Source organism: Atractosteus spatula, chromosome 7, assembly GCF_055471065.1.
Source record: "Atractosteus spatula isolate fAtrSpa1 chromosome 7, fAtrSpa1.hap1, whole genome shotgun sequence".
In the NCBI taxonomy this organism is placed as follows: Eukaryota; Metazoa; Chordata; class Actinopteri; order Semionotiformes; family Lepisosteidae; genus Atractosteus; species Atractosteus spatula.
In genome coordinates this window covers 6872165-6974399 of record NC_142712.1, presented here as the reverse complement: position 1 = coordinate 6974399, position 102235 = coordinate 6872165, and the positions used below count along the sequence as shown (strand labels likewise).

Sequence of the window (102235 nt, the reverse complement as noted above, 5' to 3'; positions counted from 1 at the left end):
TTCTAACAGCGCTTTATTTAGCAGAAGAGAGGTCAGGTGGGCGAAACGACGAGGGAAAGACGGATGGAGCTCGCGTCAACGTACAGCTCCCTCGTCAGGTCGAGCGCACGGAGAGGGGACCCGATTTCGACGAGAAGCGCAAATCATCAGAGAGCTCCTGCTCTATTGTGCTCGTCTTCCTTTCGAACGTGAATTAGACGTTCAAGCGTCGGTCATTAAATATAACATAAAAATGCTTGAAGGTTTACAAACGAAAGAGAGGTGCAGCCTGTTTATAGCTAGCTGGGGATCTTATCCAGATGTTTCTCTGGGGGGAAAACAGAATATTAGGTTCAACGGCAAGGCTGGGTAGTTTCACACTCCAACAGCCCCTTGTGCATGAGAAGGTCTCCCGTTGACACTTCGAAACGCACTTCCTCATAGTTACCATTTGGTCCCTGAATTCAACATGAATCTGACAGACGCAATGAAGCGAATTGTGTGTACGAGAGCCTCCTGGCCCGTTGTTTTGTCTCGCTTTCCCTGGGAACAGTTTAGATCAACACTGACATCTGCTGGTACCGAGAGAGTATAGTTAAACCACGGACCTATTGATATTCTATCTGGTTAATTCAAATTATAGTACTATATACATATATCAGCCGGAAAGATTTCTAAGGTTAACTACATGCGATGTTTTTATTTTTAATAAGAACAAACGACTAATTAAATATGGGTGGAAAATTAAAGCGTTGAAGATGTCCTGGAACGTGTCTTAACATTTTATATGAAATCTCCCTTGGACCCTTTCATGAAAGCCAAGTCCAGACTTCATTTCGCTTATACACATTATTGTAGAAAATGTGACTGTAGAAACATTTCCACTTTAGAAGAACCTCTCAAACTATGAATGCTGGGACGAATTCCGAGGACACGTAAAATCAGTTGTGAAAAGCACTTTCAGGGTCAATTTAAATTAAATCTCCCACAGAACAGCTTGTTTGATGAACACACACCTGTGTTTAAAGTGAGGCTGATTGAGTTTGGGAAGAAACGGGTGGGGTTTATAAAACCTGTAAAACGTCATTCAATCTCATAGGAAAATATTAGAATCAGAATCTACTTTATTTTTACATCCAGGGGAAATTTTCCTTTGGCCTCCACAAGCCAACAATAAGACCAGTGTAATACAGAATACACAAACCGTCCAGTGTGTTTTACTGACGCATACAGTCAAGTCCGTGAAGTCATCCCTGCATGGTTTTATCAAAAATATACTCTGTGTCGTCTGAAAAGCTTAGTTTATTATCAATGAACACACATAGATATTTAAAACAAGGAACAATCTCCACAAGCTGACCATTTGTATTTATAGGTTGCAGTGTGGCTGGCTCAAATTCTGCCAGAGTGTAGCACAATTGTTTTGTTTTCCTGACTTTTATTTCAAAAGTGAATGACTGACACCAATTGATAAGAGCTAACACTCGATCACAGTAGAGTGTTTGGTCAAGGCTATACTGTCAACATATTTAAGCAAACTAAAAACACCATCATTAATCTGGTTTTCATTTGTATAGGTTGAAAACAACACTGGTAATAAAACACATCTTTATGTTTTAGTTTTAAACCAGTCCTCCTGGTGAAGACTGGATTACTTGATCAACTCGTTAACAGTTTCAATTCTTCATAAAAAATGTTTTACCACAGATAAACGCAAAGGAAATTAATTTCTACCACGTTTTAATACATCCAGTGCTATTTACTTTTCAGCGATTAATGCATTAAAACCGTGTCCAGGAATAACTGGCACGTCAAAGCCCAAAAACCGTTACTTAAATCACGGATGTACTGTATGACACTGATAAAAGATCCTGCTAACAGTGTGAAAAAAAGAAATCGCTGCCCTGTGTCAAAGTTTAGCTTTGTTTCCGCATCAGCAATTTCTGTGAGAACGCGAAAAAACCCGCTGTTTTGGCGTTAAGCATTTTAAGAGCTGTGGGGAATATTGTTTGGTTGTTTTGTGTTTTTGCAGCAGAGATTACGTTGATAAGAGGTTAAAACAAGCTCTTGTATGCATTAGCGACACATTTTATGCACGTTTCAGTGACATCTTCTATGTTGCGTTAGGTTTGCATTTTTTTTGCATTATTTTGCTTTGGATCGGTCACCAATAAGACACTTTCAGTCGGCTGCCAGGGTTGTCCAGGATCACCTGTATGTTTATGCAGATTTTAATGTACAGTAGTTCAGGTGTGGTAGCTGCGTCAGCATGCGTAGCCTGCAAAGGAACAAGTAATAGGTTTATTCCATGCTGAAAAGAGAAGAGAGAAAACACGTTTCGGCTGTGGAGCCTTCTTCGGGTGTGAAGAAGGCTCCACAGCCGAAACGTCGTGTTTCCTTTTCTGTGTAGTAGCCACACAGTAACGTCAATGACAATCACCACGGAAGATTCCTTTATAACGCTTCTGCGCCACTAGATGGAGACAATGATTAAAATACCGCACTTCTTCCCTGTTTAGTCTCACACTCAAGGTCAATGGTCATTCCCGCCGGCTGGACTGTAATTAAGCACCAACATCACAAGGTGGCATGACACAGTATGACAAGAAATACGGTTTTGTTTTTGTTAGACTTAGGCTCGCTCTTTAATGTACCTGTCGTCTCGGCCACCCTTCAAAATGATGACGGACGAAAATATAAAATCCGAAAGGAGTCAGAAAGGAGACAAACGGAAAGGCACGAATAATTAAAATAATGCTGGTAAAAAAAAACTGGAAACGTAACGCGCGAACGAATTTGTGCAAGATGTAGGCAAATAAATGAACCTTATTTAAAATCTGCGCCCAGCTATAGGGAATCCCTGAGGGAGCTCTCCCACAGAAAATGGGAAATCCCCTCTTCCCGCTGGCACTATACTACTCAGAACACCCAAGTCTCCAAACATTAATCTGCAAGAGAAAGTCAATGTCGGAATACAAGAGGCAAGCTGCAGCAATGCTAGAAACGCACCGAAGCAGCATGGACATCAGACGGTGGTCCAGCAGGGTTTAAACTTGGAAGTTTAATTAAAAAAAAAACTTGGCTCGTGAATTTGAGACGCGGTGATGTTTTCTGGGATGGTCGCGACAGAAGCAAGATCACAGCATCCTTGTGCTAGTCTGGATCAACTCTGAGACTCGGCAAAAAACAAAAAACAAACAACAACACTGTTATTTCACCTCACAGGAGAGCAGGTACGTTATCGTGTCTTCCGCAATAATGTCTTCCAGGTGCAATGACTGATGTGCAAATTTTCTGATCAGTTTCGTTGAGAACATCCAATGGAAATGCGCTGCTTTCCGCTAAGCAAACTGATGATCCCTTCTGCTGTTCCTAAAAGACTCGTATATCTGATTTAAAATCTTGGTAATAAGAAATTATAATAATAGACACTTGCCTAAGAATAATCATAGTGGCATCTTTAAATAAATTAACGCCTTATATTATGTAGGTTAACCTATAACACTCAATAATATCAGAAGTGAACCTTTACTAAAATCTTTGGTTGCAAGTGTTTTAACTAATTTATTAGAGACAGGTGGCACTGTACTAGCTTCAAGTGATGGAGATAAAAATGTTGTCTTTCTCTCAACTATCTAATATTATTATTATTATTTCAGAGATCAATTAGCTGCCCACTGTATCTTCAAACAACATTTTTTATATAATTTTAAATAGACTGAATAGAAATAGACTGTTGTTTCCTCAAGGCTTTGGTAAGGAAATAAAAAAATACAGTAGTCTATTCATTAAAAACACCTGCTGCCACAAGCCAATTACACAATTGAACCTGTAAGCCATTTGATTCGCATGTTCAGTAAAAAATAGACAAACAAAAAAATGGGAAATTCATGACCTTTTCAATTTGTGCCCTTAAAAAATGTCAGTAAGCTTTAGTCATCTATTATTCTCAAAGCTGACAGAGCTCTCTTGTTGTGAAAAAAAAATGTTTTCCAGTTTGTGAAGATTGTAGATTGCTCAATGAAAAGTTAATGCGCTTAGAGGCTAACAAAACCTCTGTTCAAGCCTTGTCATGTCTGTAAGTCTTGAGCAGGCAAACAGAAAGACAGGCTGGATCTCTGCTGTTTTGTAACAACCTTGAGCTTCAGCTTTTGAGGTCCTCCCAGGACCAGCTGCAGGAAAATGCTTTTTGATAGCGGTTGCTTTTACCTGTGTCCCAGAAATTCTGGGAAAAGGGTTTTTGCTGAGCCATGCAGGCTACTAGCTGGACTTCCTGAAGGTGAGGTTAAGCAGGTGTTACTGATGGATTACCTGGCAGCTGGGTTTTCTTTTAGAGAATTTCTCCCATCTAGCAGAGGGTAACTCACTGGAGTAGTAAGATGCCTTTAAAATTCTACAAAGACATCATCGCGGAGCCTGTAAAATCTTAAAATAAACCAAAAAACAGTGGTGGGGGGGGGGGGAGGAATACTTACAGAAAAGAATAAACATGTTTCAAAGTTTGCATTTTGTATTCGCATGGAAAACACGCATGGAATTTTAAACTGTTTATGTGCAGTATTGCATGTTGAGCAGTGCCATCCCGGATGTGAGGAGATAGGAGTCTTATAAAGTTAGACACATTTTGAAGCATGAAGCATTAGGACCCTGTTTCACCATGTGTTGTCAGATAAGAGAGAAAACATGGACTTCCCAATCCCAAATAAGGAACTGACAGAGAAAAAAAAGCAATCCTGCAGGATATTCCCACAGGATGTATTAGCTGCCGTCTATAGCTGAAAGGTGCAGGGGCAGAGCCAGCTGTACAGCAGTCAGGGAGGATGTGTGAGCATCACAGCAGCAACATGAGCAGCACACTCTGGAGGGGGAAATAATTCTTACCAGAAGGTAACTTGACTTTTTGTCGATTTTGCTTGCTTTGTTCGATGGACATGATACAAATGAAACGAGACACGAGGAAGGGAGAATGGCCACAGAAAGAGGAGAGCTGGAAAGGAATTTTGAGAAGTGGAACTAGTGTGGGAAGGATGAAAGTGGGCTGTTTCCCAAGACAGAAAGAATTTGAAAGGCAGAGAGCTAGGCATATATATCGGCGTGAGAAGCTATGAGTTCCTATGGTAATACCTGCCACTTTTTCGAAGATATACACATTATCTAATCCAGACAATGTAAACAGTGGAATTTAAAGTCTTATCATAGTTGGATTTCACAGGAACTTTAAGTCTTTAAACTAAAGTAAGAAGCAAACTTTTAAGCATTTAAATTCAGAAGGAAAAAACTCCTACAAGAGGTGGTAAAAATACTCAGACATGTCTTTGTGGTTTTACCACATGAGACAGGTTTGATTTTCTGGACAGTATTTGTTGCTGCTGTGGGACTTGTTGCTAAGTGCAGTCCAGTGTGATTGTGGCTTTCATTTTAGTGGCTCATGCAAGCAATAACCAAGTAACCTCTCCAAGGACAACATCGTAACCAAGTCTTGTTTGATAGCTTGCATATGTCATAAAGCAATGGGATTTCCAATTGCAATGTTTGATAAAAATGAACAACTTCCCACCCCTGCGAGTGGAGCAGTTAGGAAAATAAACTAGAAGAGAACATGACAACTTAACTAACAGGAATCTACCTGTCTATCTGCATGAGGTATATACTGTATATAATATGACAGAGTGAGAAATTGTCTTCACTGTATTATGACATCCATGCTGTGTCCACTACTTCATTCTCCTGTCAACCGGAGACTAATCCAGCAGACACAGGGAACAAGACATACTGTAGAAACTGGTGCACCTGGAGAAAACCCACATGAACATAAGGAGACTATGCAGGCTCTGCAACCAAGAATTGAACCCAGGACACCTGATTGTGGCACATCTATATTACTGCATACACGTAAAAATACACTTTGATTGTTGCTTTAACATTTGTAATATACTTTGGTAATAGGATTTCTATATAAGTGTAAATAAAAGCCTTTTCTGTTTAAGACCTAAATTAAAATGTGTTTAAGCACACTTCTAAGTTCAACAGTTTAACAGTAATAGTTTGAAAAGGTAGCTCCTTATTTTCCTCAACAAATGGCCTATAAATATTTCAATGTATTCATTCAGAAAGTTGTCACACTCATATCTCTCTGAGCACTGTGTCCAGGAGCAGTTGATAAGCCATTGATAAGTTCTTAATTAGTCAATTTTGGTGAGTAAATGCAGACTGTGTGTTACATATTTAATTATAGCTAACCTTTAAACAGACTTTTTAAAAGAATGGCTGATCTGTAGGTGTTTCCTGTTATTTTGTATTCTCAGATTTGTAACAAACTGTACATGGATTAAAAGAATCAGGTGCTTTTAGACGGTTTTGACTGTACTGTCAAGGTTGGAAGTTCTGTGGTGCTGTGTAATGTTAATGGACATTACAATAGATCCGTACACACAACATGCTTCCTGTCTTAGGTACATAGTGAGGACTGCTTTCCTACCAATTAATTTCACTTTAGAAACCAGTCATTTCCTAGGTCCTGATGACCCCAAGTTCACCTTAAGTTTAAACAGTAACATCTGGAGGTAGTTAAAAAGATACATTTATAGATAAAAAAATGTATAGATAAAACTTCTTTGATAAAGATTGTGTGTGAAGTGGGTTTGCATGTGTATGTACTCAGCTTAGTGACTGTGACATGTTTAGCACGTCGATTTTAACAAAAGTATTTAAGCAGTTTATTTTTTGGATCCAATTAAACCTTAAGAACAATAAAAAGATACCTGATTGTTTGATACAATACTGTAATTGTGTGGGACAATGACACAATCACAGGTCAGAGTCATCGAGTATATTTTTATTTTCACTATTTTGCCATTAAGTGTCACTGCCAGAGCCTCCACTTCCCCGTCAGAGCTGTTAGGCAGCTTCTCATTGAGTTTCATCCCACACAACGTCTGAAAACCCCCAAGCCATGGTCTAGTCCTTTCATTCTGTTTTTTCTTTTTTTATTCATTCATGATTTTCTGTGTGTTTTTTTCCGGTGTTGATGCTCCAGACTTCGAGCACGATGGCACTGTATCTCTGGTTCCTGCTGGCTGTCACGAATGAAGCGACAGCCACGTTCCGGCCCCGGCAGCTCTCTCCCTGCCCCATGGTAAGTGACCAGAAGCGTGGTGAGTGTGGCTGGCCAGTTTACTCTGCGGCGAGCTTGTGGGCGATGCAGCACTGTGGTGAAGACGGATCGTGTGATTCAAACAAACTTCAGCTTTCACGGCTTGTTGTTCTCTGTTCACGAGCATGACCTGGTAAGAGGAACTTGTTGCCTTTGTTCGGAGTTAAATGACAGCGTGCGGGGAGCACAGAGAAGTGTCAGGACAGGAACCTGGAGGAGTGTGCTCATTGAAGCTGCTGTAACAGTTTGAAGCTTGTCCGTTTCATTGCTGTGGTGATTGCTAGCAGAGCTCATACCTGTTTCAGGCAGGTTGGCGAGGTGAGCTCAACAAGAGGCTTTTCTGGAGGCAGAGATTTCTAAATTTCACTTTACTTTTTGTACGCTAAGTGAGGCTGTCTAATAGTAGGAGCAGCGAAGAATAACCTCTTAGCTAAAAAGCATGGGTCATAAAAACGAATAGGGATATCACAGCAGGAATGCCTATTTGTTTGTTTTAATGAGCTTCTCAACTTTCTGCCAGTTCTACTATGTTTTTGCCTTGTCTCATAAGAACACAGGAAATGCTAACATTTCAACAGTTTTTAAACTTCTTTATATCTGTGAGTTTGCTCATGTTTTGGCGTTGTATTAACTGCTGTGCTTTGTTTTGGCCAGAGGAGAATTCAACAGCACCCAGACAGGTATTTTCAGCAGTAATACAAACATTATTTTCCTGTATTTGCTTTGTTTTCTGGTTTTGCAAGTTAGCTGCCCATCTGGGATTTTCATAGCAGCTTAAGCCTCCTTACAAATGTAATCCTATGTAATACCTCTCGGAGAGCTGGGGTTGCCCAAATCACTCTGGGTCATTTGCTGTTTTAGAATCACATCTTATTATTAGAGTTAAGTACTGTACAGTTCAAACTGAGAGTAGGTCATTTGGCCTGTCTAACTCGTTTATTACTTAGCTAATTGATTCGAGGACCTCATCCAGCTGTTTCTTGAAAGAAGCCGGGGTATCAGTTCAACAACATGGCTGGGGAGTTTGTTCCACACTCCCACCACCCTTTGGATACAGAAGCACCTCCTGCTCTTGGTTTGAAATGCTCTTCTATGTAGTTCACTCTTCATTCTGAAGAAGTCAGCTGGGTTGACATTGTCAACACCTTTGAGGATTTGGAATACATGCATCAGGTCTCCTTGTAGACTTCTCCGTTCAAGACTAAAAACTAATTTCTTTCAGCCTGTCAGTGTAGGACAGTCCCTTAAGCCTCAGAATGTACCTGGTTGTTCTTCTCTGGACTGAGTTAAGAGTTGCAGCAGCCTTTCTGTAGCGTGGTGATCAAAATTGTACACAGTGTTATAGAAGAGACCTGAGTAGTACATTTATCAAAATCAAAGTCAACTCGATTGCCAAACCAACCCTTCGGGTTGTTAGGATTGTTTTACGGTCTGCGCAGAATAACTGAGATGCAAAAGAAAAAAACTCCAAGAAGAGAAAGAAAAATCATAAATAACAGACAAAATACAATATAATTCATCATTACATTGAAGACAGATTGCACAAATTTACCAAATTTACTTTTTTAAATACTTTTATAGCAGTGTTGAGCTGCATAGTCTCAGGGTAGGTTATACTGTATATATCCCATATACAGTAAATGTCCTCACCTTCATCATAAGCAGCCTCTTCTACTTCAGTGTTGCTCATTTTGCATTAATAGCTTATGCCTTTGTTACTTGCGTGCAAAATCCTCCTAATTTCATCTGCATATTGGGATGGGTGGACCCAGAGTCTAAAGCTAAATGAATTGAACTAATCACAAAACCTTTCACAAGATCTGTATCAGAAGGTTCTGTTTCAGCCTCCTCTTTGCGCAGCAAGGTTAAGGCAGTGTAAATCCCCTAGGTATTGCTTCTTTGGAAAACATCTGTACACTACTGCAAGAAAACCATACAGAACACTTCATGTTTATGACTGTAAAGTCTGAAACAATAATTTAGCTAATGAATTGGAAAGGAGTACGAGTATAGCATCACTTGATTGTCCTCTGAATTCCTATCAGACCAACTCCACATTTGTCAGTGTCTTCATTTCTGTTTTTAGCAGAGTTCACTGTGACAGAGTCTCAGTGAAACATCTAAGGTGTATGCGAAATAAATTCTTCACTAATTCACAGAACGTAGACAAAATAAGTTTGATAGTTATTATTTTCAAAGTCTTCTGGAGCTTGGAGCCAGTTTTGTATACTTTGTGAACTATATCTAAAACAGGGGAAATCATTTCTAATCATTATATTTCTCATTGGGCCAATGTTTTATTTTAGTTTACAGAAAGAGAGTGAGATCTTTCCTTTGACAGAATGCCAAGTAGGAAATATGTGAAGATACAGTTTTTGTACACATTTAGATTCCCCTTGTGGTTTAAAAACACCATTTCTGTGCTGCATGACGATTTGTTTTTCATAACTATATATGGTCAAAAGGATGATGAATCTTGTCAGAGCTGCCTTGTTAACTGAAGTTGAACTTTGTAAAACACTTAACATTGGGCTCTGACTTAATATTCAACTTGATTCATTGCTTGTTTTGTCCTTAGAGTATACTTCTAGTGCACCAGTATGAGACGATATTGTGTTGATAAAAAAAGAAAATTCGAAACTGCCTGAAAACTCTGTGGTCTAAACAAGATGCCAAAGAATGTTTCTTATTTACTTCCAAAAAACCTCAAATTCTGCTTAGGCTATAAAATAATTTTTTTAAGTTTGTATTTTATGGACTTCATTTATGATCTACAAACACATGGAAGACAGTATGTTTTCAATTAATTATCACAATGATAACTTATTATAAGAAACTAATTTTGGATCCAGAAAGAATTGTAAACTACATGGAATTAAAATGTGTCTAAAATATGTTGTTTAATTGACTTATAAAACAACAGGGGTTAGAGCTGGTGTGCTCATAAGTACATGTTTATGATGTACAAGTGTCTCGCAGAAAACATCAGTGAGTACTCGAACCAGTTCATTTTATTTTAAAGCACTAAGTGTCTAAGTGTCTAATAGCACTAAGTGTCTATTAGACATTTTTGGGGCTTGCCTTCGATATATAAGGGTAAAAAAGAACTGTCTATCTGATATGTTCTGAACGGTGCGCTCTTGTTATTTTTCTAACCTTCCAAAAAACCTTTGTACTTTAACTGAAAGTCAACATTTAGTTATTCAGCTTAATACAGGCCAAACTGTATCACTTTTGTGGACTTCTATTTAAAACATAGGTTCACAAACCAAAAGTATTTTTTTTTAGAAGCCAATGTGGTCTAGAATGAGACAGAAACGCCAGAACAATACATATTTCGAGTTCAAGTACTATCTATGAATTGGCTTCATTACTCTGCTCTCCTCTCCACTGATAGCTGATGTGTGGTGAGCGTTCTGGCGCACTATGGCTGCCATCGCATCATCCAGGTGGGGCTGCAGATTGGTGGTGGTGGAGGGGAGTCCCCATTACCTGTAAAGCTCTTTGAGTGGAGTGTCCATTAAAGCGCTAGATAAGTGTAAGCAATTATTATTATTATATTTGCCTTGACTCTTGTTGAAGGCTCAACAGTCGAAACTTTGTGCTTTCTTTACTTTTCAGTGTGGAATTAACCTTTTCTTGTTCCTTACCACCAATGCACAAATAACACAGTTCCCTGCTCCAATCCCTAAAAATATGTATATTTCAAATAAGGATTTCTGTTCATTTTCTGTTGTAAAAAATGTATAATGCACAGCAAAGGTTCTAATGCTGACCACAAAAAAACTGTTAATTGATGTGAACATTGTAATCTATTGTTCACATCTGGGTTTGAAAATAACTTTTAAAAGCCTGAAACCATTCAGTTGGAGTTACAATAGATGGTATGCTATTGTGTCAGAAACCTTCTGGCCATATGGCAACAATACACTACTTGTTTTTTCTCAGTCTCAAAAACCTGAGACTCGTCCAAAACAATTACATTGTCTGTTTCAGATCTAAAATTGTGGCATCTATCTTTTTGAATCTCTGATGATGATGATGAGGAGGATGATTATTTGTTTTAGTAGTTATAGGTAGGTTCTGTTGACAAAATGTATTGTCAATTGCATTGTTAAACGCCTTGGGGCAACCTTGTTGTGAAAGGCGCTAGATAAAAATAAATTGAATTGAATAGTGAGCAATAGGCAGACTAGCAGTTTGGCTGACCATTTTCATAAATTGTACACACTTGATAATGTAGAGGGGGAAAGGAAAAGCTTGGGTCCATTACCACTGAACAAAGACACTCTGCTGTGCTGCTGAGGTGCTTTTTTCTCATGCTCTTGTGTTCCTTCTGTGCTTACAGGTGAATATGGAGGTTCATTGCAGTAACATGAACCTGAGGACAGTCCCTCTGGAGCTGCCTCCTGGTATTCGCAAACTGGACTTGTCTCAGAACCTCCTCCAGAACTTGACCGAGGAGATTCGGGCTTTCTATACTTCTGTGTATCACCTGAGCTTCCACTCCAACAGGATTGAGTTCATACAGCCAGGTCTTTTTAAAGATATGACCAACCTTGAAGTGCTTGACCTGTCCAGGAACTATTTAGACATCTTTGCAATGTCAAACTCTAAAGTTGGGCCTCTGTCCTCCGTGAAAAAACTGGACCTTTCGGGTAATGGCCTGTACACTGGCATGACCAGTAATTTTTTGCACAATGCACCAGCACTTTTGAACCTCTCGTTGAATGGAAACAGCATCACTAAAATACACAATGACACTTTTGCTGGGTCATTGGCTCTAAGGAACATTGATTTACATAATAATGTCATCCTGGAAATTGAGGAAGGAGCATTTGACTATTTGCCCGATCTGTTTGAGCTCAACCTGTCAATGAATTCTATCACCTGTATCAAAGATTTTAACCTCTCCCAACTGAAGCTGCTAAACCTCAGCCAAAATAGCATTGAGTCATTTGAAACCACAGAGTCGGACCTGGAGTTCGAACTATTATATCTTGATCTGAGAGAAAACAAGATATTCTATTTCCCAGTGCTCCCCAAAAGGAACAAGCTAATCTACGTGGATTTGTCCAGAAACCTACTTCAGAGTGTTTTCAATAAATCCTTTGTAAACTTTCTTGAACACATCAGCTACAGTAGCTTCAAAAACCATAGCCAGTCTTTAAACAAGACACTATCTGTAGATAAATACATCTTTCCCAACTTAGCAAAGTTGTTGTATTTAGACTTGAGCTATAATGAAATCAAAAGTATCCCAACATCATTCTTTGGAAGCATGGGATCCTTAGAATTTCTCAATCTCAGCAACAACTGCCTTGAGGTTTTCTCTGTGGATGATGACAGTCCTTTGGGATTCCTGGAAACCCTTGATTTGAGTGCAAACACCCTCCAGAATCTGTCGTTTGGAAAAAACACACTTCAGTCTTTAAAAAAGCTTTATCTGAGGGAGAATCTTCTCAGTACCTTGGATCCTTACACTTTTCTTCATCTACCTAGTATTGAAGTCCTTGACCTTCAGCAGAACATCTTGAGTGTCTGTGGACTGCAATGCAGGCAGCCTCAAGAGGGGTGCAGGGGAAAGGAAACTGGATGTGTCTTCTTGTCTTCCATCCCGTCATTACGCTACTTATACCTCTCCAGCAACAGCCTTGTAGCTCTGCCTCGGTATGCTTTTTATGACAGCCCTCTGCTGTTACTAGATCTATCGAACAACCCAGGCTTGGAAATCAGCAAGGAAGCATTTACTGGGTTAGAATCGTCCCTTACGTATTTATCATTCAAGGGGAACACTCTTCAGGCCCTAAATATGGACCTGTCACTCTTCACCAGGCTGAAAACTGTAGACCTGTCTTCAAATCAATTAACCGGGCTGCTTCTGTGGAACAGAGAGTCCTCCATAGAGTTACTGAACTTACAGAACAACAGTCTCTTCACCCTTGAGTACAACACAGTACTAGTCCTGGAAAGGTCCCTGAAGACACTGTACTTAAGTGGGAATCCCCTCAACTGTTGCAGCAACCCAAGATTCATGCACCTGATTCAGAAGTCTGCTGTTGACATCCCGGACAAAGACTCGGTGACGTGCCGGTACATGCAGGACTCGGAGTACAAGGAAATAAACATCTCGCACGTAGCAGAGGAGCACTGTGAGGAGCAGGAGAGGAAGAGCGTCAGCGTCATCATCATCATCGTCACAGCTCTGGCGTTAATCGCGGCCCTCGTCCTCCTCTCCAGGTGTTGCCACCAGCGGAAACGCAACGTGAGGGGCAGCTTTAAGGCCTGAGCGCCATGAAACGTCACAGCAGCGCTTGGCCACGGGGATAGAGGAAGCAACGTCCCGGAGCTCCTGTAACGCTGAAGGCAATTTGGCCTTTACACGTCTGCATTCTCTTCCACAGTAATGCAAGATCAAGAAGACCAGCTGACAGGAAGCTAGCTCACACACGTCGTATTCATCCTTTCCACCCCTAGAAACAATCTGAAGTAAAATGCGGACCGTGGTCGTGAATTTCACAAGTGTCTTCGTGGAAATGTCTAACAAAGTGATGTAATGGTTTCAGTTTGCACTTTAGTCACTGTAAATATTTGTGAATATGACTTTATTGTTATTGCTTTACAAAATGAAGCCAGAGAGCATTCTGTAAAATACTAGCAATAGTGCTTACCATACAACAGAACCAAATAATTACAGGATAGCAGGATTTCTCAATGTGACCTCAAAACTAGAAATAATTATGGTGCAATTGCATTCGTGTTTTTTTTTCAGTTTCCTTTTAATGTGTAACAAATATACATTAAATGAAACCTGCCTTTTTTGAGACAGCACTACACTTTAAAGTTTTTATTTACTAGAAAACTTTACAAAGACTTCTATTTTTCCCTTTCAAAAAGCTTGTTTTCATAGACCACATTATTATTTTTCCTTAGGGGAGATACTGTGTAATTCTCCATTGTTAAAAAATAGGTTTCAGATTTGCCCTGTTATTTGTTTCCACTACAATAGCCATTCATATTTAGACCTGACAGTGATCATTGTAATCAATTTATGAAGGAATGTGCCAGGAAAATACTTTTACAAAAGGGGCTATAAGGAGGACAACAATTATGGGAAAATATCTGAAGAGAAGACACTGACAGTATATGCAAAAGTTTTGAGTTTCCTCTCAGACCTCAGGACACTGACAAATACGTGATAACATGGTCCAAGCAATGTAGGACAAGAATTCATTTTCTTGTAATTTGCTTTGTATTTGATTCCTGAGATAAATCTTTGACATTTAGTCCTCTTTTAAATGGAGGAAGGTGGGTTGTGTACTGTAGGTAACAGTTCATTCCAGTCCATGCCTAATTTTATTTTCAGTGAAGTTATTGCCTGTAGTCAATTACTGTATGTAGGCATAAACAACCTCAGTATCCATCTGCACATGCTATAGTTGCACAAGGAGGTTATCAAGGCAGCAAACAAAGGTCATGAGTGAGAAAGAGCAGACTTGTACTGATATGTCCTCTCACTTTAAAGAAGATTTACCCTTTTCTCACAATGTCAGTTTGTAAATGAAAATATAACCTAAGGCTGGCAGAATGGTTTTATCAAGATAAAATCAAGACACAATCTTTGTGCAGGTTCTGATAAAGGTGATTAAAGTATAGGTCACTGTGAAATCCCCAAATAACTCTACTGTGCTGTTAAAATGCTTGTATTTGTGATATTGTTTTTCTTATGTTAATGGACTCTATATGTGTACCAGCTCTGTATGAAATTCAAAACAGTATTAAATGTATGTATAGTTATTTGAAAGAGGAATTGTTGAAAAAAAATGGCTGATCTTATATATTTAAAAAATGGTGCTTTGGAGAAACTCTTTCAGCTGGAAGGAAGGAAATTCTATAGTATTAATACATTCAGAGGGCTCTTTAAACCACAAGGGACATCTAGAATAGCCCCTCTGAACTTGAAATGTCAAGGTTGTTAAAGAGTAAATATTTCAAAAGGTTGTTAAAGAGAAAATGTTTCAAACAAACTAATTTCATTATAGATACTTTGCTTTGATTGATACACTTGTCACAATGTAAATGTGTGAATTATTTTCCCCTTATAAAAACAAGACATCAGCATTTAGAGAATATAAAAGAACAAAATGACTGTTTGTGACAGTGCTTTCATGTCAGACTAATTGGTCTTTCAGCTGTTCTTCGTGTTTTCCTTCAGCAACATGGAGAGCTTAGAATCCTGAAGCAAGCATTTAAAAAGAAATGTAAGAATCTCACAGGCTGAGTTTAGCAATTGCATAATAAAGACAAGCAGAAACTGGATTTTTCATCGGAGCTGTTGTTTTTTTTTTTTGTTTTTCCTCAGCAAACACAGAGCATTTGTACACCTGCAGCAAACATTTAGGAAATGGAAGGATCTGGGAAGCTGAAAAAAGAATTCTATAATAAAGAACACCATAATTTGCTTTTTTTGTGACTATAATGACTGAAGGTATTTAAGTGCGTTACAACTGTACATTACAACTCTGTGACTTGTCCAAGCAATAGATCAGACACTACTCTGTGACCAAGCACCTCCTTTTACTTTAAACATATATGTATATGTTTCCATTAATGGAGCCTTTTCTTGTGATTAAAGGCAACACTTTTCAAAATTCAATGACTTTTCTATATTTTAAAATAACAATAAGTTTCATCCATTCAAAGTCTATGAAGGAACTGTTACCATTAAACAACCTTTCTTTTTGGTGAATGTATACAGATCTTTTTCACAGTACAAATGTATTTATGTATTTTGTATTTTAAAAGTAAATTATCTTTAAATCTCAGTTGTTGATCTGTATTATCTGTTTTTCATATTTATTTTTGTTAGTAATAAAAAATGGAAAACTATGCAGTGTTGTTTCATTAATTTTCCTATTATTAATACTCAAGCATTTGTTTCTCAATAAATATTTATTAAGATTATAATATGACTCAGTTTCATGGGAACTTGCTGTTGATATGGCCCCCAGGAAAAGGCTTTCTGATTATGTTTGCCTTTTACCTGTTTGAATATGTATATCCTGACAGTGCTACATTTTGACAGATTAAAAGTGACACAGCATCACATAAGTTATTGTCTCTATTTTTGTCACAAAAAAAACAACCACAACTCACAATGCATTAGGTTGGCAAAAATTCAAAAATACTCCACCAACTCCAGAAAACAGGATGTCGGCTCACAGGAAAGGCCTTTGGACAGTTTCAGCATTCCTGTGAAAATAATGAGTAGGAAAAAAAAGAGTAATAAAAAGAGTAAATCACTCTTTTTTACTGGAACAAAGTCTGACTAAAGACTATTACCGAGACTGTAGTAGCAGCAACGAGTCCAGTCTTAGAGTAGTTTCCTTAGTACACTGCCATGTTCCCCTGCAGTGCTGACTTGTCCTGGTGGATGACAGCTTTGTGGCCAGTGAGGTGGTCCTGAGCTGAACTGACAAGCCCAGTACACCCTGCCAGAGGGAATGGACCATGATTACCAAGTACATGCCTGGAAAATACCCTAAGAAATAAGTCATCTCCTTCCTGTACATTACAGAACAACAGGACCCAACAGCGGTGTTGATACACAACACACAAGTCAGGATCGTCTTGGCAACATAAAAAATTCCTGGGTATAAAACCACAATGAACACCTTTCAAAACTAAAAATAAACCCTCATCCCCACAGGCTCTCTTTCAAAAGCAGACTACACAATTGACTATTGATTGCGGTCTGCTTTGAGGGCGGTTGATGAAATAATTATTATTCTTTGGGCAGGTAAAAAAAAACCTCCCTTTATTTTTCTAAAATCACTTTTTTGATACTGCAGGATTTTGTCAGAATTCACCATGGTCCAGCATTTACATTACTGAAAAGCCATTGCTTGCTCAACAGTGCAGAAACGTGCAGTGCATTCTCCAGTCCACTTCCTTATACAGTTTGCTAGAACCAGCTCTCTATTTCATTAATAATTAGAAGGACTGATACAGCAAGAAAGAAGCGGATTAGTGCAGTAAAGGAATGGATTGGAGGGGCCACAAGTTCAGTAGCTCTGCATTATAGGAAGTGAGGTAGACTTGTTTGCATATTAAAGAAAAAAATCAGTATAGCTGTTTATTTTAATTACAGACACAATTTCGGACAAAACCCATATTAACTTTGGATGAAGAACAAACATAAACATTACTTCAGTGACTGGTAATGGGTAACTGTCCACATACTCCCTAATCCCCGACTTTTATAAATCAAATACAGTACAGTACTGGGAGATATCATAATCTCAAATCTCATAATCCCTTTGATAAGATATCAAAAACACTATACAGTGTACTGTAGACACTTAAAGATCTTTCAAACACAAACAAAATGTGGAAAATAAAATTTACTGCCTTTAAAAATGGCAAGGAAAGGTTTTACTGTTTGTAATTTTTTCCATGAGTGAAGGATTTTTGTGGGTGAGTTGCAGCAATAACACACCACATTCGTGACCGTTTCTTTGGGTGATGTAAGAAAAGTAATTTTGTTGAACAAAGAAAGCAATTAGAGGGTTATTTATGAATAAAATCCATTGATAAAATGATTTGCCCTTAGTAAAGCTATTCCTCATTTTAAATTGTTGTGGAAGATCCTCAACAATAATTCCATTCTTTGAGGTTTTAAAGTTCAAGAACAGAATGGAGGAACAGGTGAGGATTTGTCCTGTCAAAATAACAGTCAACAATAGAGGCCATTCTTAGACTGGGTGAGACACCTGGAGATTGTGACTGTAAAAACAGGCTTTCGTTTACAAAAAAACTTAACAATGCCTCTGCTTTCTTGAAAAGATTTGTTTGTGCAGTGGTTTCTCAATAAAACAAAAATTGTTTGGAGACACTCTTAGTTTCCTGCTTGGCCTCATTAAACACTTCATTGTGAAGTTAGTTTCAGTAAGCTTAAGGTTAATCCAATATAAATGGAGGCTAAAACATTTAAGATGAAGCACGTACAACACAAAACCACTAGTCTTCACATGTTCTGAAATAATGTAGTAGCAAAAGCTAACTAGTTCTTCTCTTATACTTGACCAGAAATAAACCATCATATTTATCTTCCCATGTCATACTGAGAGATAATCAAATACCTCTGAATAGAGTCACCTTCCTGAATGCTACTGGGAGAGCTCATGTATCATGCATATGTACTTCATCACCACTACTAGTGGTGCTGTGAATATACCGTGATTCAACATATAAAGTCATCCCGAATCCTAATATCCGTTTGATCTGCAGACTGCCTGCGAATGTGCTTGGCTGTGCAGTGCACACACTTCTTTGGAACTTGTACTTTCGTAAGTGTAGCATGTTCAAGTCACAAAGTGGAAGAACTGAAATTTCCCCTGAACGCTTTAGATTATATTATGACATTTTCAAATAGAAATTTAAAGATTTTAACTTGTATGGGAAATAATATTTGATATGTCTTCTGAAGCAAAAAAACAAAACAAATGCTATTTTAAAATGAAATGATTTTAGCTGAGAGTGTCTCCAGAAATTGCAAGAAAGTGTCATACAAAGGAGCTGAATTGAAATGGAGATATTTCAGACGTCTGCACTAACAGCTTTCACCATTTGAAAAGCAGATTTAAAAACCAGTGTTCCAGCGATCCCCGGGGGTCCAGTAGTCCCCTAGGAAACAGAAATTAAATTAAGCTCCTTCACCCCAAGACTAGGAATATGTTAAATCATCTTTTTTTAACACAGAGAATCTGCCTTGACAATATTTATGGCGGATGTGTTCACCTCACATTCCTCTTGTAATATTGGGTAATCATTAGTACAGCTGCAGAGAATTTTATATAAATTGCAGTTTGATGTTTTAAACTGGAATAGAGCCTTCTGGAAAAGGGGTCCCATTCCAGAAAGCCAATGAACCTCCTATTTCAGGTTCTGCGTTCCTATCAAAATCAGCAGCTTGTGGAAACAAGGGTAAGATGGGGTGGGGGCTGGTGAGGCTCTCATTACTGGGCTCTCAGACTGAGGCCATGTGATTCCCAGGCATCCTGTGAATAGAAAAGCAGTAAAATAATTTACTGACAAGGCTGATAAAAGACCATCTTTTCGTGTTTTAAGGAAATGCCTGGGAGACGATGTCACAGAGTAGGTTAGGGCCTCCGCATTTGTTTTGTGTGTGAAACAGTTTTCTTGTTAATAAAGGTCCAGGGGTTTAGTCAAAACATTATCAAAACATTCAGGCCACACAAAAAGATTAGGATTTCAAAGATGGAGTTTTAAAAGACACGTGAAACCAATTCTGTTTTGTTTTTTTTTAAAAAGGGTTTGAAGGCGAATCACAAAGACCCCTGATGCAGCAGCTTCTACTTCCCCTTTCTAGTACTATTTGTTTATTGTGTGGATGAAGTCCTTCACATTGTGATGAAACTAGTATCCGCAGTGGGTTCTCAGGATATTTAGGTCCATTAAGGCTATTAGAACTCCTTAGCTTTGTGTGTACATCGGAGAGAAAATAAACACTCTGTAACACAACAGGTGCTTGAACAAAGGTGAACAGTGATAAAGGCCTGCCCTGACAGCGCTCCTACTTCGACGATGAGCCTGTGCAGGGGTGTCCCTGAATATAGACCCATACTCCTGGGACACAGGAAATTACTATTTCCTAATTTAAAGAGGGCAAGCATGAGACAGGGTTTGAGATTCAAATCAGAAATGGAAATCAATATTGTATCAAGTTATATGATGAATCAAAGTGTATCATGAATTATGAGCAGCCCTTTTGCTTTGAAAGAGGAATGCAGGTTCAAAACAGGACGTAGGAGGCAGCTTAAACTGGCAAGCTTTACCAAAATCCTTAACCCATGAGGAAAAGTCACTTTGTGAAATAGCGAAGATGTAAAAACAAAACCATTAAATCACGACAACAGCAGCTGAAAACTGACCAGTTCTGAAAGAGTCTTTGGCACCAGATTCTGAAACTGTTTACGAACAAGCAAAGATAATACACATCCTTCAGTACTAGAGCCATGAACAATCAGATAAGAATGAGCCTATAACAATTTTCCAGACTGCTGTTTGTTTGCGTATCTAAGTGTATCAGAAAATAGGAAACCGTACTGCTGTTCACCCAAAGAAACGATCATTCCCCGGTTCCCCTTGACTGTCTGACTGTCCCACCCTTGTGAATTGTTTCCTTGATTACATTAGTTACTCTCCTGCCTTCAGGCCCGATGTGCCCAATTAAAATAACTTTAAGGACCTATGCCGTGTGTAACCCAGTAGTGATCCCAAGTCATCTTCTAAAAACAGCTGCAACAAACAAGGCCAGATCTGGTGACCTGTTTGTGAAAATAAGCCGCGACCCAGTGGCCGCCATCTGTTATTCATGAAGGAAAAGAGTGTCCTGCCTTCCAGGAGTCTGAATCTAGTACACCTATCCCTGAGTCTACAGAAGAGAAAAAGATAGGGAAAGGAACTTTCTCCTTTAACATTGTTAATAATGTTATTATTCACCTTCACCTGAAGAAGGCTCCACGGCCGAAACGTTGTGTTCTCTTTCTTCTTTTTTTCAGCATGGAATAAACCTATTACTTGTTCCTTTGCAGCCTACGCATGCTGACGCAGCTACCCACCATTGTTAATAATGTTCATTAAGGTACGCATTGCAATATAGCTCTGTTGTCAGTGTTTGTTTTACTGTAGTGCTGGGAAACGTGCTCATGAGTTAGATTTACTCTGTTGAACAAGTAAATGATATTGGTGATTCCAAGTTTATACCTGTGATACATTTTATTCCATTATACATTTTGGTTCACTTATTTAAAGATGACTTTTACGTACCCAGATCTGTAACGTACGGGGAAGCATATTGAGCATTTGAATGACACTGCTCCAGAAACCTTTATGACATTATATTACATTAGCCGGTCTATTCCTTGCCTGCAGTCATGTAGTGACAAGAGACATGAGAAGTCTTAGAGGTTTGTAGGTTTGATATCCGCCTGCTGGCAGTATTTCGGCACTATTGATGCGCCAGTGATCCTTGCTTATCATTTCAGGAAAACACTGTCTACAAACGTTTACAGTTTTTTAGAAAATGATTTATAAATGTAATCCCAAGGAATAAGTGAAGTTAGTACAGCCAAGAAAAGCTTTTAATAACTGTTTTCTTTGGCAGAGCACCAGCGTCAAACACAGATTCTTTGTTGTTGATGAAAAGGAAGATAATATTAGCGGTCTGCACTTGTGGCACTTTAATTAATTTTCTCCCTTCTTTTCCGATTCCCACGATACAATGAAATTCCAGATATGGTGAAGGCCTAAAGGATTGTGGTTAGGAAGATTGACGTGGGTGCCTACCTATGAATTTCTGGAATGAGATTAAGACGGCACTTAGAATTCAACCAACGTTTTGTGTCAAAATGCTTCACAGTTCAGAACTCAATATAGCTGGGAATGAAGAAAGTCGACATAGGAACAAATCATTTATTACAGACTGCACCACGAAGCAGTCTTCGATGATGTAGCTAAGGGCGGTGTCACGGGAGCCGGTTCGGTTTTAAGACCCTATCCGAGACGATATAATCCGGAAGGGACTGGAGGAGGACATCAGGGAAGACACAGCAGGATCGGGTTGGGTAGAAACACCGGGGGGTGGTGACGGCCGTGAGCTGGTGCATTGGGGGGGGGAGCGCAGAAGAACGAGTCCAATGGGGGAAATCAGGGCGCGGTCCAAGGTCCAGGTGCCGGGAGATCCATCCGAGATGAACTCGGGAACAGGGAACTAGGAACATGGATCGTAAAAAGCTTGACGGGACAAGGCGCTCCGAGCCCCAGCCTCAGTAGGTCAGGACGCCCTGGGGAAGCCTGCGCCCTCGGGCCACTCCTGTCCCCGGTGGGAGCTGGGCTTCTGGGCGTCCATCTTCCAAAGCTGAGCCCAGAACTACGGAGACGCCGGTCTTAAATAGGGAAAAGGGGAAGGGACAGAGCTGGGACAAATAAAGCGGGGAACACAACGAAAAAGGGTTGGAGCGCCCTCTAGAGGAGGGATCTATAATGTGGGGTTCCTGGTCGACCAGGAGTCCCAGCTGGCCTTGGTGGTCAAACATTCAAAGGATCAGGCACAGCAGACCTGGGCACAATACTTGACTACTTATATGACACACACACATTATACTTATAGGACACATTCTTTTCCATGCTTTGAATATTACGAATATTTATATTTGGAAGTTGCAAATTCTGTTTTGAATTTATTACCTGTGGTATATTAATGGGACATTAATGCAGCATCAGTAATTTGGTCAGGGAATAACTTCTACATGATTGCTACCAAAGTTCAGACTTTTCTCATAGGAAATCTTTTATTCGTGTATAATTTAATGCAAACGCCTACCTAGTTAGGCATTCAGAGTCATTTGCAACTCCTGAACCAAAGTATACTGAAAAATTATAATCCATCTACACAGTAAGCCATTAATTGTCTTGTTTTCGTTCAAAAAGTGTTTATACACACAAGGATTCCAGTGTCGGCTGCTGTTTTTATTCCTGTAATTACATGTACTTTATGTCTGTCCATGTGTCGCACTGGCTCTAGGCCCAGCACCACTCGGACAAAGCAGTACACCTTGAGCTAAAAGAAAAAAAATGCTCTCCTGTGGAGTTCTGGAGTCCAGCAGAGCTTTAAGACCGAGCTGTGCGTCTGCTCGGTGTGTTGTTTCCAAGCACTCTTCACATTGTCACCAGCCCACTGCTGCCAAACACATCACAGTGGTCAATTAGTCACTCCTCTTGTTTATCCCAGTAGAAAAACTGCCCCGCGATTCTGTTCCCTTTTCAGTGAAAGCCGCGTCCCCAGTCGTAAACACCGCAGACACGCCGCGGACGGACGTCGCGGTGCGAGGCACAGGCGTTGTGGTTACTGGCCGAATGACTCTTGCGGGAAACATAAAAGAGCTGCTTCCTCCATGTAGCTCTTGCATGCAAAGTTCATGGGGACCGTTCACGATACTCACTTCATCTCAAACCTGCCTTTCAACATGATTCATTTCAAATGAAAGATTGCACCTAATAAAACTTCATGTGTAAAATATTTTGCATCCGTTTCATCCAGCTATTCAACCCAAAAAAGGCTTCAATTTGATTTACCATACTACATTGGTAAATGATACCACTTTTCAATACCACATGAAAACGTAGAACTGTGTCAGGCTCTTTGTACTTTGTGATATTTCCTGATACCTGAAACAACTTCTCTTCCGTAGCTGACATTTGATTTGTCATTGGGGGTTCTGAAACCATGTGGGGACTTTATCAGAGTTCACCATTGCTTCACTACTATGTACTGTATTGACAATAACGTCACCTTGAGTCTGATGGACAATAACAACACTCTGATCGATATCTGAAGCACTATCTCATCGATAGGCTTCATTGATACCCGACACCAGTCAACATGACAATCAGAAATCCACATTCTGATTGAAAACAGATGCAATGTGTTAAGTCGAAAGCCAGCTTTTCACAATGTCCTATTAAAATACATCGCGTAAAAATATTAAACAAATGCAGAATGGGCAAATATGGCTTAGGCTCTCTCAGAGGATTCAGTTTAAGTGTTTTTAACATTCCAAGATGCAGCGAGGGGGTAAAGTCTGCCTTTTAGGTTGTACAACAAGACTCCCTGCTGTGAAATGGAGTTACAGAATTTACAAGCACAAGTGGTGTCAATTAGAGGACGATTTTACACAGCAGCCTGATTTATTTTTCTTCCATAGCATTGCCTCCTGTGGCCAGAACCCAGACAGACAGACAATAGAGACCCCTTTCTCTTAGCCTTTGTTGGATGAAAACATTTTCTTGAAGCAACTGTGTTTTGACAGGTGTCCAAACGTAAGTCAGTGTTTAATATCCTACCAAACTGCAGTTTAATCTTGTTTACTGTGCTCTGCTAATACCAAATGTTACATTTCATCATTCCCCACCGTCAGTTCCATAGCTCAGCGTGACTACAGGCCAAGAGTTATAATACCTTATAAAAATAAAGCTTAAATTGCGATATATGTTCTGTGTGTGTATATGAATTATATACACATGGATTATAAAAGTGACTTGTCTTTGAGGGAGACCGTCTTCAACCTTACTGTCTGGGCTTGACATCGCTGGTTGAAGTCACACTCATGAGTCTCAATAAGAGCGAACAGCTGTGCACAGCTGCTAGCTTTGAATTCATAGGTGCATAGCAGAAGCAGAAGTCTGGTGAGGTCGTTCTGCTTTTTAGCACTACTAGAAAGTACAAATTAATATTCACGCTCCCATAATTCATAGTGGGTTTTGGCATTTAAATGACACAGCAATGCTGAAAGATGCCCCTTGTTAGACAGATAGGTCCTCTACTTTTGAAACGCGCCCTTCCTCAAGATCATACAGTTCTCCTGCTTTGTGAAGGAGTGGTTGGGGTTCTGGGCTCATAACTGGAAGGCCATGGCCATGTGCCTTTGAGCACGGTAATTTATTTGGACAGCTCCATAAAATGCCCACTGTATGGCAGAGTACCAGTGTAAGTCACATTGGATAGTTAGTCAGTGGCAGGCAATGAATGATGATAAAAAAAATGAAAGCTGTATATGTATACAGTTTCTTCTTCTTCAATCCTGTAAATCAGTTGTATAGAACATGAAGAATCAGCTCAAATTGATGAAGGCCTAAAAGCTCAGCAATCCTCCCTTTCTGACAGCTCACTACTGCCTCTCTTGTGCCTCAACTACCCACATGTGTGGAAAGTTGTATATAAAAGACTCCACCAATGACCTTGACATGATGCTTTTTCCATCTGTGTGGGGTGTCTGGGGAGTGGGCGGATATCGGGCTCCTTTCACAAACTGCTATTCCCAGGCTGAGAATTATTTATAAAGGGGAACGAAAACACTAAACAAAACAAACAATACGAAAAAGAATCCAGAGGTTACTTCATCCAAAAAACGGGATAGATTTCAATCGTCTGATCTCTCTGGCCTGGTCTGTGCAGACACAGCAAAGAGAGAAGTGTGGGTGTCATGTTGAGGGGGCGTAGGAATTTCTTTATTCAACACATCTCTTTGCGTATGATCATATTCCCCACATGACAGCTACATTTCTAAAAGGAAGTGTCTCTTTTCATTAAGCAGGAGTGTCTCTTCTTTATTTACAGTGCTGAGCACTTGTGTCACATGTCAGAGGCTGCTTTTACTGTCCTCTTTCTCTGCTGCTGCTTTCAAGAAGTCTTCCATGGTGAACATTTTCTTCACGCACGTCACCTTTTGGCTTGACATGGCACGGTTTTATTTGTAGAAATATCCCACTGAAGTCCGGGGGGGTGAATACTGTCTGAGAGGTCTGAGATCAAAACAAAATGCACTTGTAAGAAAAAAAATGAATGTCTGACTTAAAAACAGATGTTGTTGACAATTGTGTGATGTCACACCTAAATGCTTAACTTTTTATGACTCTGTTTTCTTTTACTTTGCACTTCAAACTAAAGATAAGACTTAATGGAAAGTGTTTCACGACATAAACATTACGGAGTTTTAAGAAAAATTCGGGAAAAGGTCAAATTCTAGTCACATCAACTTCCGCTTCCACTACTTATATACTGTATATACAGTATAGATATCTCTTCTCCAGAACTTACCTTTGTGTTTCTTGCTTTCGGCGTTTTCGGTCAGAGATGGAAGTCACTCTCGCCTACGGTGTTTCTAAACAACCTTAGATCGTATAAATCTTTTATCGGTGTTCTGGGACTCTGCTAGCATGGTAGTTTCGGCAGAGTGGCGCTTCACCAGGCAGGAGAGTTAAAGCCAGACAAACCATTTCGTCTCTATATCGCACTTATTAGAATCTGACCTAACGAGTGGTCATTTTTTTTTCTCCTCGTCTTTCACTGTCCACACATCAGCAGTGACCCCCAGAGCACCCAAGATTATTGAATCAGATGTTCCTTTAAAAGAAAATTTTTAAATCAGAATCTTCATCAATGGCGTTCGCTGTGGACAACAGTAGCTCCCAGGTTGGAATTACCTCTCTGTACAAAATACTGAAGAAGATTTGAGATGTCTTCAGACGTTTTCGGAAGATTAATTCAACAAATGCAGACACGTATATATTTTTTTAAAGGGACAGGATTAAATGTAACATAAAGAAAACGCTTGTGGGTTGTCAGGAAAACTGACAGCACCGCACAAAAAAGTACCCCCTCTCTTATTTTGATACAAGGGAAAGTCATCAAGAAACAGATAGGAAAACCAAACGCACCTTGTGCACGTAATGATAACAGATGAGCTTATAAACACAAATATACAGGATAACTTGTTGTATTATTACAACAATCGATAATACAACCGGGGGGAATGTTATAATAACAATTATTATATATATATATCCAAAAATATCTTTGGCACCATCTTGAAGAAGCCATCCACTGAAAAAAACAAGGTTGCACCAATGTTCCTTAGTTATAACTGGCTAATACTGGCCTCATGCTTTTCAGCCCATGGCATGAGAAGTAAGAAATGTATCTTGTACCTCTTGAGTCTAAACACACCTAGGCATTGGGCCACAGCAGTAACTTCGGGATCAGTTTTTGAAAAATGGAAAAGGTCCTTAGTCAAAGTTGGCAAGAACATAAGCCATTGCTCTTTCTTAATCTTGCATTTCAAATACGACACCCTGGGAGAAAATTATTTTAACGTTCTTGATTTTTGTGAGGGAATTTGCCAAGCTCTACGTGCTCTTAAAATTCAGCACTGAAGCAAAATTAATGTTGGCATTAAAAGGAGTTACTACACAACAATTTCCTTAAATGAATATGAAGGAAGAAAAAATATATTTTTTGGGGGGGTGGGAATAGAGGAAAATTCCTAAAGAATTAGTCTGACAAATCCTTTATTCTGACTACATTTGTTTATTGAAGCCTGGGTAGACTGTGAAAGCTCTACAACAATACAGAACAGATGACCCCATCAAAGCCATTTATAATCATTTGTATTGTAAACAAAGCATAATGGAATGGTTGAGGTTTTTCACCACGCACAAAAACTCCCTTTCTGAGTAACAGCAGGCAGCTGTTTTTTAACTAAAAATACCTGTTCAAATAAATGTGCAGGGACACTGTAGGCATTGCCTTCAGATCAGTCCATCAGTGGCCCCGGCTCCTGATCGGTCCCTTGAAAACTACTATACATTTATTATTGTGACTCAAAAACACAGCTGCAAAAACATTTATTGGATGTACTGAAAAAAAATGGGATTCATTTTTTAAAATAATAAGTTTCAAAGCTTTCAGGGACCCAACAGCAAGGTCGCATTTGTATAAGCTACCACAAAATTCGTTTTCTCCTGGAATAACCCACCTACATCACAGACGTTGTTGCAGAAACTGAGAGAGTACTGTGAAAGGGAAAAACTACAGAAGATTACATTTACAGAGGTGATGGTGACAAACACAACCATCATGGAAATCGAGCGTTCTAGAGTAACAGAAAGCCAGGACATGCCTAGCATTATACAAAATAAAGAGCTTTCTGGCGCACGAAGTTAGATGAAACCAGGATATCAGAATCAGAATATTTGACAGACATAAGAACAAAAAAACATTCAAAGGGCATAGTGTCAGAGCTACAGTCCACTTAATACATGTCCATTTTAATGCAATGTTATGTAATGCGATCACAGAAGTACAGTCTGTATAAAGGAAGAAGTGGTTGTCATGGGAGATTTTAATTTTCTCTACACGGATTGAGAAAAACCACCAGAGACGTTTGGTTCTGAAAGTGAAATGATTGGCATAGCTAACAATTGCTTCCTTTCGCAGTTTGTCAGTGTGTAGTGTTTCAAACAATCACAACAGGAGGGAAAATCGATTGTGAGAAACAGATGTCAGACAGCTGTTAGCAAAGAGCAATCAAAATGTTGTATATTTTGAAGCCGTTTAAAACAAAGGTTTACAATTTCAGGAGAGTAGACTACTGGAAAATGAGACAGAGATTGAGAAGGAGAATGTGATAGGCTAGATATGGACCAAGCCGCATTTTAAAGATATTCAGCTTGAGGCACAGGAATGCTTCATCATAAGAATATGCACATTCCAGGCAAGAGACGAGTAGCCTAAATTGTTTAATCAAAATTAAGAAAATATATAGAAGTAGAAAGTACAGTACTTTATAAAATGAACATGAAATAAATTGAATACTTTCCTTTCTTCAGCAGATGACTATAATGAATTGCAAAGACATGTAAAATGATATTTGAAAGGCCAAGGGAGAATTAAAATATTTTGCAATGTAAGCTAAAATACATTTTAAATGTTTTTGGTACTACATTTTCAGAAGTTAAGAGACTCAAAAAGTGAAATGAAAGCAACAATCAGACATCAGACAATAAAGGAGACATGGCTGATGTATTAAATGAATATTTCTCCAGATGTTCACCACAGAAGAAATCAGCAACATGCCACAGGCTGAGAAGAGACAGAAAGTTGGAAATTAAACAATTCAAGTATAGAAGAGGCAGAAATGTCCCTTTAAGAATGCTTCCAGAAGACGGGTAACACCTCCGTCATTGAAAATTTGCTAATGTAGTATCTGTCCATTATAAAAGGATGACAAAAGCCAATACATAATAAAAAGGCAAACATAATTTTAGAATATATGGCTTACATTACTCGACAAAGACCATTTAGAAAATCGTGCACACTTCTGGTCACCAAGTCACAAAAAGATATTGCTGCTTTGGAATCATCTCAGAGAAAGTGGTACATTCCCAGGCTCATGGGAATGCCATTATTCTGAAAGGCTAAAAGAACTAAATCTTTTTCATCTCAGAGAAGATCATGAGGGGATCTGATCTGAGCATTCAAAATCCTCAAAGGCACTGGCAAAATCAACACAATGGACTTCCTCACAATCAACAGTCAAACACAAACCACAAGAGACAAATGAAAACTGAGGGAAAGTGTTTTTTAAATTAAGAACAGGGGACATTTTTTCACACATAGTGTTGAGTGAGTCTGAAACAAACTACTTGGCCATAGTAATCAAAATGATACCCTGGGTATTTTTCCAGCTATCAAATCAGCTAGAGAGGCAAAATAGCCTCTTGTTTGTAACTTACTGTTTTTAAATAAAGATGTTGACTGATGGGCCAGCTGACAGATGGTAATTTGTTTGACACAGTAATTCAGAGGGGTAACACCGTGACTTTCGTGAATGTACAGGTGTCAATTTATGCACGTATTCTGCCCATCATCAGGAAACCCGTTTCTCATTACTCTCATTAACATCCAAAAACGATGATGATGACCAAAAACCTGCTGTTACCAGCAATACAGTTGTTCTCGTTTCCAATTAGTGCTTTTGTTTTATTTTAATATAAGACGGGAACATCGAGTTCTTTTAAAAGCGCGTTTGGATGCTTTGAAGTGTCCAGCTGACATATTATACACACACACACTACAGTGCGAGTGCCTGACATTCTTTTTTGTGGTATTTACCAAGAAGCACTGGACGGGTGGCAATTAGTCATTCCATATTTTCTGTTACTTTCCCTTGCAGAAGGGGGTATGACAAATCACAAAAGTAAAAAAAAAAAAGAAGAAGAAAGCTACTCGATTTCCTCCCGGTAACACGCAGGAGGTCGTGAGTGATGCGATCCCGAGTCTCCTAATGGTGAGGTGGGTGGGAGGTTATGAGGGGGTGACAGGCACAGGAATCGTTTCGCTCTTTCCTCCCAGCTCCCTGGGCTGACGTCAAACAGACGTCTTGCAAGCCTTATCGTTCCCGATCGCAAACCGGCGAGACGGCGGAGGAATCGGTCTCCCACTTTCGGCACCAGCCGGCCGGGCCTCTTCCGAGCCAGTACCGTACCTTAGACCTCCCAGGTAGACTGAGGCTGCGTAGAGTCCTCTCAGCACACTCCCAGTGGGAATCAGAGGACGGGGGGGAAAGTCATATTTGCTTTCACAGTTCAAGACCCTGGAGCAGATCAGGCTTGAGATCCTGTTAATGATTCATTTTGCAATCTGAAGGGCCGGCATCTTTCATCCTCCCCCCTTTTTGTGCCTCCTATCTGCGATCTAGACCCTAGGGGGGACAAAGACAAAGAATAAAGTTTTCTGGTCTGAAACGTATTTTACCTTTTCACCGTACAATAAACGAAGTTTACAGAGTATCAGATCTCTGCATAAAAATACCAGAATGCCGACACCTAAATTAAAACACGGTGTCCTATTCTCTGAACCTGGTGTTTGTTGCGTGTTTCTCGGGCCCTACTGGTGCCGAAGACTGCCGCAAGCGGACGGTAAAAAGTCAAACTACTCGAGTAAATCACCCAGTGAATATTGGAGCAGGAAAGGGAAAAGGGAGTTTCCATGCCAAGCAGAAATTAGTGATTGTGCCCTAAAATGTTTTTCTTCTGCCTTCTTTAAAGCCGGGTAAGGCATGATTTACTATAAGCTGATTAACACTCATGGCGTATACAACCTCACTTCTTAATTACTCTTCGTTTTAAACGGAAACAGATGCTTCCCGGCTTAGTAGTATAATTAAACATGGCCTCACATACCTTAAGAAGCTGAATCACTCAGTCAAATGTGCGTACAATATTCATTGCTTAATATGGTAAAGTGCAGGAAGTCTTAGAGTGGTTTACAGCCCACTCATATATACTTTTCAGAAATATTGCTCAGTCACAATGGTGAGCTTTTTAAAATGTTCGTTGTTAGTACAGGCAGTGTGAACTAAACACTAAAATCGTACTTGAAAGTTGTAAACATAATCATTTTGTTTATTCCTTCTAGAAAGAGCACATTCCGATTTCAGAAATGGCATGTAGGGTTAACACAGAAATCATTGTGGTTTCATTGGTCTTTATCATGGTTTATTTTAGACAACCATGGTTTAATAAAACCGCACTTACCTTCCTGCTGTCACATTTGATTTTTACAGTACAAGCATGGTTTTACAACATAGAGTTTTTCTTGATCATATACACATGTACTGGACTTTAGGTGGACTGTGGAAAATTATTTCAGCAAGGGTGAAGGTGAAGAAAATTCTAAGATAATCCTAAAAATTAAGGAGATCATTAGTTATCAATAGTCTTACTCTATTTCGTAGAAAGACATTTCTACAAAATAAAAAACAATGAAATTTAGGTTCCTCCTTTCATGTGGCAGAAATTACATGCTTTGCCTAGGATTAGGTTGATATTTTACTTTTTTTAAACTTAAATTGCTTAATTTTGTTTTACTTTATTAACAAAAAAAATTCTGTCCTTGTTTCAAATAAAAAAAATAATCAAATATAATGAAGTTAGATATTTCAGTCCATGTGAAATCACATGTAGTTAAATTGAATTGTTATCCTGAGATGTTTACATCCGTTTTCGGCGTATTCATCTTTATCAGCCATTTCACTATGAGCTGATTGTATTTACCAGACCATGACCAACTAAATTTAGCCTAACATCCCCTTGTTTTTCAGCCTTCTTAGCCAGAGAAAACATGATTACTCTCCCTGTTTCCTTAAAAAAATTAGAAACCCACAGAGGGGAAAATGCCAGTCTGAAGTGTTCAGCTGAAAAAAAAATCAATTAGTACCCATTGCTTCTATTCTCTACATGAATCACAGCTTTTTTGTAACAAGTACAAAAAAAAAACCAACTTCCTTGTTTTGGCTTAATTAGACTATTACAAAAATTCTCTCTGTGACTCAATCTTGAACTCTCAGGTCAACAGATCATTCCATATTTTATCACGTTCTTGGTATGTATACATCTAAACAAATGTCTTGGGTATAAAAATGTATATGTGCATATGCTGTATATCAAGATGATGATCTCCAGTCCTTCAGGGCCAGATATTGCTGGAAATTTTAGAGGTTCTTCCAAGTAGCAGCTGAATAAGCATCATTATTCAATTAATTTAATTTAACAATTAGGTTAAGAGATGGAATGCTAACCAGAGGGGCCTGTTGCCCTCCAGGACTGAAACTGCCCCTCCTGAGTGTACTGAGAAAGGCTTTTCTCTCGTGGACGTTCTGTTTTATTAAACTGACAGGTGTCTTTTCCATAAAGAGATCTGAGAAGAAGCGTTCCTCCGTCAGGGAGCAGATCTCACTGAGACCCCTGCACTGTTGAGCTGTACAGTGCGTGTGTGCGTGTGTGTGTGTGTGTGTGTGTGTGTGTGCTGGATCTCCTCCCATGCCTGCAAAAAACAGCCAGCACCCGAGAGGTACAGCAGACCCTCTCCGCGTGTGCCTCTGACAAGGAGCAGGCCTTGGATTTAGTCTCCCAGATGAAAAGCAGTGGGATGACATCCATGCTTTTCTCCAGTTTCATAAATTAAGTCCAGCATTTGTGTAAACAGACTGTGAACACTAGCACATCGATCCTCTTTCCATCCCTTGACAATGAGGCATGTAAATAAAACTGAGGGACTTTGACCTTACTCAACCCTTACACACAGAGAAGCCAGGAATATGGGAGAAAAGTGATCAGATTCTCAGACACTTTCTATAATGAGGTGAAAGGGAAAGTTTGACCTTTTATTCTGGATCTAGAAAACTGAAATTCAGACCTTGTCCCTCAAGTGTCTGGTATCCTTTGGGGGATTTCCTCCTTGTCCGCACATTTCTTGTCCGCATGTTTGCCATGAGGGCAGCTAATGAACAGGGGCTTGATGGAGACTGCACTGGAGCACGTTATCGTCTTACCTCATGCATGCCGATTTACTGCTGCCAACAAAGTACAGATCACAAAACCTACAAAAAAAACATCAAGGACTTTTGAAAATGCTAGTTTGATTCATCATGTGAAATGGAACAAACTCGCAATAAGCATTGAGAGGGAAACAGTAATTAATTCAAGATGTCGATCCGAGCTCCTCCTGGGTACCTGCTGACTTTTCTTTGGTGCCTTCCTGACACGCACTTTATCACAAAGTTGTAATGTAACTAATCTGAACTCTGCACTAAGATGAGAAAGCAGTACAATATGCCTTTGTTTCACAAAGGGAACACCAAAACAGTGCTTACATAATTTGAAGGCTTTGCATAATAGGGAATGCTTTAATTTAATCCACATGACAAAAGGTGAGGAGAAAAATCTGCAGAGTGCTTGGCACAGGTTATAGTTTTCTCACCTCTGGGCCACGAGGGTGACTATTAAAAGAAATAGACAAAAAGTCATCTGTTTTGGAGACCACAGACCTCACGGCATGGCTCAGGGCATGTTTCAATACAGAAAAATGGAACCTGGAACCCCGTATCGCAATTTCAAAGTCCTGGAATGAGATCTTGAAAGGTAAGACCAGACATTCCTGAAGTGGATGTCAGGGTAAAAGCCAACCTCACCTGAGTAAAAGGGTGGCAGTCATGTTTGGGGATTTGGGTGTTAGCGGTATAGACAGTGGCTTTGTGCTTGAGAAACAGGGGGCCTTGGTTGGTGTGCTGTCTGCTTTGTGCACTGAGTAGCCGAAGCTGAGTGAGTCGACAGGCTCCTGGACAAAGTTGGTGTCGATCCAGTTGCCATGATCCAATGACATCGGAAAAGGTATATTCAGATCCCGCCAGACAAATTTAAGAATGTAGCTCCTAAACCTAGGATAAATGCAAAGTGATCCATTCTGGAATTAGGATCTTACACTATATGTATCATGTGAGTGATTCTGAGCTTTAAGAAACTACTCCTAAAAGACATCTGGGTTCTTATACAGACTCTAATATTTCCTCGTTAAGTCACTGAACAGAAGTAATAATTGAAGCAAACAGAATACTTGGGTATAATAGGAACCTGTGTGGAGTTTTTTTCCAGGGAAGTTAAGTTTAAGTTTTAAAATGCACTAGATTTATTTCATTTAAAATATTGTTTTTTGTTCTGGTAAACACAAAAAGGATATTAAAGCCTTAGAAACTCTTCAAAGAACAGAAAGAAGAGTAATTCCTGGTCACAGAGCATTGTCATGTATGGGCAGGATAATGGGCAGCTAAATCTCTTCATTCTTGAACAAAGGAGATTTACACGACAAGCTGCACAACAGAAAGATGTAGCTGACACGTCTTTCCTGCTGAATGGAGCAGCTGTAAGACAGAAAGGACCACTTTGCGAGAACTGTGCATCTTTGAGAAAGAATCTGAGTAACTGAGAGGTCAAAGGTGGTCCTCAATCTCAGCTATTTTTGTTCTGAATTCCTTCCCTTCCCAGGGTGTGTGTTTGGGGCCTACAGTTTCCAGGCTTGCGGTCTTCAGAGAGTAAGACTCCAGCCCTGCAACCCAGGGCAGCCCCAGTGGTCAGAAGTTCAAAGCTCAGATAAGGAATTCATTACTCACCAAATGCCACAAGCATGAGGACAGTGGAGAAAGTGTTGGGATTTTGTTCTGTCAGTGTGCTGAAGTGTTAGGTTGCGGAGGGACCCCTTTGTATTCAGAAGCACTGTAGAAGCTGGGCAGTGATTGCACACCGAGACCATCAGACTCAGCAGTATTTGAACAGCAGCGTTCAAAAGGGAGATCCACAACAACAAAAAATAATTTCTGGACGATCTTATTTCATCAGGCACTTTTCCACACGTTCATGCAAGTCATTAGAGACTTTCTGTGGCGAGCATTACTCATGCATTCCAGAAAAGCTAATGATCACAGGTGGAAATGTTTTCAAACAACCTGTAAGACGCATACAGACACACAACTCAAAACCTTCATTGCAGAGCTCTGAAATATTTAATATTCCTGAGAGGCCAGCAAAGTGAGACCTCCTGCTGAGCTGGATGCACCTCTGTTTTAGCAAATAACATCAGGGTATAAGCATACACAATTCCTGAGTGCCAAGGAATGTATTATACACCTTTCTATACGAAACGAACAGCAACAATTAGGTTTGTGTTTTCAAATTGTTTTCATGTGTCATAACCAGAGTCATAGCCAAGGATTGTTAGGATCAAAACCATTAGTCCTTTCTTCCTAGAATACACCCCTCAGGGAAATATCACTGCACTACCCATTACAGCTCCACCAGATTTTCTATTTAACTACAAAGCTGTTTTTATTAGTTATTCAACAGCTGTGGGGGTGTGAAGTATAAGAACATAAAAATGTTCTGAATTATGACCTCCCTTTTATTTTAAAGGTTGTCCTTTCAGAATTATTTTCATTATGAATAAAATAAATCTTCTTGAATTATTTTTTTTTAATTAATCTGTGGATTTAACTAAAGACAAAGCGGTTGGTTTGAGCTCCAGAAGACTGCCGCTCTCTTCAGAAAAGTGGAAAAAAGCTTTGAAGATGCAATGGGGGCCTGGCACTTTTTTCAACGTGCAGGGATGCAATACAGTAAGTCACAACGCAGTTCAGTATGGCTTGAAGTAAGTTTATTACACAGGGCCCTAAGGACAGCTGATCAAGGAGTTCTCTTCTTCGCTTTGGTCTAGAACCCAGGTATTGTGCAGTGCATTTTTGAATCTAGAGTAAGCATGAACAGCCTCACGTGTTTCCTTAAAATAACAAAACACTCCACTGATAGAAGAGCATATTGGAACAAATGTGTATTTAACAACCAGCAATGAAATAATATCTCCAAATCCCAGAATGGTAGGCCTCACAACATCCAGTGGTTGCACATCTCTCATAGTCCAGTCAGTCTAAATGAAGGCTTCATCGCTGCAAAGCAATCAGGCATATGTAAACTAGTCTCTACAAGGGTAAGCCTGAAAGAGCCATTCAAAAAAACAGGACTGATGGCACATATCCATGACATCTGGAAAACAGAAGTCATTGTCACTGCTTCAGGGCTGCCACGCAGATCCTGCAACAAACTGAGGAGGATCACCTTCATGAAGAGTGTGAAAAATAGTGAGTGAATTTAACTTACAGGATCATATGATCTTAGTTACTAGGGGCGGTACGGAGGCTCTGTGGCTCAGGATCTGCGCCTGTGGCTGGAAGGTTGCCATTTTGTATCCCGTGGCCGACAGAGGAATCCTACTCCGTTGGGCCCCTGAGCAAGGCCCTTAACCCCAACTGCTCCAGGGGTGCCTTATAAATGGCTGACCCTGCGCTCTGACCCCAAGCTTTACTCCCTGTCTGTGTGTCTCATGGAGAGCAAGTTGGGGTATGCGAAAAGACAAATTCCTAATACAAGAAATTGTATATGGCCAATAAAGTGATCTTATCTTAGTGTCTTTTATTATCTAGGAAAATATCATTAACTGGGTCTTTATTCAAACATTATGCCAATGCCACAGATGGTGCATGTTTCTAAAGAAAAAAAAAAGCAAAAAAACATGCAGAACCTCAGGGGTCCTGGCTCCAGTTGACCTGGTCATTTTGCTGCGTCTCAATCTCCTGGCACAGGAAGTCCAGGAGCTGCCTGCTACACGCTGGTGTGTCAGCTGTGCAGCCAGCTGCTCTCACACCGATGACACTGGCCTGGGGGGTGCCAGACCGGCAGTCTTCTCTGGAGCAAAGGCCCACAGCCCTGCTCTTGACAAGACTGTCTCTCACTCTTCTCTTTTACCAACACTGTCTAATGTAAAGAACATAGTGGTTTTCAATCACAATGTGGAACTGGATCTGAAGATCTCAGGCCAAGCTGCTATCGCCTTACAGGTTAATACATTTTCTTATGCGCGCTTACTGTGCAGGCTTTGCCATGTGCCAGGACCCTGCCCAAGCTGCAGCACAGTGCAGGGAGGAGATTCATTCAGACTGGGTTCCACGCCTGTACGTGCTCCTGCCTGGGCTCTCCATTCAAAGGTCGAAATGAACATCCGGAAGTGATGCCAACTGGTTATCTCTGTTACAATCAATCACACTCCGAGATCAACCCCAGTTTGTGCACACCCAATATCATAGGGTACCTCAGACAGCACCCACTGCACGCACCAGCACCCTCTTTCCAAATAACTTCCTGTGTAAAACCTGAAGCCCAAATATATCAAGTTTGCAGATAATGGTTCGATAATAAAACCTAATGCTATAATTGGATGCAAGTCAGGCCGAAATAAAGCCTGGTGACAACCACCACCACCACACTAAAGGAAAAGTGTTGCCCTTCTCTCAGATTGGCTGTCCAGTAGGCTCACCAGTTTGATGAGCTTCACTAAGCAGTCGCTATTAAATCAGCCCTTTCAGGACCCGTAGCTAGTGTACGAGTGACAGACAAGCGAGCGAAATGGACTCGATTCACGGACGAGAAAGTTTTGAGAAGCATCTGGAATTACATGCGGATTAGTAATTCTTCTTAGAATATCAAACAAACATGGATGTCATAGCTGATCCCAGTGTTGTTTTTCTAACCATTACCTAGAAACCCGTCTGCATACTAATACACAGACAGTCAGGCCTGGGGTAGGGGGTAGCTGGCTCACAGTCTGGTATCAATTTTTGCTCTATTAAAATTTCTATTTGGAAGAAAAGACCGAAACCAGATGGGGATTTATCGTGTCTTTTTTTTTTACTATGAGCAAGTATGAGCAACTGGTCAGAGGAAAGTAATGTCATCGAATGTGACTTAGCGCATTAATCACTGAATGAGGACTGCGCACGGGGGCAGAAAATAATGTAAAGTCAGCATGCGTTTAAACAAAACCATATGTCAAAGGCCTGAATCAGACTGGCATTGCTGCCAGAAATTAAACTGAGATGCATCTGAGCTACAAGGAAGAAATAAATGACCTGGAAAAACTACATCTTGCTGATATGAAAAAAAATGTATCTCCTGGTGTGCCAGAAAGCCTTTCTGTCCATTTCAGATTCAATGCAATCACAGAATTAAAAAAAGAAGTAAGTGAACTCTTGGGGAGTTTCAGAATAAGACTTTCGAAGTGAGAGGCTGTGTGGGTGACTCCTCAAGCACAAAATGTCACAATGTGCGTAATTTTCTACTCAGTATTATGCACAGACTTAATATTTAAGTCATCTTTACTAGGTAAAGTTTTTTTGTCTTTTTCTCAGAGAAAAACCTTATGTATTTTGTGAAGAAATAAAAAATTATGTTAGGAATATAGGAATATATATTCCTATAAATAGGAATATAAATACATGCAAGATTTAAATCAAAGGATTTCATTTTGAAAATGTATAAAGCACTAATAAGACCTCATTTAAAATATTGTGAGCACGTTGTGAGCATGTGAGCACATGTTAGATAAAAAATATTGCTGCTCAGGATCCAGTCCAGGGAAGAGCCGTCACATAATGTCTTCGGCTTAAAGGAATGTCTTTAACAGGCAGGGTGAGAGAACTGCGTCTTTTTGATATTGAACAAAAAAGATTAGGAGGGGACCTGACTCAAGGATTCAGAATCCCCAAAGGCAGTGACAAAGTCAGCACTTTGAACTTCAATGTCAGCAGCAGAACACGAACCACAGAACAGTGGAATCTGAAGGGAAGCGAATTTGAAACGGAGAATAGGAGCTGTTCTTTTTGCTCAGAAGGTTATGGGTGTCTGGAACAAATTACCCAGCCACGTTGTCAAAGCTGATAGCCTGGCCTGTTTCAAGAAATGACTGGAGAAAATCCTTGGAGATTTCATGTAGCTTAATATCAATGGAATAAGTTAGATGGAGTGACTGGCCTCCACCCTTTTGTAACTTTTCTTAGGTGCATAATGCTGTCCAAAGCTGCCCAAAGTATACTGTATGAACCTAATTTTGCCACCATGTCTGCAGGATAGTTCAGTTTTGCTCCTGCCACAATGCTTGACTTTAGAAGAGTGTGTGGTCTCTTGTTGTGGCACTTTAATCGGATTTTCTGCAGGTTTATGATGACACCCTTACAGAGATAAAGGAGAGCAATCAGTGCACGTTAGGCACTCTGATTCTACACATTTTACAGATCAAAGGAATAGTTACTCTATATCACACACATGGTAAAAGAGTGGATATAGTGGTTAGTAAAAGTGCTTTCTGTTCCTGGTTTAAAAAATACACTTCAGGTAAAGGAATATTTCCTTGTTCTGGATGGCATCAATAGGGACAGTCCCTATAACTACACTTCAGTTTTTGAATGTTTATTAATGGAAACTTGAAGATGTGAAAATTTAGATGTTCTTCCCTTTGTACTGTACAGAATATAATAGGATATATTATATATATATTGGATAACTGACTGTTTTAGAGATAACAGAGATGACACGTTTTATCATTTAGATAATGATATCTCTTATTTAGGTATAACAGAAATAATGTGCTCAAGCACTAATCACTATATAATACAATATATGCGTGACAATTTGTTTTAAATTTATTAATTTCAGTAGCAAATTCCTATGGCAGAGATTGCTAAATTTGTAGTTAAGAATATAAGCAATGTTATTAAGGGTCTGGAATTAGGGTTAAGAAAGACTGTGTAATGTATTTGTCACCCCCGTACCTGTGATACACTTATCCAGATGTTTAACCCACAATGTGTGCATTTACCTTACATTGCCTAATCAAATTGTGATGACCTCACATGCAATAGCAGGGTTTGTGTTTGCAGAACTGTTATGCAGATTGTTTGCCTATTAAAGTGAGCACAAAGAGTAGAACATGGGCATTCTAAATTTGAACATGGGGTTTTCCAGGTACAATTTATTTTGCATTATCTCCCTTTTATCTGTGTTAAAATGAAAGTAAAACAACCCCAGACTGACTACTACTCTGATGTTTGGCTAATTGTCATTACCGTCAAAGGCAGATAACTCTGCTGCCTCACAGCTCCAAGTGTCCTGGGTTCAATTCCTGCCTGGGTCCTACCAAAATAAAAGACCTTTCAGTGAGGTAAAGACTAGTCCTTCCCAACACCACCATTACACAACAGCTGTACATTGGCCACCAAAGTCACATATAAAACTGAATTTTTGGATACTTGGACAACACCTTAAAACCTTAACCTTTCCTGGTGGTTTATTGGTAGATACTTGCAATACTTGCTGCAGCTCACTTCCCCCAGGGAAGTGATCCAGGGAGCAACTGTGCAGGCCAGGATGGAGACTGGATAGATGGAGAGGTAACAAGGAATGCAAGGGAAGTGTTAACTTCATTTAAGTGCCCTGAGAGCAGAGCCGGAGGTCAGGACTTTAGGATAAGGATTTATGAGGGCTTTGGGTAGGATTGCATTTGAGGAGATTACAGCTACATACAACTATTTAAAAAAAAATATTGTAATCCTAAAATGTGAAATTATTCTGGTTTGTATTTTCATACAGTAATTCCTGAATACATCATCTGACGTTAGACTCGTCTTGCCATGTGGAGCATTTTACAGTAAGAGCTAAGTCCTCTAGGAAGACAGAAAACAAACACAGTTCAAAGTCTTCAGGTATCTCTTTTTTCCCTTCCGTTTCTGAAAATGCAGTCATGAAAATCCCTCCATTGATTCAGAGTTTATCTTCATCTGTAACGCGTTTATTACCAACAGATGAATTATGATGCTATCGTCGCCCGGGGAGTGAAAGAGGATAACGCAAGAGTAAATGGGCTGTGTGAAAAGAGAGCAGATCACACGGTTGCTCGGTCTTTGCATGCTCCCATTGGGATATGCAAAGCTGATAGCAGGGATAAGAAAATCTCCAAAGGAAAGTCCCAGGGATTTAATGCAGCATTATAGCAATCGCTCAGCTAACCTGTGGGATAGATTCGCATGGGAAACTTTCTAAAAGAACAGTCTGAAAAGGCTAAAGCAATAGCAATCGTTGACACCAACTCTTTTCCGCGAGTCAATTTTTGGGGCTTTGAAGACAAAAGGAAGCTTTTTTGTACCTAAGAGAGCAAACTGCTAAAGCAAAGTCTGACACCACCCCCCTATGCTAAGCTCATATCTACTCACTGAGAATCATCAGTCCATTTCTATCTGTGCTACAAGGCAATAAAGAAGAATCATCCAATAACTTATATGTTGATATCCAATTAAAAAAGGCCGATTGAAAAACAATTAAATTGCAATTCTCCTGCATGGCAGTCTTTGAGCAGAGAATGTTTATGTAAGAGATTTGACTTGTCATGGATTTCAATGTACAGAATTATTTAATTCTTTCATCTTTATAACAGAAATTCACAGGCAGGGTTTATAATCGCAATCTAGGCCAAATGATCCATGGTATGTTATCTCCGAGAGAGATTTTAGTGAAACATCTGCTTCAAAGACCCTATATAAGTGTCTTCAAAGGATTTATTTCTGTCAAACGAGTATGGAAATGCCAAAGAGAAATGTACATTGAATCAAATTAATCGTCAACCTGATACCGAGAAACTGCTGCCCTGTCAAATTGTACTAATAATCAAACTGGTCTCAACCAGTGCTCAAAAATAGGTGACCAAAGAATTAAAAATATTTTTTATTTGTAATATAAATCATAATCAATGTAAGAAGAAATAAATGTATTGGTATTACGGAGATAACAGTGCAGCAAATCCATTAAAAATCACTGCATATGCAATTACTCTGTATCTTGGTACCGGCCCCATGTGGAAGATGCAGGCATCCTGAAAACTAACTGGGCTGATTTAATTGTCCAAAAGAAAATACACATTCTTAATAGAACAACATTTGCAAAAAGAAAATGAATTTCAGATTATTCACAAATTCACTTGAAATAACTTATGGGGAGCTCAATTCTGCTTCTTCAAAGCAGCATGCGACACACTCTGAATCGTGCAGAACAGGATAATTAACAGGAGTTACATCTCAAAATATTAAAATGATGAATCACAAGTTTGATTTTTGAAGGCCGTCTTCTTGGTTTGGCATGAACATAAAACTTCAAAATACACTTACAAACAGTACTAAAGTCCTTACTACTGTCCTAATTCTGAGGAAGTATTTATTTTATATCGTCATAGAGTATCTTGGAGTGAGAGAAACCTTAGGAGATATTACATATCTCATTATCTCCTTCCATTTATATTACTACCTGTACAGGTTTACTTCCCTACTTTCTTACAGGAAGAGTGTATTTCGAGTGCAGATATGCCTAGAATTATTTCTTTTAATACCTTTTAATTTTTACATCAACCCTCTCTCAAATGTAGAGGGTGTAACTGAGTGTATTATTCTTTTCAAAGAACAAAAGTGATGAGGGTTTTATCTGAGAAAACTATAATTCTTTGTTTTATTTTGTAACTGTGACACTATGGACTCATGTCATTCAACACCAAAGTAATTTGACCACATTTATTTCAGTGCCTGTTATCCCTTTAAACCAGGTGTAATACTGCATTGCGGTAGAGTTCACAAATGAAAATCTCAATGCTTCTGTCATTTTGGGTTATTTTGTGTGGAAATGTTGCAATTTCAGAAATTGTAATCACTTAACCAGTTAAATTAACCAGAGAAATAAAAGCAGCTCAAATGGATGTTTTTTGTCTGCAAATTAAAATACAGTAACGAATATTATTTTCAAAGTGCTAAAGCTTAAGGGCTTAATTAAACATTTAGACTACTACATATAATTTTTACATTTCACTCATTTTGTGACGGAGAAATCACAAAGTGATTTAACTACATGATCGGCATAAGATTCAAAAATGGCGCCAACTGGGCCAAAGTTACAAACACCGAGTCCCTATGAATGTCATCTTCTCTGTACAGAATGCATGTTCCAAGTGTATTGGAAAACATACTGCTCCTTCCTCCTCAATAGTCAAAGCGCTATCACTCAAATCTAAAAGCTCATGAAACATCCCGCAAAGAATCATTAATAACTCAGGGTGATTTTTAAAACCTTCTCCACGTACACTGCGATAAAGAAGTCAAAAGGTTTAAAGCTGTCTGGTAGCTCCCCTCCCCTGACAAAACTAATTTCTGCTACTTCTCTGGCTTAATAAGTCATCTTTTGAAACAATGTACAGGCAGAACAGAAGGCAGGCTTGTGGATGCTGTTACAATGCAGGGCATTTCCTGGTGTTTTCCCCCATACGATGACAAAAGGTTTGCTTGCATTTTAGGGAAATATAAAAATGAAAGGTGTCCGCTGCGTAGGATTTTAAAAACCCTATCGTCTGCAGATCACTCTAGATTCTTGTGATGTTTACAAAAAACAATGCTAAAGTTCAGTCCAGGGAGACAGTACTTTCTCAAATGCAAAAAAAAACCCCTGAAACTTCACAGATACCTCCTGGCTGTATTTTTCCGTTTTAAGTTTAGTATCATATACACAAGACATAAAATGTGCTTTTACTATTTACATGTGTTAAAAAAATGAAAGGAGGAAAATGCTACTTTTTTGTCTATTTTGCTTTGCTTTCACTGATGTGGTTCCTCTGGATCCACCACTCCTTTGATCTGCAACACCCAAGTATTGCGGTCGTCTCTCCCAGATGAGCAGTTTCAAGAGTTTGCTTTGGCCCCTGTTGTCCCTTTCCGGCAGTGTTGCTTTTAGCGTGTAAGTTTTTTTGTTGTTGTTGTTCTTCTCTGCGTCAGCAGACATTATTGGGAACGTGTGGCCCTTAAAAAACAAAACAAAACTAAAAGGTTTAAAACCGCGTGCACCGCTCCGGCTCTCTGCGCGTCTCGGCCTCGGACTTGCTCCTCCCCTTGGCGACAGTGGGTCATTGCGATTGGTCGGCACAGCCCTCCAGCGGGCTGACTTCCGCCCCCTCGTCGTTGCTGCTGTCCACTTCCTGCTCCATGACGGTCTCCTCGTCCAGCCGCTGGCTGGTGTAGTTGGTGATCTCCAGGAAACCGCTGGGCTCCACCACCACATTGGATTGGCTGGAATCAGGCGTTATGGAATACTGCGGGATAACCTGGAAGCGGAAGGAGTAGAAGACATTACTCAGCTTAGCTTCCTGTAACTCCCCAGTCCCAAACTGGAAAAATCTGAAGAATGCCCATATAAACCAATCCAAGGTATACTTAACCAAGGAAGCAACAATCTGACAAATAATACAAAAAAAAACCAACACAAAAAAGCAGAAATGGTGTTAGTCTAATTCACCTGAATGAATCAGAGCAGCAACACTGGCTTTTTCTGAGACTAACAACTATTTATCGTAAACATATGGTTACTATAGGTAGTACTATACTGCTGTTTTTCTCTGTGAGAAAAATAGGCAAAGAAATCACACAAAAAATAAAAATATCAAGCTAGATTTTTACAGAAATGGAGTAATGCAAACGCAGTCTAAGATGAAATTAAATCCAAACAAGTTTCAAAGCTGCTTATTAAAGTTAGAATTGCCCAACGATATTGTGCAGTCCAAGTCTAACACTGTTTGCTCACAAATAAACCAACCTAAAGATGCCTCCTTGAAGTCGGAATGTTAAGATGAGAACAATGGACCTTGCTAAGAAAAGTATGAAATTATCTGAGTGCCCCCACTTCAGTTGTTTTCCACTTAAAATGCAGTTACTCAAGTAAGAGTTTACAAATCCGACCCCAGAGCCCTCACCTAAGTACTTTAGGAATATGGCCACAGAGCCCTAACCATAACTTCACATGACACTTCATTTTCTGTAAACTCATCTTTGCAAGCATGGAACATTAAAGAAGCCTTAAGGGTAACAGTGACTAATTCGGACCTGATCACGAAGATTCTCATAACAGAAACATCGAGGGAATATCCTGGTCTACTGCTCGTATCTGTGTAATGCTTCTCCTATCCCATACTGAATCAAATGATGACTCAGTATATAACTCAATACATTTGCAGCAACCAAATAATAGTGGTTTGTTATTGAAGTTAAAGTGTGGGTGACTCACTCACTGGGGGGGAGGGGGGGGGGGGACAATTAGCAGGAAGAAGGAACTCACTGGAGAAGGTTAAGGACAAGCAATTCTTCTACCTGTATCACATCCACGTCCTTGCTCTTCTGCGCAGCCAGGCTCTGAATGCGAGAGAACGGGCCGTGCTGCAGCTGCTTTGAATGGCCGGAGTGGAGGAGCGTGGCGGCCGAGCTGCCGATCAGCTGCCCTGGGACCGCGCCCTGCGACCCCGCCGCGCCTTTGCCGAAGGGGCCGCCGTCGCTGGTGGAGTCCAGCACCATGGGCTCCACGCCCGGATCGATCCGGGCCTCCATCATCGAGATCTTCAAGATGTCCGAAACGGACGATTTCTCCGACGGCTGCCCCGGCCCCGAGCCCGGCCCCGGCGCCGGCGCCAGCTTGGCCACCGCCTCTCCGCTGCCGGGTTTGGAGACCGCGGGGGCCTGGTGACTCCCGAAGGTGATCTTCGTTACGGTGGCTCCTTGAGTGATGATGGGCTGCTGCACCTTGAGGGACAGAGGAAACCTCTCGGTAACGGGCACCAGTTCCTCACAGTGGGCAAGGGCACAGCTGTTCAAAAATAAGCATTTTTATACTATCTAACGAAACTACTTTACATACATCTGCCAAAATCCACCAGGTTCTGCCACCTAAATAATTCATCGTGACTGCCTCTATTCCAGAGCGCCGGGAGGCTCGGTAAAGGTTTTTTGCTCTGTTAATTGTCAGCCTCCTTGGACTGAATACGACGGGCGATTCCCCGCAGATCCGAATGGAGCTACTCACCTGGCTCGGAGGATGTTTCTCCGACACCACGGGGTGGTGGGCCTGCAGGGGTGGGGGCTGGGAAAGCTGGGTGTGGAGGGGCCGGTTTTGGGTGGTGGGAGCCTGCTGCAGTTTGGGGAGCTGAGGAGTGTGAGGTGGCTTCACGGCGATCACCTGCACCACAGTCTGCGAGGGCTGGGTCCCTGCCCCAGAGACGGGCCTCTCCTTCAACACCACGTGCTGCTGCTGCTGCTGCTGCTGCTGCTGCTGGTTTTGTTGTTGTTGTTGTTGTTGGGCTGCTGGCTTTTGCTGCTGCTCCTGTTGGAACAGTCCAAGTACCTTTTGCTTGGGAGAGGAGGGCTGACCGGCGGTCTGGTTGCCAGCACTGACAGGCTTGCTCTGCAACTGCTGCTGAGTGGGGTGGGGTAAGTGTCTACCCTGCTCCTGCTGCTGTAAGGCTTGCTTTAGCTGCTGCTGCTGCTGCTGCTGCTGCTGCTGTTGGGCTGCAGGCTGAGAGGACCTGTAGAACAAGCCAGTTTGCGGGTCCAGAGTGTCCCCCTCTAGCTCCCCCTCCTCCACTGCCAGCTCCTCCGCCTGCTTGCCGTGTGTCATTTGGCTCACCACAGCCTACCACACAGCAGGAATCAGAATACAGATGTTAGTTGCACAAAGGGAAACCTTCTAGTTTGATCTATCATACCTTAGAAGCCTAGGATAGTTGGGGCTGGTTTGTAATGATTTGCAAACCAAATTGCTGCCATAAATGGAGTAGGCAGACCAGTAGGAGGCGATCTTCCTTAACGCTCGAGGGTGGTGACAGGGGACGCTGTGCTGTAGGAGGAGCCATGCTCCTGAAGAGACATTACACCGAGGTCCTGAGTACTAAGTGATTGCCTATCTGGCCCACAAATTTCTTCCTTTACTCGACTGGTGAAGCAAAGTCCACTTCCCAGCCTGAGCTGGGGAGTGGGGCTGCTGGCAAGAAATGTCACTCAGGAAGGGGCTGCACTTCAGGGGCGCAAGTGAAGTGGAGAGAGTCCCCTCCTATATGTCAACTGCGTACAGGGGTGGAAAACATGGTCAGTGCCACTAATAGTTAAGGACATAAAGTGTGCAAGGCAAGTGGGCAATTTAGCACTATCATACATCTACAAAAGAATTAACCTCAATTTAGAGAAGAACGACATTTGCAATACAGCAAAAGGAGCTACAGCACAATCCATGAAAACTAAAACATGTGGACTCTTGGTTCATACTGTGTCACTGCTACAACTCAGTCCTCTGTTTTAACATAAGGAGGTGTCCAAGGAAACTCCCATGAGGGAATGATTTCTATTTGTACAGCCCTGACAGCTTTGCATTTGCCAAGTAAAAGATCACTTTTAATGCACAGTAAAACAAACCAGGTACACCAGTGGATACCTGTCCAACAATGATTTTAAATGAATTTATAGAGTGGCATTAGCTTTGTAGTATTCAGTATGTATCTAACTTTGCAAATAAAAGGCAAGGATTAAAGAAGATTTGTGAGAATTAAAATAAGAGTGTTAGTTTCATGGTGTTTCTGGGGAGCTCTGGGGATGCTGTAGTAGTAAACTGATCCAAGAATCTCCAAAGGGAAGACAGCCTTCTGCTTAATCCATTGTGTCTCCTTTCCAGTTTTACTCTCTTGATCTCAGAGGCTGCTTCTGACAAGCGAATAGCTCAGCACGAGTATGTTTTCTTCCGTCATCCTCCGAGCAAATTCCGACAACTCCCGAGCTGTTTTTTCTTTTACGATGCCTAAAGGAAAGCGCTTGACGGGGTGGGGGCGTAGAAGGAGCTCATGCGAGAAGCGGAGCACCCTCAGTGGGGACAGTCTGTGGTCAGTGGCTGAGCGACGCAGACGGGAACAGTGCAGGGCCACGCTCGCCGCTGAGCAAGGAGGGGATCCAGCCCCCACGCAGGCCCACGTGAGTCCCAGCGGGGCTTACCTGCTGCACGATGCGCGTCACGGTGACGGGGGAGGCCGACGGGAGGGGCTTCACCACCACTGGCGTCGGCCCCGCTGGCTGCGAGGGCGCCCCCTGCTGCTGGGCTCTGGGCAGCTGGCTGGAGGACAGCAGGGAGCTCAGGGTCAGGTCCTCGCTGCTTGCCCCAGCCAAGGACACCCCGGCTTTGCTCGGTTTGCCTTGAAAGAGAAAGCAGACGCCGCCTGAGAGGGCGCCAGGTTAAACCTCCCCGTGCCACCGTGGCAGGAGGCAGTGGTTTCAGCTTCTGCTTCGCACCACACTTCCTTCATTACTGAAGGAAATGTCTCGCGGGACTCTCAGGATATCTACGGATCTGAAGGGAAATCTTTACATTTTTAAAATGCAATTTCCGTAGGTTTATGACTTCCACTATATGTACACTTTCCCGTGAAAGAGATACACCAGTAACTAGGTTTTGTGGTGTCACAAAAATCTCTCCTTAGGGAAATCATTTATACGTCTATATTATTTATTGAAAAAAGAACACTTCAAAATTACGGAAATTTCCACTAATCTAAAATCTGAAAAAAATTGTGTTTGGTGTTATTTTGGGGAGATTTGAACAACCGCTTCAACAACTGCTTTGTGACAGGGTCACTTCTCTGCCTATGAGCAACAGTTATGAATTACAGCCCCCTTTTGCAAAATAAAATTCAATCTTCACTGAAGGACAAATTAGTGCATTTTGTCTCCAGGTGATGTGTTAATATTTTATTCTACAGGTCGACTTGAATCACTTAGCGACAATGTCATTTGGTGTAATGCAAGCTCTTCTGAGAAGACCAGCTCACAGCTCGACTTGTCACGGCGTGCACTTTGTTTTTGGTTTCCTTTTGCTGGTTAAGAAAAAAAAATCTGCAAACTGATAACAACGCTGCCAGTGCTTTCAGTTTCCTAATACAGGGTTTTATGAGGATCACTCAAGCACTTCACAACAAAAGAAAAACACCGTCTTAACTGAAGCCTAGCCATCTCTGTAGCTTTAGTAGTAACTTTTTTTTTCTGAAACCACACACAACTGCCCAGCCAAAGAGAGGTTCTGAAAGGGACCATGGGAATCTGTGCCCATGAGACCCACGAGGGGTCGCGATTACAACGGCAAATAATCAATATTCTGTACTAATATCCTACACCAGGGGTGATGTTCTTAGAAACATTAGGATCCAGACCTTGGTTATGGTCTCTAAGCCTAAGTATATATGATCTAGCACAACATATTGCTGAAAACATTTTTCTGTGGTTCAGGTAGCTGGTGTGCGCTGATCCCAAAGTACAATACAGCTTTTGTGAAAACAGTTCAAGTGAAACAAAGAAGTGAAAAAACAGCTCATCAAGAGTATACCATCTGCGGATAAGGCTCAAGAGCAAAGCTCTGCTAATGCAAGAGAAAGTGCATTCCTCTGGCTGGGTGACATACCAGCAGTGATGTACTCCGTAACCACATCAGGCTCCACTGCAGCGATGACGGGACTCTCGGAGGGCTGCCTCTTCTCCTGAGCCATCTGGATTGGCACAGCCATCTGACTTAAGTCAATCGTGTGCTGTCTCGGCTTAGACTCCACCTTTTCTTTGACTGCATACAAAAAAAAGCCCAAAATAAGTCATGAACGTGAGCTCTTCACACATGGCTAAATCAAAGAAGTGGCCGACCCTAAGCCTTTTGGAAGAGCTGCTGAACGGGATGATCTTTAAACTGCCAGAAAAATATGCACACAAAAAAATATAACAATTTTCAAATGAGCACTCCACCTGCTTAGTGAGCTTCTATTAGCCAATCACTGCAATTACTTTATCCGGTCTTTGCTTGAAGGATCCTGAGGAATCAACAGCTGCAATATGGGAGGCTTACCTATTCCTTCATTCATTTTCACAGTAAAAGTAAACAAACCAGACATCGATTTGGAAACTTATACATTGCATAGTCTTTACATGGGCTAGTCAGGATGGATTTAAATGTTGCCTAACTCCATTCCTAAATTTGATGATGCTGTGCAATCAAAGGATTACAAAGGAAAAGCCACGATCTCGCCTTTGGAAAAACTGTGACGTAAGGGAAAACCAGCATAAGACACCATCCCTGAGGTAATACCCACCTGTAGTCTGCTGCAGCTCCAGCAAAGCCTTAATAGTGGAAGTAGCGGACTGGGACTCCCCAGTTACATCTTGGTAAATAATAGTGGGACTGGATTCTACAGCAACTTCATGCTCTGTCCACTCCTGACCTCTAGAGGTAATTACATGAACTATAGGTTGGGAATCTGAAAAACAGCATGCAAAAGTATAATATGGACAGTGCTCCATGCTTTTGCTACTTGATCACAATGACATACTTACACTTGCACTGGAGTTAACAACTGTTCCCTCTTCACTAGATCTCTAGGAAAAGGACAGCAGTTCACCATTATTAGCCATAATTATTGATGTGATTATTTATTGATTTATTTTTTAAGTTAAGACACTTGGAAAATGAATGCTTTAGTTATGTTTTGATATGCAATTTATGTGATTTTCACATTTAATCAGGGCGTAAGTGGACTAATCTGGCACTACAATTTCAACTATTATTCTATGCAGGGAAAAAAACATGGGAACCGTCTTCCCTGCCTGCATCTGGGAAAGGGAGGATTCCCTTCCATCTGCGAGATCATTTTATTTTCCCCAAAGACCTCCTGGGGAAATGAAGAGGAATTTCTTAATTTCTGGAAGCCAGCCGTCACCAGGGAGCCCCTAGCGGGAAAGCTTATGAGTTATGTGGCGACGTGCACGAGATCTCCGTGTTACGTGACTCTCTGGACACGAGGTGGGAGAAGTGGGGATCGACGATCTCCAGGGGATCTCCAGGATGGGATGTCCTACCTTGTGAAGTGTGGGAGGACTCTGATGAAGAGGAGCTGCTCTCTGTGTAGCTCGGAGGCTCCTCCTTGAGCGCCCCCTCCTGGGCGGAGGCATGCCCTGCCTCTGTCACGCGGGACACTTGCTGCAACGTCTCGCTCACGAGCTGCCGGGCCTGCTCGCTCACCACGGTGGCCTGGAATGCCATGGGTTTCGGCTTGATCAGCACCTGCAGAGACAGCACCGTGCACGGGGTTATACCCGGGCCCACAATGCGTTTTGCTTTGTTTGGCTTTTTCCCTTTTAGATTCTGGCAGGGATCCCGAAACTCGGGAACGTTAGCAAAGAAAAATCAACATGACTCTTACATCCTGCAATCAGGCTTGCAGATGGTTTGTTTCAGTACAGATAATGTAAACACTTCCTGTTTGGTGCGGTGTCAGGTTGCACAGCTGCGTTAAAGTGCTGACCTGTGTTTTCCCTTGCTGCCCATAGACAATCTTGGTGGGTATGATCTTGGTGGTAGTGGCCGGCTGCACCCCAGATCCCATGCCTTTGGGCTGAGTAACTATCATCTTGGTGATGGGGCGAGAGGCTGTGATGATCGCTGGCTTTGTTCCAGCTGGAACTGCCTGCAGAGTCTTTTCTCCCTGTAAAGGAAGAGGCAAAGCACAGACAACTTAAATACTCCATTTCATGTAAGCATTTGCTCTGGCAATAAAACTGACAGTAAAATAAACCTTTGCAGACATCATTTAGTTAAAGGACAGATAAAGGTAAACAGAAATCTGCAGAATTGTTTATGCTATGCTTAATGCACATCATCTGCCCTTCAAGCCCGTGTGGTAAATGCTAAATAAAGCTAATCCAACACCCAGGATACACCGATGGGACTTCAAATGCACACATTATACATTACAAAGGAACAGGTAAAGGTTTATTCCATGCTCAAAGGAAAAGAAAAGAGATACACTTGAAGAAGGCTCCACAGCTGAAACACTGTGTCTCCTTTCTTTTCCTTTCAGGATGGAATAAACCTTTACCTGTTCCTTCACAGCCTAAGCATGCTGACACAGCTACCTTCTTGAATATTATACCTTATGGTGCTTTAAATTAATCATAGTGGCTGAAACCTTTGGTGTTAATAAAAACCATTTTAAACAGTGTTTGGACAATTTCTAATGCTTCAGACTACATACACGATAACCTGGGATTCATATCCTAAAGGGCTCTTTTGGTTTCTAGTCACTTATCTTGTAAAATGATTGTGTTTTTCTTACCCCTGCATTTAACAATGTTGTGACAACATTTTTGCCTGGCAGCCCCTGAATGGTTCCTTTCCCCGTGGTCTTCTGCACCACTATGACGTTAGGCTTGGATGTCATGGGAATAGTGGTTATCTTCGTAGTTGTACCTAGGTTGAAAGAATAAGAGGAAACTTGTTACTGTGCAAAGACTGAGCAGGAAACGAAGAATTACGTGCCATGCCGCACTTAAGAGTTTCAACAAAGTCAATATACTTCCATCATCTCAGTTAATATTCAGCTTTATCTACCCACAGCATACAGAAGCAATGAAATGGAGCACACAATAAAAATCCCAGCTGGCACGAGCTACTGCAGGTCTGTGGCATTTCTGTCCTTGAAGGAAAATTCACTCCAAGCTTTTCAGCTCCTCACCAGAAACTATATTGCTGGTGATGATCTTCCCACCCAGGGTGGCCAGCGATTTGGGCACCACTGTGATGATGCTGCCACTGGTGGTCTTGACGTAGGTGGTGCCCCCGGGAGATGCGGCCATGCGGGCGCCGATGGCGGGGCTCACTGTCGGGCGAGAGTAGGTGGCCTGGGTACCTGCGCACACACACAGTCAGCGAGGCCTGCTTCCCTTCATAGCGGAGCACAGGTAACGATTAATCCGACACTCAGAAAAATGCATTTCTGACTTTGATGCTAAAAATTGCTTTAAAAAATCCCAGGTTTCTCAGCTGTTGCTGAGAAAAAAACTGAAACACCTGCAAACCTTTCACTTTAAGCACAAGCCTTTCCATGTCTCAGTCTGCCTCAGACAACAAATCTGTGATTCAAAACTTCGTCTTTTACAGTAAGAGTAGTTCCTGTGCAGTGTGTTCTCATAAATTTGTCATTTCAGACCTGGACAATAATCAAATAAGATGCTTACATGGCAATATCAATACTATTTAATACACATATTGTTTCTATGCAGAAGTTAATGTATTTCTAAACAACAAAAACTGGAAATATAAGACCTCCCTTTTTCTGCGTACTCCAGTAAGGAATTCTGGCCACATTAGCAACATGAGCCCAAGCAGAAAAATCTACCTTTGTTGCATACTGCACATAAAAGTGTTCTGTTCTGACCTTGACTACACCACAGAGAATTAATTTACAGGGAAACAGGCCGTACCTGTTGGCGTGGAAACGAGTTTGGTTGTCATGATTGCACCGTTGCTGCTCACAACCATGATGGGGGAAGTGCTGCTGCTGGGCAGGGCAGCAGTGGCTGGCTTGGGCAGGATTTTACTGGGCTGTATCTGCTGGGTGATAATCTTCACTCCTGGAGGAGAGGGGCGGAACGGCACCTTATCAACTAACAAGTCCACGAGGAAACCACAAGAATCCGGAGTTATTCCTCAGAAACTATAAACCTTCCAACACCCACATTGAAGTCCATGTTTACACCAAAGAAAACATTTTTACAGCAGCGTGATGGCCTGGCTGGTCAACATTTAAATACACTGTAAAAAAGATACAGGAGTATCTACACAAAGGTTGCGGAACAAGGTGAAGTGAAAGAAAAGCCCGCCGCAAGTTTCCTTCTCTTGATAATCACAATAAAACAAATATTAAGCCATTTAAAAACCAGTTGGAGCTGGGAACAAACCCAGGCCTCTCCATTCCAGCCAGTGCTCACCTGACTCCTGCTTGATCTGGATGGTGGGCTTTGTGGCAGGAGGGGTCTGGGTAGCCTGCGGGGTGCTCAGAGATGTTGGGGCCGGGGTGCCCTGCTGCAGCTGTTTGGGGGACTGCTGGTGCTGTTTGGGGAACTGCGCCAGAATCTGAGTGGGCGAGCCCATCATAGTCTTGGGAGAGGGGAGTCTCGCTGAGGCCACTTTAACAGCAGCAGAAGAGGCACCTAAGACAACAGGCACAGGGTCACAAATAAACACAGTCAGTTGCAGAACCAACTTCCCTTGCCAAAACAAACTACAGGAAGGGGACATTGTTGACTGTAATGCTTAAAATACATGCATGGTTTCTCGTACGTGGTTAAACAAAGTATGATTTTTAAACAACGTAAAACTAAAATATAAACTACCAAATGTTCTCAGATAAAACTACAATGTTAAGGAATAATGACAGTATAGAACATGAAGCAAAGAGGTAATCTTTTCAGCACACATTAAGACTAAAAAGATTAGGGGGACAATTCTACACATACAGTTAAATCTATAATGCCAGTTAAGCCTAAAACTAAAATTTAACTGTAAACCACCATTACTTTATATGACACCTTTCTTAGTACATTATCATGATTAAAATATCTCTACTTGCTATCATTTGTCACTACAGTAACATAGTGGAAAGAAATTAGTGTAACTTTGTTGACTGAAGCAATTCAATAGTTACATCTTCTGCAATGATCTTCTCAGTAATGAGGCCTGTATTACCATGCCCTGCGGGGTCCGTGTCTAACCTTGTGCTATAGTTGACATGACAACAGAGGGTGTAGAGGACACCACAGTTGTCACGGCCACCGTGCTGGGCGTAGGAGAGGGGGCAGAGCTGGCGGTGATGACCATTGGCTGTTTCTGGCTGGAGGAGGTCAGTACAGATGTGGTCACCAGCTTTGTGACCGCTGCGTAGTTGTGGGACTTGGAAAGGATGTTGGGCACAAAAGTAGAGCTCGGAGAAGTTGTCACAATTATTACCTGTTAACAGAAGGTGAGGGTGGAGTTATGACAACTGCAAAGTTAAAGGGTTAATACTACTATAGGATGAAGCCAAATATATGATGTTTTGAGGACGGACACGTTGAAGAGCTAAACCAATCTTTCAACATTTTTGCGTTTCTGCATAACAGACTGACAATCTGTATAATGAGGATCAGGCAAATGGCTTAATTCTGGAGTCAAAGAAACAGAACTTAACGGAACTATAGCAAATCCAAAGATGAATTACCAGTCCTGCAGTCTGAAAGGTCTACTCGGATGCTGCTGATCACTGGAGCATGCTCAGCACAGCATATTACAATGGAAAAGGCATAAAAGTTTCAAAGCAAAATAAACTAAAAGTACTAAAAGTACTTAAAAATAAGGCTCTACTAAAATTATACCCGGGATTCTGCAGCAAACGTGTTACTGGGACTATGAATTTTCCTCCAGTAAACAAACTCTCTTATACCTTCTGCGTGGTGGTGTTGGTGGTCTGGGTGGTGGGCTTGGTGAAAGTGATTTTGACAGGAGACATGTGGGGAGGAAGAGAGTTGGCGATGCTTTGCATGATGTTGCTCATTTTGGGACTGCCGCTGACCGGCACGGTGATAGTTTTGGAAATCGGGGTGCTCGCTTTGGGGACCTCCTTCAGCACCACGGGGGAGGAGCTGGAAGAGTTAGTGCGCCGCCTTTTCCGCGGCTTCTCGTCCTCATCTGAGCAGCTCACACCTGGGGAGAGAGGGCGGGCTGGTTTCTCAGCTTCAGGCAGAGCAAGAGAGGAAAAAACATATTCAACAATGACAATGGCAGCTGAGGAAACAAACATTACAGTGACATCTAGTGGTGAGAGTGAGACATACAGAGGAAAACCCAATTCTCTTAATTTGACACTACTTTTGAAAGGTATGTTAGAAATACAATCAAAGAAAACGAAGACACATTTTAATTAATACTGTGTAAAACAGAACGAATGCTCAGGCCCAGCCTCAAATGCGCAACTCTATAGATAGTAAGTGGCATTACCAAGCAAGTCTGGACAACATTAACAAATGGAACGTTTTGCAATATATTCAACGTGCAGTTGAAAACTCACCGCTCAAGAGCAGCAGCTTAACAGCTGTTTCAGACTCAAAATTTGAAGGCAGAAGCAAACATTACCCGAAGCACAATTTTAATTGAATTTTAAGCCAAAACACAGTCTGGCTCCGGGCTGTTTCTACAGTGCGGGAGGGGTAGTGGCGCGGAGCGGCGCGAGGGCCCGACTCACTCTTTACGTAGACGGTGCTCCCGCTGGGCAGCACCACCACGTTGGAGGCCGGGCTGGCGGGGCGCGGCGACTTGATGGCGGAGGCAGCGGCACTGCCGCTGGGCACGGTGGCGGTGGTGGGAGTGGAGGTGGTGCTCGTGTAGGAGTAGCAGACGACCACTGCAAAGACAGACACCAGTCATTCCGGGGGCCCGTTCCCCCCCCCCCCCCAACCCCCGGCCTCCTCCTCCCTCCTGCAGGGACGCCGAAAGCGCGCGCGCGCTGACCTTCCTTGTTGCCGGTTTCCGAAGGCAGCAGGAGCGAGGCGTTCTGGTGGGCCGCTGTGTTCGCCACCGCGTTAGCCGTGACCGTGAATGCCGTCTGCGGGACCAATCTGGGCATCAGGGGGACCAGCCGGCGGCCCTCAATAGACCACTCTGAAGAGCTGTTGGGCCCCGACATGCTAGGAGAGGACAGTACAACGCCAATACTCGATGAACAACATCCTTATACGAGGGCAGCATTATTTAACTAGACTTGTGTATGCCACCTCTTCGTTGCTCCCAAACCAGCGTTCCAATTATTTCCAACAAGTCCCTGTTTTTACAAAAGGTAGTTTATTCATCCATTCATCTCTTTATCAGCTTTGTCCAGTACAGGGTCATGTGACTTATGGCTGAGCCTATCCCGGCAAGCAAAGGGATACAGCTTGGTCGGGATGCTAGTCCATCACACACAGACACGAACATGCACACACTCACACTAAGGCTAATTTTTATTAAATGTACTCAACATACATAAAAGTTATCATTTGCTACTGTTCACCGACTTACAGATTACAGTACACTGAGATTTCTGAATTGTGAAATACATGCAAAATTGCCCTTAGCAGACCTTTTGCTCATCTAGTATTTATTCTTCCCCTGTGTTAGAAGGTGCCGTGTAAAGTCATGAAAATGTACGCACACAGGATGATCAGTATAAGAGAGAAACAAATTCTTCATAGCTTACTGATAAGCAATCGTAGTTAACCTTTCATCATTCACAGCCCTGCGAACTTCGGCACGGTGGCGCTCAGTTGAAATGCTGAGAATGAAAAAAGCAATATCATTTTAGGTCAGCTTGTAGATCATCACATGGACAAAGCAAAAAGACAGGACTTAGAAATACATCGTAACTATTGGACAAAACTTTAGAGAACCTTTGTTTTATACAAATCTAGAGTTCAATGTCTCATGTGCTGTGTGCTTTCTTTGACATTACACAGTGATATTTCTTTTTTATGAGGCCAAACCAAACTAGACAACTAACTTGAAAAATAGTTCTAGTTCATTAGGAAAGAGGCAGGCAAACTGAGCGAACTTCCAAGTTACCTGAGGACTTTAGTAAGTTCTCCCAAAAGATCCTTCTTGTCCTTAGTCAGATCCCCTTGAGCTCTCAGTGCACTGATGACCCCAGCATATGCCTCGAGCTCTGAAACACCCAGACCATCCTCACAGTCACTGCAGTTAACTCAGCAAGGTGGAAAAACGCACTGTACACTTGTGAAACACTTTTAATGTTACTCAAATCACTTTAAAAAAGCCCAAAATCTCACCAAAATATAGTACTTACAAAATTAGAATTTTAAACTGCTAAATACAATCGACAAGATGCTTTACAATATTCCAATATACAAAATAAAAGCATTGAAAAATAGAATTGGTAATTGTACCTCACTAAAGACTTAACTAATTTATTTAAAAATCACAACAAAAAGGATACGCGACTAGTGATGTGATATACTGTGTACATTTGCATCATACTCAAGATTTCGTGTTTAAAATTACAAGAATTGGCTGAGATCTTTATATAAAGCAACTTAAAATGTGTATCCAGTTATCTAGCTGTTGCCATCGGAGTGAAGTACCATGGAATCTTCCCAGTTACAAGCAAGCCCAAACCCCCTAACCACTTCTCCACTCCCATCTGATCAGCTATTGGGAAGCAAGTCTCACCGAGTTTGCGGAGAATCCTCTTGCACTCATCCCTGTTGAGGTCCAGGAGAGTGGGCCACACAACAGGCATGGCTGCTGCTGGCTGGGGCCTCTCCTGCTGGATCATGAACTGTCCAAGAAAAAAAGCACATTTCAGCCGGCACAGCTTTCACACCTTCCTGGTCATAAGCTTTACATGCAGCATAATAAAAAGAACTTGATAAAAATAAAAGCACCCCTTTATAAAAATGTTAACCTTACTCAAAATACAAAAACCATGGTGTGATGAGAACAAAATCACTGGACTTAAAGTTTTACTGTGCTGGGTTCCAAATATGGCTTTTTAAGAGCTTCTATGGGAAGATGTAGCAATGAGATAGTGGTGTTTCTTTTGGGAAGGCTATTTGTCCTGGAGAAATTCCATCCTGGGCTTGCACAATCTGTCCTCCATAAACCCTTGCCCCCTTAATCCAACTGGTGAAGTAAATTCTTCCTGTACCAGATCTGCTATGTATTGGGGCTGCTGGTGTATGACTGCCACATATCACCCTGTTGCTCTCTGCATGTGAGAGGATGAGTGAACTAAATGCTTTGTAAGATAAAAAAAAAATCTATATGAATGCAAATAGTTATTCTATTTCCTTTTTACAGATTATTATCCCGGATGGTTTCAGAGCTCAGTGCAGTCACATGTGTAGAGTGAAATATCATTCAAGATCATGAGTTTTGAATTCAAACTTCTATTTGGCAACAGATTGCCATTTTTTTCATGCTTTGCACCTTTAAGTTTCTCACCTCCAACTGAAAAGACTAAACTATGATGATAACACAAAAGATCAAACAGGAAACTTGAAGTTTCCACCTCCCTTTACTGCTCATGGTGGCGCCTCGAATGAATTCGGAGAGCTACTGCTTCCTGTATGACAAATGTGTTATTTGAGCTGCTTCAGAGTTAAATTCGGTCGTATTTGAAATTAGGATTGGTTGAGTTTTTAAAAGACGCCTTTTAAATGACAGATCTCTATATTGTTTAAAAACTAACTGCATCAAAAAAAAAAAAACTTAATGGAGCGCAAACCCGTCCTCCATAATCATCGCGCTAGTTACTGCCCTCTGATTCTGCCCACCAGAATTACGCAGTCGCTGCAGGCGCAATGAGATTCGCAGCAGCCGGCCTCCGAATGGCAGCGCGCAGGCGTTAAGTGCCGTGCATTTTCAAAGCAGCACGATTTGGAGCTCTAAGGCTGTTTAAGAGTTATAAAATAAACGATTAAACATACAATACAGTACATATACGCATCGAATAGTCTGATTGTTGCGTTCTCAGATGATCCGCGCGTTTAACACAGCAATCGGTTGCTTTTTTAAAAAAAAAAATCCTTGCTCCATGTCTTCCTCCCCCCCAAAAAAATGTAATGCCTTCAGATCCAAAACGATTATCTAAACGTTGGTTTTCTGTGCGGTTACGGTTACATACAGCACAACTGCTTGGATTCGAAACCAACTGGATTGCTGGACGGAACGCTAACATAACGGACCCACCGAAGCAAAACTCTCCAAAGACATCGAAATACAGATTTTTTTTCCCCCATACACCCCGGTCAGAGAATATACTAGTCTCCACTTTACGTTGTCTAAATATATCTTTAAGGCCAGCCTTCTGACGAAGAAACAGAAATCTCTTCTATATAAACAGATAAAGCAAACAAAAATTGTTATCAAACAAGAACCAATTACCATTCACTGTAGAGAAGAAAACAGGGTCTTAGTTATAATCCCGGCCGGCAGACGACTGTGTTCATTGTACTTTCTTTCGATAATCAATTTTTCGTCCATTAATTTAAAGTATTTTTTGTTTTTTATTGAAATTCCATTTCGGATCCCTCACACCCCTTCGATTCCGCCATGATTAATCGACGCCAAAACACTAGGACCCCGTCTGGGACAGCCTGCCATACTCCTAAACAAATAAACCTTGAAAGTAAAAAAGACATCAAATTTAAAGTCCTTCATACTCTTCCTTACATTCATTCACATTAACATTTGTGTGTCCGTTACGATAAGAAATGTAAGATCGACAGCGTACTGAAAATGTACACTTTTCAGTCAGGCAAGAAAATTAAATTTCCTGTTTAAGGACCCATTTCGTCATTGTTGTTATCGTTCTGTGTGGTGGCTAGGGACTATGGGACTTCAGGCTATGCACGTAACCGATTCTCCTTGTTTAGATATTGGACGTTTTTACTTTGAGATTTTGCAGCAGAAGATTTTCGTTGTTTAAAGACTTGTCCTGGTGTTATATCAGAATTAAAAAAATGGTCGAATCTGTAACCACTTCCTTTTGAAATATCAGTAGGAATTTCGTTATTGTACGAAACATCCTCTGTATAAATAGAAGTTGTCAACGTTATTGGTTTCATGGCACTTCTTGCAAGCTAACGTGGTGAACAGGCTAAAATGGTGTTTTTCTAACACATTAGCCTAAACCTGTGAATATATATATATATTAGTGAGCATCCCCTTATTATCTTTCTAGAAAATACCCTTGCTTTCTGAAATGGTAAATGGGAAAAATGGTAATGCTATTTTATGCTAGTTTCCTTAATACAGACTTTGAAAATCCTTTGTACTTTTAACTTCTAATTACACACTGTATTTTAAAACTAATCTGAAAATATCTTACAATACAATCTACATGTGTTGGGCAACATGCAGAATTGGGTGGTTGTAAATTCAATTAAAATAAATGCGGAGATTAGTTTCACTAACGGTTCTAAGTGAATGCACACTTTATGTATCTTACGGCTTATGCAATTACTAAGTTCCAACATACCTATTTTTGGAAATTCATAAATGCGACAGGCTATTAGAAAATTTATACTGTTAATGACATTTACCAATTAGAATTAAGTGAAAACACGTGCGATTAATTTATTTAGTGGCTTAATGAAGTATCCAATTATATTTTCAAACAGTTCTTTTCCCCCCACACATCGATACATAAAATCACAATTCTGATCGCAGTCTTGAGATTATTGAAGAAAATGTGCCGAGCGATTCCTTTCCTTCAGACCCTGAAATTTCTGGGTGTCGTGCAAATCGAGGGGGGACTAGCAGTGCATTGTGGGACGGAGGCGGACGGATAGCTTTGAATCCTCCAGGCCACACAAAGCACTATTGCGCACTTTTCTGTAGCCGTCTAACGATTTCTAATTATAGATCACATAAATAAATTACGACCATTAAACCAAAGTTAGCGTAACGTGAAATTACTTCATTTTGGTAACAATTTGGAAGTGCACGAATCGTCCATTCATGAATAATGCCGAATTTTTGCGCGGCCCCGAACTGCACCAGGAAAAGCACTCAGTCAGATCTGGCTTTCTTCAGGTTTCCTAGAGACCCTGCAAGGTATGTTTAACCGAACAGGTGTACGGTTGTTTCATTTCAAGTAGATTAACTAGCAGAGCACGGGAGAAGAGTAAGTAAAATACAATGCGTTTTGAAGGTAGCAGAATCCTTACAAGGGTTTCTTCGTATAATCTTGTACAGAACAGTGGAAGGATAAGGTGTGCGTAAAGAAAAAGAATCTTGCATCCCTATTTCATAAAGATAAATAAACAGTTGAGTTCAAAATGCAGTTTCAAGTAATACAAAAGCAGGGCTATTCCAGACATCCTGCATTCACGCTACTTATACGAATCACTTTTTTTAAAAAAAAGTTTGCTATAATAAACGGCTGAATAGTTTTTTTAAGAGTGATTTCCCTTTGTTAAAAGGTATGAAATCATGATGTGGATTCTAAAGCTGGCTTTCTAAAAGCTACTTGGCTCTCCCGGCACGCAACAGTGAGGAAAGAGCAAATACTCAAGTTAGGCCTTTTGTTGAAGAAGGCGGGGTTTTCACCGGAGACAGATTACTCTATTAAAGACTACTATGCATTAAACCCCTGGTCTGGAAAATTACTGTCTTTGTGACCCTTATGCTAAGAGTCTCAGATTTAGTTACTTCAGGGCCTGCTGTCTTCTGGTATTTGTTCCAAACTCAGCATTCAAATAAACAATTAATCTTGTTACTTTATTTCTTAGAGTTTTGTTAAGGCATTTTACAGATGGTTATTCAAAAAAAACCTATATAAACACATCTGAGCCTGTTAAGAAATATTGCAGTTATCTAGTAAAATAATTAGCTCAATGGTGACTGAGCTATGGAGGAATTAAAAGGAGCCAGTCTCGGGCTAGGGCTTCCCAGCTTGGGTTCTGTGGATTCGCAAACCTGCTGATTTTCACTCTTAATTGATTTAAATGGGTCGCTTGATTGAAGCCTTTGCAATTTTGATCCCTACTCAAATGTGTGTAGAACACTTTAAATTGCATGTAAAGCACTACCATAACTCTTTAATACTGCATATGATAGTCTGATCTTTGTGTAAAAATGCATTAGTCTTTTCTAAAATTGATTACTACAATGCTCTACTCACTGGGGTATCTAAATCCACAATGAACAAAGTCCAATATGTTCAGAATTTGTCTGCCAGAGTTCTGAGGAGGTCTTGTGAAAGTGATAACATTACTCCTGTCTTGGTGCCCTTGCACTGGCTTTCTATCAGGTTTCGAGTCGAGTTCAAAGTCCTCATGTTTGCTTATACGGCTCTGTGTGGCTTGGTACCTCCATACCTGTCTGAGTTATTATCTGAGATAATATTATCTATTATCTTGAGTTATTATCTGTCTACTCCTCCCCTTGCAACCTTTTGTTAGTCACACTCTGATCTCCTGTCTGTCCCCCAAGCTTGTTTACACTCTAGGGGGGATGGGGCCTTCTCTTTCTTCACCCCAAAGTTCTGGAATTCTATCCCCAAGGGTATTGGAGAGTCACCTACCCTGAGTGCATTTAAATCTAGACTCAAAACCTTTCTTTTCAGAATGGCTTTGTCTGCTCCATTTTCTAATGCTGCACCTCTATCTGCTTGTGTTTCTTATATGCTTATTTTGAAATTTGCTAACCTTATAACTATGTCCTTATAATCTTTTTTTTATGCCTACTGTACAGCGCTTTGAGATGCATCTTTTAAAGCCTCTATATAAAATGACGTTTTTTATTATTAAAAAAAAAGTGCAAAGTACTCAACGTTTAAAGTAATGCAAGAGTGGGCATTGTATTAATATTTTTATAGGTAATAGTGAAACTAGTTTTGCACTGGGATTTTAAGAAGCTACAGCATCCTAATATATTCATGATAAGTGAATATTTTTTTCTCTACATAGCAGTATTGCTCATCTTTAAAGAAAATATTGCGATTCCGCAGGTAGCTGTAAGCTGCATGGCTCAGTAATTAGGGTAACTATGAAGTTGCGTTTGCATCTTTGTAACTTACTAACATAACTAACAGTCTAGAATATAATACATGGCCCAGAAGGGGTAATGGAGAAGATCATGATTGAGCAGAAGTAAGAGATGAGTCGTAATCGTATTGACGTTTGTGTGCCTGAAATTATTTCTCCCATGTGGTGTCCTGTGTTTAGATGCAAGCTCTGGGTGGAGAACTGCCGACGGGCAGACCTGGAGGGCAAGACTTCAGATCAGCTGAATAAGCACTATCGACTGTGTGCCAAACACTTTGAGGCTTCCATGATCTGCAAAAGTGTAAGTCTCTTAAAAAGAGGGGGAAAAAAACAATCCTAGTAAATTGTCTTGAAGTGTTAGGGGTTTACATCATTTAAATGTAATTTGGTGACTTAATGAATCCCTCATAAACTTGTTAAAAGCTTTACAGTTACTTAAGGCCTTCAAAAGTTGTTGGTTAGTTGTTAGTTTTTGCACTACCAGTGTCATTGCCTTTCCTTGTTTGTTGCACGTTCTTTTCAGAGCCCGTACAGGACTGTCTTGAAGGACAGTGCAGTGCCAACCATATTTGACTTAACGAGCCACCTCAACAACCCGCACAGCCGCCACCGCAAGAGAATAAAAGAGCTGGTATGTCTGACCCTTCCCCATGTTTAATTATTATAGAACGAAAAAGAACACAATTTGTTCACCGTTCTGGAGTGCCAGGCTCATAAAACTCAAACCCAAGGGATAACGTTTGCTGTTTAAATCTTGATGTCTGGAGTCATTCAGGGAAAGGAAAAAGAACATCCGGAAATGGGCCCTTCACAGTCCTACAAAGAAAAGTGCGGGAAGAACCAGGTTTTTCATGGGCAGTAGGATGATGGAGAAATTGCAACGTATTGATCATGCAACAGAAAAATATTTTATTGAGCGATATAAACCTTACCCTTTCGTAGCAAACTTTTTTTTCACCCTGCCCTTTGTTCAAACAAATTTGAATCTAAATTTGTTATATAACATGTTGATATAAAATAGGTCCTGTATGATGATACATCTCATCTTGTAGGTCTTGCTTTTTTTCCCCAACTTTACAAACGTGAAGTACCGTGATGCACAACAAAAATGTGTATAAATGTATCGGATGAGGTGATTAGCAGCGGTGACCTACAGATACATTTCAGTCCGTGTTTTGGGGGAGAAGACGGTGAAGATGCTTTGCAAAAAGAGCCCTGGGTTTCTTGAAATGCGAATTGCTCACATCCGCATCTTGAAGCACAGTATATTTTTTTTGTTCCTTGCAGACCGAGGAAGAATTGAGGAAGATTAAAGAGAGGAGACGTAAGTTCCAGAACTTTAACTTGGGAGCGGTTTTGCCGCAACGAATATTGAATAATAGCTCAGTTTCTCTCTCGTTTGTTTGTGTTTCTCTTTAAGTGGAAGCTTCGTGCGAGCAGGTGGAAACCAACAAGGAGAACGAAATAGGCGAGCGACAGGAGGGCGGCGAGAGTGTGGAAGATGCCCCTCCGATGACCCCCGAGGAGAAGGAAATCCGGGATTACCTGAAATCCCTGTTTGAGATCATAGTTGTGATCGGGAAGCAGAACATCCCCTTGAATGGGCACGCCGAACACGAGGAAGGGAGCGAGTCCTTCACCCCCAGCAACTTCCAGGCCCTGCTGGAGTACCGAATCAACGCGGGGGACGAGGTCCTGCGCAAGAGGTTCGAGATGGCCGCCGTGAACGTGGAGTACTGCCCCGCGCTGCAGCAGAGGCGGATGCTGGAGGTGTGCGAGAGCTGCATCCGCGAGGAGCTGCTGCAGGAGATCAGGGAGTGCCGCTTCTTCTCGCTGGTCACGGACCACGCCGTGGAGATCGGCGGGGAGGACCACCTCCCCCTGTTCCTGCGCTTCGTCGACCAGGCCAACTGCCTGCGGGAGGAGTTCATCGGGTTCCTGCCCTGCGAGGGGGACGACGAGGCCCTGGCGGACAGACTCCTCGCCGAAATCACGGAAAAGTGGGGCCTGAATATGGAGTACTGCCGGGGCCAGGCTCACGTCAGCTCTGGGGTGTTTGTGTGCAAAATGAAATCGGTCGCGACCAGGCTGATGGAAAAGTACCCCATGGCGGTGTACACTCCCTGCTCCACGTGCGCCCTGAACATCTTCCTGGCGAATTCTCTGCCCTTCACGAGCGTTCAGGTGGTCATGTCGACCTTGAAGAAGATAGACTCCTTCTTCAGCAAGTCGGCTCTGGCGAGGGCGGAGCTGGAGCACGCCATTTCCATCTTCCATCAGAACAACGAGGCCAAGGCAAACGAGCTCAAAGAGGTTTGCCGGACCAACTGGACAGAACGGCATGATACTTTTGAGTTAGCAGTGGACCTCTTAGAATCTCTTCTGCTGTGCATGGACAGCATCCATTTCAATGAGGATTTGAAGTGGAGTGACCGGATCACCTCTGAGGCCTACGTGATATCGGAGACGTTGGCAGACTTTGAGTTTGTAGTGACCCTCGTGGTCTTGAAATACGCACTGTCCTTCACCCGGGCCTTTGGCAAGAATCTGCAGGGGCAGACCCTGGATGTGTATTTTGCCGCCAACAGTTTAACGGCGGTCCTGCACTCCCTGAACGAGGTCATGGACAACATCGAAGTCTACCACGAGTTCTGGTTTGAAGAGGCTATTAATTTGGCCGCCGCCATGGAAATCCCCGTGAAGGTGCCTAGGCTGTACCTCCGAAAACAGCGAGCAGAAACGAGCTTGGAAATCCAACCCGAAAGTTACTTTAAGGAGTTTCTGAGCATTCCCGTTGTGGGACGGGTCATACAAGAGCTGAAGGACGTTTTCTCGGAAAATCATTTGAAAGCTCTCAAATGCCTGTCGCTTGTCCCCTTTGTCATGGGGCATCTTAAGTTCAACACGTCGGAAGAGAACAATGCGGACATCTATAAGAACGATCTTCCCAACCCCGACACTCTTCCTGCTGAGCTCCACTGCTGGAGGATCAAATGGAAGCACAGAGGCAAAGAGTTCAGTCTGCCCTCCACCATCTACGACACTCTGCAGCTCTCGGAAGTCAAATTTTTTCCCAACGTGTACTCCTTCCTCAAAGTTCTGTGCACCCTGCCGGTCCTGAACCTGGAGAACAGCAAGTACGGAGTTGCACGCAAGCGCTTGAAAGCATACCTGGCCGACACGCCTGTAAGCCACAGGTCCAGGAGTTTGGCTCTGCTCAACATCAACTACGACGTGAAGCATGATTTAGACTTCATGGTTGATACCTACACTAAAATGTACCCCGAGAAGGAAGAAGAGTGAGGCCTGGCTTGCTGACAGGCTGACATTAAGCACTTTTTTTTTCTGAAGTGTATATTTTGAAACCTAGAAAACAAACATTAAAACGAAGGACAAAAACAAGCAGACAAAAAAATAAACGTATGTCGCGTGGAAGCCTTGATCTTTATAGTTTTAAAGAACCAGCTACTGTCGTATACATTTTGCTGGTACATTCTAGGGACTGTGTTTGTATGTTCTTTGATAGTGCATTACAGATGCCATTTTTTCTGTTTGTACAAAATAAAATCTGCTGAAACAGTGAATGGATATTAACAATAACCATTTCATTTATTCACTGCGGTTGTGCTGAAGCAAGAGTTTAATATACTTTGTGTTCTACGTGTAATATATTTTAAATTTTTTTGTAAGGCCCCCCCATCTTAATTGGATGAGTCTTTTATAACATTACCATTGATTTAAAATGTAGGCACTAACCAAACAAGTCAGTCAGGTTACACCCTTGGATGTCATCACCTGGGAGCTGGTTTTTAAGTTGTAAAAAAGCAGCAGGTTTGCAGTTGACAAGTACTTTGGAGATGGAATGTAAAAATCCCAAGGCCGAATTGTGCACTTCCTGTTGACATCACCACAAGATTAAAAAGAATAGCTTAGTGCAGGCTGATCCGGTCCTTGTCCTCAAAGCCTTGTGTATCTGCAGGTTTTTTCCCCCGACTTGGCTCTTGATAGCCTAAATCTGCTTGGTTTTGCTTGATTGGACTGCTTGTATAACATCTCTAGATCCTGCGGCTTTAATGATTAGAAATACCGGCCCTCCTAGATGGGGACTGGACAGACCAGGTTTACAGTTGTGAAGTTTTCCTCAAAGACCGGCCAGAAAGAGAGGAATTTTTCACTCCGCGTTCCTTTGTGTTTGTAAAATGGAAACAAAATTGTACATGGTGAAGATGTACAGACCAGTTGTCCTTGCCTTTAATATTTTATAGTTGTCATATTATTTATAATTAGACATTTCATTGTGATGTTTGTCATTTTTAATCCCTTATTTAGAGCGATTGCTTAAAAAGAGGAGCCAGAAAATGTGGAGAGACTTGGTTTTTAATTTCTTTGTATTTTGTTTTCTTGTCTTAATTTTCCAACAAAAAAAAAAAACTGAATATTTCTACAATCATGAGTTAAAATACCGTCTAAATTAGGTTAGCTGTTTTAGAATTAGAGGAAAAAAAATGTTATGGACAGTGTCTGATTCATAGTATGAAAGTTGGTTCTTTCTTTTATGTTGTGCCAGGAAGAAAACTGTTACACTTATAATCTGGAATCAAATTTTTTAGTAAACAATTAACTGTTTTTACACATAATATTAAAGGTCTAAAGCAGAAATATTCAAATATCTTTTGAATATTTTACCTAAACCTAGAGTGTATCAGTTGATGAATATCATGAGCAGTATCCCATTGCAATGAATGATTAGGTTGTGTTCCCTGAGTTGGAGATGAAGATGTTCATTTTTAAATATGAATTGTATGATGCATTAATGAATAGTTGTACCATTATCTGTTAAAATAAAGCAAGTTGCATATTGTTTTTTTGGGTTTAGATTTTGTTTTGAATTATTTGTGATATACTACCGTAGAGATAAATTATTTGGGGTTAATGCTACAGTACAGTGTCACATTGGGAGGTGTAATGATTTTATGTAATGCTGGTTCATTTTGATGAGCGGTGCTCTGAAGTGGCCGTTAGTTTGGATCCTGGGTTCCAGAATGGAGTGTCTTCTGTGTGGAGTTTGTTTGTTCTGTTTGTCACATACTGTAGGCTCCATCTTGCCACTGCACTCACCAGGAATAAACATCTTCTTGATATTGAAAAGAGGTTTCATTTGGTGGATGCTACACATTGGTGGTGGTGGAGGGGAGTCCCCCTTACATGTAAAGCGCTTTGAGTGGAGTGTCTAGAAAAGCGCTATATAAGTGTAAGCAATTATTATTATTTGGGAACAAAAATGAGGAAAAGTTGAGTTTTCGTGTTCACGCAAAGTTATAACTAAAGTCTTAAGTTCTGAATGCTTTACTACACACACGCGAGTCTTTTATATTACTTTTTTGTCTCTTTGTAATCTGAGATTTAAAAGAAAACAACGTTGAAATTTCAGTCTGCCATGGTTCTTTGTAGCACGTGTGCTGGGTTGTGCATAACTCTTCTGCAAGTGCAAGGCTGGGGATGTTCTTTATAAACTGTAATTTGCTAGTGTGGCTGTAATAAAAAAGTCAACGTCGCAGGAGGGAACGTAAGAAAAAGTACCATACTTTGCGGGTTTATATATATATGCTCTGACTTGCAGAGCGCAAAATCACGCTAACCGTGCCATTATCTAAAATGGCTGCCGCTGGCTTCATGACACCAATTTGAGGGCAGTGAGCGGAGTGAAGGTGGAAGCACCCGTCACGTGACTGGAGCTGGCGACTGAGAATTTCTGCCTCGTGGTCACTTTAACGAAATCGCAGCGGGGGGATGTTTTAATGTATGGTATTTTTTTTTAGCGAAGTGAAGCGTAACGTTGCGACTTGCACTTCTGGAGTACGAAAGTGAATGCGCAAGACAAGTTTTTACAGGATAAAGGTCTTTATAGGTGAGGCTCTATGGCTGTGCACAATGCATGTCTCCTTTTAGCATTGTCAGTTTCCGTTTAACCAAACGCTCTTCCTGTTTTAACTAGTCGCCAGAATTACATCACGGTTAAATACAAGTTTTGGGGGGCATTAGTGTATAAACATGCTGAGAATTAGTGCAGGGGCGTTTTGGGAGTTCGATGTGTATACTCAGCGCGAATTATAAGCTGTAGAGAACTGGAGTTAAATAAACTAACGATGCGTTAGGATTTCACGCTGAGTGTTTCCAAACTACATGCAGTCCAAAATGCCCGATATCTGTGCCGCCGTGAACTGCAATCAGTGTACAGACCAGTCCAACATTGCTTTCTTCAGGTTTCCGAGAGACCCAGTGCGGTAAGTCAGAGAATGTTTTAATCATCTACGATTAGCTGCATTGATCTTTAAAATATGTGAAGATATTTCAAATTTAAAGGGGCGCTGTCACTCTGAACCTATGTTTCTTTCACAGTTCCCTTATCTGAATAAATGTTGTCTTTCCAGCAGGATGAGTACATGCTTATTATAGTGGTGATTATAATGGTTAGCATAAACCGATATCCAGGGCGGCTTATATTCATATATGAGATTTACTCGTCCTTGTACAGTACAAATAGTATGATACGATTTAAAAATGTAAATTACTCGATCGCGTTTTAGTGTTGGCAAACTAAATGATTATGGTAAAACATTTGACACCAAATTGAGTTCTAGCAGATAGTGTAGTTTAAACATGAGATGCGTAACTGACTTGATATGAACAAGACATTGTTATACATCATCATTCTTATTTTTTATACCCACGCATCCCGGATTAAATTGATAAGTTCAGTATTCAAGAGACGTGAAGCAATGTCGGCAGATGTATGTATCAATGATAACACACGACAATTCCTTGCTTTTGTACAGTGCAGGGGTGGGTCTCATGCTCGGTTCCTGGAGGGCCTAGTGTCTTCAGGGTTTGTTCCAACCTGCGTAGTCAGTTTAACCTAATTATTTTCGTGCGTAGACCTATATATTAGGATACTTGTGCAGATGATAACACGTGACCCTCATTGAAAGCACAGTTACCTATCAAACACTTTACAGCCAGGTTATTTATATATATTTTACAATAATGTAGTTAACTACGTGTGGGAGCCAGAAGACGCTGGTCTCTACAGAAATGTAGTTCGACGTCCCTGGTATTGTAAAAGGATCCCAAAGCACTTCATATATAGGAGGAAGCCCACTCCACGCTCCACTGAAGAGCACTGAGTGCCCTACAGCAGGGCAGATCAGGCAGAGAAGTGAGGGACTGAGGAAGGTTGGATCTGACCAGCCCAAAGTTCAGCTGAGCCAGCACCCTGGGGTAGTGCCCCTGCATTTACTTCAGTAATCCAGTAGTCAGGAACTTGATGTAACTACAACACCTCCTACAACACAGTGTCTTCTGTCGCCACACTGAAGCACCAGAGAAAATAGCGCCACCTAGCAGGCACCAGCACCAGTTACAGCTGCAAACATCTTAGGTTTACCTGAGAGGACCATTGCAGTACTGACTAGGCCTAGCCTTGCCTAGTTCCTGAAATGGAACAAGTAACAGGTTTATTCCATGCTGAAAAGTGAAAAAAGAAAACACAACATTTCAGCTGTGGAGCCTTCTTCAGGTGTGGCCGCCTTCTCACACCCAAAGAAAGCTCCACGGCCGAAACAGCGTGTTCTCTTTCTTCTCTTTTCAGCAGGGAATAAACCCATTACTTGTTCCTTTGCAGCCTACGCATGCTGACGCAGCTCCCCACCTGAACTAGTTTCTGAAATGTCACGCAGTCACCTTATAGGGCCTGCAACACTGCTGTCAGTATGGCTATTCTTTCTCGTGCTTGCATTACACTGTACTCTCTACTGACTTTTCCTAAAAGCGTAAGTTCACTCTGAGGCCTTGAACCTGCATAGATGTGGTCTATTTTATCTTTTGTCCACAGTGGTTTTTGCAGTGTGGCTGCAATGACTCTTATTTTTAGTACGAGGAGATGCTTGTGATCGTGGCTGTTATTAAGTGTACAAAGTTTGCTGTTTTATTCGCCTGGCGCGCAGTTGGGAATGTTCTAATATTCTGGGCCCCCCTGCTGTAGATGTAAGCAGTGGCTGGAGAAATGCCGCCGACCAGATCTGGAGCAGAAGACCCCCGAGCAGCTGCACAAACTCTACAAGCTCTGTGCCAGACACTTCGAACCCTCCCTGATATGCAAGAATGTGAGTGATCCTTTTCACCCTGACTCGTGAGCTCGGCGTCTCGCATCTCTTTTTCAGTCCCCGTGGCCAGTGTGGGATTTAGGTCTTCAGGCCGCCTTAGAGTGAACTGCAGTGTTGGGTTTCACTTTTGCGAACCGATGGAGGTTGATGAAAGGCGTAGGTTCTTAATCTTTCAAGAAACCCAGTCCCACCCCAGAGATCTCCTTGCCGGAATCCGACTGAGATGTCTTTACTTTATGTGATGCTTTAAAAAGCCCAAGAAGTAATGCATTTGCTGTGCTCAGAGTGAAATAAATTTTGGTTTTGCATTGCAGATGAGACTGATTTGTAAATCTTGATGATTGTAACGCGTTTTCTAAGAAAAGTAAAAAGCCATAGTTAAGTCATCTTGCACAGAGTCGATTCTGTTATAAGGGGAAGGATAAAAAGTGATTTTTTTTATTCAGATAAAGTCTGTACTTATTTCTGTGTATATATATTTCGCTGTTAGGGGTCTGCACATTGTATCTCTACCTGATCCCACCTGCAGTGCCTGTTCAAATACACCCAAGTGTTTTTTTTTGCAAGATTTTCATTTTTGTGTGTTGACTCCCAATTTTTAGAGCACTCTAAGAACGGTTCTGAAACAGGATGCTGTTCCAACCATATTCGACTTCACAAGCCATCTGAACAACCCGAACAGCCGCAACAGGAAAAGAATAAGAGAAATTGTGAGTCTGTTATTAATTTTGTCAGTGCCGGTGATCTAATTTGTAACGTGAATGCGTGGATTCCAACTCTTGGTTAAGAAATCCCATGTCTGAAAGCATATGATCATATTTAATTAACCTTAAGCTGTTGCAGATTTTATTTTGTATTTTGTAAGTGCAATGTATGTTTTTTTCTTTTAACACATTCAGGCTCTTATAGGCATCTATCTCTTTGGAAACCTGTAAGGTCAAAGTAAAAAAGATAGTTTGTTCATATTTTATCCCTGTTCTAAGGGGGCATACTTTTTTCCCCAGTGTGGTTTACCTCTCCAGAACCAAGCTTTTCTTTGAAGCAAAAGAGCTTTCCATTCATCTTCCATTAAGTGATATTTTTATTGGGGGGGGGGGGGGGGGGTATGAGCTATATTTATATATTTATCTCGTCTTTAATAGATTTTGCCATTAAAATGAATTGATCTCTGACCAATTACATCCTAAGATCTTATCTTGTCAAGATCCGATCTCGTAGATTTTGAAAGACATTTTTCTTGACGTTTTTAGAGTGAAGAAGAGTTGTCGGACTCGAAGAAAGCAAAAGGTCAGTAAATGGAGGGGGGGGTTTCGCCGCTTGGCTTGCAATTATTTTTGAGTTCCTAGTCGTGAATAATGTATGGCGTTTGAGGGATTTTGCTTTTTATCTTGAAACCCAGGCTGTGGGGAAATTCTACCAGTGACAGCGGGACCTTAGTAAGACATTCAGATTCTCCCCTTTTGATGTTTTACTGATACTGTAATGAGGCTTCTACCTGATTACATGGTAACTTGAAAACATTTTTGTCACACAGGCCCTTAGTCGGGTTTCACTTAAATCCAGAGGTGGATTCTGAACATTTTGAACACGGTGTGTTTTAATTAATGTATTCATGTATTTAACAGCGCTGGGGATAATAAAAAGTTCTTGCAATATCTCTGTAGATGGTGAGCCCTGCCCCCCACTCGAGCCGAAGGATGGGGATCTTGGCGAGAGCAGCGCAGCGTGTGGGCTGGACAGGGATGTCTGCGAGGAAGAGGATCCCTCCATCTCCAAAACAAAGGAAACCCTCAAGCTGTACTTTAAGGAAACTCTGGCCTTCACCGGTTTCAGCATCAGGGCGAGCGCTGCCGCGGGCCTCGCCCGTCCGAGCTGCGCGTGCGCCGGAAAGATTGACCCGAGGGAGGTCCTGCAGGTGGGGGAGGACTGCATGCGGGACGAGATCCGCAGCAGCTTGCGGTCGGCGCGTTTTTTTTCGGTGCTCCTGGAGGACGTCGCGAGCATCGAAGGGAGGGACCAGATACCCGTGTTCGTCAGGTCCGTTACCGTCGCCGGCTTCCCCCAGAAGCATCTGATGGGGTTCCTGCCGTGCGAGGGGGACGCGGAAACGCTGGCCTACATGCTCCTCTCCGCCGTCAGAAACAAGTGGGGGCTGCGGATGGAACACTGCCGGGGGCTGACGTACCTGACCAGCGGCCGCATCAGCCAGAAGATGAAGGACGTTGCCAGCCGGATCCTGCAGGAGTACCCGCAGGTGGTGCTGACGCCCAGCGACCCCTACGCCTTCAACGTGTGGCTGATCCGCTGCATGCCCATCGCCTCCATCCAGAGGGTGGTGAACACCGTGGAAGAAGTGGCCGCGGTCCTGAGAAGTTCCGCGGCTCTTCAGGAAAAACTGGAAGAGGAGATCGTCGCGGTGTACGGGCACATCAAGGGCGAGGTGGAGAGGATCCGAGAAGCCTACCAGACGCGTTGGGAGTACGGCGCCGATGCCTTCCAGACGATGCTGGACATTTTAGAGCCTTTCATTAGGTGTATGAGCGAGGTACGCGCCGACCCAGCTACCGCTGAGCGGGTGGGCAAGCTGAAGCCAGTGCTGACAGATTTTAACTTCATCATTGCGCTTGTCGTGTTGAAGAACACTCTTTGCTGCGTCAGTATCCTGAACCCCAGCCTTAAAGGAACGATCAGCATCAGCAGCACGCTGCAGTTCATCATCTCCAATGCCTTAAAACTACTCAGCAAGCAGCTGCAGGAAATTGCCATTTTCCACAGGAAGTGGTTCTCGGATGCCTGCAACAGGGCAAGGAAGCTGGGAGTGGAAGTGACGCTGCCGGAAAACCTGGAAAACTCGGAAGAAGGAGCAGGCCGGAAGGTCCAAACCTCTCCGGAAGACTTCTATCGGGCAACGCTGAGCACTCAGGTCCTGCAGTACCTCATCCAGGAGGTGAAGCAGGTGTTTAGTTCGGAGATGGTCAGGATCCTCCGGTGGCTGACTTTAGTGCCTTCTTACATGGCGGACCACAATTTTAGCATCCGCAGAGACAAGGTGGCGGATGCCAACTTGAACAACCTGGCCAGGCCAGACTCTTTTTACGATGAGCTTGGCTGTTGGGAGGTTAAATGGAAACACGCCAGCAAGCGCAGGATTCTCCCCACCACCGTCTTCGGGACGTTGAAAATCCCAGACATCGGGTTCTATCCCAATGTGCAGAGCCTGCTGAAGGTCCTAGGTACCATTCCCTGTGTGAATGTGGAAGCGGACGTGTATGGGCAGTATGACATGGTGCTGGAACGGTTCCATTCCTACCTGAAGGTGACGCCTCCTGACGAGAGGCTTTCCAACGTGGCGTTCGTCTTTGTGAATCAGGATGTGCACTTTAGCGTTGAAGACATGGTTGATGCCTACGTGGAAAAGCATCCTGACATTCTGCAGCTGTTGCAGAAGGTAAGCACTCACGTCTAGAGCTGTACAACTTGAGCGATTGACATCTATGAGTGCAGAAGTGGTGGTGATCTAGCGGTCTCCAAAGTTTCCCAGGCACTGAAAAACAATATAAGCAATGCATCAGGTTTACGTAAATGTAGGATGTATAAATTCACTTTCTCCCAAGCGTTGGACCTGGATTTCATACACATGTTGCAGCAGAAGTTGAAAGAAGTTTAAAAGTGTATGAAATGTTTTCCTAGGTATTGCTCCATTCTTAACCAATATATAATTTAACTCCTTTCTTTTTGTACCTCAAAGGAAGAAGACCTGACAGAACCTCATCTTAAAGGTAACAAGTTCATTTTGCATTCCATCCTAGAATTTTTTTCAAAGTGTATAAATTGTATTCTTAGTTTGAGAACACATTCATGACAAACCTCATTCTCAGATTATGTTGTTCTGGGCTGGTTTGACCTTGCTTGCATCCATGTTTTCAATTATTTTGCAGTTCCTGAAGATGGTGAAGAATCTGTGCCGAAGGAGGAGGAGTCGCAGATAATGACTGTTGTCGTGGAAGGAGGGAGCCCTCATCAGTCTGAAAGTCCTGAGAAAGATCAGGAGACCCTGAAGTCCACCCTGAAGGCTGTAGTGAAGATGGTTTGTGGCAGTCACATTGAGGACGCCCTTGGTGTGTGCAGAGGTTCGGAAAAGGGCGGAGGCTTAGATCATATGTGCACACCTGAAATGAAGGAAATGCTGGCCGTTTGCGAAGATGCAGTGAGAGCGGGGATCCTTGCAGAGATAGGAAATTCTTTTTTCTCCCTCTTCATAGACCGGGTGGTCACTCTTGGGCAGAAGGATTACCTCCCTCTCTTCCTGAGGTTTGTGGATAACTTTGATAACATGAGGCTGGAGCTGATGGGCTTTGTAGAAGCTGATCTGGATTCTGACTCCCTGTCTGAGCAGCTGTACTCCACCGTCACGGAGAAGTGGCATCTCGACTTGAAGTACTGCCGTGGCCAGGCCTACCTAGGCTCTGGCAAAGTTGCTGGGAAGCTGAAAGCCTTTGCTGACAAAATTCGGGAAAAATATCCCCTTGCAATCTGCACTCACTGCTCTTGCTATTCCTTCAACGTTTGGTGGTCGAAATCCATACCCGTTCCTGCTGTCTGTAGGGCAATGGACACCGTGGAGGAGGTTATTTTGTTTTTTAGCAGTTCACCAATGCTGGAAAAACAGCTGGACCATGTAATCGCACTTGGCCTCAGGGAAAGCTATGAAAAAGTGCAGGAATTACAGGGGATCTTCTGTGCCCAATGGCTGGAAAAGCATGACACCTATGAAGTTCTGGTGCAGATGCTGGAGCCCCTTGTGGACTGTTTAGAAAAAATCAGAGCTAACAGGCAACAGAAATGGAACGCTGCAGTGTCTGAACAAGCTGGCAAGCTGTTGGGGTCGATTAAAGAATTTGATTTCATCATCTCCATGGTTGCTCTAAAGAACGCCTCTTCCTTCACCAGAGAGCTCAGCGCCGGGCTCCAAAAGGACCATTTTACGGCTGCCACCCAGCTCTGCCAGATCAGCGGGATCTTGTCCACCTTGAACAGGGTGAAAACCACCATTAAGGTCTTCCATCAGAGCTGGTTTGATGAGGCCTGCACGCTGGCGTTAAACCTAGCCATTCAAATCAAAGTGCCTGAAAGTGCTGGTGTGTCTAGGGATACCATGACAAAGCCGGTTGCTTACTATAAGGAAGCACTGAGCGCCCCTCTCGTGGATAACCTCATTCAAGCCATCAAGGACCATTTCTCCGATGAGCACAAGGAAGCCCTGAACTTCCTGTCGCTGGTCCCTTGCTCCATGACGGTGAGCTACATGTTCGAAATTCTCAAGGCTAAGGCCCCCCTTTACGTGAGCGACCTGCCGGACCCGGGGAACTTTTTCACGGAGCTCTGCTGCTGGAGGGTGAAGTGGAAGACGCGAGTGGCTTCCGTTAAGATCCCGGACACCATTTTCCACACGCTCCGCCTGCCCGACATGAAGTACTTTGGGAACGTCAACACCCTGCTGAGGATCATGTGCGTCCTGCCCAGCACCACGATGGAGTACTGCGGCGAAGCCCGGCATCACAAGCAGTTTCAGGAGTACCTGAGGACTGCTGTGGCTGGAGAGAGGTCATCTTGCCTGGCTGTCTTACAGGTTGGGTGCAACCTAACCAGAGATCTGGACAGGATGGTTGAGCGCTGCATGACGGTTGCTCCTAAAGCTGTAGAAGTGCTCTGTGTGGTAAGTCATGTTTACCTCATGTCGGTCATTTCAAAGCATTTCGTTGTTCAGATCGTAGTGCTATTGCTGTTGCTGCCATATTCAAGACTGATAAGTCGAAACATTTGCACGTTTGCAAACGTGGAGTAAGGGCCTTGTTTGTTCCAATGCAAAAGATGCAAGTAATCTTTTTAATGGTTTAAATGTGAAGCTTTCTTATTAAACGTGGTTTACGTGATGAAGATTGGGACTTACAAGCTTTAGTACATAAGGGCTAATATAGACTTTGACTCAATAAATGTAATTGTTTTCTAGGATAAAAGTCTTAAACATCTGGTGACAAATACAGAGAATACAGAGACTGGCATGGAGGGTAAGTAATCTTTTGAGGTGAGAGTCACTAAGTTGATGCCTGTAATTCTTATTTAATAATTATTTTGTAGTTTATCTTATATTTGACTTACTGAGAAAAATGCCATTCTAATTCTGTGATCAAAGTCAATAGCAAATAATGAAGGAGTACCTGTAAGTTCTTATTATGGTGCAGTCACCAAAAGATTGTATTCCCAAGTTATTCATAGAAAACCTGGCGAAAAAGATCCCCAGAAAGAAACCTGTGTAATCTTTGGGCAGAGTTATTATATTCTTTTAAGAGTTCCTTCAATATTTGCTGGAAGAATTGCAGGTAGTATTTGAACAGAATCTTCTGCCTTGTGATAGTTACATAATTGACTCGCAGGTGCTCTTTGCTTTTGATTGACTGATTCCTTCATTAGGGGTGATATTCCCACAATCTGAAATGGAGTGATCATGTTTGTCCTTTTTTATTTTGGTACCATCCTGATAAAGCCTGTTTTGTTTGCGTTCATAGTTGAGCATCATGAGGAGAAGGTAGAAAAGCCCATTGAAGCCTGTCAAGATGAGCCGCTGAAGATCCTGACAGAGAATGGACATCCCGGGGATGACAGACAGGGTCTGGAAGCCATCTGTAGGACTGCTGCTCAGCTGGTGAGACGAAACTGCCAGGTTTCAGACCTGTCCAGCGGAGAACAACAGGACCTGCTCCTAGATCTCAAGAACACATGTCACTGGGCACCAACAGGAGAACATTCTCTTGACATAAGCATGGATGAGATTCTCACACTCTTAGTAAGGTCTATCAGACAAGAAGTTCTCTTTGAGATTCAGAAATCTCCGTTCTTTTCTCTCATTGTAGATAGAGTAGCTACTATTGCAGGTAAAAAATACCTGCCCACATTTGTGAAGTACTTATTCGACTGCTCACCCAAGGTTGAACTGATTGGTTTTTTGCCATATGATGACAAAAGTGATGGTGATGCGCTAGCAGAGAACTTCCATGCAACTCTCACTGAGGACTGGGGACTGCAGATGAAATACTGTCGTGGACAGGCGTACATGAGACTTGGTGCTGAGAGCCTGGGGATTAAGAAAGCATCCTTGAATTTCTTAGGAAGGTACCCTCTGGCCATCAATACACCCTGCTCCTCATCAGGTGTGGCCTTTTGGCTGGCAGGGTGTTTACCTTGTCCTTCTGTCAGCAGAGGGCTGGAAACAGTGGAGCAGCTGCTGTTGTTTTTTGACCAGTCACACGAGCTGCCCGAAGAAGTGGCGCAGGTTGCGGGCGAACTGCTGGACAGCCCGAAAGAACTCGTGGCCGAACAGCCCAGAACAAGCTGCCTGAACTTGGTGAAGAGAGAAGATATTTTTGACGTTCTGGTGGACCGGTTTGAAGGGCTCTTGAAGTGTTTGGACGAGGTGAGCAGTAACACCAGTGGCTCCTGGAGCGACAGAGTGGCGTTGCAGGCGTCCCTGTTGTCTGGGGTTATGAGAGACGCCGACTTTGTGGTAACTCTCATGCTTCTGAAAAGGGCCTTTTCCCTCTCGCGCAGTTTCTGCCATGTTTTCCAATGTGGAAATTCTACCAGCATTGTTAGTGCAATGGACAAGGCAGGGCCGGCCATTGATTTCTTGAAAAATGCACTGGAAAACATCGACGTGGTACATCCTGCTTGGTTTGAGGAGGCGTTGCAGCTTGCTAATAAGGTGAACAGTGGGCATGTCAGTTTCCCTCAGGACTCCTGTAGCTTTGAATCCCCTGAACGCTACTATAAGCAGACATTGAGCATTCCCATTTTGAACTCTCTCGTGGAAGAAATCCGACATGCCTTCTCCGACAGTCACTTGAAGACGCTGAAATACTTGGCTCTGGTCCCATCCTGTAATCCGGATACCAGTGTCCCAGAATGCCTGGAGAAAATGCCTATTATCCATCAAATTGACCTCCCTGAGCCGGACACAGTCCAAGAGGATCTTAGTAAGTGGGGGAGTTTTTGGAAAGAGAAGTCTGGGGTCTCGCTGCCTGCTTCCGTTTATGATACTCTACTCCATCCAGAGTCAGAATGCAATTCCAATGTGTTCACTTTGCTGAAGGTATTGGCTGTCTTGCCAAGCATAAGACCTCAGTCCTCCATCACAGAAGATGGCTTGACCTCTCTGAGGTCTTGCTTGAGGAGCGCTGTGAACAGGAGTAGCAAACCAGACCTGCTGATACTCCAAGTGCACCAGAGAGCAGTTGGAAATTTGGATGATGTAATAGACAAGTACATCGAAGCAGATCCAGAGAGGCGTGCTCTGCTAAGCCAGGTAAGCAACCAGAGGCGTCGCCTTATGTAAGGAGGCCATAGCTAATTCCCTTACCCAGCAAAAATTTGAGGGAAGTGCTCAACGTAGGGAAAATGTGCGTCAAATTACTACACATATCTCTCTTTACGTTTTCTGGCCATTTTAAAGAGGTTTGAGTTCCGGTGTGTTGTACAGAATGTTTTAGAATAAATGAGTATGTACCAAAATGCTGGCACATCCCACCTCTGTGTTGCAATCTCTGAACTGGTGTATCCTCAGAGATATGGTCTAGAATTTATTTTATTCCAAGCTGATTAATAGCACGTTTCCTAAGTGTTATCCAGTGGCATCTTTAGGTACCCTGCAGAGAAAAGTCACCAAATTCTCGTGCTTCATTTCTGAAAGCATCAAATATATATGTATCAATAACGTTTTAAGTGCAGGAGATTAAAATAGTACAACTAAAATTGGTAAAGTAAACTTGAATATACAGAAGTAGTCCAAGCAGGTAGCAGCATCATCATGCGTAGGCTGCAAAGGAACAAGTAAAGGTTTATTCCCTGCTGAAAAGAGAAGAAAGGAAACAATGTTTCGGCTGTGGAGCCTTCTTCAGGTTTCGCACGAAGACACTCCACAGCCGAAACGTGTTTCTTTTCTCCTCTTTTCAGCATGGAATAAACCTTTACTTGTTCCCTTGTAAATGCAGTATTTATATTCTTTGATATCTTATATAATAAATTGGAATCAATGATATATGTATAATGAGCATGAATTATTATACCTCTTTGCTACAATACTGATTTTAAATGTGTATTCTGTATAGCACTGTATCAAGTAATTATAGTGTTTTATAGCATTCTTGTCAAAATTTCACATTCTTGTCTGTGCTCTCACTATTTTATTTCTTAGGTCAAAGTAAACCTGGACCACTTGAAGAAAGCAAGCAGTAAGTATTTAGCCTGCCTTGGAGATAAACTAACCATTGTATGCAAGAATAAGAGTTCTTACTGTAATACTTTCTTCAAATCCAATGATGCAGAAGTCCACAGCTTTAAAAATATTACCCTCATGATTCGAAACTCATTTTGCAAAAATGAAGTACCCAGAATTGTTGTTGTTCAAGTTCACAGTATATCAAAAAAAGCATCTCAGTGAAAATATGAACTAGTCAGATCATAACTTCCCGTGGATGATGTAGTAGTGGCATGAATAATAACATGCCTTGAATAGAAACATTCTAGAATTATAATTTTTTCAGGACAATAAATATGTTTTTCTCCCGTTAGTTAAGCAAAGCTTAAATTGTATAGATTATTCCCTTAGAAAAAGATCATTTTCGGACAGGGCTTTTATTTAGAAAGCAGACTAAAGTAACAAAGTATACAAATGTATTGACAGTCCAAGTTACTCCCACAGATATACCCTGTGTCTTGTAGACTTGCTTGAACTTGTTGACCGATGTCTTTAGCAGCTGTTATTAAATTTACTAACTTGTTAACTAGACATGCCTGAGTTCAGGGGTGTAATAGACGAACAACATTTATTGTGCTTTGGAAATTGATGAGTAATCTTAGTACATATTTAGTATGGCTTCACACCATACCATAGTAAAAACCTGTGCAGCTATAGAATGCAAGTTTCATACTGACAAAATAAATAACAATTACTATCTGAAATATAGCAGATTTTAATGTATTCCTTGCTTCTTTTGACTTAATTAAAGATGTTAGATACTCAAGCTTAACAGCTTAAGTGTAAAAAAAAATTTGCCCTTTTCATGCAAAGTTTCAAAATTTGCTGGCAGGGTTTAATTGGCGGATATCGTTTTTTCTTGTTTGAGTGGAACTTGATAAGCCTGTTCTCTTTTCTTTTGCCTCCGAAGCTTTGGAAGAGACAGACCTTGGCTGCCCTCTAGAGGCTAAGGAGCTGGAGGCAGCCTTGAACATCATGCTTAACCAGTATCCAGAACAGGGGCAGAACAGCAGCGTGGAGCCGAGGGAGCTTTTGAGTTTCTATTCCTCGTCCGAGAGGGAAGAAATCCTTACGGAGCTGTGGGATTCGCAGTTCTTTGCTGTGGTTACTGAGAAGGTGACTGATGTGGAAGGCCAGCCCTACATTCCTTTGTGCGTTCGGTACTTGGATAAAACAGACAACCAGTGCGAAGAGACCCTGGCTCTGATCCCTTGCTATAGTGACCCCAGCGTTCTTGCTGATGCCATCGAGTCTGCTCTTTCTGAGAAATGGGGCCTCAACATGGAGTACTGCAGAGGGCAAGCCTACTCAGCCATAGGGTATGCAGGGTCCCAGATAAAGTCCGCCACTGCCATTCTTTCTCAGAAGTACCCTCTGGCCATCCGAACCTCCAGCTCCTCCGTCACGCTGAATATGTGGCTGGCTGGGTCTTCGTCTGTCCTCAACATCTCTCGCCATGTAGCCACTGTAGAGAAGATGTTCGCTTGGTTCAGAGACGCCACAGAGCTGCAGGGAATGCTGGGAGACAGCATTGCTTTGGAGTACCCGCACGATGAAGGGAAGCAACAGGAGCTGAAGGAGAAACTCGCCGGCGAGTGGCACAGGCATCACGACAGCTTTCAACTCCTGGTGGACGGTGTGCAGCCGCTCATCAGCTGTTTAAGTGAGCTAATAAGGAGTCCTAACCTACATGTAAGAAGGCAGGCTCAGGTCTTTTATAGCATCGTAAGAGATTTCGACTTTGTCTTCACGATCGTAGTCCTCAAAAACATCACCTCTTTAACTAGGAGCCTTAGCCAGAACTTTCAAGGCATGCCCTCGGACGTGTTGTCAGCAGTAAGGCTCTTGCCCACAGTCATGGAATCCTTGAACGAAATCAAGAAGAATATTGATTTTTACCACCAGATCTGGTACAGTGAGGCTTTAGCCCTGGCTGTGCAGTTAGAGGTCAAATTGCTCCACCCTGTTCTGCAAGAAACTCTAAACGGGTACTACAAAAACGCACTGACGGCCAAGACTGTAGATCACTGCGTTGCGGAAATCGCGGAGCTCTTCTCGGACAAGACCCTCAGTGCTCTGAAGTGTCTGACTCTTGTGCCTTACGTCATGTCGGAAAACGGTTTCGTTGGCGGGGAGGAAGATGTGGCCAGCATTTACAGAGATGATCTCCCGGACGCCGGCTCCCTGGCCGCTGAACTGCAGACCTGGGAGAAGAAATGGAAGTCTGCTGCTGTAGAGTGCCTGCCAGCCACTGCGCTGGACACACTGAAGGTGTCCGACATACGGTTGTTCTGCAATGTGGAAACCCTCCTCAGGGTCTTGGTTGTCTTGCCTGTCACAAGAACAGAGAGCACATTAAGACGAGGGAAAAAGAGCCTTCAGGAATTCATGCTCCAGAGGGAAAGACATCGTTCACAACTGTTTCCTCTTTGAGGCTTTCTTCCTGACAGTGCATCTCCTCTGAGCATGCAGAAATAACTTAGTGTGTCACCGCCACATCATGGACATAAAACCAGGCTTTATCTAAGCCTGAGCTAGCTTTTTTTCTACCCTTGAAACTAATTTTTTAAAATAAAATACCTCTAACTGTATAGCCTTTGGTGTAATATATTTGTTTGAATTTCATTATCTAGTGTTTTCATTTAATTTCTGAAATGAGAATGGACTACCTAAGTCCTTTGAGTATCAGTGTGACCAATCAATTGCCAAAAACAGCCTGTTATGGGCTTCCAAATGATTCTGCGTGCCTTACTGGTCTCAGACATAAACTCACAAGGATTTAGATCTTACCGTTTGTGTTTTGTTTTGCATTCCATTCATATTTTAAAAAAAAAACCAAACTTGGTGAAGTTTAGGCTTGTGGAGAAATCCCAGGTTTCCTGTTTCAGCCAGAGAGGCACCTGCGTCATGTGGTTCTGGAGAGTAATCAGAATTGTTTGTATTCATAGCTGTCGATGAAAAGGACGCTAGTGCTTTCTGTAACACAGCTAGGATGCCAGTCAAATTTCTCTCCAGTCTGTTGTACAAGAATTTCCATTTCTAAAGGCACACCATGTAAAACCTTGTGGGGCTTTGATGTAAACCCATGACATTTTAGTTTTATCCTTTAGGAGGTAAGATTGAATGTGTGAACTTTTGTTGTGTAAATATTCCCCCAGGAAACAACTCATTTCAGTTATATTTGTCAAATAAACAAGGAAAGAAGAACGTTTGAATTTTGTGTTTCCTTAGACAGGAAAGTTGGGAAGTTCTGCTCTGTTCTGGGGTCATGGTTTTGCCAAAATGACCACAAGAGGGAGCAGTTACCTTTTACTTACTACAGTGAAGTGACTGACCAGTAATAAAATGGTATTATCTTTTAGGAAGCATGCTCAGGAAATAGCTTTGGCTTATTTAACATGCATGGAAAAGCCGGTTTGCATGCTTTTTATGTTTTTCCAAAATGATTTTTTCTTTGCCTGTTTTCATACACAATTAACATGGTACCTGACGCTCTTGATAGTTTTTTAAAACGTTGTTTTTTAGCATCTTCCTTGTTTCTGTATCGAAAATAATGTACCTAACAACAGTATTTTTCTAGTGTTTTTGCTTATGCCTTTGGAAGATGACTGTGGTTTCTTTAGGAATAAAACTGTTACTATCACACACAGAACAATGTGAATGTTTGCCCTCTGGGAACAGTGGTAAAATTGAAGGTGTTGAAAGAGAAGAACAGCATTCAAATTGTCACTGAGTTTTATAGGCCTTTCAAGGGAGTTCTCTTGATATATGATACAACAGCCTATGACATGACCTCTTTATCAGCCAGAAATGGAATGATCTAGACTTCAATCAGGTTTCTGAGAAGACCTGACATTGACATATTTTCCATGAAGAAGTGATTAAGATCCATTTTAGGAGTCTGAATGGTGAAATTCCACTCATCCACTTTAAGTGTCAGTCATGAGAAATGGTACTGCAAAGTGATGTACATGATATTCAGGGAGGCAGATCATTTTGTAAGATGACAGAATGTGGTACCTGTGTAGATCCTGCATTATGGGATGCTGATACCTAAATGCTGTTTCACACATTCCACATGGTAAATGGGTTTATCCCCTTATAAAGCTGCATCATCAAGTGTAGTTGGCGGAGTTGTCTTGTGACTGTCCCTCAAAAAGTCACTGTTTGTCACACGTTTCCATTTAATCCAAGTTTTTATGCAACCTGGTCTTTCATAGAAGCTTGGCAACTTTTGCAGTACATAGAGTCCAATGCACATTTCTCGTCGTCTACCATAGCAGATAACAACAGTGTTCATTTACGTTGAGTTTTGGATAGACATCCGACAAAGGTAGACTGATGATTATTTGACCCACCGGATTAGTGTATTGATCTTCCCGGCACTACACTGTTCACAAGGGTAAAGATGTGTAACGTTTTTCTGAGTAAAATGGACTGACTGCTGCATCACCTGGAATAGGAGGAACTCCGGTTTTTAAAAAACTGGCCCAGATACACAAGCAGCTTGTTCTTGGAAAAGTGTAATCGTGATCTGACGGATTTTTGAAACTCCGGATGTTTGGACACAAGATCTCACACAATCCATTTAAGCCTTATTAGTCGGATATTGTGACACCCGGTTTTTAGCTGTTGTAGTGTTTTGGCAACATGGCGAAGAGAGGCTCCTTTTGTCTTCCGGATGGGTAGACACCACAATGATTGATACATATGGGATAACGCCGGCCCTTTAGCATCGAGCACACCATCTGTGTCTGCATACTGTATGGCTCTGAGCTGCAGGAAAATAATTTCCTTGAGCTTGTTATAATGTGTATCACACATAGAAGGGTTACTCTTGTGCTGCTACACTACAGAATAGTGGGAATTGTGTAAAAATAATACCAATTATGAAGAAGTACTGAGTAGGTTAGTTTTTTCCAATGTTATTTCACCTCAGGTGCAATATGACCTGCACACTGTAATCTATATTATAAGGTGACTTTATTTTTAATTGACTTGCATGACCTTTTCTGTACTGTGCGACTTAGTTGGTATTGCTTTTCTTTGTGTGAATGATCCATTTGTTCAAAACAGTTTAATAATAACAATAAAACCCAGAAAAGAGCAACTAAGCACTAGGGGGGTAGTTTGAGGCATAAGAAAAGGCACCATGGTATTTCGATTTGTGAGCAAAACCCCCCATGCCAAGGACAAGCTGGACTCCCCACACACCCCCTTCAGCAAATTTTTTTTGCTTTTCTCCTGCAATATTCGCGAGTCGTTTCGGCCGTGTTTGTTTTCCAGAGCGGTGTGTGCGTTTTTGAAAGAGGTCATTCGCGTTTGCCCTTTCTCAGAGTGCCTTGGTCTCCCCCGTGTCCGATGATAGCTGGCGAGGGGGCTCCTGTCGGTGCAGAGTCCATTTCTCCTTCTCTTTCAGGCACTGATTGGACGTTTATTAGAGGCAATCACTCAGTGGTTTTTGTGTGACCTGGATCGGTTCTCGGACGTCCGCATTTTAAATGACGACCTTTTACCTTTGAAGGGTCCTGCGTGCAGTCCCTGACAGTGGGGAGGGGTGAGGAGGTCAGGGAAAGTGGTGAAAGTGTCCCGTCGGAGAATTGTTGCAGTGCCAGAGACGCAGTAAATTTGGGAAGAATCATAAAATAAGTGAAAGTCCGTTTTTCATTAGAATTCCAGTGTACATACCTGTGGTCTGCTTGATTTATGGCGCATTATAATAGAGTTTATAAGGACAGAAAAAAAAAGGTCATCTGTGAGAAACATCTGAGAATTAATGTACTTTGACGGTTTCATTAAAGCGATTTATTTTCTTAGCATGCAATTTAAGCATTTTTTTTAATAACGGAAAGTTCCAAATGGCTTGATTAAAGGATTAATTGGGAATAACTCATCGCATTGTGTAATAGAAATATTACTGCTAAATACAATGTTGTCAGATGTATTCTGTTTAAAAACAGCTGTAAATGTCAATATGTTTCACTGTTGCGGGTGTAGGTATCACGCATTTAATAATATTAATTCCTTGTTACACTTACAGAGCGCTTTTCTGGACACTCCGCTCAATTTTGATCTGATGAGGAAATTCAACGAATCGTGAGCGTTGGACTCGAACTGCCCTTCATAGGTCCGGTAACTAATGCATCCTCACATGATCTAAGTTATGTCACAGATTTCACTGGCCCATATATTTTAAGTATCTTCCCATATCCAACATGTGTCTCTCAGTTGGAGTCCCTGTGTCTCCAGACGGGAATCGCACGATGAGTTTGGCGGTGCCTGCAGTAGTTCTCTTTGTGAAGAGGCGGCACCTTCGCGTGATTTTTCGTGACACTTACACTCACAATTTTCTTTTCAAATGTCTCTCAAACGAAATCTGGCAGAAAATGCTATTCCTATTTGGTTTCCTTTTACAATCCTAAATAGGCTTTTTCAGTAGCTTTTCATTGCTTTGAAATCGGGTCCAATTAATCAATTGAAAATGCAAGAAAACGGAAAGGAATCCCTTTTTACCACTGTGAATAAGATTTAATGGGTTTTTTTTTGCTACGCTTGAGATTTGTCCTGTTTTTTGACTGAAATGGGGGATGATTGACAGTTTATAGACAATTTAATCCAACCCCCACCTCCCAACTCCGCTCTTCTCGGTTTCTCTCTTCCACAGACTAGACACGTCTTGCTTGTAAAACCTCTCTGCTTTGTGGTCCGTCCAATAAACCAGTTAATCCTGTGTGTATGCCGCGGTGACACAATGTTATGGCGAGTAAATGCGGGGCCGACTGTCCGCTTTGATTTCTTCGGATGCGGCTGCGTGTCCGATTGGAACTTCTTCCACCAGCAGGATGAGCACATACAGTAAACAAAACTGGGAGATACATCTCGGCAGGGGGTTACTGTACGGGAGATGGCGGTGAATCACGAAGTATAAGGGAGAGGGTGTGGTAACGAATACACTCTTGGGCTTGAGAAATACAGTGCGTGTATTGGCGGCCAGCTTCACTGACAGCTTTGACAGCCGGCCAGATAGGGTCTGATTAACACCGAGCTGCCAATCCACCATGATTCTGCTCATGGTGGATAGATTCGGGATGCCAGTCCGCTACATATGAACAGGGGCTGGGGGCATCACTTTTTTTATCATCGTCCTGACTAATTCCTGGCCACATCCCTCCCCCAACACCCACACATACTGAGTCACTCGAATCATTTATGTCTCCAAGATCTAATCTAGTGCAACTGTTTATGTGTGTTTAGATTTTTGTACGTTTCCCAAAGAGGGGACAGTAATCACATTTTTCATGAATGCTCTCAGCAACGTCTTTTCTTTTTTTCTTTTAAAGGGTCGATATCGGCTCAATAATTTGAAAAACAGTGGGGAAGACAAAGCCAACCTGAACCTGGGTCCGTCGTAATTTACTTCCTAATTCTTGGGGTCTGAGCTACGGGCTGGCCACAGTTTCCACAAGCAATAAATTATTCCTATTTCTGTAGTCTGTGAGCCAGATTTCTTTGCTTTCTGATGTTTAGTACAAGGGGAATTCTAGGCTTGACATGGTATGCTTAACATGTGTATATTAGTCAGAGAACAGAACTTCCAAATGCTTTTAGACTGAAGGTCCTGGGGCTCCTTTAAATCAAACTTTGGCCAAGTCCAAGACAGTGCTTTGAAATATCCAGGAGCAAATATATGCTAATGATTCCTTCACATATACATTCAGAAAGCAACTTCTGGCTAATATGTGTCTTCTGACAGTTATTTCCATAACTAACTCCTTTTACGCAAATCAATCACTTGCAAGATGCCTTAGGTCATCACATAAAGATTTGAATTGTTGATTGTGGGTGCTATAATTGTAACAGCATTATTATTAAGAACAACCCAGGCATTGTGCTGGCCTTATTTTTCATTTTGTTGGCTTGTTGTATAGTAAGCATGAACTTATAACTGCAAAAAAATCAGTTAGCAGGAAAATGACAATTTTGTAGCAGATGGTACAAAAGTGTACTAAACATACATGACAGGGGTAAATGCATAATAATGTTTCACATCAGCTATGACACGCTAGTGGTGTGTGTTGCCAACACTGGACACAATACAGGCTTTGCATCTGTGATGCGTGCTTTTCACCAGTTTGCAGTTGCTGTCTTGTAGGATTCGGTGCTATTGCTCTCATAGATGATGGGCATGCATTTACAGTATGTTATCATTATTCTGTGTCACCTGTCATCCCAACTCATTCCACAAATGTTTAATGGGGCTCAAGTCCAAAGAGTAGAGCACCCATGTCATCACTGTCAAATGCTCGGCTCACAGGTAGGCTGTTGTTGGCATTAGTGCATGCATCGTCCTGCAGGATGAACCCACAGGCAGAACTGCAAGAGAGGCCCTTGGTCAGGTCAGCGCTGTGCAATCACCTTGCAATACTCCAGCCCAGACCACCACCCCTGGGTCAGGCCCTCGGATTGGTCTGTTGTACACAAGATGTATCGTGTTGTTTTGCATGTCTGGGCCACACTCTGACATCCACCAGGGGGGTCGACGCAAAATCTTGAATCATCAGTAAAGAGGACTTGGCCATTAAATTTACCTGAGGTGTTCCTCCAACATAACAGGGGCACAAATGTGTCATTTCATTAATGAGCAGAGCATATATATGCATATATATGCAAAACTCAGAGTCAACTGAGTGCATTACTATCTGTTATAAATGATCTTTTGTGAGAATAATGGCAAAAACATTAAATAAATGTCTAATATTTCTAGTTTTAAAAACATACATGTGTACATGAAATGTTTCGTTTGTCACTCAGCATATTTGTAGTTTACTGTGAAATCCATAAATGTCTCGTACAAAGACAAGTCATTTTCATATATGTGTAAGTCACCCTGTATAAGAGCTCCTGCGGGGCAGATAAATAACAAGAATTGCAAAGAAGCCCAGGCAGTAAGTTCTACTTTTAAGAAAACTGTTTTGCATATTGAAGCCCTGAGAGTCTTGCAGAGGGCTGGTTTCAATGGCCACTTTGAGAATCTCCATAATTTAAGTGTGCACAGCTGTTCTTACAGAGGCGGCCTCTCAGATTCACCAGGGCAAAGGGTATTTCATCTGAATGTAAACTATCAGCTATATGCAGCCCACAGAGCCCTGTTTTTGAGCACGTTGAGCTGACTTCCTTTCATGATCAGTACAGTTGGACATGTTGTTTAGGTATTGAATTTGTCCTAGATCCTTGTTCTTACCTACCATTATAAATGCGTAACCATATAGTCCCCACCAAGGAGGAATTATAAGCACTTAATTCCATGTGAAAATCACATCTCCATGTCCTCACAGTGGCTGAGCAAAAAGATCTGTCTCTCATGTGAGCAGTCAGGAAGCCCACGATCATGTTTGCTGACAGGATTACTGGAGGGTCCCTCTTTGTCCATCTTTTAATGTTTCTCAGAGCAGGAGGGAGGGTCAGGTGTCAGGGTTTTAACACAGAGTTGCCCTGCTCCTGCTTACCACCCTCTATTAACACACCCTGTAAACAAGCTGAGGAGATGGGGAGGTGCACCTGAGGCTTTGTCTCGTATCAGATTATTTAGGTATGGACTGATATGTGCTTCTTATTACTTTGTCATTATATATACTGTATATATATTTAGCAATTTATTAATCTGTGTTGTACAGTGAAATGAGGCAATGCACCATGCAAAAGGGTTTGATGCAACATGCATCTTTCTACATTTACAGAATATTATATATATATATCAATTTCTGCTCATTATTGATTTAAAACAAACAAGGTTTACTAACTAATTTGACCCACTGATATCTTGAGACTATTGCATTGAATGAACAGGATAAACTGGCTAAGAAAGTGTCGTCTTCCTTTTGAGGGATAAAAAATGCAAGATAGCTAAAGCTTAGTACATTTTCTGAAGCAAAACAAAGTCTTTTTCCCCCTTACCATGTGAACATCAGCATTTTTCTCTTTCTTTTCATAAATCGCGTTAATGGAAGGTGATTAAAAAATGTCTTCAGATATTTCTTTACTACATTTCACCAGGGACTCTTGTCTCTTTTGCCCTGTGAACCTTAACTTTAACACAGGTGTCTCCAATGACCCAAAGTACTGTTTATTTCAATACAAGCTACCTAACAGGTTTACTGAGCTGAAAACCTTCAAACGTGTCAGCTTGGTGATTGAACACTGCGAAGTGTTGGGGCTGGAGTTCAACAATGAACTCTTCAAAACCAAAACTTTCCTTCTAGAAATGTGGTCGTTTACGACCCTGCTCATAGAACATCAGTGGCCTTATCGACAAGCACACAACACCCGCAACAAAAAACATTCTCTCCTATTCCTCCGTTCCTTGTACTGCGAGTTTGTACTCCTGGTGAAATGCAGGACAAACAGAACCTAACTTCTTTACTGGTTTCCTGTTGAAAGTCAAGGCTGTGCTCTGATGCAGAACTTGCAGCACTTCATAACCACGTCCATGGAAAGCTTGGGCTTAACTACCCTCTTGAGAAAAAAGCAGAAAGCTTAAGCAGATTTATTTCAGGGTTTCGCTAAAGAAAAGGTAGCCCCAGCCAGAAATCAGAGCCACCAACAAACTGGGCATTTGGTTTGAATTATAACAATGTCAAGGCTTACGATCAGATCTGGAAAGAGTGTTTTTTTTTTTACATTTAAGGCATGTATAGCTATACCATGAATTTATAGATTTAACATGAAAAAAATATAAGGTGTAGTTTCATTAACCCAGGGTTCCAAAGTAATGTTAAATGCAGTCTGAGAATTGGCCCTGCTGTGCTCTAGTGACTGGTAGAGCACCATGGTATACATTGAGAGGCTGCACCCACAGTGAACCAAATCTTACTTTTTAATAAAACAAGATGTCAGCCTTACTCGTTAGTCCTGATCTAGCACTCAAAGGTTAGATGACCTTCTAGCTCAAGAAACATTAAATGGCATTCACCTCTACAATAGAGATGTCAGGTGCGTTCAAATTCTCATGCTCAGGACAATGTATCTACCAGTGAGCCTGAGAAAGATGTGCTTATGATTTGGAACGATTGGGGTCACAGCATCCGTCTTATTTTTATTATTTTCGGCCACTTCATTTGGAATGAGTGTCATCGGCCCGCGCATTTCTACTTGTTTAAACCTCTGCTGTTGCTGCTGGAAGCAATGGCAGGAAGCAGATGTTTTAGAACAGGTTATCTCTTGTCCTCGGGGTTGTAGCTCGCTCTTTGGCTGGGTCGATGCGGGGAAGTGCTGGCGGAGTGTGTCAGGAGCAGTTCTTTGGGAGCCATGCACAAACCCCCCCCATCCACATGGCCATATGGTCGGTCTCCCTCTTCCTACACCTCTTTCACTCTCCTTATCTCTCCCTCTGACAGCTTCGCACTCCCCTTTCTCCTTTTCCAGCAACACCTCATCAGAAATAATAGCGGGACATTCTCTGACACACACGCTGGCCCTAGGGAGCCCTTGTAAGTAAACGCTGCTCAGATGCCCACTCACAGAAACATCCTTCAGAGCAGCACAGAGCTCGGACTCTCACTTCCTCACGTATTGCCAGGATCCTGTATTTCTTTTTGCACCACGTTCAGTGGTTTCTGGGGCTCCCTACCCTCTCTTCCCGTCACTGGGGATGGAAAAGGCTCCTGGCTTTGTCATCTACAGGCACCTGCAGTCCTGTCAGCATTGGAGCAGGGCAGGGTATTTTCCTGTGGGTGAAACCCACGAAACCCCAAAATAAGCGGCATTGTTTCTCAAATAAAACAAAGTCCCACGAAAGGGAAAACCGGGAGACTTAATGTTTCGATTCCTTCATTTTTGGAGTCGTCCTAACAAGGCGATTTAGACGTGCAGTGGCGCAGCTGTGTCTCTCTGGTGCAGGGCGGACCACAGCTCTTGCCCTCCGATCTCCCGCTGTCCTGTTTCTACCGCTTCTTAGTTCTCGACAGCCACCGGCCTCCACGTGTTGCACACAGGCCTGGGGTGAGGTTCGGAGTGCTGCCGCGAGCTCGGCGAGAGCTTCAAAGGAAGCAAGAAGACAGAGGGGGAAAGAGACTGTACTGCCTTTCAGCTGAGGGCTGGCTCACGGCTTGAGGTGAGGGGTGACATTTCAGTGCACGAAGAGGGGAGCAGCCGTGCTTCCACCCGACTGGGACAGTAACTGAACACACATGCCATGGAGTGAATGGGATATCGACTGTTTCCAAAACACTGAAAACCAAAAAAAGATGTGTGGGCACAATGTAACCTTATATAAAAATATAGGTTTTACCCCTAAACAGAACCAGAGCTCGCAGCCTTTTACACCTTAACCTCTTTAATGGAAAGTTTGCCTGCGCTACGTATGTACCTCAGCCCATGCACCTGAGCAGCTCATAAAGACAGAAAGCAATGTGTAAATTAACAGGCAGCTTTGCTTTTTAGCTCATTGTGGTTAGCAGGGCTATACTGTACATGACCGCTACAGTTCCATGTTTTCATAGGATATGGTTTAGCAGCTCTCCGTCCTGTTTCTGACTGTAGCCCCTTCAAAAAAAGGAAATGCATAAACTGTCAGAGATAAAAAGAGACATAGGAGACATCCCAAAACCTGGGCAAAATGATATCTGATCTGTTCTTGAAGGAACCAAATAATCATAATAAATGGATGTCAAGCCCTAATCTCACCCATTCCCACCTGCCTACATAGAAAGATCTGGCATTCTGCTTACTGCTATAAGAATGTGCTTTTCATTTTCACATCCCTCTCTTCACCCTGTCTTTGCCCTTGCCGCAACTTCCTGGCTCATCTCTTATTAAAGACCAGGGGATTCGGCCATCGGTTCTCAGCCAGGTGAGTTTCTCACCTAGCTGAAACCCCAATAAAGCTTTCTCTGTGAATCACACTTCTCCACCTTACTAAGAGCTTCAAGGAGCTGCTGAATAATTGTAATTGCTTGCATTTGAGTAGCGCCCTTCATCTTAAAAATAGAATGAGACACTAACAGTTGACACTGCGAAATGTGAAGATGATTTATCTCTGAAAAGTGATTTTAACATTAAAATTGAATTAAGGGGGAAATTTAGGGAAGCTGGGTTATGAAAACCCAAAATGGACCTTAACCAGAACACTCCAGAAACTGAAGTTAACACCCTACTCTTATAAACAGTGTCATGTGATCTATAATGGCCATATAGTCATTTCCTCTGTTTAACATCTCATCTAAAGGGCAGTACCTCATACAGAACAGTATTCCCTTTCATAATACTGGGGCAATGAATTGGAAATCGTGGTCTATAGTGAAGAGTGCCACCTACTGGTCTACCAACATCACTCACGGCTATAAGAGTTATTCCTGGTCAAATAAAACTACAGGTACTGGAAAACTGGAAAAACTGGTAACATCCTAGACAGAAGTCAGACTTTTTTGTACAAAGTGGTATAATTTTCAGAAGAAAAACTGGATTATTCTTATCACTGAAATTATATTTTTTCACCATAAATATATGTGTTAAAAAGTAATATGAAATAGTTTTGTAGTAAATGATTTAAGTATAATATCAATGGAATGACAAGAGAACATCAAAAAATGTTAGTTTTCCAAAGCCTGATGTCAAGTACACTATATCTATATCAATATCTATATCTTAGAATAGGCTCTATCTTGAGAGGCATTAAAGAACCAATATCTACTATCACCCCAGAGCAGAATAGCTGTGATTAATACAATAGGCACATATCTCTATAAGAATCTGTGTATGTTATCCTAAAGAATGTTCATGTAGACACTGAAGCAGTTTCAGAAGCTAATGATTTTAGCTCTATTAAGTTCCAATCTGTTGTTCCAAGAGCAACTTTCACCCTATTAAAAGAACTATTTAAAAAAAACATTATGTGCAGCTTGCACAATTTATTAAAACAAACTCGGTTTCTAATGATGTATTGACTTTAAGTGTTAACATTAGCTGCCAACAGTTTTTCCACCTCATCTGCTTTTGCAAAACTCACAGTAGATAGCGTGAAACACGAAAACTGACATTTGCTAAATCCCTGGTACAATCATATAAGATAAGCTAAGTACAATCCCTTATAATGGAAACTTGTTGACTAACTGTGTTGATACAATGAGGTCATTACTTTTAATATGTGTTTTTACATTTTAGCAAGTCATTTTGAAAATATAAATCACTTTAAAGCTGCATGCTGTAAAGGTACGTGGTTAACTAAAAACAATCAGAAATATTCTATTGTTCTCTTTAGCAATGGCAAAAAAACAGTTTTTTACTGTAGGCAACATGTGTTTCTTAATTACCACGATGAACAAAGTTCTAGTAAACTCTGACCTGGAAGAAGAGAGGGACAGGAAGAGAGGTCTATGTTGTTGGATAAACACAGTTGGTCTTGTAAAACTGTATTGAAAAAACAATGTTAGAAGTAACGTGTCTACCCCTGTATTATTTTTTCTCCTACAGAGTTCATCACATTAGAGAACCTACTTTACTTTAAATTGAACCAGTTATACAAAATACCTGTGACTCCATTCAGGTGCCTCACATTATTATTTTCAATTCCACTGTGTCATGACGTAAAAACCTGAAGAATGCAGCTATTTTTTTATTTCAGATGAAGGAGATTTGGAGGGCTTTCACTATTTTAATCAAACTGTACACTTTTGCCTTTGTGTCTGTCTTGAAAACATTTTGACTTCTTAAGGGGCAGTTTCCTTAAAGCCAGACAGAATCTAAATTAAATTCACAGGCTGAAAGGATTTATTTAAAAAAAGGCCATTTTCTGGCACTCTTTGATGAAACAGCATGCATGTTTCGTGTGCTTGTTGTTTCTTTGTGAGCCTCCTCAGTGACGCCGAGATGGGATGTCTTTTTTCCACCAAATCGTGAGGTGTTGATCTCTGTGGAGATGGGCTGTTGACAACATGTAAAACACCAAAGAACACCTGCAGCTCTAGAACAGTAAACAGTAATTTTTTTCACAATGAATTCCCAATACCCTTTCATTGTATACGGTGGAATCTCCTACTGTACACAGTGAACTTCATAAAGCACACTGAATGCTGAGTAAATCAAGGCAGAGAACTCTGAGATAGGATGATGTTTTTAATGTGGAACAAAAAGAAATAAATACTATTGTAGCGGACAGTGGTTAAGAAAGTGAAGCAATGGTTTGTGTTCTTTTTTTGTAACATTTAATGTCTTCATCGTTCCACTACTTGCTGTGTATGTTTTAGTCTTTCCTCTGTTGTTTAGTGAGTATAACTGGTAACTATTTTATGAATGCTGAATGTGAGGAGATGAGGTCAGGAAGTTTAGCTCTGTTGCAACAGTGACAAGAGACGCAGTACAGAAGGTCTGTTGAACTACACTCTTAAGATTAGAAGCATACCCAGTAAACACCTCCTGCTAAGACATATCTGTCAGATCAGGGGCCTCATCTGAGTATAAGATGTTCAATGGCATGCCTCCTGCTCATCAAATTATTTTTTCCTTGCTTTTTATCTTTATTTTTCTGAAAATGAGGTCTTTTTAACAACGTTTTTCCATGCTTGTCCTGAGCAACAGTTGAGCTGCATGAGCAATTCATTATCCTGTAATACAAACACTAAATTGTCTCTGCAGCTGACTGTTAAGAATATTTGTCAAAACCGATCTCCAGACACACTAACAAGAAGATCCCTAATAAGGACAAAGTAGTCTGGCTTTTGATGGCAATAGAAAGCATTCTTTGGTTCCAAAATGGCACTTGAATGAGGCTATTACAGAAGTGTGCTGAAGAGGTTGTAGGGAGGGATAAATAAATAAAAAATGACGTCTTGCATGCCATAACAATGATCCCCCACAAGAAAAGTGCATGGCGCCTGTGAGAAAAGACATCATTTATTCACTGTGGTGAAGTAGGGGCCAAGTAATTCCAGTTAACAATTTACAAGAATTTTGACCACAACTAAGCCATTGTCATCAGAGGGTTATAAGCTAAGCAGTGTAGAAGCTCAGTAAAACAATTAAAAATAGAAGTGAACCATCAGGGTCAACCTCAAGACTACACCTGTGAAAACCATCTAAATGATTTTGTGCTTTGCAGTGCTCATTTCTTCATCAACAGGTTCCATGCAGGAACATAGACCCGTTCACCTTGTCTGTGCTCTTAAAAGGAGAAGCTTGGAAAGGAAGCTTCACTTCCTCCTTATTCCTGTCATCCACAGACCGACTATTCCCCCTGCTTGGAGATCACACTTCACAAGTTGTTTCTGTTGTTGTCCAGCCCTGACTAAATTAGGCAACAAGAGCATCCAAAGATAAAGCCATGGAAGATAGAATAGGAGTTAAGGTTTCTAAATTCTGTACACAGCTCTCATTGTCTGATAAGCAAAGTGGGAGTATGAAGGGTTTCGGTATGGAGAGGCACGAGTGTGGTGTGTACATTGGAATCCCCAGTATTTCATCTCGAAGAGAAGGAGCCTAGAGCTCTGGGGACGAGCTGAGACAAGGGTGGCCGTGTCTGGGAACTGAGCTCGGAGCCGTTGGGAGGGCCGAGCTGCAGGGTGAGGTGCCAGCAAAGGTGTCTGTGGTCTGACTATGGACATGGCCAAAAAGGAGCCCAGGCTCAGATGAAAGAGCACACTTCACTGAAGCTCTGAATGTCTGCCAGACAGGCCTTGACTTTCGAAAAGAACTCTGACCCAGGGCCAATTCAAACACAGCTCCTACCGGTGAAGGGTGAGTGTCCTTATCTCTGACTGGCCTGTCTCCAAATGGGAATATTGCTCCCTTCCTTCTCGGATCCTGGATGGGAAACAATGTGTGCGCATTGTCGGCCGTAAGCACGGTCGCATACAAACGTTAAAAAAAAACTGTTCTTAAAGCATTTTACCCTCTTTGTGTGTGCTGATTAAGTCACTGCAAGGAAGGCTTTTGTTTTCTGTAGCCCCTCAGGAGAGCACGGATACCATTTCCACATGCTGCGCTGGTTGTCAGGGGAAATGGGAAAGGTAAGCTGTTCTGCTCAGAGGGGAAGAGTGGTTGATAAAGGAGCACAGCCAGTCTGAGAGATTTGGGTCGACGCAATGCCAGGCACTGTGCTTCCAATCCTTTGGGTATGACTTAATTCTCTTCCAGGAGACAATACATTGTTAATCTTATCAGTATTTTCTTCCACTGAGTAGAAACAGGAAAATATAGATGTTATTGTCTTGCTGGTATTGTGTAATGTCATGGGGAGTCCATATTAGTCTCTAGTCTCTGTGTAAAGAAAAACCTAAAGGAAAATAACTAAAGAGGTGAACTATTTAACCATTTTAGGTGTAATTAGTGGCAAGCTAATGACATTACATGATGTGATGACGTTTATTTAAAGAAGATTACAAATGCAGAAGAAGATCAGCTTTTTTAAAAAAAAAAAAATTACTATCATCCCTCTGAAATTATGCACTTTCCCTGTAAGAGGACAAACACATATCACCTTGAATGTGGAATTATTTTTGAAGCCACTTTTCTTACTGTGTACTTGACTGGCTTGAGATGGAGCCCCCAATGGAGAGAGATGTTGTTCTCCTCATGGTCCAAAATGCAAAATAATTCCCTCCACTGACCTGTTTGTTTCAAATGTCCCCTTGCTTTCTGCATGCAAAAACACAAGCCGCAGTTATGGAAAAATACAAAGCACACATCTTACATACAATGCTTTAACAGAAACGAGAACCTGACTATTTAAAACAGCTGCCTTAGGATATCAGAGTCTGGGCTTTTTCTAAAACAAAAACAGCTTTAACTTAAAAGGTAGGTAAGGAAGATCAAAGGCCTACACCTTGTACATGACTTTGACAACGACAGGGAGTTTCATTGTGAGAAGGTCAATGTTGTGACACTGGAGCCATTGTTGTGGGCAGAGCTCTCCACCTTGGGTCATTATGCCCTCAGCTTGCAGTGAATTTCACCTGACAGATGCACAATACATCCCCAGTCACAGATGACAGCCCAGAAACACACAAAGCTTGCTCACAGAATTCCACAGGGGCTCTGCTTTTCAGCATTGCTGATTGACTGCCAAGGATGCAGGGGTATGTGTTCAGTTTTTAGATGATAAATTTATTCGGCAGAGGCTATTATCAATGGATAAGGGCAACTTGCAGAGGAAGTTCAAGTAAGTAGCTGTGTCAGCATGCGTAGGCTGCAAAGTGAGAGGTAAAGGTTTATTCCATGCTGAATGGAAAAGAAAGGAGACACAGTGTTTCAGGTGCGGAGCCTTCTTCGGGTGTGAAGAGCCAGTTGACACCCGAAGAAGGCTCCACAGCTGAAACGTTGTGTTTCTTTTCTTCTCTTTTCAGCACGGAATAAACCTTTTACTTGTTCCTTTGCAACTTGTAGAGGAGCCAACTTTACAGCTCAAGGGTACGACACCCAGGCTTTGAAGCCGCTACCTTCCAGTTCCAAGTCCAGAGCCGAGACCACTGCTAAATATTGCTTCTGTGTGGCATTTAAATGTAATTATGAAATGACTACAGATGCTCTTGGCATGTGACAAGTATGTTTATCATCCATGTGGTTACTCGCATATTGATTCCCCCCCCGTTTTAGGAATTAAAGTACCAAAGGCTTTAAAGAACTTAAAAAAGTAAGGACGTTAATCTCTGGCGCAGAAGGAAGCCAGCAGGTTCTGCTTCATAAACATGTCTCCACGTGATCCCAACCGCTGTGGGAAAAACTGACAGTTCTTAGTCCCTAAGCAGCCACTACAGCATCCAGTGATGTTTCTCACCACAGAGGCAGGTTTGGGTAACAAGGTCACTTGTTTAAATGCTGCCTTGGGCAGTGCCGGACAGAAGGACACCTCAGACAGGTATGAATGGGTGTGTGTGTGAGACAGAGTGCCTCAGCGCGGATAAGCGCCTTGCTGTAAATGAGCATGTATGCTAAAACAATCAGAGGTTTGTAAAGAACATTCATGGCCTAGGTGTGTTATAAAACGATCGAGAGATTGTAAATCAGACTCGAGTGATTACAAATCAATGTGGTGTGCTTTAAAGACATCAGCCTGCATCGACAAGACACTTTCTCTTCTTAGGCTGCCTTGGATGGAATGGACATTTAACTGAAAACTTTTATAGACAAGATACTCCTGGCTCACGTTAGAACTTCACTTTAAAAGTATATGTATTCTCACAATTGCCCTTGTAATCTATAATTTAATTACTGCTTTGTTCTGGTTTAAAATCTTATCTAAAAGATAGAAAACAAATCGCTTAAATCAGTTGTTGTATCTCCTCTACAAAGTTTGCATCCTGCATGGCACTGTGCTCGGTCCAATTCCATTTTGTTACTTAATGTTACCATTGACCCAGATTATTTTTAAGTGTGAAATCCGCTGTCATTTTAATTCAAATGATATTTATATAAGGTTTTGCATAAAATGCAAGATTTAGCAATATCTGTCCTGTCTCACTGCTTATATGATGGTTAAAAATAAATTCAACAGTTAAATTCTGACAAGAGGTTTTGATTATAATAACATATGAATATAATATTACGAGATACATACTGTTCCAGAGAAACAGGAAATACAGAAGAAGGGGTGGTTTCGCACGATTTATTAAAAGGAGTATCCATATTCATATTCATGATCTAACATTGAAGTAATCACAAGTCTCAGAAACTACATAGGTCGGAATGGTCAAATAATATTCTAAATGTATAGTGTTATGCTGTAGCCTACCAAATGCAGATGTTGATTACATTTCAACACTGTACAGTGAAATTAAAAATGTATGTTCAAAAGAAAAAAATGATTCTATGGGTGACTTTAACCTTCCTAACACGCTGTGAAAAAAATACTGTAGGAATGTCAGAAACAAATCAAAATGCTAGACATGATTAATGACTGCTTTATTAACCCGTTTTTGGGAGAACCTACAAGAGGACATGCTTGCATAGATCTTGTCCTTTCAAGCACTCAAGACAGAATGAGGCAAATGTGAAATTAAAGAACTGTAATCATAATATAAACTGTGATCAGATAAATGTAAAAAATACAAATAAAAAAATTCAGGAAAGCAGCGTTTAAACCACAATTTATTAAATTAAATTAAACCGAAATATACGTCACATGAACAGATATCTAGCACTTTCAAATTACTGTATCAGGAAACACTCTTCAGCGTGCAGGTTGTCCGACATAAAACAGATTTAAATTTTCGAATCAAACCATTTGCAACAAAAAATATCACCGTGTTCACTATACTAAATGAAACAGCGTGCCACTGCAATGACAGTTCCTGATTTTGTAATCGTAAAACGAATTTAGCCAGTGTGTTGTAAACAAATCTAATGAAAGTCTGCAGACGGCGAATGGGTCTTAAAAACCGACCTTGGTTTCCTGCACGGAAGAGTTTGTTTGGGGACCAGACAAAAGAGGAAGTGTAGTGAGTTATGAGCGTTAGTAGTGAGCTAGCAGGGATTTCGAAACATGTGATCTGTTTAGAGGTTAACTAAACTATATCCGTATGTACCGAAAATAATAAAAGTAATTGTATGAGTTTGTACGAATATCTAGCTTTTATAATGTGTTTTACACCAGTAACGTGAACGACAAGGAATTTCGAGTTGAACGTGGAATTGCACTACTTCCTGTGTATCTTAATATGAGATTTAAACATGATGAAAGGAATATTAGTTGAAAGGCCATGAAATAGTTTAATTATATAATAAAGTTTTATTTTATTTTAAAGAGTGGCTGCACGGAGGCTCGTTGGTCTAGGGGTATGATTCTCGGTTGGGTTCCGAGAGGTCCCGGATTCAAAATCCCGGACGAGCCCTGTGCTTATTTTGCTCTTATTCCGAAAGGCCAATGTATTTTATCCAATTTATTTACAGTATCCACTTTGGGTTTTGGTTTATTACTAAACCAAATTCTGATGTACATGTTATGAGTTGTGATGCTTTGCTGTTAGTTAAGTTGTAAAAATGTCATGTAATGTGATCGTATACTCTTCAGGTCGGATAATGTTATTTTGCTAAGATAAATAACTTGCGAAGCATTTCATAAATTCGGGATCGCCGTAGTAACCCGAGATATCTTGGACAGGCAGCGAAAATCATACCACCACACCAGCAAACCTGTCAGTTGTTATAAAATCTGGAGTTTTTAGTTGTATATTCCCAGATACATAATTTCGTTTCGTCCAGCAAAGAGTTGCGTTTAACTTTTTATCCCATGGTTATAATTGCGGTTGGTGTGAACGTTTATATATGTGAATTATTGGAGTTTTATGGCGTCAGGAACGCCACAGTCTCTCTTCACTGGACAAGTAAATCTACTGAATTTGGTTGCAAGAGAGTACGTGGCTATTAACAGCTTTCTTTACCCACTGTGTTAATAGTGTACATACAGATCTCAGTCTGATTTTTGAAGTCACTCATGTATTTTCGTGTATTTTCCTCTGTATTTTCTGAATATTGTTGTTTTTCAAACTATAATTGAACTTGGCAGTAACTAGTGGTTAAAAAAAACCGGTCACATACAGCATTTTCCCCATGGTAAAATTAAACAAAATGCTACTGATGAAAGAAAAAGAAGAAACGAAATTCAAGAAAAACCGTTTTAACGCATAACTGAAATATCTGGATGGCATGATCGGCTACAGAGAACGTCTCGGAGAGTTCGGGAGTCACGAATTGTGCGCTTAAGGGCTGCGCATCTTTGTCCCATGAATAACCTAGCAAAACGAAAACATCTGTCAGACCCATATGAAAGAAAAAAGAAACGCAGACAATAATT

The 102235-nt window shown here is 41.6% G+C and overlaps 4 protein-coding genes across 8 annotated transcripts; 3 read left to right on the top strand and 1 right to left on the bottom strand.

The window, feature by feature from the left end:
• Positions 1 to 4758: 4758 nt before the first annotated feature.
• On the top strand, positions 4759 to 16021 carry lrrc32 (leucine rich repeat containing 32). Of its 3 annotated transcripts, none has more exons than XM_088919873.1 (3): positions 4759 to 4866; positions 7016 to 7114; positions 11481 to 16021. In XM_088919873.1, exons 2-3 carry the CDS (start codon positions 7028 to 7030, stop codon positions 13419 to 13421), a joined length of 2028 nt encoding a protein of 675 aa, XP_088775999.1. In that variant the 5' UTR covers positions 4759 to 4866; positions 7016 to 7027; the 3' UTR covers positions 13422 to 16021. The 3 variants fall into 3 exon arrangements, with proteins under 3 accessions (XP_088775999.1, XP_088776002.1, XP_088776000.1); XM_088919876.1 differs by lacking the exon at positions 4759 to 4866 and adding an exon at positions 5785 to 5871 and having other exon boundaries at positions 11481 to 16015; XM_088919874.1 differs by lacking the exons at positions 4759 to 4866; positions 7016 to 7114 and adding an exon at positions 10635 to 10670.
• A 25441-nt stretch (positions 16022 to 41462) lies between these two features.
• emsy (EMSY transcriptional repressor, BRCA2 interacting) lies at positions 41463 to 59569 on the bottom strand. 3 transcript variants are annotated; one of them, XM_088921977.1, is made up of 20 exons: positions 59378 to 59569; positions 57662 to 57770; positions 57038 to 57137; positions 56676 to 56750; positions 55952 to 56127; positions 55686 to 55844; positions 54888 to 55147; positions 54181 to 54415; positions 53398 to 53619; positions 52891 to 53040; positions 52143 to 52316; positions 51744 to 51877; positions 50934 to 51113; positions 50488 to 50692; positions 49725 to 49889; positions 49049 to 49204; positions 47593 to 47789; positions 45641 to 46246; positions 44935 to 45360; positions 41463 to 43895 (listed from the first exon to the last, which is right to left on the bottom strand). In XM_088921977.1, the coding sequence occupies exons 1-20, from the start codon at positions 59378 to 59380 to the stop codon at positions 43698 to 43700; spliced, it is 3930 nt and encodes a 1309-aa protein (XP_088778103.1). In that variant the 5' UTR covers positions 59381 to 59569; the 3' UTR covers positions 41463 to 43697. The 3 variants fall into 3 exon arrangements, with proteins under 3 accessions (XP_088778103.1, XP_088778101.1, XP_088778104.1); XM_088921975.1 differs by having other exon boundaries at positions 54888 to 55177; positions 59378 to 59514; XM_088921978.1 differs by having other exon boundaries at positions 45794 to 46246; positions 54888 to 55177; positions 59378 to 59514.
• A 1250-nt stretch (positions 59570 to 60819) lies between these two features.
• thap12a (THAP domain containing 12a) lies at positions 60820 to 67847 on the top strand. The gene is made up of 5 exons (XM_088922451.1): positions 60820 to 61051; positions 63166 to 63286; positions 63509 to 63616; positions 64273 to 64309; positions 64406 to 67847. Exons 1-5 carry the CDS (start codon positions 60963 to 60965, stop codon positions 66286 to 66288), a joined length of 2238 nt encoding a protein of 745 aa, XP_088778577.1. The 5' UTR covers positions 60820 to 60962; the 3' UTR covers positions 66289 to 67847.
• A 910-nt stretch (positions 67848 to 68757) lies between these two features.
• On the top strand, positions 68758 to 83658 carry LOC148830326 (uncharacterized). Its single transcript, XM_088922383.1, has 11 exons — positions 68758 to 69269; positions 71027 to 71147; positions 71750 to 71857; positions 72398 to 72434; positions 72812 to 74595; positions 74896 to 74926; positions 75086 to 76863; positions 77158 to 77215; positions 77714 to 79506; positions 80395 to 80431; positions 81368 to 83658. Exons 1-11 carry the CDS (start codon positions 69169 to 69171, stop codon positions 82888 to 82890), a joined length of 7371 nt encoding a protein of 2456 aa, XP_088778509.1. The 5' UTR covers positions 68758 to 69168; the 3' UTR covers positions 82891 to 83658.
• The last annotated feature ends 18577 nt before the right edge of the window (positions 83659 to 102235 follow it).

Coding starts and splice junctions, on each gene's coding strand:
- thap12a (XM_088922451.1), top strand. CDS start 60,963: ATGCCGAATTTTTGCGCGGCCCCGAACTGCACCAGGAAAAGCACTCAG. Junction 63,617..64,272: donor GCAAGAGAATAAAAGAGCTG/GTATGTCTGACC, acceptor TGTTCCTTGCAG/ACCGAGGAAGAATTGAGGAA. Junction 64,310..64,405: donor GAAGATTAAAGAGAGGAGAC/GTAAGTTCCAGA, acceptor TTTCTCTTTAAG/TGGAAGCTTCGTGCGAGCAG.
- emsy (XM_088921975.1), bottom strand. Junction 54,416..54,887: donor CCAACACCACCACGCAGAAG/GTATAAGAGAGT, acceptor TTCTGTTAACAG/GTAATAATTGTGACAACTTC. Junction 50,693..50,933: donor GGCAGCAAGGGAAAACACAG/GTCAGCACTTTA, acceptor CTGTCTCTGCAG/GTGCTGATCAAGCCGAAACC.
- lrrc32 (XM_088919876.1), top strand. CDS start 5,785: ATGAACATAAGGAGACTATGCAGGCTCTGCAACCAAGAATTGAACCCA. Junction 5,872..7,015: donor ATCTATATTACTGCATACAC/GTAAAAATACAC, acceptor TTGATGCTCCAG/ACTTCGAGCACGATGGCACT. Junction 7,115..11,480: donor AGCTCTCTCCCTGCCCCATG/GTAAGTGACCAG, acceptor CTGTGCTTACAG/GTGAATATGGAGGTTCATTG.
- LOC148830326 (XM_088922383.1), top strand. CDS start 69,169: ATGCAGTCCAAAATGCCCGATATCTGTGCCGCCGTGAACTGCAATCAG. Junction 71,148..71,749: donor CCTCCCTGATATGCAAGAAT/GTGAGTGATCCT, acceptor CCCAATTTTTAG/AGCACTCTAAGAACGGTTCT. Junction 72,435..72,811: donor GGACTCGAAGAAAGCAAAAG/GTCAGTAAATGG, acceptor ATATCTCTGTAG/ATGGTGAGCCCTGCCCCCCA.